The 144,179-nt window shown below is 35.5% G+C and overlaps 9 protein-coding genes and 1 pseudogene across 11 annotated transcripts in view; 3 read left to right on the top strand and 7 right to left on the bottom strand.

Annotated features, from left to right (window-relative positions):
* LOC120770195 (WD repeat-containing protein 48 homolog) overlaps positions 1–1,782 on the top strand; it is a 4,116-nt gene extending 2,334 nt beyond the window's left edge. Inside the window, exons 6-10 of the mRNA XM_040097435.1 lie at positions 1–19; positions 80–219; positions 276–471; positions 546–740; positions 806–1,782. The exon at positions 1–19 is cut by the window's left edge and continues 86 nt beyond it. Coding sequence (XP_039953369.1) covers positions 1–19; positions 80–219; positions 276–471; positions 546–740; positions 806–922 — 667 coding nt within the window. The 3' untranslated portion in view covers positions 923–1,782. The remainder of the gene's footprint in view (positions 20–79; positions 220–275; positions 472–545; positions 741–805) is intronic.
* A 548-nt stretch (positions 1,783–2,330) lies between these two features.
* Positions 2,331–3,384, bottom strand: LOC120770198 (protein Vhl). Its single transcript, XM_040097440.1, has 3 exons — positions 3,299–3,384; positions 2,962–3,237; positions 2,331–2,894 (listed from the first exon to the last, which is right to left on the bottom strand). The coding sequence occupies exons 2-3, from the start codon at positions 3,211–3,213 to the stop codon at positions 2,568–2,570; spliced, it is 579 nt and encodes a 192-aa protein (XP_039953374.1). The 5' UTR covers positions 3,214–3,237; positions 3,299–3,384; the 3' UTR covers positions 2,331–2,567.
* Positions 3,385–3,671: 287 nt separating this feature from the next.
* Positions 3,672–5,177, top strand: LOC120770199 (trafficking protein particle complex subunit 2-like protein). Its single transcript, XM_040097441.1, has 5 exons — positions 3,672–3,757; positions 4,220–4,392; positions 4,471–4,558; positions 4,640–4,719; positions 4,790–5,177. Exons 1-5 carry the CDS (start codon positions 3,725–3,727, stop codon positions 4,833–4,835), a joined length of 420 nt encoding a protein of 139 aa, XP_039953375.1. The 5' UTR covers positions 3,672–3,724; the 3' UTR covers positions 4,836–5,177.
* Positions 4,934–13,283, bottom strand: LOC120770200 (annotated as a pseudogene).
* A 2,566-nt stretch (positions 13,284–15,849) lies between these two features.
* On the bottom strand, positions 15,850–30,638 carry LOC120772529 (endoplasmic reticulum metallopeptidase 1-like). 2 transcript variants are annotated; one of them, XM_040101197.1, is made up of 13 exons: positions 30,439–30,638; positions 22,949–23,450; positions 22,687–22,861; positions 22,544–22,628; positions 20,409–20,529; positions 20,182–20,336; positions 19,726–20,109; positions 19,478–19,658; positions 19,224–19,408; positions 19,010–19,153; positions 18,835–18,937; positions 16,121–16,503; positions 15,850–16,062 (listed from the first exon to the last, which is right to left on the bottom strand). In XM_040101197.1, exons 1-13 carry the CDS (start codon positions 30,553–30,555, stop codon positions 15,895–15,897), a joined length of 2,703 nt encoding a protein of 900 aa, XP_039957131.1. In that variant the 5' UTR covers positions 30,556–30,638; the 3' UTR covers positions 15,850–15,894. The 2 variants fall into 2 exon arrangements, with proteins under 2 accessions (XP_039957131.1, XP_039957132.1); XM_040101198.1 differs by lacking the exon at positions 30,439–30,638 and adding an exon at positions 25,311–25,392 and having other exon boundaries at positions 15,851–16,062.
* A 3,199-nt stretch (positions 30,639–33,837) lies between these two features.
* Positions 33,838–41,906, bottom strand: LOC120772616 (endoplasmic reticulum metallopeptidase 1-like). The gene is made up of 12 exons (XM_040101331.1): positions 41,798–41,906; positions 38,002–38,630; positions 37,738–37,940; positions 37,509–37,663; positions 36,815–37,204; positions 36,565–36,745; positions 36,323–36,507; positions 36,113–36,256; positions 35,953–36,052; positions 34,661–34,742; positions 34,292–34,592; positions 33,838–34,235 (listed from the first exon to the last, which is right to left on the bottom strand). The coding sequence occupies exons 1-12, from the start codon at positions 41,798–41,800 to the stop codon at positions 34,068–34,070; spliced, it is 2,541 nt and encodes an 846-aa protein (XP_039957265.1). The 5' UTR covers positions 41,801–41,906; the 3' UTR covers positions 33,838–34,067.
* A 5,341-nt stretch (positions 41,907–47,247) lies between these two features.
* LOC120771697 (endoplasmic reticulum metallopeptidase 1-like) lies at positions 47,248–60,975 on the bottom strand. Its single transcript, XM_040099834.1, has 13 exons — positions 60,957–60,975; positions 57,775–58,203; positions 51,656–52,323; positions 51,392–51,594; positions 51,169–51,323; positions 50,719–51,102; positions 50,477–50,657; positions 48,620–48,804; positions 48,383–48,526; positions 48,218–48,317; positions 48,055–48,157; positions 47,672–47,963; positions 47,248–47,604 (listed from the first exon to the last, which is right to left on the bottom strand). Exons 2-13 carry the CDS (start codon positions 57,778–57,780, stop codon positions 47,443–47,445), a joined length of 2,583 nt encoding a protein of 860 aa, XP_039955768.1. The 5' UTR covers positions 57,781–58,203; positions 60,957–60,975; the 3' UTR covers positions 47,248–47,442.
* An 8,246-nt stretch (positions 60,976–69,221) lies between these two features.
* On the top strand, positions 69,222–102,251 carry LOC120772295 (endoplasmic reticulum metallopeptidase 1). The gene is made up of 11 exons (XM_040100803.1): positions 69,222–69,790; positions 97,583–98,332; positions 98,397–98,602; positions 99,399–99,553; positions 99,629–100,012; positions 100,081–100,261; positions 100,326–100,510; positions 100,577–100,720; positions 100,787–100,998; positions 101,060–101,342; positions 101,784–102,251. Exons 2-11 carry the CDS (start codon positions 97,647–97,649, stop codon positions 101,949–101,951), a joined length of 2,604 nt encoding a protein of 867 aa, XP_039956737.1. The 5' UTR covers positions 69,222–69,790; positions 97,583–97,646; the 3' UTR covers positions 101,952–102,251.
* A 110-nt stretch (positions 102,252–102,361) lies between these two features.
* On the bottom strand, positions 102,362–110,439 carry LOC120771372 (endoplasmic reticulum metallopeptidase 1). The gene is made up of 10 exons (XM_040099333.1): positions 110,409–110,439; positions 106,310–106,996; positions 105,885–106,245; positions 105,069–105,458; positions 104,826–105,006; positions 104,573–104,757; positions 103,843–103,986; positions 103,551–103,756; positions 103,172–103,454; positions 102,362–102,588 (listed from the first exon to the last, which is right to left on the bottom strand). Exons 2-10 carry the CDS (start codon positions 106,990–106,992, stop codon positions 102,421–102,423), a joined length of 2,601 nt encoding a protein of 866 aa, XP_039955267.1. The 5' UTR covers positions 106,993–106,996; positions 110,409–110,439; the 3' UTR covers positions 102,362–102,420.
* A 3,157-nt stretch (positions 110,440–113,596) lies between these two features.
* On the bottom strand, positions 113,597–131,233 carry LOC120772056 (endoplasmic reticulum metallopeptidase 1). Of its 2 annotated transcripts, none has more exons than XM_040100439.1 (15): positions 131,077–131,233; positions 118,345–118,831; positions 118,136–118,185; positions 117,879–118,003; positions 117,610–117,694; positions 117,360–117,480; positions 116,132–116,286; positions 115,671–116,054; positions 115,428–115,608; positions 115,180–115,364; positions 114,971–115,114; positions 114,793–114,892; positions 114,627–114,729; positions 114,282–114,564; positions 113,597–113,889 (listed from the first exon to the last, which is right to left on the bottom strand). In XM_040100439.1, the coding sequence occupies exons 1-15, from the start codon at positions 131,107–131,109 to the stop codon at positions 113,722–113,724; spliced, it is 2,604 nt and encodes an 867-aa protein (XP_039956373.1). In that variant the 5' UTR covers positions 131,110–131,233; the 3' UTR covers positions 113,597–113,721. The 2 variants fall into 2 exon arrangements, with proteins under 2 accessions (XP_039956373.1, XP_039956371.1); XM_040100437.1 differs by lacking the exon at positions 131,077–131,233 and adding an exon at positions 124,468–124,822.
* Positions 131,234–144,179: the final 12,946 nt, after the last annotated feature.

Below are 144,179 nucleotides of genomic sequence, written 5' to 3' on the forward strand. Positions count from 1 at the left end.
ACCAACATCAGAGACTAAGGTATGTAAACATGTCATGATAAAACCAATAAAATGTCTAACGATTTATTGTTATTTCCAGATAAATTATGGCAAACTACTACTGGAAGCATTATTAGAAAGCTGGACACCACCGCACAGCTTACCACAAAGTGAATTGGAGCCAGATAGCCATGGAAATGGTTACTTTCAGGTGCCCAAGCACACACCGGTTATTTTTAGGTAAATATTTACGAAATATTTTACATTTTCAATAGCTGTAAATAACTGTTTCACAGTGAGGTAGGTGGACGTACGGTTTGTCGACTTTTGGTGCGTGATGCAGCTGGAGAGAGTGAAAGTACGTTATTGCACGAAACCGTACCACAGTGGGTCACAGATGTAGTGATCGAGAAGACTATTCCGAAGTTCTTAAAAATACCCTTCTTCCTGCAGCCGCACCCACAAATGATTAAACCTGAACGTACCAAAAAGGTGAATTCTTGTTTTTTATTCGGTTCTCTTAAGTAAATCACGCGTATACTTATTATAATTTTCTTGTACTGCAGGATCGTCTAGTTGCCAACGAGTTTATACAATGTCGCAAAGTGTGCGAGCATGTTTTGGAAAAAGTACTGGGCGCAGAGACAACACCGAGTGGCGGTAACGCTTCAAATTCTTCGCAGAATAGTCAAAGTGATGCGAATTCCGAGGGATCACAAGTACCTGCAGAGGATCGCATCGAGTTATGGTGTAACGATGTTGTGAGTATAAATCTGATTTATTTTATTTTTGTAAATATATTTATATGCATATTAAATCCGAATAGGTGGTAGATCCTAACATGGACTTGCGTACGGTGCGTCACTTCATTTGGAAACAGTCGACCGATTTGACTTTCCAATATAAGACAAAGCCAAATTTTAGCTATGATGGTAAACTGTGAATAGTCTCGACAAAAATTACCGCCAACGCCAACAACAAAACCAACAACATATATGCTTAGAGTAAAGACGAATCCTCCTACATTCGCCACCATTTAATCAACACCATCTGGCTTCGTTGTGCCCAAAAAGATATTGCAAAATTTCCAATGTAGCAACGAAAGGTGTCAAAAATGTAGTGCATATTGGCTTCGAACTAAAATGAAAATTAGTGCAATTTATTTTTGCAAAACATTCAAACAAGAAATGAATATTTTTAGTGAGTCTTAGTCTAGATGGGAGCTAGTGCTTATGTTTGTAGAGATTATGTTCATGCGCCCACATATAAGTGTGTGTGTCGTCAGTTTAACCATTTGTTTGACGATTTTTGATATCTGTTTTATTTATTTCGCAAAAGAAATCACGATATCTTTACAAAACGTGCATTCAAAAACAAAATAAATATATACAGAATTTTTACATTTAAATATGTGCGCATATAAAAATAAGCTGGTTATTCTAACGCCCAATTCACTTTTGGATGCATTTTTGTTATTGCATTAAGGATTTAATTCGTTTTTTGTTTCTAACTTTTTTTGTTTTATTTTTGCTTACATTACATTTGCTTAGTTTATCTTCAATCCTATAATAATTCTGCATTTAAGAAAATACTGTATAGGAAATTTACATTCACAATAATCCATTAAAAATTACCAACTTTTAAACGCCAAACCGTTTGCATTCAACGTAAATGCACTCAACTAAAAAAACTATTTGTAATTAAATTATAACACCATCATATTTATTTACACGATATTGCGAAAGTGAGATTCGCAAAGGAATGAACTTGCGCGATTCATTTTCAGCTTGCGGTTGCGCGAAATGAACCGTAGTAAATTAAATTGTTATGAACGAATTCTGCGTTACTAAAAGTAAAAACTTAAAAAAGTGCATTGTGGAACAATGGCAGTGTTCAGATTTTCTATGCCTATGTGTTAGAAAAAAAACATGTTTTGTCAAAATCTGTTATGTATTCATATCTGTGGTCGAAATATTCTTTAAAACGAGCGCACAGCTCGGTCTGAAAATTGTTTACATATATTTTACGGATTCTAGCGACGTTTAAGATATTAGTCTTGGATATATTGAATAATATGTATTAATGCATAAAATGTATGTGGCGCGTATTATCTACAAGTTGTTTACTTTAATATAAGTTTAAAGCTATTCTATACGAAATTATATAAATAAAAGAAAAGGAAAATAAATTACGAAATCAAAAATTCTGCTATAACAGCAGCAACTATTATAAAATTAATTTACTATATTGAAAGAGAAAAATATATATAATACATTAAAAGTATACAGAAATTCAAATTTCACACAAGGAATATAAGCAACTGCATTCATGCCAATAAACTGACAAATTTGTATATATGATTACATTTGTTTTTATTTTATAAAATACGACCTTAGAATTTATACGTACATTAGCGGTAGTTATGAGCTAAACCAGTAGAAAATCAATTGGTAAGATACATACATACATATATGTATAGAGTGTATAAAATCTTAAAAGCGAAACACTTTAATGCTTTTAGGAACTTTAGAGTACACATGCATACATATATATATTAACTATAAACAAATTGTTTATCAGACTAAAATCTATTGATTTCTTGGTATATTATATTTTACAACTATGCTATCCTCCCACTGCTCATTGATTGGTTCGGTCCCCAGTGGCCGTCTTAAACGCCGTTTTAGTTCTTTTTTCAAAATATGTGGTACGGACATACGTTCATCAATTATCTTAACCGCCGCTATTGGATGCAATGGATTCAACGTATTTACAATTCGGCAAAGACAACTTTCGCGTAAAGTTCGTAAAGGGTATTGTATTCTGATCTCTTTGCGGCAAGGCACCATACGTGCGGGATTATTTGGATTGCGCATTTTGTATGGGATTGGCCAATATCTAGGTAGGTTATTCACCTACAATCATATTAAGTTGGTGCTGTCAAAAATTTGGAACAAATTCCACAGATTAGTGTTCACTTACACTCATTAATTCGTTACTATCCTCATCACAAAATATCCAAGGATGATGGGTGAAGGTATTGGTTTTGACGTGATGGCCTGGCGCTAATGAGGTATGATATTTAGTCTCGTTGTTGTCGAACCAAAACAATTTGATATGGCGATTTGTGGTGTTGAAGAAGAGCACATAACAGGGCTGAAAAGGAGGTTCACAAAATCCATTTCTGTGGAACGGGAATTCTTCATCAGGTGGTTCAAAAGGGGGCAAAGCCATAGCAGCAATTATATACCGCAATTCCTGTGGAAAATGTAAGAAAATGTTAAATTTCTAATGATTACTTAGGAACGGTTATTTATACAGTTGCCGCAAATAGCAAAAAATTTGTTGCTTAATATCGTAAAGAGTCGCTTATAATATTATTCCTGCTTATAATGTTTTGATTAATTAATCTTTGTGTTTTGATTTATCATATGTTTATACATTTTGACATTCTATTTCCAAACAGCTTTGCGGAAAATTTTTGTATCATTTTGCATATGTCTTTTCGCAAACATAAGATATATATATTAATTTACGTCTTTTCTAATTAGGTAATTAGAATAATTTTTTATTTTTTCCAATTATCTTAACTTATCTAATAAAATATTATTAATAAAAATCACCATTTTTAAATTACTTGGTATGAATGTGTTTATCTGGCAGCACGACATTATAAATTGTCACCAAGCTCCATGGAGTAGTTGTGCTAATTCAAGAATGATAAATTTGATTTCTTAAATTTACTATGGCTGTGTGCATTTCAATAATTGGGAAAGATGTAAGTTTTATTTATACAAAGAAGTGCATTTGTGATAAAAAAAACTATGCATTTTGGTAAGGTATAATTTAAATGCTCTCCCTACATTTATGCTTTGTGCCATATAGAAGAGAAGTTTTTTCTCATTTGCTGCGGTAGTAAACAAAAGTGTGAATGACGAGACTCGAAAAATGGAAAATTGCCAGATGAAATAATGCACATTAACCACAAAAAAAAAGAAAACTATTTTGAAAAATACCGGAAACTTAATTATAACAATCAGGAGGTCTTATTTTACGTTTCCTTTTAAATTTAGATATTTTTAAGCATATTGTCTTTAGTTTTAAGTTATAAAAGCCTAATTGTAAAACAAAGCCATCACAAAACAAGTTGTTTAGAAATGTAAACACAAATATGTGAGCCTTGAAATACCTCGAGTGCCAGGTTGAACGTATTATTTAAAGAAAATATCTTTAATTTCAGAATGCCCCTTTATACCTAACTACAGCTGATATGGATAAGGAACTGGAACTTCAGTATCGGGTCCATGCTGCACTCGATGTCGTTGAGGAAAAATGTCAGCCTATCAGTAAAGCTACGCCAGAATCCAAAGAACTCTACTTGGGTATGCTGTACTCGACTGAGACACATAAGATGTATGCGATTTTTTAAATATATTTATATGTATATACAAAATTTGTTGATCTAATTCTTCCTTTGCTTTTCGTATTCAGTTATGGCTTTGTGACTAACACCAAAATTAAGTTTGTCATAGTTGTGGATTCAGGAAATATAGCACTGCGTGAGAATGAAGTGAGAGCGGTGAGTATTTATGCAGATAAAAGTTGGAAAAAGCAATTACATTTTTGCTCATAATATTAACACAATGCTTTGCTCTAACAGATGTTTCGAAATTTACATATGCTTTACACGGATGCTGTCTGTAATCCATTTTATGCGCCGGGCGAGCCCCTCGCTTCTAAGTAAGTGCTTATAACGCGTAAAATTTACGATTTGAAATATTTATTTTTACTAATATGGTTCCTTTCACAGAAAATTCGATCGTGCAGTACAAAAAATCATTGGCGGCAATGCTTAAATGTGATTTGATATTCTTTTTTTTTATTAACTCTTTATTATTAATATCGCCCATATGTGAACCAAAAAAAATATACATGTATATATGTAACACTTTACTTAAAATATATAACGTTCATAAGAACTCGGCCATTCCATAACATATGAATAAGGTGGAAATGTCGTAAGAAACTTCTTTGTTTCTGCATCGCGTTCATGCTCAAAGCTAATATAATGTCCGGAAATGCCTAACTGCATTAGCGGTTCCTCAAATTCACTATTCTCCTTCTGCAATATGACAAATGACTTTAATGTTTATATTTTTAATAAAATAAAATAAGCTTACTTTCAAATCAATGTAAAATGTGAGTGGTGTACTAATTTTGCCATATGAGAAGTACACGTGAAAAGGTGGCTCGTTTAGCAGCATGTCGGCCAAGAAGGACCAACCACTTACCGTCACCTTTTCAAGTGGTTGCACAAAAATGCTCATATGCGAGGGTCCTTCAAGTTCGAATTCGAAACGTAGAGTCTCTGTGGTAGTGTTGATACTTTTTCAAAGAAGTGTGAGTTGGGGAACTCCGGGCAATTGAAGGGGCACTTCACGTGGTAGAAAACCGGCTTGTCGACGTGATTTCATTGTGCGATGGTTAAATATAGGCATGTCACACTTCATGTATTTGTCACAATCGTCGCTAATGTTATACAGATCTTCCAGATCAACGTATGCTGAGTAAGAGTATAAAGAAATACATATTATATATTTGGAAAGTGCTATTCAATTAATATAGAATAATAAATATTAAAAATGAGGAAAACCATTAACTTTGGCTGCACCGAAGCCGATAATACCCTTCACAAATACAAAGGATGAAAACGCTCCAGCTATGAAAGGATTCGACGCAGTAGGCGCCGGGGAAAGAAGAGGAAGACCTCCATTCTGTTGGAGAGATAAGGTGGTGAAGGACCTGGGTGCACTTGGTATCTCGAATTGGCGCCAAATTGAGAAAAGAAGAAACGACTGGTGCGTTGTAATAAACTCGGTTATATGTACGTCAACTTCGTCAATGAAGAAGAAGAAGGGTCTCCAACATTTCTTTCTGGATGTTACAAAGGGTATAATTGAACTTTTATAAGTATATATATATACTTACGTGCAAAAGGAAGTTGTTTCCGTCTATCTTGGAAATCAAAGAGATAACCAGACTCGTTGCGACTAACCGTGCCAACGTATTCATAGAACACACGTCGCACTTCCTGAATTAAAAATAAAATCAATTATTTATCCACGCGGGGGTTGAATGGTTATATGTGCTTATGCGAACTTACTTGTAAATTGACTCGCTGCACATTGGTTGCTGGCCGATAGGGGAATCCGATCTGTGTCATTGCAATCAAAGCAATAACAAGTGTAACAGCCGGCAGAATAAGAAAAACCAACTTCGGACGATTGAAAATATTGAGTAGCGGAATCTGAAATGCATTAAATAGAAAAACTTAATAAGAATATACAATAAAGGACAATAAAAGTTGTAGAAACTCACCAAATAGCCCATTGACAACATAGTACCCAAAATAGTAAAGATAGCAATATATAAATCCGGATTACTTGAGCTACCAAATCGACCCATCATTGGCATTATAGAGCACGTCAGTGCATGAAACAGATAGGTGAAGTAGAGGAAGGGTATAATTTGGCATAATATGACGAAGATCGACCAGTAATAGGCTGTGTGCGAGATATATACGAGGAGGAATGTGTAAAGTCTACATAGAAATTGTTAATCAACCGAGTTACCTCGCTTATGCAGCGTTGTCACCATGTTTATGACCAAGGATATGGCATGGAAAAGTATTGGAATCATTAGGAAGTACGAACTGCGTATGCTCGAATAAGTTAGAAGAATACAAAGTATAGACAAGACCAATGTGTGCGCGTGATCGACCATTTGAAGGCGATACGGTTGTGATACTTTATCCTTTAGGAGAAAAGGAAAGAGGAAAATGTACTGTACATAGAACTAATTACATAATTTCTTCACTCACATTACGACTTATGCTCAAATATAGCAGTGTGGGCGCACTCAAGCCCATGAGCGTAGGACAGATGTATAGACCAAAAACAAGCCATTTGCTGGTGAACCATGTCGTCGAACGATCAGCGCTATCGAACATCGTCGCCATAAGTAGCGGCAATGCTATGGCCAAAATCCAACCAATCAAATGTAGTACGAATATAAGTGAGAATAGACGCAAAGTATTGCCGATGGAAACGAAAGAATCAGCTGCCATCAGGTACATAGAGATGCATGTGAGCAGTATAGCGCCCACAGAGACGCAGGTATTGAGAATTTTCCCAGTAGATTCGGTATAGGAGACGACGAAATAACCGAAGAAGTCGTAGAAAACCATGTGACCCTCGGCGTGACGCTGAGTGTGGTAAGGAAAATCAAATAATGTATACATGTTTGTTTGGTTGATTTTATTATTTCTCTTTACTCACAGATGGATCCTTTAATATTGAGCTATTGGTAAAAGTACGCACCAAGCCCAGTATGTTATCGCCAGTAGTTTGCAGTGTTCCACGTGGCACAAGGCTGACGCCATCAAATTTCGTATGATACACATAGCCGTTATATGAGTGTGCCTTGTCGAGTCCTATTTGAATTCGTATTAAAAAAATCCATAATATTTATATCAACGCCTTTTCATTATGCTTGGCAGCACTTACCTGGTACATTACCGTAATCGCGAAAGTTTCTGAAATCCGTGTCCGAAGGTATTAAACCGGATTGGAATATTTCCTCGGCGAATGTGGACGCGAATGAGCGCTTAACACTTTTACGGTAAATCTGTGGATAAGTAAATCAATTAGAATATGTCCCTATAATTATTTAAAATTGTTCAAAGTTCTTTAAAAACGAAATTTCCCATTAATTCTAATATAAAATCAAATTTCATATTAATTATCTTATTTGATTTTAGTTAGCTTTTAGCTGATCACCCTTGCAAAGTTCAAACACATTTGTAAAGCTCTGCCTTGGACCATACAAAAGAGGTATTTAACTCTTTGAAAGCTTAGGCTCCTTTGGTAAGCTTTCTGCCCTTCCTTAGAAAGCTTTTATGTGATATTTAAATCCTTAAAAGCTCAGGCTCGTTTGGTAAGCTTTCCGCTTAATACACTTCTGAAGTTTAACCTTGGAAAGCTTTTAATATGGTATCTCAATTTTAAAAGTAACAATCATTATAATATGGAATATCCACGAAGTTCAGTCCTAGTAGAATTTAATTTCATATTAACTATGTTTTTCTTCTTTGACACTACATGTGAGTCGGTCTGAGCGGACACACAAAATTTTCGTCTATCGTTTGCGAGATGTTGCTAGAATGGTCCTTATGTATTTGGTCGTCTCGTTGTCCTCCCATTGGTATGGAATTGAAAGAGCGTACGGATGCGCACGACATAGCCTAACCAGCTCATTCGTTGGATTAGTGCGTGCTTTACTATATTCATGTTGCCATAGAGCTTATACATTTCTTGGTTTCATTTACTTCGGTAACTGTAGCTCACGCGGACAGCTCTAAAGACTTTCATATATCCTCTGATTTATCATCTCGGTTCCTCATCGTCTATGTTTTTGCGTTGTATAGTAGGCGGGAATGATACGTGACCTATAGAGTGTAATTTTGAAGAATTACGAGGCTCATAGAGTGTAAGTTTTGTTCGTCGCGAGAAGAAACTGCTGCTGTTCTACCGATTCGAAAGTAGCACCTGTTGGCAAGAGTTATTCATCGCTTGATCTACACCCTTAGATTGTTGGTGGTATTTATGCTGTTACCGAGACAAGCGAAGTCCTTCACTTTTTCAAATCCGCTTCTTTTCTAGGCTGGAAAAGGCAGCGCAGGCGGTGGAAGCTTACGATGTCAATGTCAGCTGAGTGCCTCAGTGGCATCGTCCTTCACTGTGATTTACCAACTAGCGGCGCTTATCACATTTTCCAGCTTTTTATTACACATTGATTAAAACGTGATCTGGTATCGAACGTCTCGAAGAGGTCCTTCCGGCATAACAGTGAGAGTTCGCAGCGGTATTAACTTTCAGTCGCGATTTTTTAACCTTCATTTAATTACGCCTGTAAAGCTCAACCTTGTATATGGTATTTAAATCTTTAAAAGCTCTTCGAAAGCTTAAATATTAAAATAATCCGAAAGTTTGATTTTAGAAAGATTTCACCTGATTCAGCTTTTCTTTGGATATATGTAATACATGGCAGAAAGTAAATCATATCTACATTTACGCTAACGGCAGGTCTTCTTTTTCTTCTTTATTGGCGTAGATACCGCTTACGCGAGTTTACAACGGTGTGCCAGTCGCTCTTCATTTTCGCTGCTTGGCGCCAATTGAAGATTCCAAGGGAAGCCTGATCCCTCTCCACCTGGTCTTTCCAACGGAGTGAAGGCATTTCACTTTCTCTGCTTCCCCCGGGTACTGCGTCGAATACTTTCAGAGCTGGAGTGTTTTCGTCCATACGTACGAAATGACCTCGTCAGCGCAGCCGCTGTCATTTAATTCGGTGAACTATGTCAATATCGTCGGATATCCTGTATAGCGCATCGAATGCGATATTCGCCGCTGCCAATGCGCAAAGAACATAAATCTTTCGCAGAACTTTTCTCTTGAGACTCGTAACGCCGTCTCATAAGATATTGTTAACGTCTATGTCTCTGCACCATATACCAGGACGGGGCTTATGAGTGGCTTGTAGAGTTTGTTCTTTGTTCGTCGAGAGATGACTTTACTTTTCAATTGACTACTCAGGACTTTACTTACCAATTGACTACTCAGTCCGAAGTAGTACCTGTTGGAAAGAGTTATTCTGTGTTGGATTTCAAGGCTAACGTTCTTGTTGACACTGGTTCCAAGTCAGACGAATTCATCTACGACTTCGAAGTTATGACTGTCAACAGTGACGTGGGAGCCAAGCTCTGCAGCTCGAAATATTATTGTTCTGGAGGATGGAGTCTTGTGTAGAAGTTCATGCAAGTGACGAAGGTTCTCTGTATGCCATTCACTTGCGAGTGGCCAGAAACGATTCTATTACACTTCCGGTCTTAGACCAAGTATCCTCGGGGTAGATGTCAATGTGGAAGGCGTGCTATAGTGAGAAGGTGGGCCATGTTAAAAACGCGGCCAATGAAAAAAAAACGGCAGGTCTTACAGTCCGACAAAAAGCTGTTAACCGGTTTATGGTACATTACACGCCCATTAGATTAAGTATTTGTACAAACAATTAGACAACTATCGGCACTGACCTTTACACGATTTAAACATGTATGTATGAATGTATGTAAGTTGGAGTGTGCTTATCTAATCATAACCAGTATTATATCGGCTTTTATCGAAAGTTGTAAGCGGTGCGTACTTCTTTATCGTTTGCGAAGACCATAAAGTGCTCAATTAATTTATGAAGTAAGTGTGCCATTAAAAATACAAAATCGCTTAGGTGCTCTTGGGAATACAACTCGTGTATTTGATTGTCCAAACAACGCTCAGCAATAATTACGGTGCTGATATAAGATAAAAGCTGTGCTAACCCCACGCAAACTCGCCGACTCATATAATAGTTTGTGGTTACTCATAACTGTATGTATGCGAACCGATGTATTTTGCGGAACTATTTGTTGTTGAGATAAGATTTTCCACGGTAAGTGCTCGTGCCTCAATCTTATCGGCGTGGACAGATAGTTGGATATAATTCGAAGATAACAGAATTTATTGTTAAGAAGTTCAAATAAAATCATAAAATTGTTTCTCTATCTATTGCGCCGAGTATAGACTAGGCAAATTTATACTTATCTTAAGGAAGAAACTCTGAGATTTGCGTCATAAGTTCAAGGTTAGAGCTATTTATGTACATACATTTTTTCGAGGGTTGTTTTGGATGCTTTTAAGCGTCTACAAATCGTTATCAACGTAATAATTTCTATAGTGACTTACGTCTATCAACCACGGTTGATTTGGGCCGGTTTGAAAGAGAATCTCACGATTGCCGCTACCCGCTGAATCCAAATTAATAAATTAATTCGCAACCTTTCGTAATCCTTCAATCTTAAACTTACTTGCAATTCTGTGCCCACTTATGTTGCGTTATGAAGCCATGTGAAGCCTGCAGAGGATTCTCTTCGGCACCATTAAATAGAAATATGATGGGATGCTGAAAAGGTGTACGCGTAGTGGCGATTACGCGTAATGTCTCGAGCATTACGACAACCATAGCAGCATCATCACCGGAGCCTGTCAAGTTTATTGATGCATTTAGAAAAGGTTTCTCTATCCTACAAACAAATTCTCACTCTCTTTGGCGCTCTCTTATACACTTACCTGGACTGCCGGGTTTGGAATCGAAATGACTATTAATCAGTAGATATGATTCGCTCGTGCTTGCTTTCGTTCTGAAACGTACAACAACATTTTGTACACCCTGATACATATTCACCATAGTCCAGTGTATATATGCACCCGAAACGACTTGCACATCTATTTCCATTTCGAAGAGATCGGTGTGCATAACATCTCTTATAGCTTCCAATTGTTCCAGTAGCAATTCTACTGTATGGTTTTCATTTGCATGACTTCCCACCACTTTCGGTCCGATTCTATCGAAATTGATAAGTATACGTTCAGCACGTTCCGCTATAAAGCTGTTGGGATGGGAGCTTTCATTTGTAATGGTAAGTCCAGTGGGTAGCGACAAGAAAACTGGTATAACAACAGCAAATATGAGCACAAGCCAGAAGATCATAAAGGCTGGCGCTAAGTACCATGGCACCTTCGAGGTTGGTTTTTTGTGATAAATCATTTCCTTCTCTTCATCTGGTGCGACCTGGTGAAAATTAACGGAGGTGTATAATTTATAGTAATTTGTTAGGATATTTTAAAGGAAAAATCTACAATTAAGGTGTCTCCTTTTTTACAGAAAAAGATTCAAAACTTCTAATTCCAAGTTCAGTCTTGGTAGAACTCATTTTCATATTGAAAATCTTTTGATACTAGAATTGTGGATTGGTCTGAGCCGACAATACAAAATATTGCCAAATTTCGAAAAAAAGCACAATATTTAATGAAGGAATGTTTACTATCATTCGAAAGAACATTCTTTGGCATTTATTTTTTGAAGATTATCTCTTTCAAATGATGGTCCAAACGTTGAATTCAATTGTCGATGACTCGTTCGTGCGCTCCGACTACTAACTGGAGAATGACACACGTGATGTTGCGTTTCAAGGCCTGAATTGAACCGGGATTGTCCGCAGAGACTTTAGACTTTGCAAATCCCTTCAGGAAAAAGTCTAACGGTGTGATATCACACGATCTTGGTGTCCGATCGACCGGCCCAAAACGTGAAATTATCTGTTCACTGAATTGTGCTCTCAATAAATCCATTGATTAATACGATGTGTGAGGAGTGGCGATGTCCTGTTGAAATCAAATAACGCCGAGGTCACGAGCTTCAATTTCAAACATAAAGTAGTCCCTTTATCATGGCGCGGTAACGGTCGCCATTGACGGTTACGTTCTCACCGGTATAATTTTTGACGAAATTGGGAAAGATGTTTCAGCCAATTCATTTCTGGAAGAAATGGCAGCTCTTGAATCCCTTCAGGTTGCTCTTCGTTCCAAATGAGGAAATTTTGTTTGTTTATATTCTCATTGAGTCAAAAATAGACTTCATCGCTGAACAATACTCGTATTTGGCTCAAATGCGTCGGATCCTCTTGGAACTTTTCAAGAACCCATAAAGCAAAGCAATGTCGCTTGGGTAGGTCGAGCGGCTTCAGTTCTTGTAAAGCTGTAGTTTTTACACTTTCAATCTAACATTTTGACGTAGAATGCGTTTGGTCGTTCCATACATCAGTCCGAGTTGCTGCGAAGACTCTCTGCGATCTTGTTATATGCTCTCAGCTACGGCTGCTATATTTTCTTCAAGTGCGTCCTGGACGTGGTCTATTTGGTCGAATGTAAACCAATAATGAATGCTGGGTTTTAAAATTGGGAATGGTGTTGCGAATAGTACGCTCAGTAGCTCTAATATGTTGACCATAAGTTGAGTGAAGCGCGCGAAACACATCTTTTACAGAACGTGAATTTTCATAATAAAGTTGAACGGTTTGTAAACACTGTCCAGTCGTAAGTCTTTCCATGACGAAATGCCAAACAAAACTAAAGAAAAAATTACTTGACAGCTGGACACTACTCATCAGGGATTTATCAAAAAAAGGCTATTGAAAAAAGTATCTCTACTTGGATCATCCGAATTACTACTTCCCTTTTAACGATCTTTTGTTTTATTAAATCACTTTAACCAATTAAAAAAAAAATGATTATCCATTTAAGCTTCTTTACTCACTTTTTTCACTTCTTCCTCCGACATTTTGCTATTCACTTTCCCTAATGACTATTTGTTCCAGTTGGTTAGAGAGTATTTTTTGATATGTAAGTACAGACTGAAATCAGGCTGATATTTAAACAAATCTTCGCTACGCATTAGAATGCAAGGCTGGTGATTTTGTTTCGCTAAAGAAAAAAATCAAAAAGGTAAACGGAGTTTTAGATATAAAAATGATAAGCAAGCGTGTTATATTTATCATATGCTAGCTAAATTGCTGGGTACTTTTGCACTACATATATGGAGCTATATGCTTTGATCTACGTGACAACTACCGCACAATATTTCTGTTGATTAGCTTGGTACTTAATGAGCTTTATAGTGCCTTTCCGGATCAGATTAAGTTAAGAATATATTTTTTAACTTAGCTAATATAGAAATATCGAAGCGCTTACGCAAAGATTTTTCTTAAAAAAATTTCAAAATTTCTTGGGGATACCTTTTAAAAGAAAAAGAACAACGTTAACTTCGGTAACACCAAAGCTGTAATAGCCTTCACAAATACTCGTACTAAAGGTGTCTTACAAAAACTTGATTCCGCTCTTTCAGTTTGTATGGCAGTTATATGATGTAGTGATCCGATCTGAATAATTTGTCCGGATATTGCATTATTGCCGTAGACCATTTTGTTTATAAAGTGAAAGTTAATGTAATATTTTTCAAAACTTAAGGATTTATTTAGATCCATCTTTTTGCCTTTTCCGTTCTCTATACTAAATTTTCACCTTGCACTTCGCGTATTTATCGTTTGGTCTATAAATGTTTATTTCCAATTTATGGCCGCATCCGATAATGAGTAAAAATGTTAATAACCTTTATCAAAAGGCGATATCTTGTGCTATATTTGTTAGAAAAATTTTCTTTTTATATTGCTTGTAATCAAATCTTGATATCCTTTACGTTGCTTGGCGTTCTGATTATGTACCTTATATGTATATATATACATATGCATATAATATATATGAAGGGACATATGTAGAAGCAGTACTAGACGTCTGCCTTGTTGTTGGGTGTTGAGATCGGTATCAAATATGTATTTGTTGTTGTATTTTATAGAATATTATTATTATTATCATTAGATATAATTTTTGATGTTTATTGTGCCGATGAGGCCAATAGTAATTTACCAAACTGCTTTACCATCGTTATAGTTTGGATATAAATATTTTAAATTATAATCGTAATAAAACAATGAAAGTGTAAAACAGCTTATTGTAATTGTATTTTTTCAAAGTTTATTTTTATTGAGATTAGGTAAATAATTGTTTTCAAAGTCTACGTAATTAAAATTATAGTTTTCCACAGGATATATATTCTCGGAGTTCATGCCTTAGAATGGTGTTATATGAGAAACAATTTGAAGTGATTAAGAAATTTTAGTGTACTACATCGCTTCTTCTTCTTTGAAAAAGTCGCACGAAAGGAAGTCGCTTTGTCTCAAACCTCGTTTGGTATCGAACGGCTAAGAGAGATCCTTTCCGACTCTGACGGCGCTTTTGCTCGACGTAAGTCTACACAGTCGTATTAGTTTTGCGGGGATACCAAATTCAGACATAGCGGCATAAAGGCAGCTCCTTTTCGTGCTGCTTTGATATCGACGAAGAGGTGGTGGTTTTTTAAGGTTTGGTGCAAGGTGAATATCTTGTCAGTTGTTGATTTTCCAGGCTTAAAATCGCACTGATAAGATCCAATCAATTTGTTGTTTGTTGATTTGCTTTAATCTTTCAGACAAAACGCTCGATACAACCTTATATGCGATATACATACATGTATAAACCGGTTAAAAACCGCTCACTACTAGTTGGAATAATATATATACATATATAGAAGGTTTTAGATAGTTTTTAATTTTCTTTTCTATCATCTGGGCAACAGATGTTAAAAAACAAAATATTTTCCGTTAAGAAAATAACGGGTGATCTAAGTACAGGCACTTTTTTCAGTAGCATTTTTTTGACATATTACGCGTGAGTCTTACGAGACTTTCGCCTGTACAACGTTTGCAAACCGTTCAACTTTATTACGAAAATTCACGTTCTCTAAAAAATGTGTTTCGAGCACTTCGCTCAATTATTGATCAACATAAACGGCTTACTGAGCGTACTTCTCGCAACACCATCACCCATCTTGAGACCCAGCATTCATTTTTGGATAATATACGTTCTAATAGACCACGTCCAGCTGAAAATGTAGCAGCCGTAGCTGAGAGTGTACTTGAAGAGCGTCTTTCGCAGCAACTTGAATTGACCTGTGGAACAACTTGACGCATTTTACGTCGAGATCTTAAATTGAAAGTTTTACAGCTTGTGCAACAACTTAAGCCGCTCGACCTTTCTAAGCGACATCGCTTCGCTTTATGGGCTCTTGAAAAGTTCCAAGAAGATCCGACGGTGAGAACGTACGCGTCAATTGCGACCGTTATCGCGCTAGTGAGCTCCATGTTTACACGTCTATAACTGTTAAACGCAATATCCAAACCATATGTCAAGACTTTTCAAGGAAACGGAAGGGAGATATTTGACAACCTAATATGATTTCCTTCACAGAAATTTCGATCGTGCAGTACAAAAAATCATGGGCGGCATTTCTTAAAAATTTTCTTACTAAATCTTTATTATTAATATTAACATTTACTTAAAATATATAACGTTCATAGGAACTCGGCCATTCCATAATATATGAATAAGATGGGAATGTCGCAAGAAACTTCTTAGTTTCTGCATCGCGTTCGTGTTCAAAGCTAATATAATGTCCGGAAATGCCTAACTGCATTAAGGGTTCGTCAAATTCACTATTCTCCTTCTGCAATATGACAAATGTCTTTAATGTTTATATTTTTAATAAAATAAAATACGCTTACTTTCAAATCAATGTAAAATGTGAGTGGTGTACTAATTTTGCCATATGAGAAGTACACGTGGAAAGGTGGCTCGTTTAGCAACATGTCGGCCAAGAAGGACCAATCACTCACTGTCACCTTTTCAAGTGGTTGCACAAAAATGCTCATATGCGAGGGTCCTTCAAGTTCGAATTCGAAACGTATAGTCTCTGTGGTAGTGTTGATACTTTTTCTAAGAAGTGTCAGTTGGGGAACTCCGGGCAATTGAAGGGGCACTTCACGTGGTAGAAAACTGGCTTGTCGACGCGATTTCGTTGTGCGATGGTTGAATATGGGCATGCCACACATCATATATTTATCACAATCATCGCTAATGTTATACAGATCTTCCAGATCAACGTATGCTGAGTAAGAGTATAAAGAAATCATATTATGTATTTGGAAAGTAGTATTAAATTAATATAGAATAATGAATATTATATGCTATAGTATTTTTGAAAGAAATGAACATATGCAATATTTCAGATTGATATCTCATAAATTTAGGGGATAGTTCGTGTCTGTACAGACGGAAAGACTAAGCGGCTCTTATCATTTAAATATACTATAGTATATATGTATATATAGTGTCTCCAACGTTAGTTGTTGTACCTAATCCTCGTTAGGCTGGTAAGGATTATCTAAGTTGTCGTCGACGTCATCGAACAGAACGCCCACGAAACGTGCTGTTTCCGCTGGGTCGGACCAAAGGGAAAGGGGTGTCGGATGAGTGGGGTTGGAGGAGGATTCAAACAGGTGGCCAGTGTCATGCGGAGACTCATTGCATGCAGGACATATATTTGATATGTCGGGGTCTATTCTGGATAAGTAGGATGCGCAAGGGGCACTCTCATTTCTCGCGGCAACTCGATCTCCTGGTCTGCAATGGGTGGTGGTTTGACTCCAAGTAAGCCATTCACTGAAAGGAAGTTGGTGAAGGTGTTGATGGCTCCACTGTGAAATGCTTGTCGAAAGTTAGTTGCGATCAAAGTCTGCTCGGCGTATTGTTCGACGTCGTCAGCGCAGTTGAGAAATGACCTCTTGATGTTCCTAGGAGGCGGTTCATTATGCTCCTTAACTGGGAGCATATGCACCTCACTATGCAGGTGTTCGATAAGAGGCATCAAGAGGCATCGAGTCCTAGTCCGGAGAATAGTATTTTGACAAATCTGGAGTTTCTTCGTCTGCGTTTCACTCATATTGGTGCGGCGTAGTTAAGGGTCGGCAGGCCGATTGTACTGTAAGTTGTCCACAACGTTTCTTTGTCTTTTCCCGCATGTGCTGCCGGCTAGCGACTTAAGGATTTTGTTGCGACTCTGTACTTTGGCGATAGTCGCGGTCATATAAGGAGCGAAGGAGCATAGACTGTCAAAAGTCACAACTAAAATTTTAGGGTAATTGACAGTCGGAATCTTTACGCCATCGACTGCAATATTAAGGTCAAGTCTGTACTCCTTCGTCCAGTTTGTAAATATAGTCGCTGTGGATTTAGAGGGGAAGAGTGTTAAGTTCCGTGCAGAGAGAAAGTGCGAAAGGTTGGAGAGATAGCCGTTTACCTGTGAACACATGCCATCGATTTCATTGCCCAACGTGCAATCATCAGCGTACATTATGATAAAAACTCCTTCTGGCGGCTATGGGAGTTTTGTGAATTAGTAGTAAAGCAATAGCGTGAAGAGGACACCACCCTGCGAAACCGCTTGTATAATTCTTCTCAGTTTTGTTTTTTACCTCGAAATAGTACGGATGATTGACGACCGCTCAGGTACTTATGGTCCACCTCTTCAGTCCCGGAGGGTGCGTAGTTTTTTCGATGTCCTGCAGTAGCGTTGTGTGACTGACTGTGTCAAAGGCTTTTGACAAGTCCAACGCTACGAGGATCGTTCTCTAACAGGATTGGCTCTGGTTAAGACCACGAACTATCTGGGCGTATATGACTAAGTGCTGTGGGGGTACTGTGCACTTTTCGGAAGCCATGCTGGTGGTTTGCTAGGTTCAGGTGGGTGAAGGTCGGGAGTAGCAAGACCTCAAGTGTCTTCAATATTTGGAAGAGGAGAGCTTTCGGACGATAGGACTGCCCTTGGCGGGTTTCCCAGATTTTAGTAGTGGGATCACTCTTCCGACTTTCCACACATCGGGTATTTGAAGAGTGATCAGCGACAGGTTGAGGACCTTGGTGAAGTAACTTACTGACGTCGAGCCTAGATGCTTTAGCGTCAGCATTTTGGTTCCATCAGGCCCTATGGATTTGAACGTTTTCGCCTTATGAATGACACTCTGAACCTCCTCATCAGTGTGCCGTCTTTTGGCATTTTGCAGAGCCGTCGAGTAACACATCATTTGGTTTTGTCTATCCAAGGCTGCAGTGTAAATTGCTGGCTAAAATTGCTCGCGCACTGCTTCGGGTTCGAAGAGGCATGGCCGTTAAATTGAATTTTAACTCGGTCATCATATCTCTTCGGATTAAACAAAGCCTTGACAGTAGTCGAAAGCTAACTCACACCGGTGGAGAGATTAAAGGACTTTAAGTGCTCTATCCATTTCGATCGTTTGTATTGGTTTACCATTTACCGAATCTCCAAATTGAGATCCCTTATTCGGGGATCACAGGGATCGGCATGGCCTCCACCTCGGTCTCCAACGTTTCATTCTATGTATTAAAAGGAGTATAATTAAACTTTTATAAATCTACTTACGTGCAAAAGGAAGTTGTTTCCGTCTATCTTGGAAATCAAACAGATAACCAGATTCGTTGCGACTAACCGTGCCATCGTATTCATAGAACACACGTCGCACTTCCTGAATTAAAAATAAAATCAATTATTTATCCACGCGGGGGTTGAATGGTTATATGTGCTTATAGGAACTTACTTGTAAATTGACTCGCTGTACGTTGGTTGCTGGCCGATAGGGGAATCCGATCTGTGTCATTGCAGTCAAGGCTATAACAAGTGTAACAGCCGGCAGAATAAGGAAAACCAACTTCGGACGATTGAAAATATTGAGTAGCGGAATCTGAAATACATTAAATGAAAAACTTAATAAGAATATACAATAAAGGACAATAAAAGTTGTAGAAACTCACCAAATAGCCCATAGATAACATAGTACCCAAAATAGTAAGGATAGCAATATATAAATCCGGATTACTTGAGCTACCAAATCGACCCATCATTGGCATTGTAGAGATCAACTGTGCATGAAACAGATAGGTGAAGTAGAGGAAGGGTATAATTTGACATAACATGACGAAGATTGACCAGTAGTAGGCTGTGTGCGAGATTTATACGAGGAGGAATGTGTAAAGTCTAAATGGAAATTGTTAATCAACCGAGTTACCTCGTTTATGCAGCGTTGTCACCATGTTTATGACCAAGGATATGGCATGGAAAAGTAGTGGAATCATTAAGAAGTACGAGCTGCGTATGCTCGAATAAGTTAGAAGAATACAAAGAATAGACAAGATCAATGTGTGCGCGTGATCGACCATTTGAAGGCGATACGGTTGTGATACTTTATCCTTTAGGAGAAAAGGAAAGAGGAAAATGTACTGTACATAGAACTAATTACATAATTTCTTCACTCACATTACGACTTATGCTCAAATATAGCAGTGTGGGCGCACTCAAGCCCATGAGCGTAGGACAGATGTATAGACCAAAAACAAGCCATTTGCTGGTGAACCATGTCATCGAACGATCAGCGCTATCGAACATCGTCGCCATAAGTAGCGGCAATGCGATGGCCAAAATCCAACCAATCAAATGTAGTACGAATATGAGTGAGAATAGACGCAAAGTATAGCCGATGGAAACGAAAGAATCAGCTGCCATCAGGTACATAGAGATGCATGTGAGCAGTATAGCGCCCACAGAGACGCAGGTATTGAGAATTTTCCCAGTAGATTCGGTATAGGAGACGACGAAATAACCGAAGAAGTCGTAGAAAACCATGTGACCCTCGGCGTGACGCTGAGTGTGGTAAGGAAAATCATATAATGTATACATGTTTTTTGGTTGATTTTATTATTTTTCTTTACTCACAGAAGGATCCTTTAATATTGAGCTATTGGTAAAAGTACGCACCAAGCCCAGTATGTTATCGCCAGTAGTTTGCAGTGTTCCACGTGGCACAAGGCTGACGCCATCAAATTTCGTATGATACACATAACCGTTATATGAGTGTGCCATGTCGAGTCCTATTTGAATTCGCATAAAAAAATCCATAAGATTTATATCAACGTCTTTTCATTATGCTTGGCTGTACTTACCTGGTACATTACCGTAATCGCGAAAGTTTCTGAAATCCGTGTCCGAAGGTATTAAACCGGATTGGAATATTTCCTCGGCGAATGTGGACGCGAATGAGCGCTTAACACTTTTACGGTAAATCTGTGGATAAGTAAATCAATTAGAATATGTCCCTAGAATTATTTGGAATTATTCAAAGATCTTTAAAAACCGAAATTTCCCATTAATTCTATTATAAAATAAAATTTCATATTAATTATTATATTTGACTTTTTAGTTGATCACACTTGCAAAGTTCAAACACATTTGTAAAGCTCTTCCTTGGAAAGCTTTGGTAAGTTTTCTGCTTTTCCTTGAAAGTCTCTAAAAGCTCAAATTACTTTGGAAAGCTTTCAGCTTAATATTCTTCTGAAGCATAACCTTGGAAAACTTTTTATATGGCTTGTCACTCTTTAAAACTTTTGAAGTTCAGTCCTGGTAGATCTCAACTTCATGTTAACTATTTATCTTTTTATTCTTTGGCACTACAATTGTGGGTCGGTCTGAGCCGAGAACGCAAAATTTCGCCAGTTCCCAGTCTATATGTATATTTCGAGGTTTCGTCAGAATGGTCCCTAGGTATTTGGTCCTCCCGTTGTCCACCCATAGGTTTGGAATTGAAGGAGCGTACGGTTGTGTACGGCATGCCTTAATCAGCTCATTCGTTTAATTAGTATGCGCTTTACTATATTCATGTCGACGTAGAGATGATACATTTCGTGGTTCCGTTTTCTTCGGTCCTCATCGCTCACATGGACAGCTCCAAAGGCTTTCGGAGATCAGTTCCCTCTGCTTTATCATCTCGTTACAGGGTTTGTCCAGAAAGTAATAGGACTGATTCCACCGCGACTGTACTTCGGAGCGTGCGCGCACCGACTGGATTCGGTAGAGGGATTTCCTAGCTAACAAATGAGCGGTTGGTCAGTTGTCTCCGAGCACCTGGAGAGTAGGGACAAACATTTTCGTGCGACGTGCTTCTGTGAGTGGTGCAAGCCGAAAATGCAGTGTTCGTTAGAGCAGAGATACGCGATTAAATTCTGTGTGAAACTCAGTAAATCTGCGACAGAGACGTTTGAATAACGTAATCACAGGTGACGAGTCATGAATCTTTGAGGATGATTGCTTCCACAAAAAAGGGAAGAATGAGCAAATCCAAAGTGAAAACGATGCTCATTGTCTTTTGTGACATCACGATGAATTTGTTCTTCCTGTACAAACCATCAACGGCAAGTTTTACATGGAAGTCCTCAAGAGACTCAAACGAAGAGTCGTAGAGAATATATGGTAGAAAGTAATACATATCTACATAAGTACACGCTAACGCCCGGTCTCACAGTCCGATAAAAATCTGTTAACCGTTATATATAGATTAAGTATTTCTATCAACAAATCATATGGGCAATTAAGCCGGTGGGCAACTAACGGTACTAACGTTTATATGATTTAAATATCTATATATGAATGATGGTAAATAAGTGTGTGCTTATCTAATCATAAACAGTATTATATCGGCTTTTATCGAAAGTTGTAAGCGGTGCGTACTTCTTTATCGTTTGCGAAAACCATAAAGTGCTCAATTAATTTATGAAGTAAGTGTGCCATTAAAAATGCAAAATCGCTTAGGTGCTCTTGGGAATACGAATTCTGTATTTGATTGTCCAAACAATGCTCAGCAATAATTACGGTGCTGATATAAGATAAAAGCTGTGCTAACCCCACGCAAACTCGCCGACTCATATAAGAGTTGGTGCTTACTCATAACTGTATGTATGCGAACCGATGTATTTTGCGGTACTATTTGTTGTTGAGATAAGATTTTCCACGGTAAGTGCTCGTGCCTCAATCTTATCGGCGTGGACAGATAGTTGGATATAACTCGAAGATAACAGAATTTTTTGTTAAGAAGTTCAAATAAAATCATAAAATTGTTTATCTATCTATTGCGCCGAGTGCAGCCTAGGCAAATATATACTCATCTTAAGGAAGAAACTTTGAGATTTGCGTCATAAGTTCAAGGTTAGAGCTAGTTTTGTGTATAATTTTTTCTTTTCTTTTTTTCGGTGCTTTATAGCGCCTACAAATCGTTATCATTGTAATAGTTTCTATAGTGACTTACGTCCATTAACCACGGGTGATTTGGTCCGGTTTGAAAGAGAACCTCACGATTTCCGCTACCCGCTGAATCCAAATTAATAAGAGCCCTGTGAATTTTCGTAAATTAATTCGTAATCTTTCGTAATCCTTCAATCGTAAACTTACTTGCAATTCTGGGCCCACTTGTGTTGCGTTATGAAGCCATGTGAAGCCTGCAGAGGATTCTCTTCGGCACCATTAAATAGAAATATGATGGGATGCTGAAAGGGTGTACGCGTAGTGGCGATTACGCGTAATGTCTCGAGCATTATGACAACCATAGCACCATCATCACCGGATCCTGTCAAGTTTATTGATGCAATTAGAAAAGGTTTCTCTATCCTACAAACAAATTCTCACTCTCTTTGGCGCTCTCTTATACACTTACCTGGACTGCCGGGTTTCGAATCGAAATGACTATTAATCAGTAGATACGATTCGCTCGTGCTTGCTTTCGTTCTGAAACGTACAACAACATTTTGTACACCCTGATACATATTCACCATAGTCCAGTGTATATATGCACCCGAAACGACTTGCACATCTATTTCCATTTCGAAGAGATCGGTGTGCATAACATCTCTTATAGCTTCCAATTGTTCCAGTAGCAATTCTACTGTATGGTTTTCATTTGCATGACTTCCCACCACTTTCGGTCCGATTCTATCGAAATTGATAAGTATACGTTCAGCACGTTCCGCTATAAAGCTGTTGGGATGGGAACTTTCATTTGTAATGGTAAGTCCAGTGGGTAGCGAGAAGAAAACTGGTATAACAACAGCAAATATAAGCACAAGCCAGAAGATCATAAAGGCTGGCGCTAAGTACCATGGCACCTTCGAGGTTGGTTTTTTGTGATAAGTCATTTCCTTCTCTTCATCTGGTGCAACCTGGAAAAAATTAAGTGGTTGTCATTCCTGGTTCTAAATGAATATTAGTACTTAAGTATTCTATAGCTGTAACTCTCATAGTAACAGTAATTAAAGGCCCAACTATCGGATATAAATGTAATTTTAGGACTTGAAAAGACCGCTTTCTGTACGTTATATTTTTGCAAAACCAGTTATCATTACTTAGAAGAAGAAAACCTCTAAAGCGTGTATTTAATAGGATTTTTTATAAAACTACTACCTTCGGCCGATTACTAAAGTTTTTTCCATAATAAAATTGGATTCCGTATTGAATGTGCATTGTGTCCCTTACGTTTACTAGTATTTGGGTAAATGCTTCTCGATTTGATAATGCTGCTGAGGAAGTGATTTGGAAGAGTTTTCTAGATTGACTTTTCTATCAATATATTTCTCAGACGTTTGCAAGTACTTTAATACGAATCTTTATTATTGTCTTCATATAGGCTTCTGGGTATGTCAACTCTTGAACCAATTATAAGCCTCGGCTGGGATATTCTTCAGTCCTTCAGAGCCTTCAGGAGCGCCATTCGCTAGATATTTGTATAGTCTCAAATATATATAGTCGAAAGAGTCCTTTCGTATTTCTAATCAAACTTCAACTTATTTTTTTCTTATATTTATAATGAGCTTTAGTTAACTAAATATGTATCATTTTGATCGACCACTTTTTGTCATTTTTCCGCTAGAGACATTATTGCATGAGTGTAAAAATTTTCTGGATTCTCAGCGAAAAATTGCCACCAGTAATTTTCACAGGCTTCTCTTGAAGCCAACTTTACTCCAATAAGGGAGTTCTGCATTGATCGAAACAAATGGTAGTCCGAAGCCCTTTCTGTTGATCAGTTCTGGCCATTTTTGTTGATAGTAAAATGTAGAATTAATCGTTCGACAAGGCTGTAGCAGCTCATAGTGGATAATTCCTTTCCAATCCCGCCAAACACTCAGCATAACTTTTCGAAACGTCTTTACGATCATTTGTTGAGCTTCACCACGCTTGTACCATGATCTTCTTCGCACATTATTGTCATATTTGATCCAATTTTAGTCTCCTGTTACCTTTCGCTTCAGAAATGGTTCGATTTTATTTCGTTTCATCGAATTTTTCTACGATAGATCGACCAGAGCGAGGTGCATCTTTCACATCGAAATTGCCAGAAGGGAAGCCAGCGAACCATTGTTGTGCTACATAAGCTGATACAGCATCGTTTCCGTAAACTTTCATTTTTATACGAAAAATTCAAAATATAGCGAATTTCTTCATTATTTTCACCGTAACCTTTCTTCAACTTCCCCGAATAAAATTTTTTTTTAAGCTTAAAATCTCACTTTTCCAATACTTTATGGTATGACACAATTTGATTGGTTGCACTGGAGATATACGACTGCAACGACATCTATTGACAAAATAAAAAAAACTTTTTCGATTCAGTCCGAGTTAAATTTGATCAGAAGGTATATGAGGCCAATATTGCGTACTACTCCTTGATAACTTCCCGAAAAATTTATTGCACAGAAGTCCTGTATTATGAAAGGCTTTAGTCATGGTTAATGACAGATATCAAAAGCGCTGTTATAATAACTCCGTCGTGTAGTACTTGTCGTGTATTACCTGGCAGGAATTTTTGTTAGTCTCGTTCAACAACGAACTGAAAATAGTTCATTATTTTTGTCACGTCCTTAGAGTGCTCAATGTCACATCGTAGAAACACTTAGTGTTACCGATTTATTCTTTACTAAGTACCGAACTCAAATACCCTTTCCTTTTTACCGATCTTTTGCAATATTAAATCACTTTAATCAATTAAAAAAAAGGTTGTCCTTTTAAGCTTCTTTACTCACTTTCTTCACTTCTTCCTCTGACATTTTGCTATTCACTTTCCCTAATGACGATTTGTTCCCGATGGTTAGAGACTAATTTTTGATATGTAAGTGCAGACTGAAATCAGGCTGATATTTAAACAAATCTTCGCTACGCATTAGAATGCAAGGCTGGTGATTTTGTTTCACTAAAGAAAGAAAATCAAAAAGGTTAACGGAGTTTTAGATATAAAAATGATAAGCAAGCGTGTTATATTTATCATACGCTAGCTAAATTGCTGGGTACTTTTGCACTACATATATGGAGCTATATGCTTCGATCTACGTGACAAATACCGCACAATATTTCTGTTGTTTAGCTTGGTGCTTAATGAGCTTTATGGTGTCTTTCCGGATTTGTTACATAAAAATTCTCAAAGAATTTTATGGGCCAGACTAAGCTTGGATACTCAATATATTTTTGACAGTTTCTTGTATACAAATTTAAAGTTAAAATAATGAAAATATAGAAGAGTTTGCAAAAATTTTTCTTAAAAAAATTATTGAGCTTATAGTTTCAAACCTTAAATTTAATAGCATGAACTTTGAAATTTCTTAAGAGATACCTTTTAAAGAAAAAACAACTTTAACTTCGGTAACTCTGAAGCTGTAATTGCCTTCACAAATACAAAGGTGCCTTACAAAAACTTGATTTCGCTCTTTCTGTTTGTATGGCAGTTATATGATGTAGTAATCCGATTGCCGTAGACTATTTTGTTCATAAAGTAAAATTTAATAAAATATTTTTAGAAAATTAAGAATTTATTTAGACACATCTTTTTGCCTTTTCCGTTCTCTATACTAAATTTTCACCTTGCACTTCGCGTATTTATCGTTTGGTCTATAAATGTTTATTTCCAATTTATGGCCGCATCCGATAAAGGGTAAATACGTTAATAACCTTTATCAAACGGCGCTATAGTATGCTTGATTTGTTAGAAAAATTTTCTTTTTATTTTTCTTGTAATCAAATCTTGATATCCTTTACGTTGCTTGGCGTTCTGATTATGTACTGTATATACATATACATTTATGTATATGCAGGTATGTAGAATCAGTACTGTACTTAGCATCGCTTTATCAATCAAATCAATATTGACTTGACGTCTGCCTTGTTGTTAGGTGTTGAGATCGACATCATATATGTATTTGTTGTTGTATTTTATAAAATTTTATTGTTAATTCTTATTTTTAGTTATCATTTCTGATGTTTATTGTGTCGATGAAACGTATAGTAATTTATCAAACTGCCTTGTAAAGTTAAGAAGCAACACTGTTGTACTTGTTGCTAACTGCCATTGTTATAGTTTGGATATAAATAGGTTAAAGTATACTCCTGATAAAGCAATGAAAGTGTGAGCAAAGAATTGTTGTATTTGTGTTTTTTTGATATGTAGACAATATTCGAAAGAAATAATCTTCAAAAAAAATATATATATATGTCAAAGAATGTTCTTAGTTTATTCTTTATGCACGGTAATAAAAAGAAGTCATTCATTTTTTTTTGACCGAAATGAATTTTTTAAGTTACTGTAAATGTCCAAAAAAACGCTGGTACGTCCAAACATACTGAGTAAAGGTAACATAAAAAAAATCAGAATTTAGATTAAAATTGTCAGTTGCCAGATTGCAATGCTAGGGTTGGCAAATCACGAAAAATAAAAGGCAACCAACGTAGGGTATTCGCTGATGCTCGCATCACTATCTAAGTCGCTCGAAGATCAATCATTTTAGAATTAAAAAAATGAATACAGTTTAAGAATAAATATCAGGGTTAAGGCAGTTTTATATACTAAAGACAATAATACTATAAAACTTGAAGAAAATGAAGTGGATTTCTCTTTCCTTACTCTTAGAATAAATGATCAAAGTTAAGCTTTATTTTGGACTCTGTAGCGGCATGGTCTCTTAATAAGGTGCCGAAAAGCTATAATTTGTTATTTCTATTGACTCTACTATACATATTCATTTGTACGAAATTAATGTTGTGAACAGCTTATTACTGCACTTTTCCGTTATAAAAGTTCCTCAGTTGCTTTGATCATATTTCTGATTGATCTTGTCTCTTGAACTGCTTAATGATTTTTGGTCAAGAAGAGTTCACTGCAATCCATATATGTAATCGGTAGAAGCCGACATTTCTTCTACAAAAATCTCGCATTGGGCGATTGCTTGACAAAGGACAACTGCTTTCAGAGTTGCATAATATCTAATATCAATCTAATTAGTTATAAACTTAATTTTATACCCACAAGACCTTCGTTAAAGCTTGGTATTAAGCAGATAATTATTATTTATAAAACAGTTATACTAATATAAGTGTATAATAAATATTAAGTACGTAAAACAAATAAAAAAGAAATATGGAAAAACTATTGAAATAAATAAAATAACCAAATAGTTCAAGATTTGCCGCTGCGTATGAGTAACTTTTTTGAAACTTTTAATAAATATATTATTTTTTTTTATCATATTAACTGTATATTAACGGAAGTGCTGCCTTTGTCAACTAAATATATTTGTTACAAAGCAACAACAACATTTTACATCTTCCTCTCATAAAGTTCTTCGTATAAAAGCCTTTCTGTCAACTATATGCAAGTAACACACCATAGCGTATGAGTGATCTGAACGAATAAATAACTTCCAGTTAAGGAAAAATGAAGTAAACCGTAGTTAACGACTATGCTGTGAGCCAGTCTGTACTCTAAGGCAATTTTTCGATTTACTAACTCAAGATTTTTGTGTGAGATTATGGAAAAGGGACTATTTTCTAATTTCGATGAGCGCCTAGGAATGTATACTGTCTCGTAAAATGGTTAAGAAAAAAATTGAATTAAATGCGATTATGCTTGCTGCTTCTATATCTTAAGGCGATCTATGACGCTATTGGTAATAGTAGTCTCTTGTTTCTCAAGTCTATCCGTGGCTGCGGAAGATGTGCCAAGTCGGCGAAAATACATTGTGACAATAAAGCACTCGAAAATTAAATTCCTTGGGTAAATGGTATTTCAAAAATGGACTTTTCTAAGTTTGTAGGACTGTCCTTAATCACCATGCCAAATATGAGCGCGATCTGTCCACCAGTTTGTTAACTGCAGAAGCTTAAATCGGTACACCTCAGTAGTGTGTTGCGATTTTTACAATGGATAAAAATATCGAACAAAGAATTTGTCCAAATTTTGTATTTCTAACCAAATTTCGTGTGCGACATCTCACGCGAATTCCGTTCGAATGATTTTGGTGGAAATTTTTGGTCTGAAACGCGTTTTTGCTCGATTCATCCCGATAAAGCGGATTTTTTTCCGAAAAAGAGTAACGTAAACAGGTCTCTTTGGATATGTTTGATCTTGCGAATCCCGATCCCACATTAGAGGAAAGCATTATAACTGCCGCTGAGGCATGGGCTTATGAGTTTGGCATGCAAACAATCAACAATCATCGGAATGACGGGAAAAAGCGAGCCGAAGCCAAAAAAAAACTACGCAAAGCCGCACAAAAATCAATATGATGCCCATTGGTTTATTCGATATTCATGGTTCGGTGTATCGTGAATGTATTCCGCAGGAACAGATTGTTAATAAGAAGTTCTATTTGAAAACATCCGTCGAAAATGGTCGGAATTGTAGAAGAACAATTCATGGATTTTACCCGATGATAATGTACCATCGCATCGAGCCAATATTGTGACCGTATTTAAAGCCAAAGCATTGAATAACATTGATCAACTACCGAGTTCACCAGATTTTTTCTTGTTGCTCAAACTGAAATTGCCGCTCCGTGAAACCCACTTTCAGTCGATTCCAAAAAGTGCTTATGAAAAGTGTTTCGAGGATTGGACTGGCATAAGTGTATTACATCTGGTGGGGATTACTTTGAAGGCGTCAAAATAAATATTGATGAATAATTAAATGTTTTGCGTTTTATTTACAATTTCCGGGTACTTTTTTGTCACAATTTATAATATACATATGTATGTGTATTTATGTAGGTTAGTTTTACGACTGTGTCAAAATGTTCAACGCTTATTTTACAACCAGACATAAAAACTATATTCCAGCGGTCCACGCACTCCTCTTGTATTGAAGCCAAACGTATTTATGATAATTACACTATGGATATCCAAAGTACATACTTGGATATCGTTGTTTTCTCTGAAATATGTTTACGAACAATTTATAGTATACATATATTGAAATTTATAGTGCGTTATAAATCAAATTAAATTATTGTAATTATACGCTGATAACTTGTTTAAAATTTGGTGTGAAGTTTGTAACACCCAAAAGGAAAAGAGGGAAATTCTGAAGATATTTGGCCAATATAAAGACAATACTGTGTATACACCGACACTTTTTCTTCATTAATTGAAATTGTCGACATCGGACTGCTATAGCCTATAGCTATCATATGAACTGTTCGATGAAAATCAAGTCCTTGTATGGAAAACTTTTTCATTTGTTGAGATATCATCACAAAATTTTGCTCGGATTAATTTCCAAAAGAACACTAAAAAAAAGAACACTAAAGAAATCGTTCAGATTGGACTACTATAGCATATATGTAGCTGTCATACGAACTGACCGATCAAAAGCAATTCCTTGTATGGAAAACTCTTTTATTTGACAAGATACCTTCACGAAATTCGGCAGGAATCACTATCCAAGATTATGCTGCAATATCCACAAAAATTGTTCAGATAGGATAACTATAGCATATATCGGTTATACAAACTGACAGTTCAAAATAAAGATAAAAACCGTCATAAAAGATCGCGAGCAGTTTATGCTTCATATTAAGCTATGTATACAAATATATTTGCTATAAGAAATACACTTGTGAAGGGTATTATAGCTTAAGTTAGCCCTTTACTAGTTAGTTTTGCTTAGCTTTTATTGCTTTTATTGCTTTTGTTACTATTTTTCACTTTCATTCCACACTATTTACAAAACACCTAATTGACACTCTAATTGTTTATCACCTCAGTTAGTTATTCATTTCCAAAAACACCAGATACATATGAAAACACGAAATTTTATTTTATACGGCCCAATAAATGTATCAATATCATATAAATTATATAACTTTTCATTTGTACCCGCCTGTTTACCTTATTTTGGAAAAAATGCCGAAAATGCGCGTAGTTTGCATGAACGAAAAAATCACGTAGGCCGTCACGACTCAACTGATGCTGCCACCAATGTCGCAGTGTTTTGAGAGTTAACATTTTGCACCAACAAACCAAAAAAACTCAGCTTTAAGCACACACAAACATGAACTAGCGCATAGAGATCAAGCGAAAGAGGTGGAGCCGTGTGCTCTCTGTGCAGCTATGCTATGTATACGTTTTGTTGTTGCTTTTGGCGCGCTGATAAAGTTGCGGGTGATCCGTTGTGTAAATAATAAAATCAAATCTCTGTTAATTTGTTTTCGTTTTTTTTTCAACAACAACAATTCTTCGCTGTCATTTGTTTAATCTGCATGAATTTAAGCTCAAACTCTCTGTAAACACACGGCCATGTGTGCGTGAGTCACGTATGTTTGTGTGTTTGCTAACATCGGTTGCCCAAGAGCACACATTCCAGTGTTTAATGATGTTTTAGTCTTATCTAATACGTTTCCAAAAATAACAAATATTTAAATGAAAATATTTTTTTAGAATTTTTTGTTTAACACTGTAGGAATTATCTCTTAAGCTGCCGGTCACTGACTGAGTCGAAAGTTACACAATTGTTTGAACAGTGAGCATTAACAAAGTGACCAAAGCTCGCATGTCTGCAGCGGGAGTGCGAGCAGCAGGCGAAAAACTAGGGCCCTTAAATGCCCTTAGCCAAATATATGTGTACTATATATATCGTATATACTTGACCTCCATAACGTCATATAAATTTAAATAATTGTAAGTATATATACAGATAAATTATCGTTCATTGTATGTTTGTTGACAGTTTGACTGAAAGTGATTTAATTTTAGTCACTGCCCAGCGCAATTTTACGCCTCAGGGCACTCGTCATTAGCGCAGCGACAAAAACATACCAATAATTAGTTAATACGTAAGAATTGTACGTGGGGCCTAACAAAAGTTCGCTCAAAGAAAAATTAATTTTTTGAAATCACTGAGGCGTACGAAATATAAAGATATTATTTTTTCATTCATTTTCTTCTTTATTGGCGTAGACAGCGCTTACGCGGTTATAGCGGAGTTTACAACAACGCGTCAGTCGTTCTTACTTTCCACTGTTTGGCGCCAATTGGAAATTTCTGTGTCGAATACTTTCAGAGCTGGAGTATTTTCATCCTTACGAACGACATGACCAAGCCATGTCGTCCATGTCCATGTATTTTAATTCGTTGAACTATGCAATGCCGTTTTATAACTCGTACAGCTCATCGTTCCATCGAATGCCATATTTGCCGTTGGCAATGCGCAAAGGACCATAAATCTTTCGCAGAACTTTTCTTTCGAAAACTCGTAACGTTGACTGATCAGATATTGTCATAGTCCATGCCTCTGCACCATATAGCAGGACGGGAATAATGAAGTACTATTAGAGTTTGGTCTTTGTTGATTGAGAGAGGACTTTACTTCTCAATTGCCTCCTCAGTCGGAAGTAGCACCTGTTGGAAAGAGTTATCCTGCTTTAGATTTCGAGGCTGACAATGTGCCTTTTCCATTCAGCTCTGCAGCTCGAATTATTTTCTACAAGTGCAGATTGAAGAAGTCGCATGAAAGGAAGTCGCCTTGTCTGAAACCTCGTTTGGTATCGAAAGGCTCGGAGAAATCCTATCCGATCCTGATGGAACTTTTGGTATTGCTCAATGCCAGTTTACACAGCGGTATTAGTTTTGTGGTGATACGAAATTCAGACATAGTAGCATAGAGGTAGCTCCTTTTCGAGCTGTCAAAAGCAGCTTTAAAATCGACGAAGAGGTGGTGTGTGTCGACCCTCCTCACTTCACGGGTCTTTTCCGAGGTTTGGCTCATGGTAAATATCTGCTCGGTTGTTGATTTTCCAGGTCTAAAGCCACTCTGATAAGATCCAATTAATTTGTTAACGGTTTGCTTTAATCTTTCAGACAAACCCCTCGATAGAAGCTTATATGCGATGTTGAGAAGTCTTATCCCACGGTAGTTGGAGAAAATTGTGGGGTGTTTTTCTTTTTTCTTTACCAACCAATATTTGTAGTAATAGAATTATAGGTGCTTTCAATAAAGGCTAGTTTTTTACTAAATATTTTTTCTATATAGATAAGGGTTTGCCATTATGTTTTAAAATGATTTCGGGTAAGTGCCCGTGTGCCGAGAACACAAAACTTTGCCAGTTGTCTTTATCCTTTGCTAAGTTACGCTAGTTTAACATCCCAAGTGACAGGTCGCTATGCACTTGGTCCTTCCATTGGTTGTGTGGACGCCCTTGATTCGTGGTTTCATCTTTTTTTATATTCATCGTTCACGTGTACGGCTCCAAAGATCGTACGAAGAACGGTCATATCAATAATTCCAAAAGCTTTCTCATCTCAGTTCATCGTCGTCCATGTTTCTGCACATTATAAGGAAAAAGGGGTAGGGGGTTTCGAATCGCAAGCTTTCGAATCCCAACTGCAGCAATTTTGCTTGTTTACTCTATATACCTATTGTACCAGGAATGGTCCTCATCGCTGAACAAAATTTGGCTCGAAAACGACCTTCTTGGAACATTTCAAGAGCCCATATAGCTTGGCTGTATTTTCTACGCTTTTAATTTAAGATTTCGACGTAAAATATGCCAAGTTGTTCTATACGTCAGTCCAAGTTGCCAAATCGATTCTCTACGGTCTTCGTGTATACTTTTAGCTACGGCTGCTATATTTTGTTCACTTCGTGCTGGACAGACTAGATAGACCACTCCAATAATGAATGTGCTGTCTCAAGATAGGTAATGCGAATAGTACGAGTACGTTCAGTAAGCCAACTATGTCGACCATAAGTTGAGCGAAGCGCGCGAAACACATTCTCTTGTTCATCTTGTCATGATTAAATGCCAAATAATACTGAACAAAAAAATAACATGACAGCTTGACACGACTCACGCATGATCTGTCAAGAAAAGGCAATTGAAGAAAACCTGTACTTGGATCACCCGTTATTTACAATAAAATTTTGGTTTTGGTTCGAAAACAATCCAGATATTTGGAGGTACAATCATAAGAAATACTCCATGGCATTGGTAAAAAACTGTGGCCGTCGACTTCACTAGCTTTTTAAAAAAAAAATAATAATTCGCCGTTGGCAGGTACACGTAATAATCATTTAATCTGGACTACAAGCTGGATGTAGGTGAACATTCCAATCAAGCTCTCGGAGTATCTGATGAGGCACTTAACGCCGACTCACCGCTTTTCGATCACGACCGTTTTCGTTTAGTATTGTCGTATGAGATCCGTTTTTCATTACCAGTAAATAATCGTTTAAAAAAAAACCAATAAAAGGTATTTATGTAAGTCCGATAAGAAAACATTTTAGACAACTTTTTCTTGTGTTCGATTTTATTTTAAATATTTTTTATTTCTCAAAGGTTAACCATTAAAGGACTTGACGAAGTATCAAACTTAGATATCAAGTAGCTCTTAAAAGCGTTGATACTTCACCTCAAATGAAACAAAACTTCCATCTGGCTTTACCAAGGACCAGTAGGTCTACGGATGGCATGATAGCTGACCAGTGAAACCTAACCTAACCTAAGCCCTAAAAATAGGCATTAAAATAGCCAACTTTCATAGCTGGCAATCCAGCTGACGCTTGCTACATAATCCGGAAAACTCTTTAAGAATTCTTCAAAAATTTGAGCGCGTTGAATTTTTTGGTGTATCCAATTACCAGCAATACCAATTTCTAAATTACCCAAGGTTCCATTATTGGCGGTGTGCTAAAATTAGAAGCGGATAAAATTAGCACGCATGATGACTGTATCTAATAACAAACCTCTAAATCTATAAAGAATTCGAACGCTTTGCTATCTACGCCATATGAAAATGTGATAACAAAATTCGTTCTTCCTGTAGTCAAAATTGCTTCATCAAAGGACCAATTCACGATTTTGGCCGGCGTTTTTGGTTCAATAAAAATCGCCATGTGATCTGGACCGGTTAAAGTATAATTGTAACGTCGCGTATTGGTTGAATTCAAAACAGTTGTGGAAGTACGCGTTAGCACTGGTTTTTCACTGGGTATAATCGGTGACTCATTGACGGGTAGCCACAAACTGCTCGGCGAATAGAAAATGCTAAACGGGAAAAAATTATTTCAATTAAAATTCAGATTAATTAATTTTGTAATGTACTTGTAACTAACCTGGGCCTGTTTTGTAGACAAGTCGATGGATCGTTGCATACAACGCTGGATTCATAGATTGCTACGAAGCGATTTATCACATCTGAAAACGAATAATAAATGTCTGAGTATATGTTTTCCGTATAAAAAAAGGCGTTTGCTTTTAAGAGGACTTCGCGTCCAGCGATAACTGCTAAAGTTCTCTAGAAATCATTACACATTGTTAGTAATGCGTTGCGACTTTTACAGTGGATAAAAATATCGAACAAAGAATTTGTCTCAAATTTTGTGTTTCTGACCAAATTTCGTGGGCGGAATCGTTACGAATGAACGAAAAGACTAACGGTAATTCAGTTTTATCAAAAACACAAACCTATGAGTGGTACAAAGCCTGCAAAGACGGTCAAGAGATCGTTGAAGGTAGTTTGTGTCTCGTTCTGGATGACCTTCGATTTCTTCAACTGATATAAAACATTAAAAAATATGGTGCTTGAAAGTTTAATATAAAATGCGATCTGAATAGGAGTCAAATTTTTAGGTGCTGTTTGGAACGAATATGGAGCCTACCATTCACCGCTTTCTCTGGCTGGTATCAAGTTTTAATCATAACTGGAGCTTATGATTCCATTCCGCTGTCATAGTCAGACGCTATTTTTATTTGATGACAGGAAATTTCTCCCGTATCTTTCATTCACCAGTAAACTTATTCGATTTGCCCTTAAACTAGTAATGTATTTGGTTGCAGTGCCCCAATAAATATGGTACTAAGTAGCTTGAAAAGGTTCTGTCATATCGTTTTATCTACGCCACTCAGTCTGACGTGTGGAACGACTTGGCACATTTTACGTCGAGATCTAAAATTGAAAGCGAACAAAAAACAACTTGTGCAAGAACTAAGGCCGTTCAACCTTCCCAAGCGACTTCGTTCCGCTCTATGGGCTCTTGCAAAGATCCAAGAAGATCCGACGTTTTCGAGCCAAATGTTTTTCAGCGATGACAACCATTTCTGGATCAATGGGTATGAAAAAAAGCAAAATTGCCGAATTTCGCACGAAAAGCAATCTGAAGATATATTTACGTGCTGTCATTTCATACAGACAGAGTAAAAAACTTTGTTTTGTGAAGTGTATTACAGCTACCCGCCGGGGAAAGCAGAGTAAGAGTAAGATTATCGATGGTACAACCAATAATTTTGATAAAAATGAGCTAGCAACCCGAAAATACTATTTCCTGATTGAAGTCGAATTTGAATACATCTTTGTTTTTAACTTATTCTGTTACTAAAATCGCATTCCCCTTCCCGAACAACTTACCTTCCGCTGTCTCAATATGTCGATCTTGTCCATAGACATAAATCGCCGACTCGTTGATGCGTGTACTGCCATCGAGGTTATGATATATTTGATTTGTGTGCTGTTAGACAAATAAACCGTAAGTTTGCTTATTCGACCGATATCTGTTGTCGAAACTTACCTGAATTGAATAACGCTGTGGTGCTAATTGTGCGGTATAGGGTATGCCTATCGGGGTGGAAGCTAATATAATGGAAACTACAGTGACAGCCAAGAAGCAAGTTATGAGCGAACGTGCCTTGCGAAACCAAAAATACAGTGGTATCTGGCAAAATAAGAAAAATAAAAATTTGCCAAGGAAATGTGTATAAATAATTCATATTTGCCTTACCAAAAATCCACTGCATAGAATCGTAATTAAAATGGCAACCAAAGAAATTACTAAATCCGGATTGGTCGAACCGCCATTGCGCCCACTTACCGGTATTAATATGAAAAATAAATACTCCGCAACATATGTCAAATACATGAACGGCATTATTTGACTCATTATAACGGAAATGGCAAACCAATGACCTGCGTGACACGAGAATATCAAGTCAGTGCACCAACACTGCAACTAACAGTACTTACCGATATAATGCAGTTGTGTTATTAAATTTATAATCAAAGCTGCTGCATAAAACAACACCGGCAACATGCACATATAAGCCGAACGAATATTCAAAAAGGTTAAAGTGATGGTTAAAATAATTAGCAGCAGACAATGTGAGTGCATAAATAACTGTATGCGAAAATTCAAACTAAGCACGTGCTGGAAAAGATAAACATTCCACAAAAATCAATAAAAGCGCTGGTAAACACAATAACGGTGTTAACTTACTTTCTTTGTACTTTCCAGAAATATTGCGGGGCAAATGCCCAAAGCGAAAAATGCTGGACAAAAGTAAAGGCCGCATATTAACCAATTTGCAGAGAACCACGACATGGAACACCCTATAATATCCATAAAGTAGGCGATGAGTAACGGTATGCCAGCAGCCAATGCGAGTGAGAGTATTTGTATGCTTAGTGTGTGTAGGCAATGCTTGGTGAATGGAAGCCAGCTTAGACTTGATTTCGTTGCAATAAAGTAAAGCGAAATTGCGATCGCAAGCAAAGCGGCCGCACATACAACCAGATTGATGATAATGCTGGTGTTCAGCGTATAAGAAAGCACAAACCAGCCGAGGAAGTCGTAGAAAATTAAATATTCAGGTTGGTAGTTACTAGTCTGAGGAATAAAAATTAAGGAAATATTATTAATAACGCTCAGGACTATTTATAAGTAGACTCACAAAGGTGTTTTGAAAATATTTTTTTTTTTTCGATTTTTGATCGAGATTCAAATGTGTTATTGAAAATTATGATACGAATAATAGGAATTTCATGTTCCATCGAAATCTGTATATCTCAAACGGGCCGGAAATAAAAGTCGTAAGTGGAATTTTAAAACTCTTCTCGACGCCAGTAGAGAAGAAGAATATTAGACCATAATTTCTAAAATTGAGCTTTTGAATCAAAACATTCTTACTTACCATTATATTCCTCATTTCAGGCGAATTACCGATAGATTTCGCCAAACTTAGCACATTATCGCCAGTATTTTGGAGGGAGGCTTTCGGAAAAACACTAAAGCTATCGAATTTCGTATGGTAAACGTAACCGTTATAGGCATAAGCCAAATCAAGACCTGTAAGAATAACAAATTTACTTATTTGGAATGTAAATATTTATAAATCATGACAATCATGGAAGCACACCAACCCTGCATACCACCATAGTTTCTAAAAACTCGGAAATCTGTGTCAGATGGTATTAAATTGTATTGAAAGAGTTCCTCAGCTAGGACATTGGTGAACGGATGTGGCACCCGCCTATAGTAGTTCATAAGCCAAGGGCTATTGGCAGCAGTACGAAATAGTAGTTCACGACCACCCGAACCAGCGGCGTCCAAGTTGATTACGACCCTTTGAAAAAAATTAATATCAATTAAGAGTAAATCTATATATATTTTTTTACGGCTCAGACTTGCAGTTCTTTGCCCATTTGTGTTGGCGAACAAAACCGACCGATGCAGAGAGCAACTCCTCCTCAGCGCCATTGAATAAAAACACTATCGGATGTTCAAGTGGTCCATTGGATGTTGCCAGTACACGTAGTAACTCCAATAAGACGGACAACATTGCGCCATCATCACTTGCACCGGGACTTGTTGGTTTGCTATCAAAATGTGCATTTATCAGTAAATAGTTTGGACTCCTACTGGTTTTGGCACTCAGTTTGACTATCACATTTTGTACGCTCTGGTACAAACGTGTGGAAAAGTATTGAGCTGAGACCACTTGCTTATCCACTTCAAAATCAAAGTAATCACTCTTTTGATTTTCAATTTCACTAATTTCATCCATTAGCAATTTCACCGCTTGCACTTCATTTGCCTCACTGCCGACTACCCTAGGACCGAGACTAGTTAGTTTAAGCAGGAAGTCCTCAGCTCGTCCAGCAATAAATTCGTCTGTGTGGGTTGCTGCATCCTTATGTGTGAGTGGTGTGGGCAGGTGGTATACCTGTTGGACCACTATTGCCGCATAGAGTATTATCCAGAATGCTGTGAAGCAAGCCGCATAATACCAGTTGAGTTTTTCATTTCGCCTGAGCTAAAAATTCGTTTTTATAAAAAGTTAAAAAAATAGTTGTCGGATGAAAAGAAAACGCAATAATTTTAGAGTTTGATAAATATGTGATGAGTAAATAATATTTTGAGATCGATATATACTATGGAAATAATATGTTATAGCTACCCTAGAAGAGCTCAAATCGAGCAGAATCGGCGATTCTTATGTCAGTCGAGTCTCCATAATTAGAACGGTCCACGATTTGTATACGGCTGATTATCAACTCGGCAACATTTCTCAAAAATACTTAGTAATAATTTTTTACCGTTACGACAACAATAAAAATTAGAACGCTGAAGTGGTGATGCTTGCCACCTTTTTTGTAACTGTTCGAGAAGGCTGCTTTTTGGATCTCCCATGTAATAATAAGATAACGCGGTAACTATTTATATATAAGGTCTACTCCGTAATCGGGTAGAAGATCTTTAACCGGGAGTACTGAAAGTAACGTCCCTAAAATTCAAATCATTTTACGGTTTACCTAGTCCTCGTTGGCATAGTAAGGATTAAATAAGTTGTCTTCGAGGTCATTTAATGGTAAGTTCAGGAAACGTGCGGTTTCGACTGTGTCGGACCATAGGGAGAGGGGTAGGGATAGCAGGGTATGCAAAGAGGTGATTAGTGTCATGCCGTTACTCGTTGCACGCTGGACACATATTTGGTCCAGTAAGTCAGGGTCGACTCGGTATAAGTAGGAGTTTAACCTGCTTTAGTATCCAGAATGAAGCTGCGCAAGAGTAACTCTCGATTTTCGGGGCAACTTGAGCTCGTCGTCTGCAATAGGTGGTGGTTTGACTTCTAGTACGCCATTCACTGCGAGGGAGGGGATATGTTATGGCGGTCAGTGCATGACTGAAGGTTGTTGTGCCTGAAGTCTGGTCGGCGAATTATTGAGGAAGGACCTCTTGATGCTTCTAGGAGGCGGTTCCGCTACGAGCAGGTGACTGCAGGTATGATTTCTATGAAAGCTTTATTATGCTCCTTAATTGGGAGCATACGTGCCCTACTGTGCAGGTGTTCGATAGGTGACATTAAGAGGCATCTAGACCGGAGTTCAATATTCAGAAATGTCTGTAGCTTACTCGTGTGTATTTCACTGCATCCAGATGACCATAATGGTGCGACATAGTGAAGCCTTTTATTTTCCCAAAAGCGTTTCTTTGTCTTTACCCCATGTGCTGCCGGTTTGCGACTTCAGGATTTTGTTGCGGCTCTGTGCTTTGGCAATGATCGTGGTCGTGTGAGGAGTGTAGGAGTACAGGCTGTCGAATGTCACACCTAAATTCTTATTGACAGTCGGAATTTTAACGTCATCGACTGCAATATTAAGGTCAAGTCTGTACTCCTTCGTCCAGTTTATGAATATGGTCGCTGTGGATTTAGTGTGGGAGAGTGTTAGGTGCCGTGCAGCGAGGAAGTGAGAAAGGTCGTAGAGAAAATATCTTGTAACCAATAATGATACATTTGATGACCTCTACTCGACATCGTCTTTGCAAAAGTTGCAGGTCTTCTGGTATGAGTCTAGCTTAGACAAGCTTCATATCCAAAATATTAATCGAAATTATTGACACAATCCATAAAATATGTTGAAATACTATCCATCTAATGCCAATACAAGGATTTTCAAGCACTGTTTCTTTAATGTTTCTTTCACTTTTCCAATCAGAGGCAGATGGCCGAATCGGTGAGATAACTTTTCACGGATATGCAATAGTAGAAACTTTCTCAAAATTTACAATGCTGAAATTGAGGATATATGTATGTGCTTTATGGCATATATGTAGTTATAATGATATTTTTTCAAAAATCACATTTTTTCCATACACCAGTTCTTCTTCTTCTTAATTGGCGTAGACACCGCTTACGCGATTATAGCCGAGTTAACAACAGCGCGCCAGTCGTTTCTTCTTTTCGCTACGTGGCGCCAATTGGATATTCCAAGCGAAGCCAGGTCCTTCTCCACTTGGTCCTTCCAACGGAGTGGAGGTCTTCCCCTTCCTCTGCTTCCCCAGGCGGGTACTGGGTCGAATACTTTCAGAGCTGGAGTGTTTTCATCCATCCGGACAACATGACCTAGCCAGCGTAGCCGCTGTCTTTTAGTTCGCTGAACTATGTCAATGTCGTCGTATATCTCGTACAGCTCATCGTTCCATCGAATGCGATATTCGCCGTGGTCAATGCGCAAAGGACCATAAATCTTTCGCATAATTTTTCTCTCGAAAACTCGTAACGTCGACTCATCGGTTGCTGCCATCGCCCAAGTCTCTGCACCATATAGCCGGACGGGAATTATGAGCGACTTATAGAGTTTAGCTTTTGTTCGTCGAGAGTGGCCTTTACTTTTCAATTGCCTACTCAGTCCGAAGTAGCACCTGTTGGCAAGAGCAATCCTGCGTTATATACATACACCATACACCAGTTCACTGTAGATTAAAGCGGGTCGGTTTTTTTTCTATAAAATGCGGGAAATGATGTACAAATTATTCTGAACAACTTTCCCCAAGATGCTATGGGTCTAAAACCGAGTTCGCGCCAGCGATTTTTGAGGTGAAGTTTAAAAAATCTGAAAAATTGGAAATATGTGATATAGTTGACCAATCTGGCCGATTTCGACAAATAATAAAGAAAACTGGCGAAAAATGTTTATGATCCCCAAAAAGCTTCGCCTTAAACATTGCTGGCTTGAATTCGGTTTTAGACCCATAGTCTCTTAGGAAAATTTTTTCAGAATGAACCGTAGAACACATGCCGAATACGCGATTATTTCAGTTTTCTGGCTCCGTGTAAAGGGCGGGTTGCTTTATATCTTTCCAGTAATTCTCATATCGTATCATTTGATTAAACAATGTGTACATGTTCAAGTAAGGGTAGGTCTGTTTTTATTCGTAGATATATTTTGTGTTGTTGTTGTAGCGGCAGAAAACATACTTGAAGTGATGTAGAGGGATGGTGCCGAGTTGACAGTGCTTGGCTGGATAAAAATCCAGGGCTGTTCCAGTTAGTCAGACCCGGATATGTCGGGGTCTGTCGACAGATGTCGTGTAAACGGTGTTCTATATATTGTATCTTTTGTATCGGTTGTTGTCTCATTGAAATATACGTTTATATATTTATGTTCTTTATTTCATTAATACATTTATTGTATATACCATTTATATATATTTATCAACTACACTTGATTATCGATTGGCTGTCTTTCCGAATTATTTCCTCACTAAAAATGAACTTCTTCACACCGGCACTAACGACGAAATAAATGTTTTGATGAATGGAAACATGCCTCATATGGGTTTCTTATAAGATTGTTACTATAAATTGCAGCGATATGAGAAAAAAAAAACACTCACAAAATCACGAGTTGTTGGAATTATAAATTGATTAAGTGTGAAATCTAAAGTACTTTTCTTCTTAATTATAGCGATAGTGAATTGTAAGTAATATATTATCAAGACACTTGTGTGATAACGCTCAAGTACCGTTAACTTCATATACATTGTGACAAAATTGAAAGTGTAAATAAGACGCAACATATTTATTTATTCATCAATATTTATTTTGTCGCCTTAAAAGTAACCCCAGCAGATGTTTTACACTTATACTAACGGTTTTTCCAGTTCTCGAAACACTCTTCATAAGCACTTTTTGGAATGGCCGAAAATGGGGCCACTTTCGAAGATTGCTGACTTTTTGCTTGTCAAATTTATAAATCCATGTCTTCTCGGCAGTTATAAGGCTCTCAAAGAGACCTATTTACGGCACTCTTTTGGAAAAAAATTCAGCTTTATCGAGACGAGTCGAGCAAGAACGCGTTTCATACTCAAAATATCCACCAAAATCATTCGAACGGACTCGCGAGAAAAGTCAAGCTCTCTTGCCATCTCTCTAATACTTGCTTCACGATTTTACTTCACTTTTTTAGTATTTTCATCAGTTGAAGAGGTCGAATGTCGTCTCGAACGAAACATGTCTTCGACGATCTCTCGACCGTCTTTGAAGGCTTTGTACCACTCGTAGGCTTGTGTTTTTGATAAAACTGAAGCACCGTAAGCTTTTTCCAACATTCGCAACGATTCCGCACACGAACTTTGATAACCAATAGAAATTTCGAGACAAATTCTGTGTTCGATATTTTTAACCCTTGTTAAAATCGTAACGTTTTTGAGGTATACTGTATTAAGTAGCTGCTGTAAGCAAACTGGTTGACAGATCGCACTCATATTTGGCGTAGTAATTAAGGACAGTCCTAAAAACTTAGCAAATACATATTTTTGAAATATCATTTCTGGTGTCAATTTTGCGGTGCTTTTTGTCACAATGTATTTACGGTGTCACCTGAGGAAGATTAGTGTGTTTGCAAATAGCTTTACAGAATTTCTCAACATAAATTCTCAGAATAATAAACCAAAATCTATATATATAAAATTAAGTGGCAAAACTTCCTGTTCGCATACTCCTCCTAGACGGCTTGCCCGATTTCAATGAAATTTTCAGGGGTGATTGGGGTCTGTTTGGAGGGCGCACATACGAAATTTAATGTGTGTGTCATTGCACGTTTTGCAAAAAAAAAAAAAATTATGCATCCCGCCTATACAAATTCTCATGAAATAATGTTTTGCCGCAAGATTGGCAGTGCTGTCAAATGCCTTTTACCAGAGAACGTATAATATAGAGAAGGTTCAACTACGGACAAGCGTGTAAACTGTCAAGAGCCATGAATTTTCTATTAGTGGATTTCACCACTTTTGGCTCAGAAGGAGAAATTTTAACAGAAATGAGTGAACAGAGCTGAGTATTTAATAAAAATTATGCTCAGAAATATACACCGCTTTTGCAGACGCAAGTTGGCATTTTGGCTTATATTTTTATACGCTTACATGCTATCATACCAATCCATATGAATATCATTTTGCGAATTTTTGTGAATTCATGCAAAATTGATAACATTATTATTAAATTATGCTATTTTCATGGTAATATTTGTAGTTAATGTCCAATTAAAAGCTACTTTTTAAATTTTTCTTATCTTTGATAATCTACTTATATACATACATATGTACATATATGAAACAAAGACGGGTTTGTTCGGACACTTATAACTCGAGATCTGCTGAACCAATTTTCATGGTTATTGATTCGTTGGATTTGTCTCCGCCCCGAATAGCAGAATGCATATTAAAAACAATGAAAAGTCGATATGTGTAATGAATACTTAATCTTCTTACATATACTTTTTTTCATACAAATTTTTTTTCAATTTTTGTTTGTTTTGCTTTTTAATATTTTGATTTGTAAATTATTTGAATAGTTCAATTTCGCTCGCTTGTTTTTTTATTCCGGAAAAATTTTTGAAAATTATTCAGTGAAAACTTTATGTGTGTTGCAGATTGAACTTCGTTACAAAGCCATGAAGAGCTCGCCCTAATCTCGGTCGGTGTTCTTTTTGCCATCAACGTATGGCAGCCCAAGCAAGGCAAGGCAAGAAGTACTCCCAAAATGCGATGACATACGTGCGAAATTATGGATCGCGGCGATCGTCACGATATCACAGCACGACTTTTCAAACAACAGTTACGATGTTTCATGGACTTTATCTTGGAGTAATGTAGGTATATGTGGTGCTGTTAGATGCTAGATGTCCAAATGTTTGGTGACAACAGAGAGGTTTGTCGCACGTACACATTCTACTTTAGATGGTAGATGGTGGTTACACCAGATCAAATTGAAGAAACCATTTCTGCGGAAATTCCTGACGCAGAGAAAGATTCAGTATTATAAGAAGTGATGAAAACCAATATGGTACATGGACCTTGCGGACACCACAATCCCACTTCGGTTTGTGTGTCTGACAATAAATGCACGAAACGATATCCAATTGCTTTTCTTTCAGAATCGCAAACTGGAAATGATGGATATCCACTCTATCGTCGTGGCTCATCAGACGACCATACAACTTAGAGTAGTGAATATCGCAGTTGACAACATATGGATCGTTACTATATTCGCCACTGTTGTCTAATTCACATTCAAAAGTCATGTCAATGTTGCGTATTGCAGTTTGGTGTAATCGATAAAATACGTTTCTAAAGACGTCACCAAAGGAAGCAACATGGCGGTTACTGGTCTTGAACGATACGGTCGATACGTGAACTGCAATAAAGCGCTTTGTATGATATTTACTTTTGCGATTCATGAATGTTTTCCGACTGTTGTGCGTCTCGCAGTTAATTTGAAGAATGACCAAATAGTCTATTTCAACAAAGAGAATACAGTACAGACAGGGGAAACACCCCCAGCAACAAAATTAACATTTACGAGTTTTTTCTCAACTTTCGTCAGTGAACCGATTGCGAGAACTTGCTCTATTCGGAAATACCTTGATATTACACATACAATTACAATTACAATTGATGGAACATGATAATCACTGGAATGAAGTCCGCACACTTTTCGCGATGATCAGCCTTCAAATTCCCGTCAGTTATGGGATACGACGAAAAATTACATTGCCGAAGACATTTTACATCGTATACGCTAAGAATTGGAAATGGGTCAATACCGGTTGATACTCCCGGTGGTTTGATATCAATTCCATATGCCGTTTATCAATTCACGAAAGTTGGACTCATCAGGAATGTTTATACGAACATTGGACAAATTATTCCTTAAATGCATGCGCAATGTTAGCTGGCAAAAATACCGATGTTGTTGACTTAAGCTGGAAGATTCAAAGTCAAATTCCGGGAGACTTGCGGTCATACAAATCGATCGATTGTCTTGACAATGAAGACAACACCGTGATTTATCCAGTGGAATTTCTAAATAAATTCTTTGGAGAGGCTTGGTATGCCACCGCATCATTTGCGACTCAAAGTTGGATCTGTCGCTACAATGTTTCGCAATATGATTGCACCTATCAAATACATGGGGCAGAATGCTTGATTCTACGGATTTCTTTTGAGTTCTAACGATTTGCCATTTCAGTTCAAACGTATTCCGTTTCCAGAGAAAATTGCATTTGAAGTGACAATCGACAGGACACAAGGATAGTCGCATAGTGTGTGCCATAAATTTGGAAATGCTATAATTTTCACACGGCCAGATATACGTGGCGTGCTCACGAGTTGGAAAACCATCTTTTCTGTACACCGGAACAGAAACCAAAAATTGTTGTTTATAAAGCTGCTTTACATTGAAAAAAAATGTAGCAGAATCTCAAATAAATGATAATCAACACAATATGAATTTTGGTCATTTAAATTCAAAAGACATAATTTCGCGCAGGACAACGGCTGCGGGGTCAGCTAGTATAAATATAAATATTCTGGGTATTGTATGACGACTTAATAATTTTGATGAATAAAACTATTCATACAAAAACCCCCGCACAAGTGAAACATTTATACGTACTTACATCTCATAAACTTGAAAAGTGTTTTCGCTCTTAAGGGAGAGACGTCTTGCCGAAAATGAATTCTATTGCAAATAGATACTTTTTGCAGAGTTTGGTTGAGTACAAACATGTCTATATATATGGACATATATAAGTGATAAACGCAATATGTATAACGGTAATTTTAAAGTTTTAAAATGAATGGACAAAAGAATTCTATACATTCTTCATAGTACTGTATCTTCAATCTTCAATAAAACTAATTATCCCGCTAATATAGTTTACAACTCAACTTCACTTTAGTTGACATTTTTCATTTTGGTGTTATCAAAAACAACTCAACGTCTACTTCAGTTGAAATTTTGTACTTCGATGTTAGCGAAAACAACTCAACTTATACTTCAGTTTAAACTTTTCACTTCGGTGTATCGAAAAAAACTCAATCTCTCAAGATATCTTCAATAAATAATAATGTTAACTATACCTTACAACACAACTCAACCTCACTTTAGTTGAAATTTTGTACTTAGGTTACCGAAAACAACTCAATCAGACAAGAGTTGACTTGTTATCAACTTTTACTTCGAGTTTTTGTCGACAACTTTCTAAACAGAACTAATTGCTAACAAAAATGCAGTACAACAATTACTTTACTGTGCGATTAGCTTATAACTCAACTCCATTTCAGTTGAATTTTTGCACTTCGGTGTCATCAAAAACAACTCAACCTCTACTTCAGTTGAAATTTTGCACTTCGTTTTTATCGAAACTTCGTTGTTATTGAAAACAACTCAACCTGTCAAAACTTGTGTTGTTATCCTCTTTCAACTTAGTTGTTTGTTGTTGACAGCTATAAATAAATTTCTAAACAGACAACTAATTACTAACGAAAATACAGTGGAAATTACTTTACTGTTCCACTAGTCACACTATTGATAGTTGTTAAGGGAATTGTAAATATTTATAATTTCAAAGTGGAAGCCTCAGTTGTCTCTTGAGGTTGCAAAGGCGATGCTTGGGCTACAGCAACTGTATGAAGGAATGGATTAAGGATTGGCATGCTTAAATTAGTACAGGATGCTATTTTGAATGCGCCAGTCTGAGTCAAATTCGATCATATGTTACTTGGCAGAAAATTTCCTTCGTTTACAGTTTCCAAAAATCAATGAAAATTATAAAGTAGAGAACTTGTTTACAAAATAATTTAAATATCGTTTTTTCTTAATTTATTTAGTAAAACTTGTTAATAACTAAACATAAACTACGAGTATCTTTACAAATGATTTTCAGTGCCCAACAACAATGCTTACTATGCACATGCAATAGCATATTTGAAGAATTTCTTCAAAAAAAAAAAAAAATACATTCCAGCCTAACATTAAAACTATGCAGTCCCAACACGCCTTAAAATAACCAACTTTCATAGAAAGCCGGCCACTCTGCCACATAGGCATAATCCGGAAAGCCTTGAATGAACTTTTCATAACCGTCGGTACGCTCCACCGCCTGATGTATCCAATGAGCACCTATGCCGATTTCCAAATTTTGTGTGTTCGAGTCAGTAGTCTAAAAGTGTTAAGGTAAACAAAAATTCAGTAATTAATTTGGAAACTATAGTGATTCGTTATATTACCTCCACATCAATGTAGAAATCTAATGCACTGCTATCTTTGCCATAGGAGTAGTAGATGAAGTAGGGTGGTTCCCAATTATCACGAATCATAGTGTCGTTGAAAGACCAATTGACAATTTTAGCTGGCGTTTTTGGTCCAATAAATATTGTCATATGATCGGGACCGGTAAGCGTAAAGTTATAACGGCTGACATTGGATGTGTCCACTTCAGTTTTGGATGCCAACGTTAGTGTTGGCTTTACGCTAGGTATATTGGGCTCCTCATCGATGGGTATCCAAAAGCTGTTTTCTCTGTAAGAAATATAACAAAAATTATATGAGCAATGAGCACTTAGACGCTCTAAGCCATGTAAGACTGCCTCTTTAAAGCGCAACTACTAACCTTGCCTTGTGCCAACGATGATTGAATATTGGCATCCCACAGAAGAGCTCATTGTTGCAGACATCAGTGACTTTATGCTTTTCACCAATACTTTTGATATTGTCTGAAATATTTTCAATGAAAAACTGTGCTCAAAAATGTCTCGAAACAATTTAACGCTTACCATCCACAATGTGGATACGGCGATCCTGCGCATATATATAAACGCCCGATTCATTCACACGTTCAGTGCCGTCGGCATTATGTAGTATACGCTTGGCATGCTGTCATGATATTTGATTATACAAATTATAACAGTTTTTTAAGAGTTACTTACGAGTATACTTACGAGTAGCGAGTAACGCTGTGCGGCTACTTTGGGCGTATACGGGAAACCAACTGGAGTGACCGCTAGTATTATGAATAATAGTGTGACGCCTAAGAAACAAAGCGCGATCGTACGCGTTTTGCGGAAGAACATGTAGAGTGGCATCTAAGCGTACAATCAAGTAGAGAATAAAGAAATTTTATTGAATATTATGCATCTTCTTCAAAGCACTAAAAAAGTTAAATGAGTTAATCTTACTATGAAGCCGGCGAATAGGCATGTAAAGAAAATCGCTATTCCAGCCATTCTAATATCTGGATTAGAAGCAGACCCTGATCGTCCCATCATTGGTATCAGTGTAAAATAAATCTCTTGTGCTACTGAGGTATAGTAAAGGAATGGCAACGCTTGGCAAATGATGACGGCGATGGCGAACCAATAAGCTGCGAGACGAAAAAATAAGTATGTATTTAAATAACAGTAGTAATAACTCATAGAAAGAAGTGTGTATATTTAAAAAAAAACATAAAGAAAAACGCTAACGTCGGACAATAATTGAAGTACAATTTAGTTAAGTTGTCTTTTCAAATAAAATAGTTTTCATACAGGGGCTTGATTCTGATCGATCCGTTTGTATGACAGCTACATATATAATATAGTAATCGGATATCAGCGGTTCAGACCAATGAGCAGCTTCTTGTAGAGAAAAAAATGTGTGCAAAGTTTCAGATCGATATCTCAAAAACTGAGGCCTTAAAGTTCTGAAGCATGTTCCTCTTCACATAGATTCGATATACGTTTCCAAATGAAAGCCGGATACGTTTTGAGAATCTTGGGGAATCGTTTGTAAATCGTCTTCTTTACTCGTTTGTAAGTAGTCCAGAAAAATGACGCATATAACGGGTTTTTCAATAAGAACGCTAAGTTAAACGGTTTGAGATATCAATGAAATTCTTTATTCCTGTGAAAGTACATTCGATGCCATTATGTATGGAATTCGATTTTTTTTGCATGGCCACCACAGGCACGCTTGCAGAGGTCCAGATGCTGAACCCAATTGTCGACGGTTTTCAGGTATAAATCGGTCGATACTGCTGCAATTTCACGTTCGTTATTTGTACGCAGTTCATCAATTGTCGCTGCCTTGTTGGCATAGATCATAGACTTGACGTACCCTCACAGGAAATAGTCTAACGGCGTCAAATTGCACTGGGCCATTTCGTGAGATAACACGTTCACCAAACTTGGTTTTCAATAAATCGATTGTGAAGCCACATATTGCCCATTCACAGCAACGTGCCGGTCTTGATCATCATGGAAGAAGTACGGCCCAATGACGCCGCCCGCCCATAAACCGCACCAGACCGTAATTTTTTCGGAATGCAATGCTGACTCATGGAGTACATGTGGATTGCTGTCTGCCCAATAACGCATATTTTGCTTATTGACGTAGCCATTTAGCCGGAAATGAGCCTAATCGCTGATGATGATTTTTCGATGAAAATCCGGATCATTTTCAAGTTATTGCTCAGCCGAATTCATGAACATACGACAAAAACTCGTCGGCTTCAGTTCTTGCGTCAATTTGATCTTGTGAGGATGTAGGCCAAGACCCTTTCGCAAAATTCGGGACAACGATGTCATAGAGATGCCCAACGCTTGAGAACGATGTGTGAGAGACCGATTTGGGTCTTCCTTAATTGATGCGCTAGCGAAAGCAATATTCTCGACACTACCGGCACTACTTTGTCTCAATTGCACGGGAACATTTTATATCGTGCTTGTAGATTCAAATTTTTCCACTAGAAGCAAGTGTTGATCTGACACGATGAGTATGACGACTACAAATTAGACGTAGCGCTCTTAAAATTGAGGACACTACTAACTCCGAACTCGTTCTTAGGCGGTATATCTTTCCATGATAAAATGGCAAACTTTTCCGAAGAGAAATGTCAAAATAGCGTGGAAAAATATGAAGTCGTTTGCTATTCCTATTGGTCTACTTTTGTAGCGTCCCTATTGAAAAGCCCGTTATGAATGTCAAAAACAGACCTATAAACGTCTTCGTGACGAAACCGACACACCGCTTAGGAAGAATAAACACAATTTGCTTACCTCTACGATGCCATTTTGTAATCAAATTAATGATGAGAGCTGCTATGTCGAAGAATACAGCGAGCATAAACATGAAAGCCGAACGCACATTAAACGCTGTAAGCACGATTGTTAGCAGAATTAGCATTAGACAATGTGAATGCATGAAAAGTTGAATGCGAAAGCCCAAACTCAGCAGATCCTTTGAGTAAAACAAAAAAATGATTTTAATTTCAGTAAACTAAAACACTTGCAGAACTCACCTTCTTTGTACGCTCCAAGAATAATGCTGGAAAGATGGTCATACAGAAAAATATTGGACAAAAGTAGAGACCAAATATTAACCATGTTTGACTAAACCAAGTCATAGAGCGTCCAACACCGTCCATAAATACTGCAATAATTAAAACAAAAACTGCCCCCAAAGAGAGTGAGAGTAATTGTACGGCAAACGCGAGAGCGTAACGACGAATGACCGCCAACCAGCCAAGACCCGAACGTGCTGACATGAAGAAGAGCGACACACCGATGGCACATACAGCTACCACACAAACAACGCTATTGACAATGATACTGGTGTTCAACGTGTAGTATAGTATAAACCAACCGAGAAAATCATAGAAAACAACATGACCAGCTTCATTGGCCTAAGTGAGAGTTAACAGCGAGAAGAGTTATGTAAAGGGTTAATGCATTTTATTATGGGGACTTACTGTTGGATTTTCCATTTCCGGTGCGTTAGCTATAGATCTGGCAAGATGTAAGACATTATCGCCTGTATTTTGTAGTGAACCTTTCGGCAGGATATTGAAACTATCATACTCAGTGTGATAGACATAACCATTGTAGATATAAGCTATATCCAAACCTAAACAATTAAAAAAAAATCAAATATGTACATAAATGACCGGTTAGGTAGTGCTATTTAATGCTTACCAGGTACACCGCCGTAATCACGGAAAATTCGGAAGTCCGTATCGGATGGTATGAAATCATTCTGAAATAGTTCCTCTGCCAAGGTAGTTGCGAAGGGATGTGGCACTTTGCGGTAATAGTTCATGAGCCACGGATTGCCAGGTCCGGACTGGAATAGTAATTCGCGACCTCCCGAACCGGCAGCATCCAAATTGATTAGTGCTCTGTGTTAGAATGTGCGTTTAGTTAATAATATCAATAATCTTCTTTCAGCTCTCTACTTACTTGCAATTTTTGGCCCACTTATGCTGAGTTATAAATCCATGTGACGCCTGCAACGGATTCTCTTCGGCACCATTGAAAAGGAACACAATGGGATTTTGCAGTGGTCCACTCGACTTGGCGATAACACGTAACACCTCCAACATTGTTGCCACCATCGAAGTATCATCACCAGCACCCGGACTACCAGGCGCGCTGTCGAAGTGCGCATTTATGAGTAGATAATTTTCGCTTGTATTATTTTTCGCACTCAATTTGGCGACAACATTTTGTACACCCTGATACATATTCAACATGGTCCAATGAATATATGAACCGGTCGCTAACTGAACATCGATTTCGAGTTCGAAGCAATCGCTCATTTGTGTCTTAACCTTATTGATTTCGCTGACCAGCAGCTCAACAGCTTTTACCTCATTCGCTTCACTGCCCACCACCTTCGGACCGAGACGTGCTAAGTTGACTAGAATTTGTTCGGCACGTTCGGCTATATATGAGTCGGAATTTGTGGCCTCATCTTTAAGTGTGAGCGGTGTGGGTAAACGTACAACTTGTGTGAGAACTATGCTCAGGTAGAGTATGAACCAAAAGGCGGTGAAAAGCGGCGCATAATACCAGTTGAGTTTTTTCGGTACCTCAAAATCGACATCGATGTGATACTTTGATTTGAACTGGAATGAATAGCAGGAAATTGCGTAAATTATTTTATTATTAAGACAATTTAGGGTTGTAATTAGTTTATATTAAAAAAGATTGCGGCGGTTAATTAGAACACCCTAGTTTTGCACTATTCTTCTTTCTGATAGTCATCAGCTTTCAGCAGTGTATGGTTTCGACGATTCAGAGCGGGTGAAAACGACACCATGGATAAGCCAGCCGGCGGAAGACCGATCAAATTAAGGAAAAAATCGAGTTAGACCGGCATGTGGCATTTCGTGACATCGATCAGAAGATGGGAGTTAGTCATCAAACAATTTTAAACCATCTGCAGAAGTATGGATACACAAAAAAGCTTAATGTTTGGACGCCGCATGATTTGACGGAAAAAAACTTTGTAGACCGAATTAAAACCTACGAAATGCTGCTGAATTGGCACGAACTCGACCCATTTTTGAAGCGGATGGTGGCTACGAAGAAAAATAGATCACATACGACAATATCAAGTGAAAACGGTCGTTGTCGAAGGCCGGTGAATCGTCCCAAACAGTGGCAAAGCCGGAATTGACGGCCAGGAAGGTTTTGCTGTGTGTTTGGTGGGATTGGAAGGGAATCATCCATTATGAGCTGCTCCCACATGGCCAGACGCTTAATTCTACCATCTACTGCGAGCAACTAGACCGCTTGAGACAGGCGATCGACAAGAAGCGTCGAGAATTGACCAACAGGAAGGGTGTAGTGTTCCACCAGGACAACGCCCGATCACACACTTCGTTGATGACTCGTCAGAAGCTACGGGAGCTCGGATGCAAGGTTTTATCACATTCACCATATAGCTCGGACATAGCGCCAAGTGATTATCACCTGTTCCTGTCCATGGCGAACGCCCTTGTTGGTGTAAAGTTGAACTCAAAAGAGGCTTGTGAAAAGTGGCTGTCCGAGTTCTTCGCAAATAAGGAGGGAGACTTCTACGAGGAAGGTATTATGAAGTTGCCGTCTAGATGGAAACAGATTATCGAACGAAACGGCGTATATTTGAAGTAATTCCTATCACTTTAACACTTTTTATAAAGCATTGAATAAAGAGCAAAAAAGCGGAAGGGATATTTGACAACCTTATATGTATGTATGTTGGCAAAGGTAACTCAAAACAATATCGAGCGCTGACGTAGCAAATATGCCGAATTTTTGGCCTCGTTCAAGTGCAAGATTTTAATAATAAAAAAACGTCACCTAAGTATGGTGAGGTTTTGGTACCATAAACTATTACCCAAAATAATTGGAGAGCATTTTGATTCATTAAAAATTCTTGCACGCAGCCCTTTGCTATACAGATTTCTGCTGAGGTCTTCCCATATTTTAAGCCAGGCAACAACTCCATTTGTAGGCAATGTTTACTTTTACTCTTCATGAGGTTCTTTAATATGTACTATATTTTAAAAGTAAAAAAAACAAGTTGTCTATATTTAGGCAATTCAATGAACTTATTATTCAAGTACTCAAGGTCACATATTTGCATTAGATTACGGTATCAACAAAATTTAACCGCGAGTTCCTTGCAAAATGTTGTAGAAATATTTCTGCATAACCTTTCGCAACAATTCTTTACAATTACCATAAATACAATCATCATCATTCGAAGCGATTATTTCAGATTAGCTGATTTTTCTGAGTGTATACATACTTATGTATATTATCAAATGCGCCTACGATTACGACTACCATTATGCATTCGTATTTATGTCTACAAATAATGCTAGAATCTGTGGTTCCAGCAAATAACTGCTAAGCACTCGAAACCCAGCAAAAGCAATAATGCAAAGTAATTAAAGCAATTAATCCTTTAAATGATTAATTAATTGCTTGCTAATCTAATCAACGGGCAACAATAATGGGCGACGGCAACATGCTCAGACGCGTGCAATATTTCTGTGGTCAACTATCAGGCGACAAAAGATAAGTAGAAGTGCTGTAAATAAATACTAATATGATTCAGTGAATCGTGTGTCTCTAAGCAAAGCAATATTTATTAGCTCTTTTCTTTGAAGTTATCCTCTTTTAAGTTTGCTTGTTCTTGCACGAGCTTTTGTTGCCGCCAAAGGCCATAAAATATTGGCAATTTGGCAATTATTTCAACGAAAGTGTGGTGTATACCATATATACATATATATATGTATATATATATGTATGTATGTATATGTTTATAATATGGAGCCAATATAGACTACTCAGAAGTACATTTAATGGTCAGTGACTTTGATTGGTGATGTAATGCATTTTATGGTTATTATTAGTACTGCTCAATGAAGCGCAAAAATAATCGATGAAATATTTTAATTGTCATGAAATAATTATAATCTAAAATTATTTTAATTACTCTTAAAATATTTCAGATTTTGCTAAATATCAAAATGTCACAAATAGTAATTGGTTTGTATTGTATTTATATCTATTTTATTATTATACTCTTCCAACTTGTTACTACAGAGTACAATAGCTTTGTTCCCCGTAACTTAAAGTAGGTGTAACGGTTACCTAACTATCCTAACTTAGTACAAAAAAGTTACGAGTTCGTAGATGAGCGTAATCGAACCACTGCCACGCCCACAAAACCCCATTGACCGAAAACGCCTAAAGTGCCATGACTATGCAAGTGGCCCCGCCCTCTAATAGTTTAATGTACATATCTCATAAACTACTAAAGCTACAACAAACAAATTTACGCAGCTCAAATATTATAAGAACTCCTACCAACACATGGATGAAATCGGAAGATAACCCCGCTCACTCCCCATATAGCGGTACGATTAAAAACTACTAAAAGCGCCATAAATCAATAACTAAATACGCCAGCGACCTTAAAATTACTTTCGAAATGGTATGGGAAGGCTTTATGAGAGCCGTGGTAAAAATTTGACAATGGACGTGGTACCGCCCACGTTTTGATAAAATCACGTGTCTCGGGACCCGACCTACCGATATCAACTAAATTTAGTAACTGGCATTCTTCTCATATTCCTATATGACAGCGCGAAAATGGGTGAAAACGGACTACAGCCCCCCTCCCCCCATATAGGACAATTTTGAATTCCATTTGATTCTTTCACTTTACAGTCCACGAATCAAAAAGTATTAAATATAACGGGATACAATTTTGCACTAATATTTTGTTGAAAGTATGCCCAAAAGTTGTCCAAATCCAAGCAAACCTGTTCAAGCCCCTAGGTACCGAATATGTGGACCCCAGTTGACTTTTGACCAAAAATATCGCTTAATGTATGGGATATACTATACAATTGAAACTCAGACAAAATCCTTTGCCGACAATAGTAATTCTGTGTGTATGAGCCCCCATTTACATAATATAAAGGTTTTCGAACTTAGTACTGCATATATCGACAAATATTTGAGTTGTTTCAATGAAAATGAAAGAGCTTGTTTTACTCATAACAGTATATTTTTGCACCTAAAATAGATACAATCGGTCAAAAATTTGACTTAGCCTCCATATAACTAATATCGGGGTTTTCGAAGATCCTGTTGACTTTGCTTCATATGATTGGTGATTGTATGTGAGATACCTTATTGAAACCCAAGGAACATTTTTTAGTATATTGTATGATAGTAGTTAATAGACAAAATCGGGTCGATAATACCCCAACTCCCATATACTACATACTTGTATAATGTTTTGCGTCTTTCTAACAAACCTTATGGTGACATTTAACATCTTAGGGTATTCCTTGGTTTGATTCTTGCAAAGTTTGGTTGCACCCGAACTTAGCCCTTATGGTCGATTCTGATTATTCATGAACAACCATTATATTCCTTAAATTGACAGCTCTTCTACAAATCTTGATTGCTAGTGACACCGTTAGAGTTAATGGAGAGCAAAATTGTAAGAAGTTGATCTTGATAACATTTGGTTCCAACAGGGCGGGACTACGTACCACATATTACTTGAAACAACCTAATAATTGCGAGAAAAGTTTGGAGATTCGATTATTTCAAGAAATTGTGAAATTAAATGGCCTCTAAGAAGTTGTGATTTAACACCATTACATTACCTCTTGTGGGGTTATTAGAAGTCATTAGTCTTTAGCAATAAACTAGGCTATCTTCAAATTTTAGTCATTGTTGAACTCGCTATTCATAACATACGACATGATTTAGTGTAAAAAGTACTTTAAAATGGTTTCCTCGTATTCGAATTTATTATCTTTTAAGTGTTTTTCAAAATGCTTTTAAAATGCCAAAAATGTAATGAATACAATGGCTCTGGCTAATTTTACTTTTACGATTAAGTTTTTCTTCAAAACTATCTTTTTCGAAACGTTACCCACGATTTCTCAGGTTCTACTGAATCGATTTAGCTGAAAATTTTAAAAAGGTTCTTTATAGACTTTTTCATGTCTGGAACTATTACTATTTTTAATAAAAATTTGAAACATCCAACAAAAGTTATATTTTCCAGGCAGTGTCCATTTCGTGAAGAATTTTGTTGCACCTTTTTCGTAGAACATTGTGTCGTCATTTTAAATGAATAATTTTTTCCTGATTTTGTTTTCAGATAGTTAGGAGGGTTGAAATCGAGAATAATGTCACGTAGCAGATTTTTGAGACTCCCGACTTTATCAGTTGCTAATTTTTGAAATTTCTGACTTTTTTTAAATTAATTTTTTGATTTTTCCTTTATATTCTTATAATGTTTATAAAAAACTAATAAAAAAATATATAATAAAAACATTTATTGCCTTTTCTTTGCGAAATTTCAAAAATTGCCTGAAAGTCATGTCTCTAGACTAGAATACTACTGAAAATGGTCAGTCCTTTTTTATGGAATTTTTATAGTGAAATGAAGAAACACAAGGCTTCGAACTTACTTAGACACTAGACTTATTAGGCCTTTGGCTATAATTTGGAGTTTTTTTAAGTAAAAATATTTTGTTAATTGCCAGATAAGCTCCAATAACACCTATGAAGAAAAAAGTTAGACAAATTTGTATATACCCACAAATTACTACTACCGCCGGAACTAGAGTTTTTCCAAAAAAAATTTTTTTTCAACATAAAAATTTGGAATTTCAGGGATATTTTGTGACTACTTTTTTATGAGAAAAGAAATTTGAATATTTTTCAAAAATCTTAGTTCATGCGATAGCACCATATATGATGAGTCTACCATTATAATTTTAAAGCAATCGTTGGAGGCGTTTTTGAGAAATCATGGACGATAGTTTAAAAGGGTAGTTTTGGGGAAAAAACAGGTTTGAAAGTTCAGTTGTGAGGCCACACGCTCTACAAATCTTACTCTCTCAGTCATGCAACTTTCTAACTACATTCAATATCGGAAAATTACTTTACCAGTACAGTTTATGAATCCTATAGACTGGATTAGTATAAAAAAAAAAACGGAAGACCAGCTTAGCTCTTAAAACACTTAAATTTTAAGTGATTATACTTACACTCATTTTTGCTTTAAAACTCCAAAAACTTCAGCAGCAACAGCAAATATTTCTTCACAACTTCACAAAACCACACACAAATTTGGGAAATATCGTTTGAATAATTTCACAAAGTTTCGTTAAACTTTTTCATACAAATATGTATTCCATATGAACTCACTGTATAAACTCTATTAAAAAGTACAAACTATTTTTTGTTATCTTTGTTCACAAATGTTTCGTATTTTCCATTTGCTTTCAGTATGTTAGCTATAGAACACAAATGACCCGAGATCCTGTACGATCTACAGGCTTTGTAAATCTTTTGGATTTGAATTTTTCACTTTCCACTTCCGCGTTGTGCTGTTTTGATTTGCGACTACACTAGTTGAACGTCTTTCAACCACCGACTTTCACATCGAATTGAAGTTTTGATTCGTACGCACCAAGCTCAAATAATAATTGATTTGGAAAAATAACACAAGTACAAATGATCATAAATTTGTATGTATAACTGTGCGTATGTAAATATGCTTCGACGGTATTGTCGTTTGTAATATAGTGTTTGGGGATTGTAAAAAGAAATAACCACAATTATCTAAAAATTTCGATATCTGAAGTGATAAAACACCGACATACAGCAACGTTAAAATCCATATTTCTGTTTCATTCCTTAATTTTTTATGAGTCTAAATTGGTGTATGATAGTATTGATTTCTTTATAACTAGTACTATCTGCAATACTGTGCTTTTATATAGCTATGTACATATAAATGTACATTTATGAATGTTGATAAAATTTCTGTACTTTTTGAGATATATTTTGGCGTAAGGAATTCGGTTGGTAAAAGCAAGCATTGTTTTTATTTTTTTCCAAAAGTCGAATTATTTCTAATGCATTTTCACATTTTTTTATATATGCTATACCATTTTCTTTACATTTTGTGAGTAAACATTTTGAAAAAAAAAAAAAAATTTCTTCTTTTTTATACTAGCTTCGAAAAGCTTATCTGTTGCTTACGATTTTGGGAAAAAATGACGTTTGCAAAATTTCAAAACGATATCTTAAAAACTGAGGGACTAGTTCGTATATATACAGACAGACAGACGGACAGACGGACAGACAGACGGACATGGCTAAATCGACTCAGCTCGACATACTGATCATTTATATATATACTTAAGGGTCTCCGACGATTCCTTCTGGGTGTTACAAACTTCGTGCCAAACTTAATATACCCTGTTCAGGGTATAAAAACTGGTTATTACTATGTATTGTGTGTTCGTATAATAAGTTTATTGATTTAGTCAAATATTCGGTACTGTGTCTTCGCTACTAAAATAATTTAGACATCATAAATTTATTAACTGAAATTGTATAGATTTATCATAGCATAAATGTTATCTAGTAGCCCAAAAAACTTTTTATAACCGAAGCTGTACGTCGTTCCAGAGCGTAATTCAATACAAGGATTTTAAAATTTGGCGCTTTTATTGTAGTTTTTTATTGTGACTTTATTTTACGATATAAATTACGTTAAACATTTTTATCTTTACGAGGTACGTAAGTTGTTCTTATTTCTCTATTATATGTGACTTGTTAGAGATATGGATAATGACATTATTGCAAGTATTGTCATAAACAATTGTCGCAGCGCCTCGGTGGCTATCTAACTAATAGGGAATTATTTACCTAAGTAGCAGCAAGAATTGCTTTAAGCTGCTTCGGAGATTATAAAATGTTTCGAAGAAGGGAACCGGGTATCTGTTCAAATAAACTTAGTCAGCAGTGATACTAAAAACGTTATCATACAATACGGAGCACATTTATAAGAACTCACATTTTTGCAAAACAAAAAAAAAAGGAAAATAACCCTGAACATTTTGAATGGTATCAAAAGTGGTTTCATTTCGGTTCGGGTCCTTTCTGTCGGATAAGTGGTCCGATATCCACTATAAAATATAGCTATCATACAAACTGACCGATCCAACTCAAGTTCTTGTATGGAAAACTTTTGTAGTTGACGAGATATTTGCACCAAATATGGCACTTTGACTTCATACCAGATCACTTGGATCATGGAGTCCCCAAACCAAACTCTGGATCTCCTGCTTTGCCCATATACTGGCGAGGGAGTAGTGAGTGGGAAGAAGTTGTTGGAGGAGAGTGACAGTGAGCTTCTTTATAGATGGGTCAAAGCTTGGGAGGAAGGTTGGTGGAGGGATTTACTCACAGGAACTCTTTATCAACTCCAGCTTCAAACTTCTTGACTATTGCAGTGCTTTCCAAGCCATGATTGTAGCCATTATGGTACCAGTAGACTTACTGTTCCGTGCAGCCTCCTTCAGAGAAGTAACTATCCAATCAGATAGCAGACTAGTCTTGAACTCATTAACAATGCGTTCAGAGTTTGTTAAAGAGTGCCTAACCTCGTAGTCAATAGCATCGATTCTTTTAGCGATTAGACGGGTGTGGGTGCCAGGCCACGGCGGAATCGTAGGAAATTGTAAAGATGTAGGCAAGAAAAGGCACACTGGAACCGCTTTCAGTAGAATGGGTGCAGGTCGGTGTTCTACTACTAGATAGCTGGGCTTTGTGGCAGCTTGACAGTGCTGGTACACCATCGGACTATGAGCTGTCGCAAAATCCTTTTAGCTAAAGATCGATCGGAAAAGATCTAATGTACTCTTTGCCCTCAGTAAGACTAGCCTCTCCCTAGTATGCAGGTTTTGACAGGCCTTATTGGTGTTCAAGCTGTGAGGCTGGAAATCTTACCAGATACCATTTGCAGACGCTGTATGGAAGAAGACCAGGTGGAAATAAATCAACATATCCTTCTTGACTGTCCCGCGTTTGGGAGGTCAAGACTTTAACACTTGAAAGCGCGTACCTTTAGACATCCCACATCCCACGGGAATAAAAATTAAACGCCAATGCAAAATTGCGTTTCGCCAATTTATAAGTTCGAAAACAGGACTTCTTCTTTTCCTATGGCTTCGCAAAGGACTGCTTATAGCAGTCCACGTGCGATCTCTCTACATCAGCCATCTAACCTAAACTTCCTGTCCTTTCTTGCTATTAGAAATGAACGTGTGAAGGTTATTATAGAATCCGTGCAGTCGAAGTTTACTTTTTTTTTGTTTTCACAAACATATTTTTTATTTAGTTTTATTTGACTTCAGAAGTTTTTTTGAGTTATTACCAATATTACTTTCTGATTTTCAGTTTTTTGCTTTTTAATAAAATTTTTTCAAAGCCTCACAATATTTTAATATTTTTTCGGTTTTCCCCGTTTTTATCACCGCATTTTTATTTTTTATTCTACCGCACACTGAGCAGGAATAGTTTTAATTTATGCAGCGTTGCATAAACCTTTCGTTGGAATGCGCGTTTTTGCACTGACTGTGTGAAGCTGGTGGCTAATGGAAAGACGCCACAATAAGCTCGCTCTACAGCTACACATATCTATCGCCATACAAACTGGTAAACGCTGAAGAAGATCCACAATTAGGGGTCGCTCGCTCATTACTGCGAACGTGCGACAATTGTAGACACTGCCTTACGTGTGTAAATTGAGCCGGCCACTCCCCAAATGTTTATGTTGCACTTGTTCAGATTCTTTTCATTAAAATTCGCGTTGATTTTCCACTGTTTGCTGTTTTTCTAAATACTATTTATTTACTTTTTGTTGTAAATCAATTTTAATTGTTGTATCAAATAGCTGGAAAAATTGCGGATTCACTGCCCGCCTGCTCGTGAACTGACCAACCTTTTTCCATCCACACTTTGCGATTTGTTGCATCATCATCGTTGGTTGGTTGCTCTTGTTTACCGTATTTGTTTGTATCACCATTGGTTGTTGTTTATTTTTGACATTTATTTCGAAAACTCTCGATTTACATTTGTTTGTGCCATCAAATTTCAATGTTCACTGCACATCAAATAGCGGCTGTGTAAATTACTGTGAAATTAAATGTCGCACAGTGGTTTGGAAGTGAGCAAATACAGGAGAGAAAATGAGTAGCTAATTAAATATTTTTTTTGAAGTTTCTTAGATTAAGGCTCTGAAAGCTTAATTTCTTTTACAAGTTTAATGATTTTCAGTCTATATTTGTGGCAGAAAAGTACCCGGAAATTGTAAATAAAACGCAAAATATTTTATTATTCATCAATATTTATTTTGTCGCCTTAAAAGTAACCCCACCATATGTAATACACTTATGTTAACGATTTTTCCAGTCCGCGAAACACTTTTCATTCGAATTTTTGGTATGGCCTTCAGCTCCTTCAGCGAATTTTCTTTTATCTCCACGATCGACGGATTCCACGGAGCGGCAATTTCAGTTTGGGGAACAAGAAAAAATCACGCGGAGCCAAATCTGGTGAATATGGTGGTTAATCGATGGTAAGTATTTATTGCGTTTTTGGCCTTTAATTCGGTCAAAATCATGGCTCAAAGCAATGGTCATCGTGTAAAATCCATGCATTGTTCTTTCACAATTCCGGCCGTTTTCGACGGTTGTTCTCACGCAAACGCCAAATAGAGCTCCTTACGGGCCGTATGTCCCTTCGAAAAAAATTCATGATGCACCAAACCAACAATATCGAAAAAAACTTTGATTTTTGAGCAGATTTGAAAAAGAATTAAGTTTTATAGGGAAGAGTCGAGCAAAAACGCATTTCATGCCCAAAATATCCACCAAAATCAATCGAACGGACTCTCGAGAGATGTAGAGCTCTCTTGTCGTCTCTCTAACACTTGCCTGACGATTTCAACCACCGTATTCTTCACTTTTCTAAAGTTTTCATCAGTTGAACAGGTCGAAGGTTGTCCAGAACGAGGCATCTCAGCAATTATCTTTCGGCCGTCTTTGAAGGTTTTGTACCACTCGTAACCTTGTGTTTTTGATAGAACTGAATCATCGTCTTTTCGTAATAAACTATTTTGAACTGAGTTGGAGCTGACTCTTAATAAATGCGACATCATTTGATGATAGCAGAGTTGTAAAGAAGCGATTTTTATGCTCGTTTAAAATTGTTCTGCGGTTTATGATGTCAACGAAGAAGAAAACCCATTTTGAGATTTTTGCTCGTTAGATCGCGAAGGAAAGACCTATACAAGTATTTACTATTCTTAAGCTGGTCTCACTACTATTACTACATAGATAATCCCTGGGAAACTTGGTTGGTTGAAAACGGTGGCGGAAGAGCGTCAGATCGTAGGTGGCCGCACTTAAGCAATCTATAGGCCCATTTTGCTCTCGGGTGGTAACCAAATTAAGTCCTATCGAGGAACGCGGTTGATTTCGTAAAAACTTGATTTTTTTCACTCCCGGTTGCGAATTGTCACTTCATCCGCCTGAAGGCTGGGAATTCGCAAAGATTGTGCTCTAAATAATGGTCTCATTATCGTCCACTCATGTTCTGCAAAAAAGTCTGAAAGTGGGATCTTAAGGGTAGCTGCCCTTAGTAATGTCTCAGTTCCCTTTTGCTTGGAAGTGCGAGTAGAACCGTTTTGTTCTGTGGACTATCAACACTACTCCAAAGTAACTTTGTAGTAAGCTCTCTGTTGCTAGTGTTCCAAGGCCTGAGGTCTTTAGCCAGGGTCCATTGCTTCAAACAACCATTGAAGGTGCAGAATGGTATGCGGAAGCTTATGAAAATTGTGTTCCCAGCTGCTCACGGGGGGGCCAACTCGTTTGCCTTATCATTTCCTTTTATTCCGATATGAATAGGTTTCTAGATGACATTAACCTAGGTAACTCAGTGGAGTAGTAGTAGAGCTTGAGAGTCTAGTTATTGCCTGCTTGCATAACCTAGCGCAGTGAAATATAATGTTGGTGTGACGTATAATTGCCGCTTCGCAGTTCACTAAAATGTCTATGGACTTGCGATTTAAAGCAGAAGCCTACTTTTGAGACTCAGCACTTAATTTCTTTTTTCTTCAGTGTAAACACAAATTTTCGATTTTTTTAACGGAGACTGCATATCGTATACCAAATCTTCAACAGAATTTAACTCAGTCTAATATATAATATTATAAGAAGTCAAAGAGACCAAAAGTGCAAACAGACAAAATAACAATAATTTTTTAACTTATTGTCTTTCATAATAATACACTGTACCTCACATAGTAATCGGAGCACTTACTGACAGTGATGGGTAAATAGTTCAGTTATTTGCAAAGTGACATTAAAGTTTGTGTTATTTTGCTTGTAAATTAAACTAAACAGTCAATCGTTCGTTGTGCTTGAATGCATTTAGTTACCTTTTTTGTTAATCTATTTTTGCTACTCGCCCAATCATTGGTAATTGCTTGTATACATACAATATGTCAGCGTAAGAGGAATATACGTATGTACATATGTATGTACAAGCATTTGGAAGTAATAAACATATGAAAATTAGTGGCATATAGGTATTTTAATAAACTTTTTTTTGGTTTTTTTTTTTTGCTGAAGAGAGAAATTTCATTAGGAGTGGTGGGACGAAAGTTGAAGTTCATTCAAAACTGATTAAATGAAAACTTTCAAAACGCAATAAAGTTATAAATATTTAATTGTTTATCACTACGAGATCTTTTTGATTTACCAACGGCTTCTATAACCTCAACTTTTTTCGAACATGGCAACCTACTTAAGTGGTTTATGATAAAAAAGTTAGTATAACTAAACTAATCTACATTTGGTATCGACTTTTCAAACATTATAATCTTAACTCAATTGCCAAAATCTTATACGTTTAATGGGTGCTTCAAAATGTGATAATACATTTTTTATAATTTGATTTGACTCGGTTTAACAAAAAAATATGTTCTTATGTATTTAAATACAATTTTTTGTAGGCTATATAAGCATAATAGGCTTCTTTTGCACTAAAAACTCTTAAAGTTGAGTCCACAAGCATCGAATTTCGGTAGTAAATTTTAATGATTTCAACTCGTTGTTGGATCGTATATCTTTTCATGATGAAATGGCAAATCTTTTTAAGAAAAATTTCAAAAGAACGGGAAAAATATGGCTTTGTTTGCTGTCCCTAACGGTCTACTTTTGTAGTGCCCTATTGGAAATCCCAAGCATGCCAATGCTTATCCAATTATCCATACATTTGCTATAAGTCCCGTTTGGGATGGCTATCAGTGACTTCAGCGAATTTTGTTTTTTTTCGGTTTCGACTTATTTTTTGAAGCGCCATTCGCTAGATTATTGAATAATTTCGATGTCATGTTCATGAAGCCAGATCTCGAGACCAGTAATTATGTGGCATCGTTTTTGGATCCTTTTCTCCGAGTGGTTTTTTCAAAATTTTAGCTATTTCAGTACGAGTCTAGCATTGATCCGCTTGCTACCCAAAACACTAACTAAAATGTGTTAATTCGATTTACAAGAGGTGTTGAGATTTCTTAAATGAAATACCTTAATTTATACCAAATAAAAACGAGATAATTTATGGTGTTTATTTTTGAACATTCAATATCAGTTTATTGCCAGAATTTCACAGTAGGCATTCCCCTATGCAGCTCTCTGGTAGGTGAGAGTAGAAATGTGAGCATACGTTTCCTCTCAGCTAGTAGTAAAATCTGCTAAAACAGACAACAAATATTTAGCCAAAAAGTGTTAGCTCTTCCGCTCTGAGCGAATCGTATGTTTCTTGATAGACCTTGAGCTTTGTTTCAAAAATAAATCTGATTTTGGTGACAATATAGAACTAAATTTCTTGGTGGTTGACTCTTCTTTCGACTAATATTGCGATGGAAATCGCCTTTCGACAACCATCATTTAACTTCCTACAGAATCCACGAGACAAAATAAACACATTCAAATATTGAAAAGCAAGAAGAAAACGTTTACTTCGGATGGACTTGCTATAATATCCTTCGCATGTACATTTCTCATGACAATAAAGGGTTATAAAAAATCTTTATTTTGATTGCGATCAGTCAGTTTGAATGTTAAAGTGTGTCGATCTGAACAATTTGTTCGAAAATTATGCTATGCCGAATTCGATGAAGGTATCTTGTCATATAAAGAAACGTTTTCCAAGGACCCGATTTTGATCAATCAGACTATATCTTAAACGTTCCAATATTTTTGCTTTCGTCAAACGCACAGTTTCTTTGGGAGAAAAGAACGTGCCAAAATTTCTGATTTTTGTCTTAAAAACTGAAAGTTCGCATATGTATAAAACTTCGTTGAAAATTTAATATATCCTTTTCAGGGTATAAATATTAGAATTTATTTTAAATACACAGAGACACCTATTATTTAAATGAAAACGACTGCTCGGCTGATAAAAGGAATTTATTCGTGTCCGACTACTATAAAACATATGTGTGTATATAGTATTATATAGGTATGTCCATAAAAGTATATGAGGTCATTTGCCAAAAAAGCAAAACGATTATTGATAAAGTGCAATAATTCTATGAATATATTTCGGAGTTTGCAAAAATTTCTTTTACTATGTATACTAATATACACACATGCTTTACTGTGGGCAAAAAATAGTAAGATTTTTAAACTTAAATTTCGCGCAAAAACCCATTCTTTGAAATATATTTTTTTCTAGGTTGGCATGACTGTCAGTGAATCGGTATCATTGAAATTGTCACATCAAAATAATCATTAGTTTGTCGTTTGTCTTTCTGAAGCACAAACAGTGTTTTCGGCGATTTTTACGATGAGTGAAATTATTCAACAAAGAAGTTCCTAAAAATTTTGTGGGCGGAATCAAATTTCTTGTGCCGAAACGTTTATAATGTTGGAAAGGCCTTAAGTGATAATTGTTTGTCGAGAGCAAGTGTTTTTGATTGGTATAAATTATTCAAAGAGGGTCGAGAACGTGTTGACGACGAACCATAAACATCAACTGATGATCAACACGTCAATAAAATAATGGAATTGGTGCTTGAGAATCGACGATAAACTGTCAGAGCTCTTACTGGCATCGTTGGAATATCGGAAGGATGAGTGAAAAGCATTTTGAAAGATCATTAAGATCCTGAGAAAAGTGAAAGCACGATTGATTCCAAAAATACTAAATTTTTTCGTGGAACAGCGCCGTGATATTATTATATTACTGGCGATAAGTCTTGAATCTATGCTTACGATCAGGAAACAAATGATCAGTCGGCCAAATATCGTGGTGAAGGTGAGCCGAAGCCGAAAAAACCACCTCAAAGCAGGTCGGTCAAAAATCAGGGTTATATTGGCAGTTTTCTTCAATTATGAGCTGTGATGTACTCCACATTCCTTGCCACCGGCCAAATTGCCAACAAGGAATACTCTTTGTGTGCGTAGTTTGCGCGAAGCTATTTGTAAAACGAGGATGAGAAACCGCTTTGAGGCATTTAAAGACATTAACAAGTGCTTCGAGGATTGGAAAAAACGCTGGCAAGGTGTATTGTGGCCAAGGGAGTTTACTTTGAGAGCGACGCCATAGATTTTGAGGAATAAATTAAGAATTTTAAAATTATGAACGAAGTCTTACTATTTTTTGCTCATAGTGGCATATAAACTGCTTTTGAAAAATTTGTACTACTAAGTATGTTTCAATATCTTACGTTTATTGCACTACTTTGGAGCCTTTGTTGTTTCACTTTTCGAAACATGAAAGAGTGCGTGGCAATCTTTATGAGCGCAATAAGCGATATTAATTGCTAATTTTTTTCTTCAATTTAATTTTTTCACTATAATAAAATGACGCCCTCATACTTCTTAGTTTCTTGCTCACTTTAGCAAAGCATTTTCTTGTTGCAGCAGCTACTGGCGCTCGAATTAAACATATAATATGTATGTGTGTACAGCTGTTATCAAAATAATAGGAGCGCAAATTAACTTTATGCAAAATGCAAAAAAATATTGTAAATGTGATTTAATTGTTTAGAATTTTTATAGTTTTTAATTTACATCACAGCAATTTTGTGTTATATCAATTCTCAAAAAAATAATAATAAAATAAAAATAAAAATAGCATTCTTAGTATATACTTCTATCAGTAATCTGAAATAATGTTTTTTTAGAATTCATATAACAAAAAGATTCATATAAATTATCCGAAGTTTATCAATTAATAAATTTTCAAAAAAAAAAAACGTTGCGGCAGATTTGAGCTAAGCTGCTTCTAATGTCTCCCAAAACTCCATAAAATTTATGGAGACTTTATTAGTAACTTCTTTTTTATGGCTGCTCAAATATTTTCGATTGGATTGAGATCTGAAAACTGGTAAGGTCAAATAGGTACTTCTGTAACATTACCGGCGAACCTCATTGGTGTAACTCTGCTCGTATGTTTCGGCTCATTATCTTGCTGGGAGACCCAAACCATTGGAATTTCACTGTTGGCAAAGGACAGCACGGCTTTCGGCATTGTTTTGATATATGTAGGTGTTTCTTTGTATGAAAAGGAATTATCCTCGGTCTTAAACTATTATTTAATAGTAGGACCTTGGAAACTGTCACACAAGCTTAGTTCATCCATAATTTAATTTATGTTTAACAGGTAAGGCTTACCACGATCAATTTCATTTAAAGACAAATAATATATCACCCGGATTCGTCCCTAAGTTAGGGGTTACATGGGTTAACGGGTTTCAAAATATCGATTTTTTAATTGTATTATTTAATTCTACAATACATCTAGAATATTGTCCTAAGTTTTCAAGTTGATTCGAGTAATAGTTTCGGAGTTGCAGCCTTGAGAACTTGAGCGCTTGAGACTAGCTGTGCTTTTGAAGTCGGTTGAAAAGATTTCTTGAGAACTACTCAACCAATTTTCATGTTGTTTTTCATCCAATCTTCATGTTTTTGTTTTAGTGATGCTATTATTTCAAAAAACGAAAAATTATACCCCGGAACAGCAGAGGCCAAAAATGAACCGACTCCATAATTTGCACATATATTCAAAGAACTTAACAATTAATTGCAACTGCCACCCTATTATTTGGACAATAGCTGTAATTATGTATAATCATTATGTTAAATTGTCTTAGCTAATCGCCCGATTAAGCGCTATCAGTAGCAAGCACCACCCTCCCCCCAAGCAAGCCCCCTTATAAAACGATCAACAGTAGCGGTGAATTGTTCAATTGTAAATCGGTAGCCGTGGTGCCAAAAAGTTGTCGCACTTCCGAGCACAGAACACGAAAAGCAAGTGTAATATAACGCGTAGAGGAAGGAGTGCAAACTGTGACAACATCCTGCCGAAAGCCACGAAGATCCTACCGTTGCTTGTGAGCTTTGCGCAAAGTAAAGAGTAACACATGACTGCTTAAGAGAAAAATAAAATCATAAGAGGGCACAGCATACCAGCAGCGACGCAGTGATCTTCACCACACTCTCTGTTGTTTTTGTTGCTGAGCGCGTTGCCGCTCTCACTGTAGATCACCACTGCTGTTGCTGTTGATCTTAGCATCACTAGCTCAGCATTCAGCATCTACCGGCTGCTGCTAAACAGCTTTAGGGCTGCATCCAGCTGCTGCAGATACGAAGAAAACGCCGGGCTACGCGGTGCTCAAATACCGGAGACACGGTGCGCTATCGAAAATATTAAAGATCATCCTAATATAAAAACAAAAATGCTCGTTAAAATGTTTGAAAAATTGAAATGAGCAAAAGTTTACTTAAATTTTTTTCTTTTCGAAAATAGTGTGTTGAAGATGTGGCAAGTGCGAGTATAGGCAAATTATTGAAAATTAAAAATATATATTTGCTGACTAGTGTTTGTTGTTGCACAGTTGCTGTCACTAATTAGTGTGAGAAAGTATAGCAACCAAAAGGTGCCGAAAAAGTTTTTTTCGTTCTAAGTGGCGAAAAAAGTGTTTATTTTTATTAGTGCGTCTATTTCAATATTTATGCCTGTGTTTCATTTGTTTGTGTATAAAAAAAAAAGTTGAACTCATCTTTTTTGCGCAACTCGGAGCGGTGTTTCGTATAAATATTTGAATTATTTGTTGAAATTACTGTGCATGTTGTTGTTTATTTGATGATTAATGACTGAAAAAGCGTGAAATTGCACGGTATTTCGGTGTTTTTTTGGGTAAGTGTTTTGAGAATATAATTTTCGAAAAATAAAAGAAGAGAAGTAGCAAAGTTTTTGATTAAAGGTTTAAATGAATTTGTGTGTTGAAGCGTCTAAAAAAACATTAAATAAACTAAAAATGCTGTTTGGATAATATATATTGTTAAAACTAAGCAAAATTGAGTTATTTAATAACCTAAAGAATATAAAATATAACTAATGCGTACAATAATAATCTGATTAACACTTCAAAAACGTTTTTCAACTATCGGAAAACATCAAAAAATTTTAATAGAAATTTTTTATAGTTGATATTGTGTAATTAAATGGAATTTTCGAACACGGTTTCCAAAGAACGCTAGTTAATTGACTATAAGAACCGTTTGTTAAAGCAAAATGTCTTCAAATTTCTACATAATATATCAAAAATCTTAAAAAAACATAACTGTATTGAAAAACAAAACAACATTATACTCATAATATCAAATCCGGATCAAATTCATTCAGGTTCATATAAACATCACGTCCAAATTCGAGAGAGATTGTCTGCCCAAACCTTTTCTGAAACTGAAACCCAAAACATTACGTTGAAGGCGACAATATAAATATTGATGAATAATTAACTAATTTGCGTTTTATTTAAAATTTCCAAGTACTTTTTTGTCGCAATGCAAGTAAAACTTAATTTTACCACTTTTCCAAGTTAGTCTCCAAAATAAATACAACCTTATTTCAGCTATGCCTCCGAATTTTGAAATTGAGCTTCTTAAAAAGGTAAGATAGCTGATCCCTAAGCAATGTCAGTATGAAATTTCTCTCTCGATAAAAATTAGCTTGCTCTAATATCCAGAAAACCCCCATTTTTGCCTTATCTACATATATTGTAAGAAACCAATGAATTTTCTTTAACTAAGATTATATAAAACGTATTATTGACAACTTCATAAAGGCAACTTGTCTGCCTTTATGACACGTCACAATAAAGTCAAGGGGAAAACAATGTGCGAACTATAAATTTCAAGGAATTACTTTTTGTGCCTGTAATTTGCTGGGAATTCCGTTGGTGGGAGTGATTTGTTAGCAGTGAAAGCTTTTATAATTTTACATATCCGTTGCGTGTTTTCACAAATTGTTCTTTTAATCGAAATGAAGAAAAAATCGTTTAATTTTCTTTTGGCACACAACCCTGGGGAAAAATGTTTCGCTCGCCTTCAAATGGATGTTTTTTGGCTACCCAGAGGATACTTGGTCTACCAACAAAAATCGGGAGTGACGCTCAAAGAACTTTTCTCACTCACGTGAACTTCTACACATGGCTCCATCCACAAAATCTGCGCCAATTACTGTGGGATGGTGGCGGTCTTATCGATGTGATTATGCATGAAAGACAAACTGATGGGACCTTATCAGTGTGCCTTTAGACCTGGAAAATCTACTATTCACCAGATTTTCACCATGCGCCAAAAGGTTTCAGACAAAGAGACTCCCTATCGTGTGTCTACTTCAATATATTGCTGGAGAAGGTACAACCTTCTATAAGAGTGCACTGCATGACATCGATATCATTGGCCATAACAACTGCGCTGTTAGTCAGTCTCGAAATCCAGCGCAGAAATCTTGCTTGCAGATGCCACTTTGGACTGGGAAGTAAAGTTCTCTTTTGATGAGCAAAGACCAAACTCTACGGGTCACTCATTATTGCCGTCCTGCTATATGGTGCAGAGGCATCAACGATGACAACATCTGACCAGTCGACGTTATGAAATTTCGAGAGAAAGGTTCTGCGAAACAGTTATGGTCCTTTGCGCGTTGGCCACGGCGAATATCGCATTCGATGGAACGATGAGGTATATGAGATATACGACGGCATTGACATAGTTCAGCGAATTAAAAGACAGTTGCTATGTTCCCACGACAGTCGGCTCTACGTAATCGAAACGGACCCGGATTTTTATCCGGCCCAGGACTGTCAACTCGGCAGAATTTTGCCGCTACAACAACAACAATAAAAGCGGCTACGCTGGCTAGCTCATGTCGTCCGAATGGATGAAAACACCCCAGCTCTGAGAGTATTTGATGCAGTACTCGACGGGGGAAGTAGAGAAAGAGGAAGACCTCCATTCCGTTGGAAGAATCAGGTTGAGAAGGACCTGGCTTCGCTGGGAATCTCCAACTGGCCCCAAACGAAATAAATGAACGACTAAAGCGCTGTTGTAAACTCAGCCATAACCGCATACACCAATGAAGAAGAAAAAGAAAAAATCAAGATTTTTTAAAATTTCAACCAAATTTGGTACGTGACCGACTATCCCCATCAAACATTAAGAAAATTGTTGAAGTTGGACGAAATGCATGAGCTCGGCTCATCTACTAGAAATGTGGCAGATTTTTATAAAAAAAACTTTTACTACTGATATTAGTTCCAGAGGCTATCATTATAGTAATATACAGTAATCTAAAACGGATTTTCTTTGATTTATGAGCAGAGTTTGTCGAAAATATTCTTCGCAATTAGCTTAACTGGAAATTTAACTACTAAATTTACAAATCATATAAAAGCAAGAAGAACTAAACTTGCCAATTCAACCTACATACCGTTTTAGACACCACTTTGTGGAGCTTACGCCTTCCCCATTAGTCATAATTTTATTCTTGTGACACACAATACAAGTATACATACATGACTATATAGTATTTCCAATTTAACTAATAGCAACTATTTATATACATTTGTACACTTTCGTAAGCAAAAATATATATTTGACTTTATTTTTGGCAGATAATACCTGAGTAGTTTGCAGCAAAATGTCCGAAATGCTTTCTTTCAGGTCAAACTACAAATGATAAAACAAAAAGCAAATAAAAATATATAACTGATAAAAAAAAGGTTTGACAAGAATCCAACTAAAGCTATTTAAGCTGTTGTGACGTTGCACTTTGACACGGCATGTTGCAACAAGCGAGTACCCGCACATACAGACGATTGTTTATGCGCGTGTACGGCAGCTTAGCCGCATTTTGTGGCCATTACCATAATTATTTCCACACTATATACATACATATAAACATATATACAGGCATCTGTTGGCTCTTGGTGAAACAAGAGCTAGTGAGTCAGTCAGTCGCTTTTCGTCTGACTGCTAGTAAACTTAAACGAGTTGTATGGTTTCATGTGTCCTCCCATGTGCCCCTTACGAAAGCCACAGTCAGCGGCATTGCACTTCCGCTAATGGCACTCACTTGCATTGTGGGGGATTTTCCTTTTGGTTTCTTACTTCTTCGCGTTTGTTTGTATGTCATTGTCTTGGCAGCAAATTACTGAGCGAAGAAAAGGCATACTGACGTCGGCAATTGCGCTACACAGCGCTGTAAAACATCTGAACGCCTGCCCTACGGCATGCCGCGTTGACGGAGTGCAACATATTGGCGGCACATTGCGGTAGGTTTTTCATGAAAAAACACTTTCAGGGAAATTAGTAAAACAATGTGTTTTAAATTTTATAAATAGTTTGTAATCTTTTTTGTGCCGTTGAACTTGTTGAGGCGAAGACTGAAGCTACATTTGACTCTTCAAGAGTTCGAAAGTGGCGAATCGAACAAACAACTGTCATAAGTGACATGTTATAGAATAAACGAATAGCGTTAGAATAATAAGTGGTTATATTTTAATTTACTAATGAATTTTGCGATAGAGCTGAACTCACATATGATTTTCTTGACCCTGTGTCGTCCATGGCTTGAGTTAGTTTGTCTTAATTCGGTTCCATTACTAAACTAACTGAGACATTAACTCCGTTTTCTTACAAGTTGACTCTACTAAAGCTACTTCAGAACTCTTTAAACCCTTTTTGATTGAAAGTTGTCTCACATTTGAAGTCTCCCTCTTTCTTTCTCTGTATGGGTCCTTCCTTGAATCCACAAATCTTTGCCCCAGTGTATATCATTGACGTGCTGACAGCGAGGTGAATGACTTGCTGCAGCGCTATGCAGCGGCTTACGCCTCACACACATACATATCTATGCACTATAAGCACATAGACATGTGTATTACTACCATACTATATGTATGTATTTATGTAAGTATGTATGTATATACAACTATTTGACTGCTAATGCTCTTCCCGTTCACTGTATTTACTCGTATGTCATTGTTTTTGTTATTGCATTGTTTTGTTTCTACTCACAAGTCATTGTTGTGGCGGCGCTGTTCTTTTCTCCGATTTCGCTTTTGTTTTTATCTGGCGGATGCTTTCTCCCACACAAGCGCGCCTGCATGTTAAACCATATGCTCACTTGCTTTTCAAATCAACTAGCGGCATATGCAGCATACATACATATATAAATACATACATACTTACATATGTAAGTGAATGCACTTCTTATGCATGGTTTTATGTATTTGCATTCGTGTTGTGGGTGCTTTAATCGTTGCGCGACTCTCTAGAAATGTAAACGTTTTCCCAGTGAGGAAATACGCTGATATACATACATATGTATAGTATTATTTAACATTTAGTGGGTGTTTATAATTGACTTGTAACAATATTCATGTAATAAACTGAAAATTTTTGTATAACAAAAAATATAAATTTATTGATTTTTATTTCATTTAATTCGAGAACAAGTTACATACATATATTACAATTGAAAATTAAAAATAAAATTAAAAAAAAAATTTAACACAAAAGTTAAAAAAAAAATTAAAAAAACTTAAAAAAGTTTAGTTGTACATATGTATATTTTATTTTTATTTTTTGTGTAAATTTTTTTTATTTATTTTTCATTATGTTTCTTATTTTTACTAAAAAAATAATTAAAGGAAAAAATAAATAAATAAATTTAAAAAAAATTATTTTATTAAATTAAAAAAAATTATTATTTTTTACATTTTTTATTTTTAAAAAATAATAAAATATTTTTTTCAATATTAATTTCATTTTTAGTTTTTAACAAAAGTTAAAAAAAAATTAAAAAAACTTAAAAAAGTTTGGTTGTACATATATTTTATTTTTATTTTTTGTGTAAATTTTTTTTTATTTTTTCTTCATTATGTTTCTTATTTTTACTAAAAAATAATTCAAAAAAAAAAAAAAATATAAATTAAAAAAAAAATTTTTTAAAAAATAAAAAATTTTTTTATTTTTTTTTCAATATTTATTTCATTTTTAGCTTTAATTGTTGCGCCATTATTTCTGAAAAATATTATTATAAAGTTAAAGTTTAAAATAATGTTATATTTAATTGTTTTTAGCATTTTTTCCAATTTTTGTAATGTTTTTATTTTAATTTCAATTATTGCACCATTTTTTAGTGAAACATTAAATTGACATCAAAGAGATTACATAAAAAAATTAAAAAATAGTTATAATAAAATGTTATTTTTTATTTTTTCTTGTTTATTTTAATATTTGTTTTAAAAAAAAATTTTTGCGCCTTTACGCCAGTAAAATATTTTGTTTTTAATATAAATTAAAATTAAATAAGTTAACGATTAAGTATTTCTTGTATACATTTTTATTTCTTTTTTATAGTTTTTAATATATATATTTTTTAATTATTTAAAAGCTTTTATAAAAAATTGAATTTATAAAATTTTGGTATATTTTGTACGATTTTTATTATATATGTATAGTTTTCTTAACTTTTTTAATGCTTTTATAAAAATATGATTATTGCGCAATTATTTCAGTAAAATTTTCAATTTTAATCATCGAAATTATATCAAAAGATTAAAAAAATACTTATTTTTTATTTTTATATGTATATTATTTTTTAGATCTTTTGTTTTTGTTTTTTTTTAATATTTGTGAAATTATCATATTTATAATTAAAAAAAAATGCATTCGTTTAAACAACTTGATCATTTATTAAAAAAAAAGTTTTTAAATTTTAATAAAAACAAGTAAGGAAGCGCTAAGTTCGGGTATTGCAAATTACAAAGTGGTGCTTACTACGAAACATTTTTTTATTTGAACTTTTTTTTTCCAAAAAGTCAATAGAAATTTATGTGGAAAGTACCACTCAAACGTTGAAAATCCACTTAGTTCGTAAGATGCTAATAATTTTTCTCAGAATTTTCCCACAATAATGTTTCTTAGCAAAAAAATATATATACATACATATATATTTGTATATATGTATGCATAAAAATATATACTTATGTATATCTAAGTACCACACTATGCTGCAGTTAGCAGCTTATCTCCGCGTAGACTCGCTCCATATTGTCCGCTTGATTACTCGTTGGCGCATTGGCAGTTTGGCAGCCACCAGCTGCACTTGGCTGACATCTCGCCGCCACGGCTGATTGCACTTTTGGTATTCCACCGCGCTATAATTTACTTATTTACATACATACATACTCACCTACATGAATGTGTTTGTCTGCTCGTGTGCGCTTCGCGTGTTAAAAGAAAGAAAACAGCTTCGGAGATCCGAGAAACAATCGCCACAATTATGTTGCAGTAATTTTAAATATTTATACCAGCGTATAGGAAAATAAATGTGCATTTACACATGAGAGAATATATGTATGGGTTTGTATGACTGTTTACACTTGTGTGGCTGTGTGTATGCGCAATGCCTGTGTGGGTGTTTCAACGGTTCTTAATGTGACGTCGTGATTGCTCAACACAACACATTTCTCTCATTTCCATACGCTATATATATACAATACAATTATATTCATATGTATATTTATATATGCATTTATGTATGTATGTTTCTTTGTATTTGTGTATGTATGTTTGTATTCATGTATTTATATTTGGATGCAGATATGCATGCGCGCCGCGGTGTGTGTTCATTTTGCCGGTTCACGCGTGTGCATATCGTTGATAATAAAGCGTTGGGCGAAGATAAAGCAAATAGTTGAAAACAAAATCGTCAATTGATTTGTGTTGGCGTATTTAATCGCTTGGAATTGAGAATATTGAGAAACTCAATCACAGTTTTCCACCTTTCCGCTTGAGGGTATTAAAACTAATGATACGTGAATATCGCGGGATACTCACATGTATTTGTATGGGTGTATGTACATATGTATGTTTATAAACATACATACATACATACACATATGGTATATATTTATATGTTGCTGCTGGCTTAATTTTCTCACATTCCGCGAAGGTATTTAAAATTTTAATTGATGGAAGATCATATGTCTCTATAGACATACATACATATACATATTTAGGGATTGGGTTAGTCTAGTACTTTAGAAAAATCCATTATTTTTGCTTCAAGCATACTATAGAGTCTTAAAAGAGTTCAATACATAAAGTATATTATACTAGCAAGTCTTATGTAGTCTAATGGGTCGCTTTATGTACCTTTCTTGAACAGTATTAAGTACACCACGAAGTTACTAAAACCTAGAAGCAAACGTCGGAGACCCTATGCAGTATATACATACGTATATATAAATGATCAACAGGGCCAGCTATGTTGATTTTTTTTCTCAAGAAGCTGCTCTTTTTTTGGAACCGCCGATATTAGACCTCTATACGATATAAGTAGCTGCGAAAAAAATTGGCTGTTCAAAATAAAGTTCTAGTTGGTAAAACTTTTTTTTTAAGATACATATCTTCACGAAATTTAGCATAAACATTTTCCAAAACAAGTTTACAATCTTCGAACCTATTGTCGGGCCACAGCAAATACAATATGCTGCTATGCTATGCTATACTGAGCGAGCAAAGTCAAGACTAAGACCTTTTTATACTCTTTTATGCTTTAGGAAATGTTAAAGTTAACATTTTTTTCTATTTTTTAAATTTTTTTCATGAAGTTCGAGTTTCTTTAACGAATCCAAAGATTGGCCTAGTAGCCAACATTTTGTATAAATTTTTTTCTCACATCCTCAAAGTGAGAAATTAGTTTTCGTTTTGCACACTCTCACAATAAGTTATTATAATTAAGTCTCTTACCGTTATGTCGATTACCCTAACCGCTTTATAACTAATATGAAAATACCTATTAAGCTACCTAAATTATTTGAACTGTTCAATTGTCATTCGCTATCTTAGTGCCAGTGTTGAAGCAAAGTGTGACCAATATAAATTATCGCCAGGGGGTAGGTACTTGAAAGAGCCACATGTATATTTCAGATAGTAAATATTCCAGTTAGATATCTGCTATACGACACCGATATCACACATAATCACAGCTGATAAATCGATACCACTTATATTCTTACCTTCAACTGTTTTTAGACTTTGATACCTTAGACCTTTGTCTTCTGCAAAAATTATAAAAAATGGTTTTGATTACTATATTTTTGTATCGATAAAATGAGGGTTATTCAGCAGGTATTTGTTTGCAAGTTTTGGATATTGTACTTTGATTTTATAATTATTGTTATTGTTTTATGATCTTTCACATTAATAATTCATAGGGAAATAGTTCTTAAAAATGCAACCTGGCTGGTAAAAAATACTGTTTTCATACACATTTGACTTATTACATTTAAAACGATAGGCATGCTCATTGAGACTTTTATTTATGTTAGCTTAGAATACCTTGAGTGTATGACTGACTGTTGAAAGATCACATCGTTGCGTCACTAAAGCCGCTTAAGTCCCACCAGAGCCTTATGAAAGATTTTTTCAGAGCGGAGTATATATTTAGTGAGATTGTAATTCTCTCTTAACCTTTGAATATATTTACTTATACATATAATAGTAAGAGGACCTTCAGAAAGATTTTATAGCATTTTTTTGATATTTCTGAAACTATTGTATGCATGTCCACATTAGCACGTTTATTATCTAGTTATCTGAGATCGTCGTATTATCATTATCTATGTATAAAAAAAGTCGTGTTAGTTACACCATTTATAACTCAATAACGGCTGAACTGATTTGGCTGAGAAGTGGTGGTGATATAGCTTAGAACTAGGGGACGGACATAGCGTACTTTGTATCCTTTTATGTTAAAGGTCAGTACAATTCGACTTCTGAAGATATTTTGCAGCAAATTCAGAAATGAAGATCTTGAGATGAATAAAGATATACATAATATGCCTTTATTCTTGATCGAAGACATGTGTTATGTCATGTGCAATAGTTTATTTGTCAGGTTAGAAATGACAGCGCCAAATTGTGAATTGAATGAATTAAGATTTCTTTGAGCAATTGTTGAATATCGGTAATAGTTTAGTACCCGTTGATGAATCGAGCGGATTGCTGTCATTTCCGCTGTAAATTCTGTAACTTTGTCTCATCGAAAGATCACTACTAACCACAAAGGTAATAAATTGTTGAGTGAGCGAGTAATTTTAGCGGAAAGAATAAAGATGTAGAAGACCTCACTTACGAATTCCGAATGAGGACATCGGATCAATGCATGAATTCAAATCTATTGGTTAAGTAATGAATGAAGATAAAGCCACTAGCTAATCAATTTAAACTCCTGTATGAGCATGGCTTGCACAGTTTACGCCTAATGGTTGGCGCCATAGTAATAATGCATAAACCAAACAAAACTATCTAACGGTACACGTATGGTGGCAAGTAAATTGATGAACAGATCTACCGTTTGAGGTTATCAATTTCCGATTTTGTCATTCGTAATGACGATTAACAAATCACAAGGTCAATCTTTTAAAGTTTGTGCTTCGAATCTGGAATATCCATGTTTTCGCATGATGATTTATTTGTGGCATGGTCATCTACGTTATTTGTTCTTGCGCCTGATAATTAAACAGAAATATCATTTATTACGAGGTACTCAACTGAAGAGTACGACCTCTGCACTAGAATACATGAAAAATAAAAAATCATTAAAATCCCTACTAATATTATAAATGCGAATGTAAGTTTGTTTGTTACGCTTTCACGCAAAACCGACTTAACCGATCATCATAATACTTTGTACATTTACTCTTGAAGGTATTAGAAGTAACATAGGGTACTTTATATTAAAAAAAAAATTACGAAAGATAAAAAAATTGTTTGTCAAATTTAGCTAATTCAACGTCATCTAGCATTACAGTAATGAAGTTTCAACCCTGAATACCCACTGTATTACCGGCGGTGACGACAATATCTAATTCAAATGAATATACATACATATGTAGTTTCAACTGTTTCTAGTTTTTCTATATTATTCATATATATTATATATTTTAAGGTGTTGAAACTTCATTGTCTGTAGTAATTTTTAAAAATTGTTGATCTCCGCGGGTAAAAAGCTAGTATTTAAATATTTTATTTGTATTTCCTAAAAAAAGGACTTAACAAAACCCAAAACTTGCTTAAACAGAGTTCGCCAGATCATCTGGCCAAACTAATAATTAAGGCGACCAGCTGAAAGTTACCCCAAGTACAAATGGAAAAAAATTTTGTTTTTGATTGCTTGAACCTTCACAATCTGCAAACCAATTAAACTGTTGTAGTTTTTCATATCTCTTAATTTTGTAGAAATATTTCTCCGCACTTTCCCATTAAGCGCGCAATTATTTTGTGCAGCGAAAAGGAAAACAATGCAAGGAATTAATGACTTGCAGCGAGACGACGAATACAGTCGCATTGGTTTAGTGAAAAATGCAGCAAACAGCTATGCGACATATACCGTTATTTGCATATGAATCCGCATATGAGCGCAATATGTGCTAGAAACCTAAAGGAAACAAGTAAGGAAGGGCTAAGTTCGGGTATAACTGAACATTTCATGGTCTTGCTACTTGAAAGGGTTAAAGCCGAGGTAATATGTTTAGGTATATAAGGCTTGTTAGTTGTGTGGGGTTAGGGGCGAGTTTTCACCCGATTTTATTTTATTTATTCTAAGCACAAAAATGCACCGTTATAAAAAAACACGCTCTCTCAATTTTATTAAGATAACTCACTTATTAGCCGATATATGCGGTATAAAGTCACTCGGAAGTTCGAAAATCTTTATATTAGGTATATGGGGGCTCAGGGAAGTATTGAAATGATTCAAAACATTTTTGATACGATACACAGAGATACTGCAAGTATTATTAGGAAATGATTCTCTCTGAATTTAAATTAAATATCTCACACATTGACCGATATTTCCGTTAAGTGTAGGTTAGGTTACTCTGCTAGGCCAATAAGCCACGCATACCACATCTACATATCCCGATTAGTTTTAGGCAATACATACAACCGTTAGGTGAACAAAACTGTAATACTCTACAGCAACAGGTTGCAAGTGTGTAAAAAGCATTTGGAAATTTCATATTGCCACATGTAGTTGGGGTTGGGAAGGCCGGCGTGTGCAACTTCTGCGTGCCCCAAATGACGCAAAGTGACGCGCTGAGGTGGCGGCGACACATCGACGACTGCGTGTCATTTGCATAAATACATATGCAATGCGATGCAATGAAGTGTGCAATCGGAGGCGCTCACATGTGGACGCACGTGTACGTGTGCGTGGGTGTGTGCATGCGCTCGCACTCGTCAGGGCTAACGACCTCTCTGTGCGCTGGCAAATGGATGCATTAGCAAATTTAGTGCTAATTTTCCGTATATTTTTTAGACTGTCGCCACCATTTGGAATTGGGTTAACGACGCACAGCGCTCCACGCTCCCCACTCGACATTAGCTTAAAAAGAGCGATTAAAAAATTCTACAATTGCCAGATTATTGCTGCGGCTGCTCGACTGCTCGGCTGCATCACTCAGTTAGTCAGTCTGGCTACTAGCTAGCTAGGAAGCAAGCGTGGCAAACAACGAGCCTCTATTTACCCACTACACACATACTCACATGACTATTTACATACATGTAGGTACCATATACTTGTGTGATTTTGCAATTATTTATAAGTGGCATGCCTTTCATTGCGATTGCCCACTTGTGATTTGCTTTGTGGCTGGCTGCTGCGTTCTTGTTTGGTCTGAAACGTTTTGCAACAGCGTGCTGCATTGCCATGTGGCATTTGCTTGTGCTTTGCAGTTGGTTTTTCCTTGAACAAATACTATTAAATTCATTCGATGCGTTCTGCGTGTCACGCCTAGCGGGTTGAGTGGTATCATTTGTGCTGCCAATGAAATGAAATCCGATGCACCGCTGTTCCGGCTCGTTTATACAGTTATGGTGCTGCAAAATAATTAGTTTCATGTTTTGTTTTGGCACTGAAATTGAAATACTGTCCGTTAACTATTAATGTAGCTGCTAAAATTTCACAGTTTTCATGAGGTTTTTTAATGTAAAATTTCAGTTTATTAGAGCATTATGATATTTAAGTCGCTGGTTCTCTCAATTGTTCAACTTAAAAAACAAATTCAGATAATTATAAAAACAAAAAAAAAACTTTAACTTCGGTTGCACTGAATGCAATAATACCTTTCACAAATACAAAAGTTTCCTTACAAGAACTCTCAACGGTCAGTTTGTATGGCACCTCCATGCTGTACTAATTCGATCTGAACAATTTCTGCGGAGATTGATTTATTGCTTTAGGCTAGGTCAGGTTAGGTTGGTCTGCTAGGCCAATGAGCCACGCATAGACCAGTTTTGGTCCTTTGCGATACCAGATGGAGTTCAGTTACTTGGTCCATTAGGAGCAGTCAGCCTTTACTACCGATACTTCTTCCTGTGTATCATATCGTGGGGCACTCAGATGCTTACGTCGTAGTCTTGCCTATGCGGAACAAGTGCTCAAGAGATGCTTCATTGTTTCCCTTATGCCTTGCTTTAGACATTTCCTGCAGTTTTCTCGATCTGTCAGCCCCATTATACGGGCGTGTTTTGCCACCAGTCAGTATTAAGTTAGTATTCCCATTCATTTATATCATATATAATATATACTTTATATCATATAGGGTCTCCTTTGAGTGTGACAAACATCAACAACTTATGCTCTGTTCAAGATGTAAAAATTTGTGTAAGCTGGTAAATACCCAAAACGACTGAAAAGCTGCCAAAGCAAGGAACAGCAGCATAATGGAAAAATTCGGAGGCTTACGTTTGACCAGTACTGATCAAGTATTTCTTTGAAGTAGACTTTCTAACCTCCTTTCCTTTTCGATATTAAGGCTCTTATACTTTGGTACAATCCTATTTTAGGAGACCGTAATACATTACGCGCACATCAGTTTGGGTTCAGCACGGGATATTGAACACCTGAGCAAAGCCATCGAATTGTTAAAAGCATTACGAGTGCTTTCGAATGCCAGCAATACTGTGCAGGGGTCTCTTTAGATGTTAAACACGCATTCGCCAAAGTATGGCATCCAGGGTTTCTTTATAAAATAAAAAAAAATGGCTCCTAGCACCTTACTATCTATACTAGCCGTACAAGTATGTTCCAGAAAAAGGTTCTTTTCTGAGCTATATTCGTTTGATTCTGGAGATCCGCTAGGGATCGACTTGGGTCCCGTGTTCTATACAATATTTTACAGCTGACCTGCCGATCACTAATGATTTAGAAGTTGCAACTTATTTATTACCACAAGAAACCTGACATCATTTACAAGAGCAACTTAATATCGCCGAAAAATGGTTAAAGAATTGGAGGATAAATATAAATGCAACGTTTATATTAAGAACCAAAAAATGTCCCTCCGTATCATTAAATGGCTCTACAATACCTGAAAGTGAACCTGTCAAATAGCTAGGTCTTTATTTGGACAGAGGATTCACTTGGAAGACATACATAAAAGGGAAATTGAAGCAGCTCAAATTTAAAACAATAAAAATGTATTGACTTTTAGACCCACAATAACGATCACAACTCAGTTTTGAAAATAAGCACAACTCAGTCATGAAAATAAGCTTCGACTCTACAGTCAATCCTTAAACCAAACCATGAAAAGTTACTGGCAATAAATCCACTGTACAACAGTATGAATGTTAGACAATTAAAAAGAAATCAAATTTTGGATCTTATTTTTAAGCAGTTTTAATAATATTTTTAGCAAATTATGTTATTGAAGAGTATATTGATTAGTCTCAATGGATCACAATCAATCCTGTTATGATCATCTTATTTTTATAGATTTGCTGATTGGTTTCCGATAGATAGGAAATAAAATATTTAGTAAATATATATATAATATTTATAAAATAAATATATATTAATATTTAAAATATATATATAACATTTAGTAAATATATATATATATACATATATACTTTGGATCTTACACCGTCAATCAACAAGACAACGTAGTTGGATTGAAATAACTGACTTAGCAGATTAGTGAAGTGTTCAAAGGACTTTCACGAACTGAAGACAATTTCTTTGTTATGCCTGCGAGTGCTGAAGGCATGAGATCCACCAATCAATAAAATATGAAATCCACTTTCAGGACTCGTGGACATCACAAAATATTTGTCGTCAGTTGTACGAGTGCCATACATGTCTCGAAGGTTAGCCTCAGAATTAACTCAACCAAACTTTTGGCGGAATATACTTTAAGACGTCATGCTACAGTAGACTCTCTATTTCGTCACCCGATGTATTAAGAAACATTTGGTACGGTCTATAGATTACGAGCTTCATTCAATTTTCGTCTGGCAATGCAATTGATTTTAAGAGATTGCTCATTTTAAACTTTAAATAATTCAATTATTTTGAGGCATTCAACTGCAAATCATATTTTGTCAACGGCGGGCAAATATCTAACTACTTAATTGAAAGAATCAAAATAAATTAAACTCATTTAACGGTCAGTACTGGATGCATGCTTTTTAACAGCATTATTTAATTTATGTTTTCCATGCAATTGCGAGCAACTCGCTCTGACTCACAACAAGCAATGCGGAAGCAAAGCGGAAACTTTCACAAATGTTTTAAACAAATTATATAAATATGTACTATATAGTATATATGTGTATTAGCCTATACGCACATTTATAATTACTTATGTTTCACAAATACGAACAACTGCTCAGCTTGATTGTGTTGCAGCAAACGCCTGTGAGTTCTAATTGCAATGCAAATCAGTTGTAGGCGCCACCGCTCATTTGATAAAACTGAAAAGGCTGATATGGTTTGTAGTTTAAAGTGCAAATGTTTAGTATATGTGTGTGAATGTTAATTATAACACGCAGTACAACTTCTCTAGTAATGGTTGGGTTGTAAATTGAGTCAACAAGTTAGTTATTTGCACAAATTAAATTTTGTTGGCACAAGTTTGTGAATGATTAGCTTTATAGCATGCTAATGTAGTCAATTAGCACATTTTCTGATTTCGCTGAAGAAGACTCAAATCTCAATTATATGGATACGTATATACTGCTAGTATTGTAGATTAATGTATACCGTAAATTAATTTCTTTCATTTTTGAAAAATTTGGATTCCCTTGCACTTATAATCGATCTCCATGAGGACCTCTGAAAAAATAAGTCTGGCGATGAATAAGATTTTTCTGTTTAAATTTATCTGAAATCCAAAAACCATAAAAATTTATCATTATTATAGATGAATGGTAAGGGTAAAAGAAATGTAGCGGCACCGCTGCCCAGATAGATATAGGCCGCACTGCGGACCAAAATAGCCGAAACCACAGTAGGGGATGTCGGAATTCATCTTGGCATTACAAGAGGTTGCACACAGAGCAGGTTGTAGCTAGAGGGAAAGTTGAAAACACTCCCGTTGGTGCAGAGAGATAGAGGTGACTAATGTGGTGAAATACCTTGGTATTATGCTGGACTCTATGTACTCTGCGGTGGAACTTGATAAAGCACTTATAATGTGCAATCGGCTAGCTGGTAAATCCTGGGGCTTCAAGCTAAGGATTGTTAGGTGTTTGTATACCATGATCATGCGAAAGATTATCATATTTAGGGGGGTGGGTTGAGCCTCGAAAGCAACGCAGGCTTCGGTAGGACTTCAACTATCGAAGCTGAAACGTCTCGCCTACATCTGCGTGTCGGCTGTCATGCACATATGTCAGACAGCGGCACTTGAAGTTATGCTGGAACTCATACCGCTTCACCTAGTATTCGGTAAGGTAGCCAAACACTCACTGCTCCAAATGGCAGCAGAATAATATGATAATCTCTTCCCAGCGCATGAAGGATTTAAGTGGCGAAATACCATTGGCTCTACTCCCAAAGGACAGCATTATCAAAAATGTAAAATTCATTAAGAAGATCAATTCATCAAAGAAGATCCTCAGCAGTAAGGCTGAATGGAATAATAGAACGTTCTCGAACTACTGCTCATGGATAGTAAAATCAATCAGTACACCGACGGCTTGAAAATGTCGGAGGAAATTGATGCAGGAGTCGCAGGACCTCGCACCAAACTTTCCGTATATATGGGAAGTTTTGCGAGCACATTCAAAGCAGAGTTCTCTGTTATAAGTCGGTGCGTAGAATTAAACCTACAACACAACTATCGCAATGAAGTATAGTTATACTCAGCGACAGTCAAGCGGCACTTAAAGCGATCTCTGCGTACGAGATCGAATCGCTGCTATTGATGCAGGAGTGTATAGAACGGCTGAACAGTCTATCAGATCGTAAACAAGTGCACCTTATCTGGCTGCCCGGTTACAAAGGTATAGCCGGAAATGAACTGACTGATGAGCTCGGCTGCTCCGTCGCATTCACCAATATGGTCGGACCCGAACCTTTCAATTGCGGTTGGTCCCCATGCTATGAAGGAGCTGCTCCGCAAGAATAAATTGGTGGGTATGGAGTGGTATTGGCAACAACTCGAAGGCATGCGCAATGCCAAATTGCTAATGGGTGACTACAACCTTAAAAGGTTTAAAAATGTGATCATGCTCCTAAGGAACAAACTCAGGCTACTTGTCGCTTTCTACACTGGCCAAGCACTTTGCTTTAAAGTATAAACTTCCCACTATATTTTGTATCATTCCCCGAGTTCCAGACTTTCTTGTTTCTAGTATTACTAAATTTGCTTTTTAAATAGGATTTTTCGGTTCTAGGCTTTGTTCAGTAAATGATTCTATTAATAGATGAAATTCACACGATTTTCTACAAAATAAAATTTGATTTATTTATTTTATTTTGAAAGTAAAACGCTAAAGAAAATAAAGCACAATAATTGGTGTGAAAAACGCTAAAATAATTTGGCAGCTGATTTTAGCAAAAAGTGGACCGACTAGTCATATGTGACTTCTTATGTATGTTAATAGCTTTTATATACTAATTGTTTTGCATTTTCCGAAATATCTTCTTTCAAAATGTTTTTTCTCATGATTTGATGTGCCGTTATGCTTGAGTCATGCGAATCAACAGTTCTCATTTCGCTATTTCGCTGTCATAAATTGCTAAACTCGTAAAAACAACGTGTATGTTTGTATGTATATGTGTATTTAGGAAAAATAAAAACTCAACGAACGCGTGTCCCAAATGAAAATCATGCAACATTTGAGCTGAGCAAAATACACAAAACACCAAAAATACTTTATGGAAAACGGCAGAAAAATATTAAAGAAAAACAAAATCGTTAACTAGCTCATACGGCTAATGACAACAATAATAACAAATTGCTACGATATACACACCTGCAAACATACCTACATTGATATGTGTGATCTATATTTATTGTGGTGTGAATGCTTTTGTATTTTAGTCGCACCACACGCCATCTTCTATCAAAACACAAGACGACAATTTGTGACTTTTGCAATTTACACCGTTTTATTTTTTGTTTTTGTTTTCTTTTCCTCAGCGCATTTGTTGTTTTTCATTCATTAAAAACGCGCCAATACCGGGGCATCGTATAGCGGTTTGCTTTTACTTGTCATTTGCCGCTTTGGCGCTTTGCTGTAATGAAAACATGACAATTTATTTTTAGCCGCCTCAAAGATGAAATTTTCGCCTGTTGTCATCTTTAAATTTACATGATTACATATGCTCTGGGCTCGGTTTGTCGGCGTGTATTTTTGGAAGCTCATAATTAAAAGGTAGCCTTTTATTAGTAAAACGCTGCTGAGCAATTTAGATGATTTATTTTATGTTTGGCAGAAATATTTTCGACGGTAGTAAAAAGCAAATAGTGAACATAAATCTTTACGAAAAGAAAAAAACATTCTAAGAAAAATAAATGAGACAATATTAACTACAAACTAATTTGCAATTGACTAGAAAAACGAAAAAAGGTATGACTTTCAATTGCATTCAGGAGGAGGGTAAGAGATCGTGTCTAACAGGGATCTCACTTGGTCGGCTTAGAACACTGGTCTTTCGTGATACCTAAGATCACTGCTAAGCGCACGCGAGATCCATTACTTCAGTGCTAGAACGCAATAGACCAAAGGAGATTGAATTCTGTAGGAGCAAAGGTGATCCCTCTGACTAGCTCATTGGCTTTGCACGTAGACAGTTGCCACCGATACTGTTACGTGTAGGCATCTAAACGAGTCTTATAATGAAGTAGCTTGATGCTATGTCTAGGGAAGACATACACTCCTTGACTAGCTTTAAGCGCACAGTTAGCGAGCTCAGCGCTAGTATTACCGCTCTGCTCCTCCAAGCTTCGGCACAAAGGTGTAAAAGCTTGCTGCGTCCAGTAATATCCACAGGTGCTATGCTTGAAAGGGCATTAAGTGATATTGTTGGTGTAATCTGCAGTGCACAAGAGATGCCAATGTGAACCGCTCTTTGGAATATAGAACATTATTGGCTTGACTACGATTTCGTAGAACCAAAACAATACTTTTTCGTGAGAAGGAAAATTTTTTTCTTGGACACAGATCTGTAATGTTGGTTCAATGTTTGATCGCCATCCATCACAAATCGGTGCAGAAACTCGCTTTTATTAGGTGTGATCAAAGTCTGAATATTCTTTGAACGTTTGCTTGATAGATCGCGGCGCACGTGACCTTTTTTTATATGTAAAAATCATGAGAAATATCATCAGTATTTGTCGCTGAAAATGCTTGACATATTTGCTGTAACACTTACCAAGCCATTGCTTTATATCAAAACTCAGCAACAATAGAAGAAGTTGTGTCCCTTAGAAATCGGTAACTTGAGAACTGGCGTTGAATAATACTTAAAGTTCTTGCAGAATCGGGAAGAACATTTTCAAGCCGTTCGATACCAAGCGCGCTTTCAGACAAGGAAACGAAGACGAAATACCTCCTGTCTTCTAGGCTCCCATGTCACTGTTGACAGTCATAACTTCGACAGTTTCGTCGTAGACAGTTTCGTCTATCCTGGATCCAGCATCAACTCCAACAAAAACGTCAGTCTCGAAATCCAACGCACAATAACTACTTCGGACTGAGCAGGCAATTGAGAAGTAAAGTCCTCTATCGACGAACAAAAACCAAACTCTATAAGTCACTCAATATTCCGGTCGTGCTATATGGTCCGTCCTGCGCCATGGACGATAACAACATTAAGAGTTATCGAAAGAAAGGTTTTGCGGAAGATTTATGGCTTTTTTGCGCGTTGGTTGGACCGATGAGCTGTATGAGACATACGACGACATTCACATAGTTCAACGATTTAAGAGACAACGCTGCGCTGGCTATGTCATGCCGTCCGAATGGATGAAAAAACTCCAGCTCTAAGAGTGTTCGAAGCAGTACCCGCCGAGAGAAGCAGAAATAGAGTAAGACCTCTATTCCGTTGGAAAGGTGGAGAAAGGCCTGGAATCTCCAATTGGCGTCAAATAGCGAAATGGAAAATAGCCTGACGCGCTGCTATAAACTTGGCTATAACTGCGAAAGCGCTGTCTGCGCCAGCAAAGAAGAAGTACTCGTAGCCAAAGATAAAGATTTTTAGTTTGACGCGATCTTTCCGTCAAGCCGAAGACTTTTCAGCCTATGAAGTAGTAAAATAGGTTCTGCCCACGTAAGTGTCTAAAAATCTAAGAGCAATAAGGAGCCATAGCCGAGTAGAATTTTTCCATCTGTATGCACATAGGACAACTATCTATGAGTCGAAAAAATTGCCATCAATCAATGGACGACATATGAATGTACATACATACATACTATGTACACTAGATCGTGTTGATTTACAGCGAGCAAAACAAAAACGGAAAAATCGCGTATGTGGGAAATGTTCTACAGTTCACACTGTACAATTTTCCTTAAGAGTAAGTTGAAGCAATCAGCTAAGCTAGCCGACAGCTTGTAAGAAAATCAACATTAAAACCGGTTTCGAGCCAGCGATTTGTAAGGCGAAGTTCTTTAGAGATCTTAAAAGTTTTTTCGACAGTTTTTGATATATACGAATGAAATTTAATACGTACATAGGTACATTTTGATATTCTACTGATCATTTGTCGAAACTGGCCAGATCGAAATACTATATCACTTATCTCCCATTAAACCGATTATTCAGATTTTTTAAACTTCTTTTGAACTTCTTTTCTTCTGGCTCGAAACCGGTTTTAGATCCATAGTACCTTAGGCAAAGATATTCAGAATGATCCGTAGAATATTTCCTGCAAACCCGTTTTTATAGAAGAAAAAATGGACCCACTCTAATGTATATATGAAAACAACATTTTCGGAATTTGTATACCCTGGTACCAACAAAAATAATGCTACAACAAAAGCACAGAATAAATATAAATATTATTTGGGTAATTGTATGACAATGTACCATCAATCTTTCGTTCAACATTCTTTGCCCGAATCGCATTTGAAGCGCTTGAACTCACGACCGAAATTATTGACCAATTTACGATTTGACTTTTAATCGCTTGTGTGCAGTCATTTGGGGTCATTTATAACGCTTCATGTTGGTACTATAACGGGGTAGTGAGTGTAATATTTATTTAATTGTTCTACGATTAAAAATTTATGACTGCAACCAGCCAAGCAAGCAAGCAATAATAAATGCGATTGCTGCAAGTTTGAGGCAAGCAACAAGAATAGTCATTATATAGTATATGTGTGCCTATATATTTGTGTGTGTGTGTGAGTGCATATCTTTAATTGCAAGCAAATATTTATTGCTTGGCGCATTTATCTACATATTTTGCAATTATATTGTATTTCTGTTCATTTCTTTTTATCGACAGCAATGAACTTGAATGCGCATTTCGACGCGCGTTGTGTGATAAAGCAATGGCCGCCAGAGCTAATGAACTGTTATTCTAAACTAAATTTTATACGCACACACATGCGTATATAAATGGAGACACTGATAACTGTTTTTAGTTTTATGGAATGGAAGTGTGCGGAAATTGATAAAGTTTAACTCTGAACTAAATGAGAGAAGAACTTTTAGTTTTCTATTAACTGAGTAATTTTTTCTCAAGAAAAAAAAATATTGGCATATCAATTGTCTTAAAATTAAATTGCAAATACACAGTAAACTTTTTGAGAGAAAAAATTGATTAATTTTCGAGCTAAACGCGATCTCCGGCGGAGACTGTTGCCGCAAGTTCGACTTGCTTCGAGGATGAAACCTAATTTTGTGAAGATAGCTTGACAAATAAAAGAGTTTTTCATATAAGTGCTTGATTTTGATCGGTTAATTGTGTGACAGCTACATATATCAGTGGCGGATAGAGAGGTGGGAAATGGGCGAAAATGATTTCATAAATTTATAAATTTCTCAGAGCAAAAAAAAAAAAAATATTTTCTAATAACCTACACACACAACTGCATATATAAATAATTATAAACGCTATCGCTTCTAATCTATTTTTATGAGTTTTTAAATAATTATAAACGCTATCGCTTCTAATCTATTTTTATGAGTTTTAACGGTACATAATTGCTTTATTTCTTGTCCAGTCGAATATTTGCCTTTTTCTACAGATAACCGTCAGCTGGGTGGTAAATATTTGCTTTTGACCATATGTTTTCTCTGGCGGTTTGTTTCAAGAAGGGAAAAGGCAATAAAATCAGCTGCAATTAAATTGTAAAATATAATTGAGTTTAAAGCATAATTGATTTTCTCAAGAGCATTAAAATTTTATTATCACAGATTAGTGTCACTGAGTCAATTAAGGCCATAAATCGCTATTTATTTAACTAAAAAAGTACCGAAGGGTTTAAACGGAGGAGACCAGTAGATACTTTCGCTAAATTATATGAAGTTGAAGTGTATAAAATATTTATTATAGGTTCTTCCATTTACCATACATACATATGTATGTACAACTCATTGATTGTTAGAAAACAAAACAAGCCTCATTGTTACATCGATTTTTTTACATATATATGAACAGTTTATTTCTGGCTTTCAAAAGCGGCCCTAAGTCGAGCTCTAGGTTGTGTTTTGTGGTATGTACAGACTTAGAAAGTACTGATCCTCTTCCATTAACCTCCTTTAACCGCTGTCACCGCAAGACTAGGCGGTTAATTTGTTCCATTATTAGAAACAATGCTGATATTTGGGTTTCAACCAAACAAACAACCTATCCACATTGAAAACCATCGCCGTAAATGGAAATAAATTGGACAAACGTTGCATAAGCCCCAACATAGAAGCAGTAATAAACTCAAATCCTCAAGAATATCCGTAATTTGCTTGAAATTTTGTGTTTCGGCGATGAAATCATTGAAAATGTTGCAGAAGTGTTTTGGTGCGTTTACTAAAACACGAACAAACGTATTCAAGTGGCATAAAGCATTCAGAAAAAGTCATGAAGGCATCGAAAACTTGTCTTATCCGAGTCGTTTATCCATTACACCTAACGAAAACAACGAAAAAGTCAAAGAAACAGACTCAGCCGTTTGGTTAATGTTTTGCGTATGAACACTGGAATCTATTGCAAAAACGATTTCGAGTCGCAAAAGAGAAGCTTGACAACGAGGTTGAGGTCTTTACATTCAGCATAATACATCATTACTGGTGGTGTAATGTGGGTTTCGAAACTCTTTCAAAAATCTGGCAAAAGGCGCTACAATAATGAGCCGAAACCGAAAAAAAGCAAAAATTCGTTGAAATTACTAAAGGCTGTCCCAGTGGAGACTTACTATATGGCACATTTGATAACCGTTGGCCTATTTAAAGGCGATAATAAATATTTTTTTATTAAAACACGTGAAAATGTTGTTTTTGTTTTTGTCAGTCCGGATCACATTTGACTAGATTCTTGTATCATCTGAAAAAATACTTTCCTAAAATTAGGGTGTTTTAAGGCTTTAGACACATATATTTTTTTGTGTGAAAAATTAAATAATGAGTTTTTCAATAAGAGAGCTATAAAAGTTTTTTTAATAAAAAAAAAATATTTGTTGCCTTTATATTTGGAATTCCATTTCTTTTGTATACAGAAGTCCAAACGCTGAAACCACTTTTTGATGGTTTTCAAGCATAAATCAGCCAATACTGCTGCAATTTCGGGTTCGATATTCGAACGAAGTTCACTAATCGTCGTTGCTTGTTGACATATGTAGACCATAGACTTGACGTAGCCCCAAAGGAAATAGTTTAACGGCGTCAAATCGCGCGACCGAGGCGTCCAATTAATAGGGCCATTCAGTGAAATAACACTGTACACTGTGTAGCTTGTGGCGTCGTCCAATTCGGACCAAAAATATTCGGTTATCATCGAGCGGCAGCGATTCCCATTCACAGTAACGTGCCGGACTTCATCATTACGAAGTACAGCCCAATGACGTAGCCGGCCCTTAAACTGCACCAAACCGTAATTTTTTCCATATGCAATGGTCACTCATGGAGTACGTGTGGATTGCTGCCTGACCAATCACGCATATTTTGGTTATTGACGAAGCCATTCAGCCACAGAATGGAGTACTACGCGAAAGATCGACCAGGGTAACCAGGGTAATTTCTTTAGAGTGGGCCTCTTCGCAGAAGATGATTTTTCGATGAAAATCCGGATATTTTTCAAGTTAATGCTCAGCCCAATTCACGAAGACCCGACGATTCTGGTGGTCAAGCCGCTTCAGTTCTAGTGTCAATTTGAGCTTGTAGGGTTGTAGGCTAAAACCTTTTCGCACATCGACGTCACAGAGATGTCCAACGCTTAAGAACAACGTCTGAGAAACTGATTTGAGTTTTCCTCAACAGATGCGCTAGCGGCAGCAATATTCTCGACACTATGGGCACTCTTTTGTCTCACTGCCGTGGTTGATCTGACAGGACGATTGTGACAACCATAATTGTGTGTGTGGCGCTTTTAAAGTTGAAATCACTGATTCAGAATTTCGGTAGTAAATTTTAATAATTTCGACTCTTTGTTGGATATACATTGTATAAAGAAGATATATACCAAACTTCAAAGGAATCGGTTCAGTAGAACTTGAGATATCATGTCAACCACCTCCAAAAAAGTAGTTTCGAAAAACGCGTTTAAAGTTTAGGAGACAATTCTAGTGAACACGGACGCCACGTCACAAAATCGGCTGTATCTCCGAAAATAAGTCGAATTTTGAAAAATTCTTCCTAGGTCATATTTTTGAAAGTCTAAACTTTCAAAATATGCAAAAAAAATCGATTTTTTCAAAATCCCAAACCAAAATACTCCCTTAAGTTATCTAGCAATGTCTATCTCTCTCTTTCTGCATTATCTGTTTATTCCTCTCTCGTTTTCGTTTTTGTCTCGTTTGTATATATGTAAGTACGTATGTACGTAACATAAAATATTCCTCAAATAGTTTTCTGAAAATTAGCAATAAAGGGTCCGTTTCGGTTATAAAACACGAGGGCCTAAGGAATCAAGCCTTTGTCTTTGCCTGAATTTCAGCGTAATATTAACATCATTTCGAAGAGTTTTATTGAACCGAACCTTCAACCAAGATCGTGATATACGCTATATATACTACTAAAATTCAGTATTTTGCTGGCTAGCGGTATCCCAAGGACACCCATTACGAGTGTAAGGTCAAAGCGTACATTAAATCCAGCTTATGAAATTAAAGTGCAGTTATTTAAAACCTTGAATATACACACATGTGTGCGTGTGTGTAGCATTGAGATTAATCAATCAAAATCTCAATCAAGCGATGCGTGGCTTAATCAGTTGCATTTTATTTAAAAACAATTATTTTTTTAACACGTTCATCATGGTTATATGTTTGTATAATTGTATCGTTGAATATTTTTTCCCATAATTTCACATTCATATTTCGCTTTAATGGAATAACACAAAAAATAACGCATAAATTGCGGCAATCAGCGAGCGGTCAACGGCGGGTGCGTTTGTTCGTGTGGCCGCAAGCATTTGTCACACGCGCAAACGAGTCAAATATGAAATAATTGTAAATATGTGCCGTAACCCGAGCCTTTCACGCCACAAATATGTTACGTATGCCAGCCGCTTCCAGACAATTCAATTAATGTGCCAACAGCTGCTCTTTGTTCTGCAATTCGAATGCAGTTTTTATGCATTCGCCTCGCTGCCACCGAGGCACGCCGGCGCGTAAACGCTTGTTATTGATGATTTTAACGAGTTTGGCGGTCGTGTTATATAATTAAGCTGCAGCTACTTGTTGTGAGTGAGTGTGAAAGTGAATCTGTTTTTCTCCGAATATTTTTCAGCTTTTATTCGCTGTTGCAACAAAAATGCAGCGAAAAGTCACACCAACATAATTATTTATAATTGATGCCGCCTGTGGATTCGGAGAGATTTATGTGAAATTGAAAAAAAGAAAAAAAAAAAGAAAAAAATGTAAAAAATTACAGTGAAGTTTCAGTGCGTTCTTGTTAAATGGAAATGAAGCACAATATTAATGATGCGACTTTATTAATTTGTCGATAAGCACTTGTTGTGGTTAATACATACGCACATGTTGTTGTGTGCGTGTTCATGACATTTATTTATTACTTTGTGTCTGCCTATGAAGGGCAAGTTCAAATGGAATTGTTATTGCTTTTGTACTTAATTATTGTATCATGTATTTCTGGAATAAATAGAATCCATAAATCAACGGTTTTATAGTATATTGTCCTAGATTTTATATACATACATGGTCCTAGAGAAAGTTTTAATAAAAGTCCAAAGTTTGTTTGTCTGTCTTTGCAAGAAATCGTGATGAAATATGGTACATGCGTTCTTTGGTTTCAAGGTATCGGACAACTGACAAGCCCATAAAACGAAATTAAACGAAAACTTATGAGGCGCCATAACTAAGCCGGAATATAAGATACAGAACTTTAATTCGCTACAGAGCGTTGAAGTAAGTAGGAATATCTGTCACCCAAAGTATTTCAACAAGTGGGCATGGTGCCGACCTCTAAGCGTTTTAAATTACTTGTCTAACAAATAACCAAAGTTAAATCGATCAAACTATTAAAATAAAACACACTTAGAAAAATTCTCTCTATCTACTTTTTATGTTTTTATGCGAAAAAGGGGGAAACATGATTTCGTTAACCACTCCCATCACTTATACATATAGTGGTTATGTTGATAGCTACTAATATATAAGTACGTCAATTCACTTCGTCAATGGCTAGATGAAATTTCATATCTCTGGAACACTGCACCTAAATAAACAATTTTAGTATCTAATTTTGCCCCTACATTATTATGCTATAATGTGAAAAGTCATGAAATCGTGAAACCGGGTCATAAATTCTCAAGCTCTCAGATGCCTAAATACTTTTCTCCGACTTTATACTGAAAATATTTGTCAATTTTTGAGTTATATTAATGAAATTTGGAGAGCATCCTGATAATAGTTCGAATTCCAAGACAATTACTGTAACCACTTAATATTTATATTATCTTTTTAAATGGTTATGCATTCCTAGGGAACCTCTTTCTTTATTAAAGAAAAACACAGAAACTTCAATTTTAATGCGGAATGTTTGTTATCATTCTAAAGCACATTTTTTGGCATTTATTTTTTGAAAATTATCTCAGATAGTACATCCGTTGAGTCCAATTTTCGATTACTCGTTCGAGCATTTTGACTGGTAACTGGCGAATGCCATGAGTAAGACTTTGCATCAAGACCTGAATCGAAGCGGGATTGTCCGCATATACTTTTGGCTGTACATATTCCCACAGTAAAGAGTCCAACGGTGTCGATTGGCCCAAAATAGAAAATTATATGCTCACCGAAATGTTCTCTCAATAAATCCATTGATTGATGCGATGTGTGAGAAGTGGCGCCGTCTTTTTGAAACCAAATGTCGTCGAGATCATGAGCTTCAATTTCAGGCATCGAATAGTCGGTTATCATGGCGCCAGTGACGGTTACGTTCTCAATGACCTCATTTTTGACCGATGATTCCACCGGCCCACAAAACACAGCAAACCGTTGTTTTTTCTTGATGAAATGGCAGCTTTTGAATCTCTTCAGCTTGCTCTTCGTCTCAAAAGCGGCAATTTTGCTTGTTTACAAACCCATTTAGCCAGAAATGGGCGTCGCCGCTAAAAACAAAATTTAGCTCAACTTCGGATCTTATTGAAACTTTTTAAGAGCCCATAGAGCGAAGCGATGTCGCTTGGGAAGGTCGAGCGGCTTCAGTTCTTACACAAGCTGTATTTTGTACGCTTTCCATTTTAGATCTCGTGGCAAAATGCGCCCACCCATAAGAGGGAAATTTTTCTTTACTTCCTGAATTAAACTTTAAAGTTTAATCTTTCAGCTATCTGGATTAAAGTGAGATTATATTCTATTAAAAAATTTCAACAATCTGATAATTTGACCTTTATGTTATTATAAAGATGTGTCTTTAAAAAATTTTAAATATCTCTCTGACAATATGTTGAAAAAGGCATAAGTCGATATCATGTAATATGGTTAATAATGGCAGTCAAGAGTAACTTGCTTGAAACTCGTTTATTCCAAACAATACTTCAGAATATGATATTTTCAGTTTTGATAATAAACTAATCAAGGTACTAGGATTAATGAGGAATGATGAGGTGATCTTGGCTCTAAAATTGCAAACTCAAAATTTTTAACCAAAAATGCTAAAACTTTACAAGTTTGGAATAAAAAAAACCTTCTTTTTAATATTTCTTTTTAGATATCCTGAAATTACCACCTAAATCAACAACTCCGACATAAGCCGAACGACAAAATTAGGCACCATGCACGAGCTTAACATGAAATCGAAATATGAGAATATGAAAATCATATACAACCGCAGCAAATTCGGCTGGTATTGGGCGCCGTTGTTTATAGCATTTTGGTTTCTACTCTTCTACCTCACCGTCATACCCAGCTATCATAGCTATCCGGAACAGCTCAAATTGGAGGATGAAGCCACAAGTCCGGGTCGTTTTATTGGCGAGAGCGCGGAGAGCATGCTGCTGCGTCTCACCAAAATCGGCCCGAAAGTTGTGGGTAGTGCGGCAAACGAACAAACCGCAGTGCAATTTCTACTCACCGAAATCAGTAAAATAGTGAGAGATGCGCGCACAGATCTCTACGACATAGAACACGAAGTACAGGTTACCTCCGGTAATTATGTCATCTGGAAGATGGTGAATGTGTATCAGAGCATACAGAATGTTGTAGTGAAATTGACGCCGCGTGGCACAAATAGCACATCGAGTTTGCTGATTAACAGTCATTATGACTCGGTGCCCGGTAGCTCCGGGGCCGGTGATTCGGGCGCAATGATTGTCATTATGTTGGAGACTTTGCGTGTGATTTCCAAATATGAGACACCGCTACAGCACTCGATTGTGTTTCTATTCAATGGCGCCGAAGAAAATCCATTACAGGGATCACATGGGTTCATTACGCAACACAAATGGGCGCGCAATGTCAAGTGAGTACGATGGAAAGTGAAAAAAGTCAAAAGTAAATTAAATGATGAACTCCTAACTTTATAGAGCTGTCATAAACTTGGATTCAGCAGGCTCTGGTGGTCGTGAAATTTTATTCCAGTCCGGTCCTGATCATCCATGGTTGATGAAGTATTACGGTAGGCACATAGAACATCCGTATGCTTCCACGATCGGCGAAGAATTGTTTCAATTTGGATTTGTACCTTCGGAGACTGATTTCAGAATATTTAGAGATTTCGGAAATATACCTGGTAAGTACAATAGGTTTGACATGTGGTAAATAGGTAGTATATATAGATATATTTTATGAATCTAACATATTAATAAGTAAATAAAATATTTGATTAGTGAAGTTGAAAAAAAACCTAGTCTAGTCTGTTCTTACTGGCAGAGAATCTTCGATTAGTGAAGTTCAAACAACATAGTCTATGTTCATACTGGCGAAGAATGTCATCCTAAGCAGAGATGTCATTGAAAAGCGCTAGATATCGCGATTCCGTTTTCTGCTTTAAGTCTGGATCCGAACGTACCCTTATAAAGCTGTTAAAGACTAAGCGAAGAAGGGGCGTCTAAATTATCTATTTCGATTTGGTCGTTCATAAATCCTTCCTTTCATTCCATTATGGTGACTAACCGTACAGATCTTTTCAACTATCTGGTATAGTTATGAGAAGCCATTGGGTAAGTTAGGTTAGGTTAAAATGTGATTTAAAAAACAAAACAAAATCGGAACGCCAGTCCATTATCATATATAAATATTCCTATCTATGAAGGAAAACACTCTCAAAAACCCACAAAACGTCTTCAGGCTGTTTTTGAGACGACTGAGGATCCATTTCGACTATATCGCCAGGTTCGCAGAAGATATGCAGAAGCAACTGCAGAAAATTAAGGAAGAAATACTCTGTACAATCTTGGCAGTGACTGACAAAGCCATATAGATCAAGATTTTTATTTCTGTTTCGAAGAACTCTTGTATGGTTTATGAAAAACTCTTGAAACTATCTCTCTAACTGTAATTCTCTCTTGCTTTTTTAAATCTTTCAGGCTTAGATATGGCTCACACGCTCAATGGCTATGTCTATCATACGAAATATGATCGCTTTGGCTTGATACCGCAAAGAACTTATCAGCTCACCGGCGACAATGTATTGGCCTTGACCAAAGCGTTATGTAATGCACACGAAATGGAAGATCCTTCCGTAAGTTCATTTATTGATAGCTTCAACGCTGTATATTTATATATCACTAAATTTTATCACATTTTATAATTATAGGAACACGCAGAGGGACACACAATCTTCTTCGATGTGCTTGGCTGGTTTATTGTCTACTATTCGGAAACCACCGGCACCGTTGTAAATATTATTGTTTGTGTCATTGCCATTATCACTATATTGGCCTATATCTGGAATATGGCACACCAGACGGGCATGTTCCGTCGTCGCGTCTTTATCAAATTCGGCATTTTATTGGGCATACAAGTCGCTGCTGTGCTCTTGGCGATTTTAGTTACGATCACAATTGCGATATTTATGGACTCCGTCGGTTTATCTATGTCGTGGTTCTCACAGCCATGGATGCTTTTCGGTTTATACTTTTGTCCGATGTTCTTTATGATGGGCTTGCTGCCGGCGGTCTATTTGAGTCGCACGAAAGAGGTGTGTGTGTTGTACATATGTATGTGTTGGTAGTTTATTATATGTATATGATATATATTATTTTGCAGCACGGTCTTCCCTTGGGCTATGCCATACAGCTCATCATGCATGCCCATTGTCTGATACTAACGGTGGTTTGTATATTCTTGATCTCTTTTGGCATACGTTCGGCATTTGCTTTGATGCTTTGTATCGCCTTCTATGTGTTATCGGTGATCTTGAATATGATCACTTGCTTTCACAAAACAAGTGAGTGTTTCTTGTTATTACTGCTTAAGTTTTTTTTCAGTAAAGATCTCTGTTTCTTTCGCAGCTTTCCTCTGGCTCATACCACATATCGTCTGCCAATTGTTGCCGTTCCTCTTTTACAGTTACTGCAGTTATGCTTTCTATGTCATTTTCATACCGATGCAGGGTCGCGATGGCGCCAATAAAAATCCAGATATTCTTATTGGTGGCTTTACCATGTTAATTTCCTTAGTTATGGCGCCATTCTTGGTAGGTTGGGAGACTCAAAGTTTTGAAGTGGTTCATATAATTTATTTGGTTTCGATTTATTTGCAGGTACCACTTTTATGCCTCTTCCGCAAGTCAAAAACAATTATTTCCATCTTCGGTGGCGTTTGTTTGGCTTTCATAATTCTGGCCGCCACCCCTGTGGGCTTTCCTTATAAGGAGCGTGAAGCACCACAGCGTTTCTATGTCGCTGTAAGTTTCAAATCAATAATTCAAGTTATAGACATTAATTTACAGTTCTTATAATTTCTCTCCCAGCACACAATACGCACTTTCCATAATGCCGATCCTGACATGTCAGTGCGCTACAGCGATGCCGGCTACTATATCGTGCCTGTTGATCGTCATCCACATTCTGTGGATTATATGTTTGAGCATATGAATACAACATCCATCGATAAACCGGTGAATTGCGAGACTGAAATAATGTGCGGCTATCCAATATATAGTTCGCGTTGGCTGGGCTGGCGGTAAGCTAAACAATATATATTTATAGTTTTGATTCAATTTGATTTTAATTTCGTTTTTCAGTGAGCAAAGCTTTTGGATTGACGGCCCTGCTCCGAAAACCGGTGGTTGGCCGAGATTGCGTATTATGCGCAAAGATCGCATCTCAAATACGAATCTGATCATTAGCTTGGAAGTTGCGGGTCCCGATCATATGAGTATTTTCATAAAACCTATGAATGATACCAAACTGATTGATTGGTCATTGGATCGTACGCCAATTCAGGAGCATTTCGAGGCACCGTACTTTATATATTTGTCATATGCTTTGGATCCGGCGCCGTTCCGTTTTCATATGGAGTTTGAGGTAGGTGAAGAGGCGGTGACGATAGCTTGCCAAATAAAAAGGTTCTTCAAACAATGAGTTACTTTGCATGGGAGCTATATGCTATAGTGGTCCGCTATCGGCGGTTCCGACAATTATGTAGCTTTTTGGTAAGAAAAGGACGAGTGGAAAATTCCAGGTCGACATCTCCGAAAGTGAGGGGAAATTTCCCGTATCTACAGAGGGGAAGAAAGATATACAGACGGAGTCAAAATTCAGTACCTCACTGGGATCATTTTTATATATACTTTATAGGGTCTCCGACCTTTCCTACTGCATGTTACGAACTTCGTGAAAACGTCGTAAAAGGGTTTACAAAACTATTTACTTTACCTAGCGCTTTTAATACAGATTTTTATCTATATAATTGATCGATACAACTAAGCTTGTTTTTCATTTCATTTATTTATTTTAATTATACAGCATAATAGTCCAGATTGGTCAGGCGCAACATTGGACATCGCCGTGATAGGCCATAAGATACACGACGACATTTCAAACACAGATGAGTTTCGTGAGCTCGTCGCTGGATTCCCAGCCTGGTCCACAGTGAGCGCTTGGACAAGTTCGTATGACAGTTGGCGTATCTAAGCAATAGGAACCAAATACTTCGCTTCATGTTGACGATTACGTTCGAACCCTGAACTGCTATTATTTACGGATGCCATAGCTTTAAATTTAAACTAATGACTTTTTGCATAAAATTTGTATATTCTTTAAGCCAACGCAAACCAACGAACAAAGTGCTTGAGTACAGCTTCTGAGACATGAGTCTTTCCGCAGAACTTTACAGCACCACGATATTTATTGACATAAGAGAAACTCTTTTAAAGACTTTTTGTTACATTTTTTATATTTTATTTTAATTTTGTAAAAAGAAAAACTATTTATAATCAGATATACAAATCTATTTATTAGTTTTTATATGATTATTTCTATATCTTTTGAAAATATCATTAAATAAAAATAATAAAAAATATTCTTAAGTTGTGTTAAGAAATTACAAAAATGTTTTTGTTTTATTTTATAATAAATTCGAAAAAGTAATTCAATGAAATTACTAGAAAATGCGACTCTCATATGAAGCTAACCAGTCTATCGGATAGGACCACTCGGGAAATAGCTTGAGGAACTCTTTAAATTCTTCAGTATAGTAAGCGTCATGGTACATGAAGTGTGCGCCGATGCCAAGACGCAGTGCGGCGCCTTCATAGTCCGGAGTACCGCGCTGAAAGTAGAGAATAATGAGCAATAAGTACATTTCATTTTGGGTTTTGGTAGTTCTCTTAAAGACCCTTGGTACTTCATTCAAGACGAATGTTTTTTCACTATTATGAGCCTAAATGTAGGCAACCATTTTATAAGTCTTTAAAAAGACATAACTTAGCAAAGTCCCAAGCCTAATTTACCCGACAATCAATTATCGTATAAAGGAAACCAGTTTTTGAATTTTAAACGAAGTACATTGCAGCAAAAAAATAAAACATGAAGTCATAAAAAATTTTCGAAATAAAAATTATTTAGATTTTTGGTAATTCCTTTAAGGAAATTTAACGCTTCATTCAAAACGAACGTTTTATTCACTGAGATCCTAAATGTAGGCAACCATTTTATAAGTTTCAAAAAAGACTTAATTCAGCAAAGTCCCAAACCTAATGAATTCCACAATAAATTCTCGTATATAGATCTAATCACCGAATTATAAAAGCACTAAATTGCAGCAAAAAAATGGAAATATGAAATAACAAATAATTTTCGAAATTTTTCGAACTAAGAAAAAAAATTTAAAATATTACAAATATTGCACTTACGTCCAATTCAATCCAGAAATCTAATGGCCTATCATCCATCGAATAGACGTGATACACAAAATAAGGTGTCGAGAAATTACTTTTCAATGGCGTCTTATCGAAAGTCCAATCAACAATTTTCGTATTTGGATAAGGATCTATATAGATCACTACGCGATCTGCGGACTTTAAGCTGAAACCATAACGTACTCGTGTCTCAGTAATATAAACTTTTGAGGTTAACTTTAGTTCGGTTGGTATAGGCAGATGTGGACTTGGCGCCGCTACCCAGCGGGAGAAGTTTCTGTAGAAAAATTAATAGAAAATTGAAATGCGTATATTTCAAAATATTTCTTTCGAAAAATTGTGTATACACAAGTAACAGTTCATGTACACTTACTTCCAATCCATCCAACGCGAATTATATAATGGCAAACCGCAAAAAAGTTCCGTCTCACAATCTTCTGGAATCTTCGATTTCGGTTCAGCATTTTGGAAAACGGTTTTCTTCAAAGTGTTAATACGCTTATCGACAGGTTGCACATAGAAACCGCTTTCGTTTTTATAGACAAAACCTCGCTCGTCGTAGAAAGTGCGTGCTGTGTGCTGTTTGGTTTAGAAAAAAGTTGAGTTAGAATACTTGTAAGTTACACGTTTTCTAAATTTTGAAAATTATTCACTGAAGCGCTTACCAAAACGTAAACTCTCTGTACTGCCACATCCTTCTTATATGGGAAGCCAACAGGCAGGCAAGCAATCATAATGAATATCAAAAATAGAGCTCCAAATAAACTTAAAAACGTTTTTGATTTGCGGAACTTATGCAATATTGGAAGCTGTAGGTAGGAGTTAAGAATTGCAAATTAATATATGATTTAATAGGCATTGAAACAAGTTCGTATAGGAGAGTAACTAAATCACGATTCTCAAATCCACTGAATAATATTAGAGAAAAAAACTAAAGCCTGTATTGACAAAATATTTTATAGGCGGAAGATTCTGAACAGGAAAGGTATAAAGGATCAATAATCTGAACTATATTTCCCCCCCAGTGGTGATCTAGTGACTGATGCCCAATAAAAAAGAAAAATAAGAAAGAAAGGGAGGTTATTTGTTACTAGCTTGGAAAATAGATACAGAATACTACTCATAAAATTCATCAAAAAATTGTTCCGACAGTTTTAGGAATTTTTTGACCATGTTCTCCAGATTAAACTCTAATCATGGCCGATAGATCTACTCAAGCTTTGTATAGAGGACAAATTTACTACATCTAATTTTAGGACATAGTTTGGAGCTTTAGATGCATTATACTTTAATAATCTGTTTTCGCGACTATCAGGAAATGGATTGAATAAGTTAAAAAAAATTATCGCTTTTCCTGCTTTGACAAATCTCGTATCGGAATAAAATCTCACTCACAATAAAACCGCCGAAATGTATGCTCATTATAGCACAGATGCCAGCAATCATAAATTCCGGTTTACTGGTTGGTCCACTGCGTCCTTGCATGGGTATGAATATTGTGAGAAAGACAAATGTTTGATAGCTATAAAACCAAAATGGCAGCAACTGGCAAAGGAGATGTATAGGCAAGTTCAAGTACCCTAAAAAAAGAGAGCACACAAAAATTATAGACCAAAAATTATGACTCCTTATGAGCCTGAAAACTTACTCTTGCCCCAAAAGTGATTTATGATATTCAATACAACTGATATTGTGTAGAAGAATATAGCAATCATTGGAAAGAAAGCCGAGCGTATACTCAAACCAGTCATAACCAGACAAAGGCACACCAAAATGAGGCAATGCGAATGCATGAAGCAGGCAATGGAGTCATCATGACACATATTGGTCTAAAAATAATTATACCAGTTTATATAAGTATTAAAAATGAAAGATTTTACAATTTGCTTACTCCCTCCTTGGTCCAACGCATGTAAATTGCCGGCAGCAAACACATAATAAAGAAGATAGGACAAAAGTAGATGCCAAAGACGAGCCATGATTCTGAGTACCAACATTCTGAGGCACCGATGCCATCTATGGTAACCGCAACTAAAATTGCTAGACCCACTGACGCAGCTATTGTTATAATTTGTACAACCAATATGGTAAGAAAGCGTAAGAAGACACGCTTAGTCGAGTCGGCATCGTCCGAACGTGACATTAGGAAAACCGCTGCTAAGATGGCTATGATGGCACAAACAGAGAAGGTGATATTGAGTATGACACCAGTATCCTCTGTGTAGAAGATCATAAACCAACCGAGATAATCGTAGAAGACAGTGTGGCCTTTGGCATGGTCCTGAAAATGATTTTGAGTTTGACAATATTTTTTTACGAGGGCTATGTGATAGGTAAACGCAATTTTCTTTTAAATCTTTCAAAATAATGGGTGCCATGTTACTTTGGTAATGTTAAGTTAAGTTTAAGTTAAGTTAAGTTAAGTTGAGTTGAGTTAAGTTAAGTTAAGTTAAGTTAAGTTAAGTTAAGTTGAGTTAAGTTAAGTTAAGTTGAGTTAAGTTAAGTTAAGTTAAGTTAAGTTAAGTTAAGTTAAGTTGGGTTGAGTTAAGTTAAGATATGTTAAGTTAAGTTACGTTACTTTATTCTATGTTACGCTTTGTTAAGTTAATTTAAATTACGGTATATGTTAAGTTTTAAAAATCGCTTTAACTTCTCCAACTTTTCGCATATGTTTTAGTAAACTCCTGCATTTCATAAATTTTCATACCCCTGGGTTCTTTAATTCCGGTGCATTGGCCAGTGCCCATGTTAATGCTAAGACATTATCACCAGTCGTCTGACACGTGTGTCGCTCGAGATTCGCAAAAGTATCGAATTTAGTGTGATAAACATAACCGTTAAGTGAATGTGCCATATCGAGGCCAGGTAACTCGCCATAGTCACGGAATATGCGGAAATCGGTATCCGATGGTATGAAATTATTCTGGAACAACTCTTCAGCGATTGTGGTAGCATAGGGGCGGGGCACACTCTGTTTATAATACTTCATGAGCCAAGGGTGATTAGGACCCGATTGAAAGAGAATTTCACGACCACCCGAACCAGCGGAGTCCAAATTGATGACGGCTCTAAAATTATGTTAATTAAATGGTCATTAAATGATTTTTCAAAAATAATTTATTAACTTCCTACTTGCAATACTGCGCCCATGGGTGCTGCGTGATGAAACCGTGCGAAGCCAACAGATTGCTCTCCTCAGCGCCATTGAAAAGAAATACAATGGGATGCATAAGCGGCTTCTCGGATTTGGCAATCACTCTGAGCGTCTCCAACATAATCACCACCATCACACCGTCATCTGCGGCTGCCGGCGAGTGCACTTCTGAATCGAAATGTGCATTCACCAGCAAATAGGAAGCGGATTTAGCATTCTTTGGCGCCAACTTCACCACCACATTGGACACGTTGCGATAACTGGTAGCCATTTGCCACAATTCGAACTTTCCCGAAGCGTATTGCACTTCCACATCGATATCGTAGAGATCAAGCCGCGCTTGTGCTTTAACTTTTTCAATTTCTCCGAGTAAAAAATTGATAGCTAGAACTTCATTTTCTATGGTCCCTGTTAGTTTAACGCCAAAATCAGCTAATGTGATTAGTTGCTGTTCGGCACGTTGTCCTATAAATTCGTCGGCGTGCTGTTGTTCCTCGCTGATTTGTAGCGTCTTTGGATAATTATAGAAGCTGGGTATGACGGTGGCGTAGAAGAGCACATACCAGACAGCACAGTAGACGGGCGCCCAGTACCAATCAAGTTTTCTGCTTTTCTTGCGCTCTAGGTTGTTGTTGTGTATTTCGAATTTCTTAACGCTCATTGTGCTGTGAAAGATCAATATTATTTGGCTTTAGAAGTGAAGTTTTTGGAATGTGTCAGTGTTTGAATGGAAATATTTTTATAAGTTCGGTGGCGCTCAAACTGTTATTTTTAAATTGCTGTGATGGTCTTATTTCATTTACTTCGATGGAGATTGAAATTCGTTTGACAGCACATATTTCGATGCTTTAAAAGAATAAGGCAAACAAGGCGTGTTTCAAATATTAAAAAATAATATAAAATTGTTATTATGGATGCAAATTTTTCTACGATTCCGTTGGATCAAATACTGCTAAAAACACCTTTTGCGTGGTCTGTGCGCTTTGTGTTACACATTAATTAAATAAAGACCTTTGTTTATTTTAAAGAGGTCAATGACTTCCTTGTTTACATTTAGTAAAGTCCACAACCTTTATTTGCATCGAGCAAAGTCTTCAACCTTTGTTTACATTTGAGATCAATGACCTTCTGGCTAATTTTTTTGTGAAGAAAAATCGTATTTATTTTATTTACCACTCTCTGTATTCGCCTGATCTAACACTACGCGACTATGCTCTATTTCCCGCAACAAAAGAAGCATTTTATGATGATATCCCAGCCATTTAAGGGCTTGGAAAGGCATTCCTATTAAAAACATAGAAATATTTATGCATGCGCTGGTTAATCGTTCCCATCGTTGTATTGAGTCTATTGCAACCTGCATATTTTGAATCAATAATAACGTTCAAAGCTAAGATAACTTATTCTATATCTACAAACTTCGTTTATTTTTAGGAAAGACATTTTAGTTAAGATCGTTCTGTTGAGTTATCAAATAAGGCCATACGCTGCGTATACGTAACATAAATGTGGTGTAAAAAAATTTTGATTGAAACTACTAGAAAAATATACATATGTCAATATAAAATATATAGAGATTTATGACAATGAAAGATTAATGACAACCTAAAGTAAGGTGTTGTCAACATAGCTCGATTCGAATGAGTTACACAGACTCAAGGGCTATTTCAGGACCTACATAACAAATTTTATTCAACGAAAATCGCCTTATGGTTTTTCAGAATATTCTTCATTAAGATCTATACACTTTTGCATGTGATTGAATTCATTAAGATCTATACACTTTTGCATGTGTTTGATCCAATTGTCAAGTACTTTTGCCACTTTGTTTGAGGTATCTCTTAAACAGGTGTTGTAAACGCATCAACCGCCTGTTCAGGCGTGGAAAAACGTTGATCTCTTTGTTTGTTTTTCACAAACGGGAATAAAAAGAAGTCATTCGATGTGAAATCAAGAGTTTACGGTCCTTTACTCGTCAAATCCATGTTTTAAGTGCTCGAAAATCTAGTTAATTCAGTCTTTGTATGAGAACACGCATTGTCATGGCGAAGAGTGATCCGTCTTCGGCGGTTGGTTTTCCTGATTTCTTGAAAGACAACTGGCAAGTAAATGGTTTTTCACCACTCTGTATTTACTGTTCAGAGATGTTCCAGTGGTATGGTTTTGATATTTCCAGTTTAAAAAAAACAAACACCCACCCATTTGCTTGAAAGTACTGTCTGCGCGAACAATTTTTGATGAGTTCGGCTCAGTTTAAAATTCTATTAATAAAATATCTATTAAATCGACTGCTGTTTACTGCTCGGCTCATACCCGTAAAGTCACGACTCCCCACCTCTTGTGATGCCATAGACGTGTTTTGAAGCACTGCTTTCGTATTTTGTTAACATTTCTCTCGACCAATCGACACAAGCCTTTTTTTAGCGAGTGATAAATTGTGTGGGAACCAACGTCAGCAATTTTGTTTTTATAGTTTAATGTTCATGCATTATTGAATGTATGCTAGTCCCACCAATATTCATAATTATCTCAATTTTACGATAGCTTATCTTGCAATATCAATTTACGTACAGCTTCAATCATTTCTGGAACATCAACTGAGTTTGAAGGACCTATACGAAATTCGTCTGGACGTGATCTACGACCTCGATTGAATTCACTATACCATCGATTAGCACTGATCCTTAATAAAAATTTATCGCCCACAACTAAACTAAGCTCATCAATGCAATTTTGCTGAGTTAATCCACGTATAAAGTTGTCAAAAGTAGTGACAAGAAAACTATCACGTACTAATTCCATTTTTTGACTGAGATGAATATTTTAAGTTACTGTAAACACGTAAATATGTATGTCAAAATATTCTGAGGGTGTATAACATGAAAAATGTCGAAATTTACGACACATTTGTTAATTTTCAGATTATAACACTAGGGTTGCCAAATCTCGAAATATAAAAGTCAATCTACGTAATATAAAATATAGAGAGGCATAACCTGCACGGAAAAATTTCGAATGGTATACTATCTCCAAAAAATGAGAGAAAGAGAAAAAATCGGAATAAATTAATTATTAAAACACCTAATTTAAAAATTATTATTATTTTGCTGGAGTTATCTAAATAAATTTAGCCTTATAGTCTTGTTAGCTACTCATATATTTTACTCTTATTTTATAATACAAAGACAAGATGGTACACTAAATCTACGCTTCGAATGTTTGTTAGAGAATTTAGAATTTGTCAACGGTTGCAAGCTTTGGCTTACTGAGACTTAACTACAGTGGGACTATCAGAAAACATTCAAGAGGAACGAGCTATCATAATTTATGGAATATACATGAATAATATTAGTTATTACATAGTTACTTAAAAAGTCTAATTTCTAATTTGTATTTGATGCAACAGTGGCAATGATGTTTAAATAAATTCATAGCTGATAAAGCTAGAGATCCGCTAATAAGGTAGCTTTACTACTGGGTGTTGTAAATATTATTGAAAATAACAAGCGAAAATTAATAGCTCTCCATCATAACTACCGGCAAAAATGTCATAAATATTAACCATCTGACTCTCTTTAACTCTCAGACAAACTCTTGCGCTTTTCTTATCACCCTTTTCTCTCTTAATTTATCTCGTTCTCTTCCATTAATAAAATATTATCTGAGATCCATATGAACATAAAAATATACCTCTGCTCCGTTGAGCGCCACACACTTCAAATAACACTGGAACTGATAAACAAAATTTAAGCGCTAATAATATTAAAGTTCAATTAGCTCATAATTCGGCTTATTGCACCATTAAACGATTAATATTAGTAGATAATCTCCACATACTACCAAGTTGAATAAGGTTAGTACGAAGATCTTGTGAAGGAATTTCTTTTTTAAGCATAAAAACTAAAAGTTTATATTTAATTAAAATTTTATTTCACTAAATTAGTAATATTAATAATTGCCACGTATTTTAAATTATATATACATACACAATATCTTTGATAAATGTTTTTCTTCCTTTTTTTGTTTAATTCCATATTTTTAGCCACACATTTTTATACTCTGTAATTTCACACTCACCAAATTTTATTTTAGTTATTTTTGTTTAGTTTATTTTTCCATAAAAATTATCAATTCAAGAATTATTTATATACACATTATGTTTCTTTGCTGACTACCACAGCACAGGCCTCTCTCTTAGCTACTGATGTTTGCTGAGTGAGAAATAAACGGTTAAAGAAAGAAATGGGGTAATTCTTTCGATGTTTTAGATAAGCTGATAGTAAAGATTGCATTAACCGGACTACAGTCAGTAACAGTTGATAAGATGCATTGGGAGTAAAGGTATTATATTGATTAAAATAATCGTGGTAGTCTTGTAATTACTTAAGGAACTCATTATAGCTCTTTCTAGTAGGCTCCAGTAATCTCCGGTGAATTTCAACGATTTTTATTATTTACAGGGAAAATGTGAATCAAAATGTGTTTATTTTAAATATGAAGATATGCAATTTTTCATTCAGAATTTTCTGAAATTATACCTACTGGTTCAATTGGTAAGTAAATAATCAAAATTGCCGCATTTAGGACGAAGAGCAACCTGAAGAGATTCAAGAGCTGCCATTCCATTCAGAAAAATAAACGGTTTGGTGTGGCTTGTGAGCCGATGAAATCATAGGTCCATATTTCTTAAAAAAAAATATTGCAGGTGAGAAAGTAACCGGCGACCTTTATCGCGCCACGATAACCGAATTGATGGCTGAAATAAAAGCTCGTGATCTCGGCGACAAATCGGCGCAACTTTCCACACATCACATCAATCTCAATGGATTTATTGAGAGAACACTTCGGTGAGCAGATAATTTTACGTTTTGTGACGGTCGATTTGCCATCAAGATCGTGTGATATCACACCGTTAGACTTTTTCCTGTGGGGATACGTAAAAACTAAAGTCAATGCGGACAATCCAGCTTCGATTCAGGCCTTGCAGCTAAACATCACGCGTATTATTCGTCAGTTCCCAGTCGACAAACGTGAACAAGTCTTCGAAAATTAGACTCAACGGATGGACCATCCAGACGTAGCCGCGACTAGCATTTGAAAAAGATATTCTTCAAAACATAAATGCCAAAAAATATAAGATAAACATTCCCCATTAAGTTTGAAATTTCTGTTTTTTTTCTTTACAAAAGTGGGGAACCTCAAAATAGATCACCCTTTATTTCGTAGGTATTTTGTCACGTATTGCCAATATTTACTCATCGGTTGTATCGACACTGTAATACTCTTCATAAATAAAAAAGATTCCATACAATAACTTGATTTTTATGGGTCGGTTTTTATGGCAGCATTATTCTATAATAGTTCCATCTAAACTAAATATTTGGAGATTATAGCAGTATCTGGGTAATAATCTATGCCAAATTTCATGAAGATATCTTATCAAATAAAATAATTTTCCATGCAAGAATAGCTAAATGTTGGGGTGGTCCGATATTGACCAACTCGACAAATAGCCAGCGTATTATGGAGAAAAGGTCAATAAGTAACGAAGTGTTAACTTATAATTTTTATTTTCTCGCAAGGTGATAAGATAAATAGTATATGAGGAAAACTTCAATAAGATGATGAGAAATACGAACAATTTTTGCCGTCATTACGAAAATATCCTCTCCGGATTTAAATACTAGACTTCACTAATTGACTGGCCTCCCATATTTGTTGCCTGCGTCCTTAAAAAGTAATATTTCGATTTCAATAATTTTGAGACGTCAGACGAATAGCTTGAGAGCACTTTTTGTGCCAAGCTTTATTCCGATAACTTCACGCCCATCTGCAATACCGACTTCCCTTGGGTATCAAGGAACATAAATAAATAAAGGTATCATCAATATATCTAATTTATTCACATGCTATCGCTTGCAAGGACTGACAGTCACCCGGATTTCAACTCTTCTAGTCAATCTGATACATACAGCCGTTAGGTGAACAAAACTATTTTACTCTGTATAACAATCAAAGCGTTGTTGCGCTGCACAATTCAAAAAAAACATATATTAGTAAAACGAGTAAAGCTATTTTTGCACTCTCGCTGTGGACTAAGATAAATGTAAACAAAGTGGTCAATGAACCCAAGTGCAAACAATGGTTGTTGACTTGGATAAGTGTAAACAAAGGTTGTGGAGATGGCTAAATGCAAACAGAAAATGTAAGCAAAGGGCTTATTGTTCGGATAATGTAAATAAAAGAGGATGCCAAAATGGGTAAAAAGGAGTCAATTCGTCCCTTAGTCCCTATGCATCTAAAATAAAGGTTTTCGAAATTCCTTCTGATTTTATACACGATATATCCTCCAATTTATTCCCTAGATTTTATTAATTAATTAAATAAATTCATAAACAGTACAACTATTACAAGAAATCAGGGCAGTACCTAATATACAGATTTCTAAACATCCGCTTGACCTTATAACTTATATATTGCTCAATCTATGAGATCTTGTAATGAAATTCAGAGAACATCTATTTCTGGTAATAACATTTCGTAATACCGAAACTGAAAAAAACCTTACAAAAGGAAAGAAAATAATTTCAAACTGGTTGGCTTTATACCGTTTATATCGGTAATTGTGTAAGAAATCTTTGCTATATTAAGTGAAATTATAATATTATGTACACTATAGTTTAATGCCAAAATTGTTTGATATCGATTTTTGAATTACATTAGCTCCCATATATTACACGTAATGATTTTCATTGGTTCATAACAGTGGCGTAGCTAGGAGGGTGCGAAGGGGGCCGTCGCCCCGGGCGCAACGTCTTGGGGCGGCAAAACGATCTTCGTTGTTTTTTAAAACTCCAATTCGGGCAAAAATTCCTGAAAATTGTGTCAAAAGTGTACAAGATACAGGGCGAAAATGGGTTTTTTTATGGCTTTTAATAAGATGTCCAGTAAATTTACTATCAATTTCCTCAAAAACCGTATTGTGAGAATTTTGGAACTTCAGAATTTGCATGGCCTTGCTAAATTTTATATACTTAATATCGAAGATATTTATGTAGGTAGGTAGATTAAAGGGGGCGGCAAAATATCCTTGGCCCCGGGCGCCCGAAGTTGTAGCTACGCCACTGGTTCATAATGAAATTGGGACCCGGAAATTACTTGAGTTATTTCAAGCGCCATTTTGTTTGTTATTAACTAAAACGCAATTATATTTAAAATTTTCACTGGTTCTTAAAAAAAATCATTTATTATTATTATTTTTTTTTTTGTTTTTAATTCTACAAATTCACAGGGTAGCAATAAGTTAAAAAAAAAAATACTTTTAGATTTCCCGCTAAACACTTTTTCTTAAGTCAATAATGCGTTTGAACTTTAAAATTATGACTTGAACTTAGAATAGTCGTGTCTCATAGTACGCTGGCCATGCTATCGCATCGACATATTTGGGGAAGCTTTGCAGGAATTTCTGGAACTCTGGCGTGTGTGTGCTCTCATCATGATTCCAGTGGCCAGCGATGCCAATTTCAAATATAGGTGAACTCCAGTCCTCCGTGGGATTCTGAAAGCGAAAATAATTTATTTTTAATTAAATTGCGATTTATTCGTAGTTTTTCATGTGTTTAGTTATCTCTATAGTTTTCCTCTAGTGATTAAAAAACATTAAATTATGTGATGATTTTACCTAAGCAGCATATGATAATTAGTAATTGATGTGATCATTTGATATAACATCACGCGATGTTTTCACATATAAATTTGCACAAATATCATTTGATATTTTACAATTGTTGTTATCATATGATGACAAATCACGTGATGTATCATCATCAAATAATCAACAATGATTTAAAATTTGCTTTGATCATATGATCTTGGTAGGTGATTTCGAAAAGTATTTTTTAATATGATATAACCTGCAAAATATACAATTTCTCCACGACAAATACTCACCTCAAATTCGAGTGTGAATTTCAATGGACTACTGTCCTTGCCATATGAGAAATAAATGAAGTATGGTGGCTCCCATTCTAAACGTAAAGGCGTGTAATGGAATGACCAAGCGTTGATCTTGCGATCTTTCAAAGGCTTTATAAAGATACCCATGTGATCGGGACCACTTAACTCCAATTCATAGCGTATAGACGTTTTACTCAACTGGTCCTTTGAGATCAAATTCAACTGTGGCTCGTGGTCAAACTTGGGATCTGGGCCCGGTATCCAAACGCTTGAGGCGCTGTTGAAAAAAAAAAGAAATATTTTTAAATATTATTATAGTGTTAACATGTGATCGCATACCGCGCTTTATGCCAGCGATGGTTGTAGAGCGGTAGGCCGCACAGCATCTCCTCAGCGCAATCTTTGTCGAGTGTTTGTGCCAAAGATATGTTGAGTAAGTGATCTGGCGGGGGAGATAAGTTGAGATTATTTTTGATAATTGTATAAAATTTATAGAATAGCATACTCTTAACAGAATAAGTGCGTCGATCTTGCGGTAAAATGAAGTAGCCCGTCTCTACGCGACGTACAGCGTTCGTTTGATCGTGGAAGACACGACGAGTGTGCTTAAAATAAAATTAAAAATTGGGAACATTAGTTTATACAACTCAAGTTGATGATTTTAGTGATTTTTATAGACTTACCAAAACGGAGAACCGTTGTATATTAGTCTCTGGACGGTATGGGAAACCGATAGGTGTCGCTGCGAATATTATGAATAGCACAGTAAAGGTAAGTAGTGAGCAAATTATAGTTTTGGACTTGTGGAAAAGATTTAGTACTGGAATCTAAGAAATGAAATGGAAAATTTATCGATCTTTGAGTGCCAGTAAAAGCAGACTCAGTTACTAACCATAAAACCGCCGGTGAGCAAGCCCATACTCACTGTAAAGGCGCATATGATCAGATCGGGATTCACGCTGGAGCCAAAGCGGCCGGTCATTGGAATGAAAGCGACAAAGAAACCATGCGCCTGGTAGGCGTAGAAGAGGAATGGTGGAATATTACAGAGGATATGCGGTATGAGCCAAGGTAGTGCTGTGAAAAAAGTATTTACCGGTAATGAAAAGTGTAATCATTTCTAATTACATGTTTACATACATTTGTTATGCAATTTGGTGCACAAATTGATGATCAAACCGATTGCGTAGAACAACACTGCAATCATAAGCATGAAAGCGGAACGTATGCCGGCAATTGAGGCGATCACTATAACGAAAGTCAGGAAGAGGCAGTGGCAGTGCAGCAATATTTGCACACGGTAACCAAGTGGGAAGCGCTCCTTCGAAAAAAAATCAAATGTGTTATATAATTTAAACAAACTAATATGTCTAAAGCGCTCACCTTCCGTTGCGAATGGAAATATAGTGCTGGCACAATGGCGAAACCGAAGAACAGCGGACAGAAGTACAAACCCAAAATGAGCCAAGAGTTCGTAAACCAAGCCATCGGCATATGCACTAGATCCATAAATACAGCGATCAAGAAACAGAGCGCTGTACCGCTGATCACAGCGAGTACTTGTACGCCGAGTAAAGTGAGCGCACGATTTAAGACGCTACCGAATTTTGTGCCCGTACTATTTGCCATTTGTTTGAATGAGTAGGTGCATAAACTGATCGCGACTATGGAAACGAATACATTTAAAATGACGCCCTCGGTTTGCGTATAGAAGACCAAATAACGGCCGAGCACATCGAAGAAGACGGTGTGACCCTCAGCGTCGTGCTAAAGTAAAAATATTCAGGTTGAACAATTATTTTATGTTATGAGAGCACTCAGCTTGTGGGGAAATTACTACTTACTGATGGATCCTCCAACTCAGGCGCATTGGCCAGTTCACGCACTAACGCTAGTACATTATCACCTGTATTTTGGAAGGTGCCACGCGGTACAATCTCCGCCACATCGTAGCGTGTATGATAGACGTAGCCGTTATATTGATGTGCCATATCCAAGCCTAGTGGTAGATAAGAGGTTTAGATAATCAATACCATAAACAGAAATATAATTAATTACAAATATTTCATGAGTAATTAAATTATAAATACTTGCTTAGAGTATCATGCATTGAATACTTCATATGATGGATTTGAATTCCATGATTTATGTACATACATAAATATTGGTAATCGTATTGGCTTTATTAGTATTTCCATAGTACTTTCAAATCTTTTGGATGTTGGTTTTGTATTGGTATTGATATTGATGTTTGTATTGGTATTGGTTTTGGTACTTGTATTGGTACTTTTATTGGTATTTGTATTTGTATTTTTGTATTTGTATTTTTGTATTTGTACTTTTGTATTTGTATTTGTATATGTATATGTATTTGTATTTGTATTTGTATTTGTATTTGTATTGGTATTGGTATTGGTATTAGTATTGATATTGGTATTGGTATTGATATTGGTATTAGTATTAGTATTGGTATTGGTATTGGTATTGGTATTAGTATTGGTATTGGTATTGGTATTGGTATTGGTATTGGTACTGGTACTGGTATTGGTACTGGTACTGGTACAGTTACTGGTACTGGTATTGGTGTTGGTATTGGTATTCTTATTGGTATTGGTTATGGTTTGGTATTGGTTTATATCGATATTGGTGTTTTTATTTTCCGTACTTAATTTTTTTAAGTTACGATTGGTATTGGCATTAGTATTGCTATTAATATTGATATTGGTTTGGTATTTGTATTGATATTGGTTTGGTATTGGTATTTGTATTTATATTTGGATTTGTATTGGTATTGGTATTGCTATTGGTATTGGTGTTAGTATTGGTATTAGTATTGATATTGGTATTGCTATTGGTATTGGTATTGGTGTTAGTATTGGTATTAGTATTGATATTGGTTTGGTATTGGTATTGATATTAGTATTTGTTTTGGTGTTATTATTTAAGTCAAGTATTGATTACTTGGCTTTGGTATTGGTACTTGTACTGGTATTTGTTTTGGTGAGCTTATTTAAGTCCAGTATTGATTATTTTGATTATGGATATATTATATTTAATTATTTCTGCACATACCCACTATACGCCCGTGATCGCGGAAAATTCTAAAATCCGTATCCGATGGTATAAACTGCCTTTGAAACATTTCTTCCGCCACTGTCGACGCATACGGATGCATAATGGCGCGTCGATAATGCTGTTTAAATTAATAGAAGTACTCAAATTAACATTAAATGGCAACAGCGCTAGCACTTGTGTGTAATAGGTAAAGTTTTAATGAGCAAACGATATTTTTTCAACCGCCACTTCTCCCACTACTACTCACCTTCATCAACCAAGGGTGATTAGGGCCTGATTGGAAAAGAACTTCGCGTCCACCGTTGCCAGCTGAGTCCAAATTTATTAAAGCTCTGCAGATTGAACATTTCGAAAAGTAATTAATATGTTAATGAATTGTTGAAAGGAGGTGAAATAGAGGTGCACACTTGTAGTGAATTATTGATTGAATATTTTGGAATTGTGCGAGCAAATTTCAATAAGCAATTATTGAATAAATTATTAAACTTTGAGTAAATTTGTTAGTGTGTCGCTTACTTGATGTATTTGGCCCATTTGTGTTGTGTGATGAAAGCGTGTGAGGCTTGTAGTGGATTCTCCTCGGCGCCATTGAAGAGAAAGACAACAGGATTGCGCAGCGGTTTATCCGATTTCGATAAAACCTGTGGGAACATGATAAAAAAGGGTTTTTATATAAGAAACATAGAATAAATTTATATTATAAAGGGTTTTTATATAAGAAACAGAGAATATATTTATATTATAAAGGAAATTAGTTTTAGATTTTAACTTACGCGTATTGTCTCCAACATAATGGCCACCATAGTGCCGTCATCGCCAGCACCTTAGTTAGTAAGAAATTTAAAAAAATCCAAGAAAATATTTTGTAATAATTTTATGGTAATTTTTAATAATTTTATGGTAATCGTTTAAAAAAATTAAGCGAACAAAAATGATTTTTCATTGAGATAACATAACTGTTCAATTTTCAATTGAAACTCACCTTTACCATGTGGCACCGAATCATAGTGACTATTCACCAGCAAATACGAAGTGCTATTCGACTCCTTGGGCGCAATTTTAATAACGAAATTCTGTATACCTTGATACATATTCACCATATTCCAGTGGCAATAGCTGCCGGAAGCTAACTGTATATCACTTTCAATGTCATATATAGGATTAGCTTCAGCTTTCAGTTTTGTCACGTAATTTTGAAAATACTTAATAGCACCTTCCTCATTTGCCTTGCTACCCACAACACGGGGACCCAACGCAGTGAGTTTTCTCAAATTCTGTTCGGCTCTCTCCGCTATAAAACGATCCGGATAGCGGGCTTCATCCGCAATATTAATCGGTTTGGGTAGACGATGGTAGGCGGGTATGGAAATGCAAAAGTAGAGTAGCACCCAAAAGCTGAGGAAGACCGGTGCCCAATACCATTTGATTTTGCCATGATCAACGAAGAGACGTTGCCAACAATTTCGGGTCTGCGGAAGAGTAATTTCAGAAATAGTGTTTTAGAAAGGTGTGTTGTAAATTTTTTGTGGAAAATTTTTTTGTTGTAAATTTTTTTGTTGTAAATTTTTATTAGTGGTTTCTCTGATTTTGAGTTCTTTAAATAAATAGGTTTGTCCATATATTTGCGATGAAGGTCTAGTGTTTGTAACTGAACTAACCTTGACGCCATAACCTTGTTTTGTTTTACACTCAGTTTACTTTTCGTCTTTAATATTTATGCACGGACAGTTTTATCAGCGGCCATAAATTTTTAACTAATCACATATCTTATCTGACATTGCCATTGATTAATAATATTATATTAGCCAGTTCATATGCTTGTAGTCAATTGAAAAACTCTATTTTTTTTATTATTGCTATGACAGTGCGCTTTATGGAACTCTAAAATTTGGCCGGCAAAAATCGTATAACCTTCTGATAAGATTTCAAACAATGCGGCTACTGTGCCCTATTTATGTTTGCAACTCAAGTGGTCATAAATACACGTGTCTATACACGGTAGCTATGTTGCTCAACATTGGTATATTTTTATCGGTGGTTTTCGTTACTATTTCGTTACTATTTTGAGAATGTTTCTTCACCACGCTAATGATCGTTTCGAACCAAGGTAGCCATAAAAAATCATCAAAAAATTATGTCAAGGAAAATGAATATATCGATCAGATCAATGTCGAGACTTATTCGAGTTGACCATCATATGATACCCTACCTTGTGTCAGCTGATCATTTCCCGACAATGGACTTAAAGTAAATTAGGTTCAACAAATGCAAGAGGCTTCTTCAGTGGCATGCGCTCATTGGCCATGAAAGTATAATTTTTAAAGATGAAAAATTTATTCTATTGCAGAAGTTTTTAACATGAAAAAAAACAAAAATTATGTAAAAACTTCCAAATTCACCAAAAATATTATTTTAAGGGTACAACGTGGTCGCCATTCAACTTCTGTATTGCTAGGTGCAGAATGTTTTAGAAGGCGTGGTAAAGTAGTTGAGCAATACATTCTTCGATGGAGAGCAAGGGCTCTTGCTCCCCGTGGTCGAGCTTCTATACTGATTTGGACTGGTGACTAGGGTTTCATAGTTGCAGATGATCGGTCGTCTGGAAGTTCTGAATCGAACCCATTAGACTACAGTGTGTTGAACGAGTGGAAGAACTTGGCTTTTCGAATACGCCGCAGAAATTTAGAGAGTATCGAAATATGTTAAACTTGAGCGGTCGTCAATTCTAATAGAAACTGTGTGTGATGCTATTATTCAATGACCGGATCGTTTGAGAGCTTGAATGAAATCCAAAGGTGATTATTTCAATAAAATTTTGTTTTGGCCTTCACTTGTAACAGAACGCAGCATATACATACTTAGCAAGTATACTATTATAACTGATCAATATGACGAGCTGAGTCGCTCTAGCCATGTCTGTCTAATCGCAACTCACTTTTTCAGATATCGATGTGAAATTTTAAACAAATCTTTTTTTTCTTCAAAATTCATTTATTTATTTCATTTGTCAAAAAAGACCATATCGGACCACTCTAGCATACAGTTGTATTCAAATTGAACAAACAAAATCAAGATAAATATGTTTGTATGCCCTTTCATGCTATAAGAAATGCACTTGTGAAAAGTATTATACCATCGTTGCTGGCGAAGTTGACATTTTTTCTTGTTTCGAATATCACTAAAATCATAATCGGTCTGTATACAATTATATATTTTATGGAAGTGATTTAAACATGAGTAGTGCTGTGAGTCCTGTTAGCTTAAATAAAAAAAATAATAATAATTGTGAGAAGATAGCACATATTTTAAGGTTTGATTTAAAATGCAAGAGCCAGGCAATGGCCTTCACCTGCTTTGGAACCCACGACAGTCGGGTCTTCAGCAAACTTTAAACTTAAAAATGTCGCTCTGATATTGTGATGAGGGTTGTTGCCGGTATATAGTTCGTATATCTGAACTATGTGTTTTATTTTCATGTGAAATATTCATTTAAATACGCTCAAACGAAAGCCACTAAGTAGATATACATTACTTAGAACATTCGAAAAAAAAATATAAAAATTAGTCAGTGAAGTGAATAGAAAATAGATCAAATGAATCTAAGAAAACTTAGAAAATGTTGGAACTATTAATTTTCAGCAGAGTAGAGTATCACATATTTTTATTTAGTATTTTTTTTTAATGTTAATCAATAACTCATAGTTAAAAGCCTTCGTCGTATTCTAAATGGTTTTGATATCAGTTAGTTGTATCAATTTACACCTCAAAGTTAGTATCACAAATGCACCCAAAAATAGGCATAAACACACTTACATATACATACATACATAGAATAATAAATCCGATACAAATTGTGTCATAAAAAGCACACCAATTTTTTTTCGGGGAAAATGTTGTGTTACTAATATGATTCAGCGAACTAACAACTCAATCAAAGGGATTGGCTACGGTGTCGCAAATCAAACTGCTTTATTATCATTGGATTGATATGTATTGATATATATACATATATATGATATATATATATATATTTATATATGTATATATATATATAAATCTATCTACATACAATGACTAGAGCTAAAATAAAATAAGAGCACTTTTCACACCATAACCTCGCCGAGAAATAATCGGAAAAAAATAGATATATTTATGTATACAGGTATGTATTGGTTAAATTGGTAAAAATTAACACATGAGCATACTTCTCTATATACATATGTACATTATAATACACATAGATATGCATAATTTTTCTGTTTACATTTTTTTCCCAACTCACTCGAGAAATAAATAAAAAATTACTAAGGTATTAGCGCCTTATCAGTTTTATCATCAAACGAATGGTGATAAACACTTGGCTGTTTGAATAAGCTTTGCGACTTCTGTTATCGGTGTGTTGTCAATTTTTTTTTATTGGAAAAACAATTTATGATACATTCTACTATATATTTAGTTGAAAAATGTAAGTGTTAGTTGGTGGGTAAGTCCAAAGGTGGTTGAGATTCGCAGGTCTTCGTAGTTTTGGTATGATGTACAAGTATGTACTTCAAAAAGACAAGCGTATAATAAACACTAATGACTCCTATTTTAACGTGACATTTGGCAGAGGTGTCATTGATTGTGATACCAACTCAGAAAGATAATATATCGAAAAATGAGTTTTCACGATAAATTTAAATTAAAAAGTCTTACAATATTTTGCCCACAGCGTACAACTTATGAATTCAAATCAAGACACAAAAATATGGGGTTTCACACAAAAATTTCTGTGTTTAATTAATTTCTTATTTTTCGGATATTTAGATAGTTTATGCTTTAAAAATGCCTCACTCAAATTTTAAAGCATATTTCAAATCTTTGTAGATATGTATGTAGCATTCATTTATCATTTTTCATAATACGTATGGGCTGTAATTGAAGTAAATTAAAATTCTTTTCAAACGAAGAATGATTACTGTTAGAATATTGCAAAAATTAACCAAAAAATTTTAAATTATATGAAATTAAAAATCTATAAAAAATTTAAGATTTATAAAAAAGAATTTTGTTTTAAGTAGCATCTCATGATTTATTTAAAAACATTTTAGAATTGAAAAATTCAAAAAAACATTTGTATCAAAAAATATAAAATCGAAAAACTAAAAAAAAATAATAATTATTATATTAATTATTAAATATTATGGATGTATTATTATTAATTATTATTTTTTTTAATTTATTTTAATTATGACATGATTTATTTGAAAAAAATTTAAAATCGCAAAATTATATGATTTTTTTTAACCATAAACTTGTAAGATATTTTTTTAATATCGTATGATTTTTTTCTAAAAAATGTTAAAATTGAAAAATTAGAAAAATTTTTTAAATCGAAAAATTTCCAGTAATTTTTTCAACTAAGGCAAGATTTATATAAAAAAATTTTAAATCGAAAAATTTAAAATGTTTTGTTTAAAATCGAAAAAAAAGTTCCAGGAATTTCCAATATTTTTTTTTTTTTTAACTAAGGCATGCTTTATTTGAAACAATTTAAAATCGAAAATTTACAAAATTTTTTGTTGAAGAATTATAAGTTATTTTTAAATCGAAATATTTCCAGTAATTTTATCAACTAAGGCAAGATTTATTTGAAAAAATATAAATTCGAATATTTAAAATATTTTTTTTTATCGAAAAATTATAAGAATATTTTAAAATCGAAAAACCCAATAATTTTTTTTTTAACTATGGCATGACTTATTTCAAAAAATAGAAAAATTAAAAGAACTTTATTAAACCGAAAAATGTTCAGTAATTTTTTTAACTAAGGCAAGATTTATTTAAAAAAACGTAAAATCGAAAATTAAAAATGTTTTGTTTTAAAGCGAAAAATTATAAGAATATTTTAAAATCGGAAAAAAATAAATTCCAAAAATTTCCAATAATTTTTTTTTAACTATGACATGCTTTATTTGAAACAATTTAAAATCGAAAATTAAAAGATTTTTTTTATCGGATTATTAGAAGATTTTTTTGAATCGAAAAATTTCCAATAATTTTTTTTAACCAAGTAATGATTTTTTTGAAAAGTTTTTTTATAGAAAAATTATAAGGTTTTTTTTTAAATCGAAAAACCCAATAATTTTTTTTTTAACTAAGGCAAGATTTATTTAAAAAAAATTAAAATCGAAAAATTAAAAGATTTTTTTTATCGAAAACTTTCCGGTAATTGTTTTAACTATGGAATGATTTATTTGAAGAAAATTAATTTTTTTATCGAAAATTATAAGATTTTTTTTTTAAATCGAAAAACCCAATAATTTTTTTTTAACTATGGCATGACTTATTTCAAAAAATAGAAAAATAAAAAGAATTTTTTTAAAGCGAAAAATTAAAAGAACTTTTTAAAATCGAAAAATTTCCAATAATCCTTTTTTATGCCAAGTTGTACATACATACATAAGTATGTCAAAAATTGATATAGAATAGAATTTTTAAATAGAAAATTTTAAAATCGAAAAATTATAGTCTTTTTTTAAATTCGGCATAATTTTTGTTCTCAAAAAATTTAAAATAGAAAAAAGTATAGCTTTTATTTAATTATTTTTTCACATCATTCAATTCTTTTTTTTTTAATTTTTCTAATTATTTTTTAGATGTTTTTTCGTCTTGCCATATTATGAGTAATTCTTTTGCGTAAATATTGAAAATATGTGGGTTAAATAATTGAAAATATTTGTGTAAACAATTGGGGATTGCATTAATCTGCGGAACGTGCTAATGATGGACGCACAGGCGTTGCGATTGATGAGCGCAGCAAGAAGGTGTTTGTTTACTTTTTTAATATATTTTTATTACACGCCGCGGATTTTATTTTAATTTGTAGTATTTAAGCACATTGAAAAATCATAAAATCATTTTTTGCACTTTATCACTTTACATACATATGTATGTACATATGTATATACACATGTAGTTTGTAAATTCATATAATTTTTAATTTGTGCTCTCAAACCACTCATTATAAAACTCATATACATAAGTGTATGGTATTTGTAATACATTTTTTCAGAGAGCCAGTCATTTAAATGCCGGCTTGAGTCGGACTTGCACTTGTACTTACCCGATAGGTCTCGCTGCGCTGCTGCAGCAACGGATCGGTGGTGTGCGTATTCGGATTAGGGGTCATCACACGTCGTCTGATTTCACCCTTACTGCTCATCATGCAACAAACAACTGAGCACACAAGTCAAGCAGTATTTGCGAGCAGCTAAACCGCAACTAGCCAATAAGTTTTGGCAATTTATCAAGTAACAACAACCACACAGCACAAAAAGAGCACAATCTTACGTTAATTCTTATTTACACTGCTGATTTAGCTAATTCATCAGGTAAGTGGTTCTCAATTTGCGGATTGCTAATAGTTTAGAAACATGTACTAGCTAAACACTAATCGAATCACAACCAAATGACATGACTTTTACTCACATACTGTCCGTCTGCCGGCGTGTTGAAGCATGCGAAATGCTGTCGCTGCACAGAAATATAGTTATGTTAGAGAGTAAGCGTGTATATATTCACTCTCTCAGTAGGGATTGAGATAAATAAATAGAGAGTTTTTCAAATCTATAGAGAGAGATTAAGTTATATTTACTAATTGAGCGCGTGAGTAAACACCGGTTTGGAAGCAAATGCAACAAAAGAGTATGCAGAGCGCGTAAAGAAACGAGAGAAAGAGAGAGAGAGCGATCGATTTGCGTTAGTGGTTGTATATTATTATATATTATTACGATTTCTTGTTGATAAATAAATGCAAATTTCTATTTACTATTTTTATTTATTTTTCCATTTCTGTTTTGATACATGTGTCTAATCTTTTTTGTTTGTTTTTTATAACTTTATATTCAATGTGGAGGTGTTTCTACACAAATTGGTTTGAAAAATTACAACCCTGCCTGGAGCGGAGTAAATGTTATCGTTTTTCTTTGGCAGCACAGTGGTGGCTAGGTAAGTGGGACACTGTTGTTAGGTAGGAAAGGTGTGTGATATAATAGCCGAAGACTATATGACAGTTGCAATGACAGATGAATCGTAACTTTACGCGTAGAATGGGTGGAGTGTTCCAAGCTCAAATTCAGGCATAATTTTAGTATAAAATATAAATAATATTATAAAAATTTTTATATTAATTATTAAATAATTTATAAGAGTAGGAGTGCAGCCCTATCGGGCTCAATTAACACTTGATGTGCCATTTTTTTTTTTATATTATATTATATATACAATTATAAAAAGTCTTACTTTACTATGGTCAATATTTCTACAATAAAGATTTTAGAATTAAACTAAAACATTTTTAGATAGTAGTTATGTTAAGTATTTGTTCGGTGAGTCTGTGAAAATATATGGTGAAACTGTTTCTTTGTAAATATTGTATTATAGTTTCGGGTTTATGCTTGCTCAAATTATTGTGTTTTTCGATGATATATACCTAAAAAATTTATATTTGAAAGAAAACTGTGAATTTTTGAAATACTTATCTTATACAAATCGGGTTCATTCCTCCTAAATTAGCACTTCAGCCATTTTCTTTTAGAATTTTTGAAAAATATTTTGGATATTTCTTAAAAACTGCTTATTTTAAAATTGTATTTCAATACTATTTTTAAAAATTGTCATTAGTTTTGTCACGAACTTTCTTCGTGGAATTCTGTTCGTCCTTCGAAAATAATTCCCTAAAGTAATTAAAATATACATATATACGAGTTCAGTGCACCTTTATGTTAAGTAGTTCTATGATTGGGTTATTCAGCAGTTTAATTAGCTGACAGTGGCTAACTTTAGGATACGGTGTTTTGCAACCATAAAGAAGTTATATAAAAGTATCGAACAGAGAGTTTGTCTCAAATTTTGTATTTCTAACCAAAATTCGTGAGCGGAATCGTTGCGAATGTTGGATAAAGTTTACGGTGATTCAATTTTATCAAAAAGACAAGCCTACGAGAGCTACAAGGCCTTCTCAGATGGTCGAGAGATCGTTGAAGACATGCCTCGTTCTGGACGACCTTCAACCTCTTCAACTGATGAAAATACTAAAAAAGTGAAGGATAAAGTGCTTGAAAATCATCAGGCAAATGTTAGAGCGATGGCAAGAGAGCTTGACATCTATCGCGATTCCTTCCAATGATTTTGGTGGATATTTTGGGTAGGAAAAGCTTTCTTGCTCATCCCAATAAAGCTGAATTTTTTTTCCAAATATTAAAATTAAACAAGTCTCTTTGGAAATGCTTGATCATGCGAATTCTGATCTAACATTCATGGAGAGCATTATAACAGTCGATGAAACAAGGGTTTATGAGTTTAATAAGCAATCGAACGATCGACGATCCGAAACCAAAAAACCACGCCAAAGGCGCTCAAAAACAAGGCTACGCTTATTGTTTTTTCAAATATTCATGTTTTAGAAGCCATTAGAAGGCGACAAAATAAATATTAATGAATTATTAAATATTTTTCGTTTTATATATATAATTTCCAGGTACTTTTTTTGTCACAATGTATATTTCTGATCGTTCGTTATTATAAGAAAAAAAACTAAAATACTTAGAGAATTTTTGAAGATAATACTTCCAGGGTTTATAGCAAATAAGCGTTCGGACGGAAAGCTCAAAACAAAACTACCAAAATCAGACAGGTGTATGCAAAGGGAGAGAAACCAAGGTGCTCTCAGAGTCTGATAAAAATATTTGAGAAAAAAAATTTAAGACGATTATACCTCTCCATCTGCGAGAATATTTCAACATGTGGCTCAGACCACTCTGCATTCACGCAACTATTCCTGGTGGTTGTAGGCTCAACTTGTGTGGTCCAAATATCCATTAGTAAACCGCTAGGGAAACTAGAATTGCCCACAAAGCTTCCGGCTTGGTAATGATGAAATGAGGATGTCGTCAAACTAAACTAAAGTTAGCTTAAATAATTATTAACTTAAGTTGCACCAAAAAGTAGCAGTATATGTTCCTTTTAAAAACAAAAAAAAATTTTAACTATAATACCCTTCACAGATATATTTCTTATAGCATAGAATTATACAAAAACATATTTATCTTGATTCTGATCTGTTTATTTGTATGAACAGCTGCTTGACGAGCACAGTGTGTGTGTTAAACTTCAGATCAATGTCTCCAAAACTGTGGCGGATATAAAAATTTGTTTGAACTCTATTTGTCGAGTGCTAACGAGAATTTTGACACATCTGCGCATGTTTAGTAACTATTTATTTTACTTAGAATAGTGTTTGCATAACCATTTATATATTTCATTATAAGCATATTCTTATTAACAGCGATGATTCGCGGAAAAAGTTCTCACCTAATGCGTATAGCATATAAATATGTGTATGTAATTAAATCTTCCTCAAGTGAATGACCACCAAGTAGTATGCAGCTACACATGTAAATATGTATGTGCTCGAATGACATGCAAAAAGTGCGATAAAAGTAAATAATGGTGAAATTGCATAATTATAGTGAATTAAGTACTTTTCGTGTTTAAGAATCTTTAACTTACGCTGAATTGGAAATTAATGTATAAAAAAAAGTGAGGCTAATTATTGCAAAAAGTGTGTGAATATAAAAACTAGATGAGGTCAGAGGTCAAAATTTTGTTTAATGATTTTCAGCGAAACGGTAAATTGAATTCATAAATTACTTTCAAGGAAAATTGTAGATCATAAAATTATGTGCCCTCCATAGTATAAACTAGTAAATAATAGCTAAGTTCGGGCGTCATACTTTCGCAATTTGAAGGCATTAAAGGCGTGAAGATAGTTTCAGGTGTTGCAAAATTTTCTATTGAAATCTTTAGGTCCAATTATGTCCGATTTCTGTCATTAATGCAACTACCATTTCCGAAGCAGACGTCTTACATCTGTTAAATATGTTAGAACAATCATATAATTATGGCCCAGATATGATTCCCTCATGCTTTCTTAAGAAAAGTGCCAAATATATATACCAACCAGTAACAAAACTATTTAATTCATCTCTTATGCAAGGCTTATTTCCATCCATATGGAAAAATTCATTTATAATTCCTTTACATAAGAGTGGATTTAGGTCATCTATTGAAAACTATGGGGGAATAGTAGAGTTGTCTGCAATACCTAAACTTTTTGAAGCAATCATAACACACAACATAACTTTCCGAATCTCTCCATTAATTTCTTGTTCTCAGCACGGTTTTCGAAAAGGGAGATCTACAATAACTAATTTCCTTGAATTTGTATCACATGTATCAACAGGCTTTAGGGAGAATAAGAATACTGATGTTATAAACACAGATTTTAGTAAAGCTTTTGATAAAGTAAACCGTTCAATTCTTTCGAATAAACTTGATCTTCTTGGTTTTCAATCAATATTTCTAAAATGGGTTGTTTCTTATCTTAGTAATAGAATTCAACAAGTCATATTTAACGATACTTTTTCTGACATAATCAATGTTCCTTCAGGCGTTCCTCAAGGTAGCCCTCTTGGTCCAATTCTGTTCTTGTTATTTTTTAATGATATATCATCTGTTGTTAAGTATTCAATAGTTTTATTATATGCTGACGATGTAAAACTTTTTAAAACGTATACTTCAAACAGCGAAAGATGTGAGTTGCAAACACTTAAACAACCTAGTTTCTTGGTGTGATAGAAATGACGTGCCATTGAACCTTAAAAAATCTAAAACGATGTGCTTTTCACGTAGATCTGTAGACCCTACCTCATACGCAATACAAAACTTTAGGTTGGAGCAAGTATGCAGTTTTGTTGATTTGGGAGTAACTATGTAGCCCAAACTCAATTTTAATCTTCACGCATCTTCCAAGGATTTTAAAGCTAAAGGCGTTCTTAGTTTTGTTAAAAGTTGGTCTAAAGAATTTAGAGATCCGCTTACCACAAACATTTTTTTTACATCTCTGGTGAGGTCTATATTAGAGTATGCATCTGTGGTTTGTAACCATAGTTACCAGGTTCATTAGGATAAGTTAGAGTTCGTTCAAATACAATTTTTACTTTTTGCCTTAAATCATTTGCATTTATTAGTCAGTCAGTCTAAAGCCCATCTCTCTTATCTGATATTAATTCGAGGATCGATATCGTACATTTTTGGCATTAAACTATAAGATACCCAATATTATACTTTCCGATACGAACGGTATAAAGTTTAAAACACTTAGATATTGCTGGTGAATATTTTTACCCGATTTTATACAATTTTGATATTACGTCATATTATTACCAGAAATATATGATTTCTGAATTTCATTAAGAAATCTCACAGATTGGCATAAAATCAAATTTCTTCCATATTAGGCAAAGATACTACACTGTTCTAGGAAATAGATTGCTCTTGAATTTCATTAAGGGGTTACATGGGTTTACGAGTTTCAAAAAATCAAATTTTTTATTGTCTGCTTAAATTCTACAACACTTCTAGGATATGTGCTAATTTTTCAAGTTGATCCAAGTAATAGTTTCGGAGATAGAGCCTTGATAACTTGTGCGCTCGAGGCTAGCTGGGCTAATTGCGCCGTCTTTAAACGCGTTTTTCTCGAAACTGTGTCTTTGAAGTCAGCTGGTAAGATTTCTTGAGAACTACTCAACCGAACTTTATGTAATTTTATACAGGTCTTTGAGATACAATTCTTAAAGCCATTGACGAAGGATTTTTTTTTCGATTACAACTATTTAAATAAAATTTTCGTCGAATTCTTCACCGATATTTTCATTTCATTTTTTTGTAAAAATATTTGCCGAAAATCCAATTTTCAGTTTTTTTATTTCGTCCACCTTCTAAGTTAAGGTTTTAACTAAAACACGTATTTTTCACTTTGGATGATCCTGTAAGGAATATTCCTGCCAACGCTGTAGCAACTTTTTTTCGAGGGGTCAGCGGAAATGGCGTCGCAATGGCCGATTTAAATTTTTTTTAATTTCAGAATTTTTTTGTTAATGTTATATGTTTATAACAATAAAAAACTCTAATAAAATATTTAAATTTATATGAGAAAAAAATGTTGGAAAAAGGTTGAGTTTTATTATGTGATTTCTTCCCAGCAAGTTTGATAGAGTGAGTTAGCTTTCGCGGTTTGATTTTTTTATTTATTTAAACATTTATTTCATGAAAGACAAACGCCCAGTCACTCAACTCGCCTCGTCAGTCCGATCATTTATATATGTATATTGTATGTACATTTATACTTCGATACCTTACTCGATCAGTTCAAGATCAACAAAGCTATCATACACTGTAGAAATAGGTTGCTACAATATAAAAAAAAATATTTCTTCTATTAATTTTCTTTATGGGACTAAATCTTTCTTTCCAAAGAGCATTTGCAGACACTGTTTGATTGCTTTCACAACACATTTATGCTCGCGATGACGAAGAACAACTCGGGCTACTTAATTAAAATCAATCCATAATGTAGGTAAGCATACTAGTAGAAAACAACCAGAGATTTTGGATATCTTTTTTAGTCGTTTTATATATATTTTTTTTTTAATTTTGACACTCAACTTCATGAATCGGGTAAATCAGAATTGTTTCTGCACTTCAAAAAATTTGTAATAGCATTCGATCACTTAGTTGACACATAATAATAAATATGTGTATATACAACTCCACATCATAACAGCACTTATGTCACATGCACCTTTCGCCACTTTAATCGTTTGGCTCTCACCTTTTCGTGCTTCCAGCTCGCTTCACTACACATTTTTGACCAAATAAATGCTGCACTACACTAACTTAAGCTTCACTGAGTTCAAAATTATAACTAAACATTTCAATAATTTTGTTGAAGATCCACTTAGTGGGCTGAATTTGCGCACACCACCGCCAAACTGTCGAAAAGTTAGTAAACTAAAAGATACTTGAAGTCGAAAATTTCACCTGAGTTTAAAATGATCAATTGAGAGCGTGTAAATATATGTAAAGAGCCATGCGAAAACAGTTAGAGAAGAAGTAAAGAGAAATGAAAGAAAGCGACACAACGCGCTACTCCACAAGCTTGAATTGGTCGACGAAGCCGGTGAAGTGAGAAGGCGCTCCAACGGCAAACAGAGCTGTAAGCTGCTAAGTTGAGTAGTTACTAACTATGATATGTGATCACGCATATGTGTATGAGTATGTATGTATGTAAGTTTGGACTTTGGTTTCGCTGCTTGCCGCCTAGATACATAAATATGTGTGTTGATTTGAGTTGGAGCTGGTTTTAATCGTAACTAAAATGTCAAAACGAATCTATACCGTCCAACAGTTAAACAACGGTTGGTAGTTGAACAAGAGTACCACGAGCATCCCAGTAGGAAAAACTTGATTTTTGCTCATTTGTACGTGTTATGAAAAGTCTTACAACATTTTATCTAACCATTTTATTTTTAGATCAAACGATTTTAAAATGTAAAGCCTGAATCGAGTATTTTCAGAACCGAAGAACTGTCAATTCGGCAGAAACTTTCAAGGTTTCTTGAAGAGCACACGCACACAAAAAACCAATGAAGACGTTGGAAAAAAATTTTGCACAAATCGACTTTAAAACCCTTCAGATAGCAAATATGAGGACTTCAGTGCCTTTAACTGATATTTAATCTAAAAAGTAGGTAAATCTTTTGTCAAAACTGTGTATATCTTCCAACGCATCATGTCATCTTCCCGAACCTCACATAAAGAATGTTGTCTACCTCCTTATTTATCTGGAGGATGTTGTTTTGATCTCCATCTTCATTTATATATGTATTTTACCTTCTAGTCGTTAGTCGGCGCGTTCGGTTTCAGTCATTGTGGTAGCCGTAGTGTAGTATTCAACTTCACCACCGCTAGGTATGAGTACCTTCACTTGGGTACCGATGGAATATTGCTGTCCACCACTTTCAGTTTCGCATCTTCCCATGCTTGCTCCATCAACTGACGGTATGAGTGCGCTTTTTTGGCGTCCATGCTCTAGAAGGAGGCCTCCAATTGCTACATCTCCACCATTTTTCTCCGAACATGTGACATCTGTCCAAGCGGGGTTCTACGGTCCACGAGTCCTACAATAAAATGTTATTTTGTAATATCCAACCTAGAGCTAGCAGAAGTAACTGTGCATTGGCCATGATATTGGTGTCATCGGCGTACGTCAGCAGTTGTACATTCTTATATACGATTATATCTGCTCGATTAAGCTCTGCTGCTCGAATAATTTACACCAGCGATAGATTGAAGAAGTTGCACGAATGGGAGCCGCCTTGTCTGAAACCTCTTTTGGTATCTACCGGCTCGGAGAGGTACTTCCCGGTCTTGACGGAGCTTTTGGTATTGCTCAAAGTTAATTTACAGAGCCGTATTAGTTTTGGGGGGATACCAAATTCAGATATCGCGACATAGAATCTACACCTTTTCGTATCACAATACGCTCGATAGTGCCTTATATGCGATATTGATGAGGCTTATCCCAGGGTACTTGGCGGAGGATGTGGTAAAGAGCACACTTAATTTCCAATTGCCGAGCATGCTTTCATCTGACCGTATTCCACAAACAAGTTGATGCATGGTAGCGTATCAGAAATATCTTATTTGAGTACTCGAACACTTGGCTGATTTTATAAATAATTTTGAAGAAGCCAAGTTGAGCTATGACATACATATATAAAACATTAATAAGTCTTTGCTCCTTTCTAATAATATGTTCGAGCATACCCGAGCTTAAATTACCCTACTTCCTGTCTATATTTTAAAATAATATAAAAATAACATTCTTTTGGTCTGCTTTATAGTTTTGCACCTAGAATAATGTGGAATTTGAAGCCATCAAGTTTTCTAACAGGGCATGCAACATATTTGTGTTAGTCATATATAGAAAGTATAAACTCTTGATTTGCAGTGAGTAATGGTACTAAGCGCGATTTATATACTATTTTATTTTGAGAGAGATTTTGGAGACCAGTTATTGTCAGTTTGTATTTGTCTTACATATTACTCTGAGTGTTAATTATTAAAAAACTGTTGAATACGTGTTAAATCCAAAACTACTTTCGGTGGTTCCCTCTAATATATGTATCTATAGTAGGCTATGTTTATTTATAATTAATTATTATTAATCTAAGATTATCATTATATTAATTTTTGCCATAACACAATATTTTGCGCCTAATAATTTATAAATCCAAAGCATATACATATATTTGTTATTGTAAATATTGTCAATTATATTTTAGTTATTTTTATACCCTGAACGGTTTGCCACGCAGTTTGTAACAGCCAGAAGAAATCGCCAGAGACCCAATAAAGTGTATGTATGCATATATACTTATACTATATATGATTAAATTCAAGTTAAGTCAAGTCAAGCCTATAATCTCCGAGCAAATTGCTCACATCGGACTACTATAGAAGAAAGCTGCCATACAAACTGATCGATCAATTTCAAGTGCTTGTATGGAAAACTTTTTTATTTGAGAAATTAACTTCACAAAATTCTGCATGAGTAATTATGCAAAGCAGCGCTGCAATCTCCAACCAAATTTATCAGTTCGGACCACTAATGAAAATAAGAATTTTGTACAATCTTTTATACGATAAGAAATGAGTTGTATAGGATGTTATAGCTTAGGGACACATTTAACGTTTTTTACTTGCATTTACATTTGTTGGAGAAATCATTTCTATTTTTAAACGTTTTTAATAATTTTTTCTGTTTCGTGGGCTAGGTCAAGTGAATTGTTTTGGAAAATATAATCTTCAGTTAATGTTTTTGTTTTTGAAATATATATATCCAATTGTAATAAATGAAATTTAATAACTAAGAATTACTAATCAAAATGTGTACATAAGGCACGACTATATTTATGGCAGTTGTCAACTAGTATTACACAATTTTATAAGATTTTTTCAATTTTCGTTGTTAAAGTCTATGCTTATGAATGAATCTTGAAATTATATAACTAGTTCATAAGTAAAAAAAACTATATTTCAACTGCTTATTAAAAGTGAAATAGTTGTTATCAAATCTGTTACCGAAATTGTAAAACTTATAGCTGATTTGATAGTAAATGCTCACAAATTAAGGGCCGATTTGTGGAAAGTACAAACACTGTGTGTAAAGTGCAATTAAATTCGTAATTCTACAATCAAGTGAATTTAGCTTAACCTCATATTAGTAATGTTTTCAAATGAGTACAAAAAAATGAAATATAAAATTATTCAAAATCTTTGACGAGCATATCATTAGCAATTCTTTTATGTTTGCATTTAGATTTTTTTCTTTTCTTTAATCTGTGTATGTCCTTTAAATGATTTTGTAAGTTCATTGAAGCGGATATAATTAAAGTTTTTTATGTTTTTTATTTATTCTGCATATATTTGTACATACACATATGTGTGTATGTTTGGGTGACTTTTTTGCTTGACACTGTTATTATACTTATTGGTGTTTCGCTAAATGCTGTTGACACAAGTTGCCTTGACCTATTTGATCATAGTAAAATAAATTAAATTTCTGAGCTCCTAAATGTATGCTATGCGCTATTCGAAATTGTACTTCATATACTGAAATAGCATTATACATTTCATAAAAAAATTGATATAAAAAATATGGAACTACTAAATAAATATACATACATATATGCTTAGACTGTGTCAAAAACTATAAATAATTTGATACAAATTTTATATAAATACAATATTTTTTGCCTAGTTTGGCTTAACTAAATGTAAAATGTAATTTTATCTTCATTTACTATTTATCAAAAGGTACTTGTTTGTTGTCCTTACTAATATATATTTGCTATTATATTACTAACTATTATACTATACATATTTCCCCATATAATTCGGCATGTCGTATGAGTAACTTATTAAGCCTAATTAATACTTATCATACGCAAGGGTGCACCCATAACGATATTCACGGTATTCAAGAAAACTTGGATACAATTAAGTAAAGGAAGGTTATTTATTTTAATATTGAGCACTAAAAATAGGTTTTACACCACAAACCAAAAATGTGTGAAGTAATAATATTATTATATAATATAAATAATGTAATTTTTAAGGCTTAACGCTCATTTAGTTATTTTTCAAAGTCGAACCTTGAAGTTAAATTTTTTATTTAGTAGGAGTGCGCAATATGCATTCAATAAATCAAGTTCAATGTTAAGTTCCGTTATGTAAAGTTGATTAAGTTAAGCTAAGTTATGCTATGTTACATTAAGTTGGGTTAAGTTAAGTAAGTTCAAGTTAATTTTAGCTAAGTGTTAAGTTGAATAAAATTTAGTGAAGTTAAATTATGTTTCGTAAAGTTAAGTAAAATTAAGTTAAGTTAAGTTAAGTACATTCAAGTTAAGTTATGTTAAGTTAAGTTATATAATAGTTGAATAAAATTTAGTCAAGTTAAGTTGTGTTTAGTAAAGTTAAGTTAAATTAAGTTAAGTTAAGTTAAGTTAAGTTAAGTTAAGTAAATTCAAGTTAAGTTATGATAAGTTAAGTTATACTAAGTTAAATTGGGTTAAGTTTTGCTATCTTAAGTTAAGTTAGGTTAAGTTAAGTTAAATTAAGTAAACTCATGTTAAGGTTAGGTAAGTTAAGCTATGCTAAGTTAATTCCTTATACATAAGTTGAGTTAAATTTATTGAAGTTTAGTTGTGCTATGTTAATTTAAGTTAGGTTAAGTTAAGTTAAGTAAATTCAAGTTAAATTTGGTGTTAAGTAAATTCTAGATAAGTTGAGTTAAATTTATTGAAGTTAAGGTTATTTAAGTTAGGTTAAGTTAAGTAAATTCAAGTTAGATTTGGTGTTAACTTAAATTTATTGAAGTTAAGTTATGTTGAGTTAAGTTAGTTCAAGTAAAGCTAATTTGTGCTTTGTTAATTTAAGTTCGGATAAGTTAAGTTAAATTAAGTAAACTCAAGTTAAGGTTAGTTAAGTGCTGAGTTAATTCAATATAAGTTGAGTTAAGTTTAGTGAAGTTAAGTTGTGCTATGTTAATTTAAGTTAGATTAAGTTAAGTTTAGTAAATTCAAGTTAAATTTGGTGTTAAGTAAATTCAAGATAAGTTGAGTTAAATTTATTGATGTTAAGTTAATTTAAGTTAGGTTAAGTTAAGTTAAGTAAATTCAAGTTAAATTTGGTGTTAACTTAAATTTATTGAAGTTAAGTTATGTTAAGGTAAGTTAGTTCAAGTAAAGTTAATTTGTGCTTTGTTAAGTTATGTTAAGTCAAGTTAACTTAAGCTTAATTAAGTAAGAAAAGTTCTGTTAGATTGCGCCAAGTTAATTCTCCATAATTTATACTGCGAACTTCTAATTGCCCTTCCTTCAGATGTCATTAAGCCCTTCATGATTTTCTACTATGTAACTTCAAAAGCGTTCCAAAAATAACTGTAGCTGCTTAGTCGACCACTGCACACTACCAATTAGAAAGAAAGATTTCGCCGAAAAACAAAAACAGCAACAACAGCTACGTTATGAATTCATTATTAGCAGCTGCCTTTTAATATAAGCATTTCTGCGTTTATACAAACTAATTACAATAACAAAAATTGTAAGGGCGCTCGAAAAATTATGAAAACACAAAGTAAAAGGCGAAACAGCTGTTTGTTGGTCCAACACAAGCGCGCGGCGCATAAATATTATATAATATAAGCGCACAAATACACACTCGTTACAAAAGTGCCGAAAAAGGAAATTAAGTGGCGAAAAGCAAAGAACAACAACAACAAAACGCAAATAAATAGAAACAAAACGTCCAAAAGTACACAGCTACTCACAGGCAGCATAAGTAGCGGCGCAAGCACCCACTTTGCGATGTCATTCAACTTCAAGAGTGCGAATACTTAACACACAAACACATACATACATGTGTATGTATAACTAGACACTAGTGTGTGCTGCTTAGCCGCTGACATAATAACAATGTCGGCGTTTACAATTTACTGACTTTTAATATAAGCATTGGTCTACGCCTCCTCACACTCCATGGGGGGTGTGAACTAGGACATGACTATGACATTGCCGATAAGCTTTCATGGCATTTTTCTTTTCACATTACATTAGGCAATTTGCCCTCGGATTTTTATTTTTCCTAAGCTGCGGCAATACAAAGAAAATACCTCACATTTTTAATGACTTTATTCAATTGACAGCAAATATGTAACTTCAATCGAAGGCAAGTCGCAGACACGGCGGCGAATGGTGGTGTGAGTGAGCGATAACAGCAGTGAGAGTCCTGCAGGAAGCAAAGGTATATGTTTGTATGTATCATAAGTCTGTATATAGGGTAGGATTATACATAAGCCATATGTACAGATATATTATTCACGCCTATTACACCAACAAATACTGCCCTACATGCCTATACACACAGCTATTGATAAACATTTAACACAGTTTATTGAACGAGAGCACAGGAAAAAAACGCGAATTCATCCAAAACTTGGTCAAGAGGAAAATCAATAGAAATGAACGCAGAGCGCGGCTGTTTTGGTATGAGTTGGAGTGTATATGCGGTTTTTGAGTATGTCTAACATTAGCATTTTTGAGAGAGAGAGAGAGTGAGAGGAAGAAAAATATCAGTTATAAATTTTTTTAAATAAATTTTATTTTTATTTCATATTATACAATTTTAAATTTTTTTTCTATAATATAAGTTAATTTTATAAATTAAATTACTTATTTATAACGTTTCTTCTCTCTATTCATGATTTTCTCTCTTTCTCTTTATCTCGTAAAACTCGCTTTACATGCATAGCAACTAGCTCTCTCCTCTCAGTATTTTGGCGCTCTCGTGCTTTTGCGCACTCGTGCCTGTCAACACATATGTTAACATCTTATATGCCCTTTATATACCATTATATACCGTTATCTACTATTATTTACCTTTTTATCTAATATACACCTTTGTTGTATGTTTTTACCGGGAACACGTGTTTTTCTTACAATTACCATTACACTCGCTTTACATTAATAAGTAAAATCTTTACATTGTAGCAATTGTAAACAAAGTATTCAAATACATATGTATGTATGTGTAACATTCGTAAACAGTGCAAACTATGGCCATCTTGCCCTACATGCTCCTCATGCCCTTCAGTAAGAATTTTTTGTGTGTTTTGAAGCTTACTCTCCTGTTTGCATTCGTTACTTTGTATCAAAGTTGTAATTGCGATTACATGTTCCGTCTTGTGCTTCAAAAAAGGACAACGAAATTGTTACGGATATACTTATGTATAATGCTAAAGTCTGGTACTAAAAATTTAATGGTAACAATAATTAATTTTATAGTAAAGAAATCAAATATACTCTCAAGAAATATTTCAGTTGTCTTACTCTCTAAAGTTTTGCTTTTCGAACAATAATTGGAATAAATTACTTTGGTAGCTGGGTAATTAGGGGTACTACCAGTCTGGGCTCTATTTTTAAGCGCTATCGTAGAACCTTTATAATCTTGCTATCTCGTTTTATCTTTGCACTCAAACCATTACTACTTACATCGATTATGTTTTTAGTGGACATACATTAAATATTTGGTTCCTGATTTCAAGAGCTCTATGTCGGGTTTGTGAAAGAGCTAGGCACATTTGCGAATGGTAGGCACCTTGTCGTGTTGTATGGGCTTAGCTGCAAGGCATTCACGGCATCTCCCAAACAATATGAGCGATGCTGCATGGTATTACTCTTGCGGTTTGTCTGTAGCTGCATGCGGCGACCAAGAGCTACCACCTCCTAATTCAGGGTGTTATGTGACACCCGTGCTCATTGGATGATTTTCAGCCAGAAGGTTAATTCGGCCAACAACAAAAATATCAGCCTGGAAATCCAACGCAGGATTGCTCTAGCCAACAGGTGCTACTTCGGACTGAGTAGGCAATTGAAAAGTAAAGTCCTCTCTCGACGAACAAAAGCCAAACTCTATAAGTCGCTCATAATTCCCGTCCTGCTATATGGTGCAGAGGCTTGGACGATGACAGCAACCGATGAGTCGACGTTACGAGTTTTCGAGAGAAAAGTTCTGCGAAAGATTTATGGTCCCTTGCACGTTGGCCACGGCGAATATCGCATTCGATGAAACGATGAGCTGTACGAGATATACGACGACATTGAAATAGTTCAGCGAAGTAAAAGACAGCGGCTACGCTGGCTAGGTCATGCTGTCCGGATGGACGAAAACACTCCAGCTCTGAAAGTATTCGAAGCAGTACCCGCCGGGGAAAGCAGAGGAAGAGGAAAACCTCCACTCCGTTGGAAGGACCAAGTGGAGAAGCACCTGGCTTCGCTTGGAATATCCCTGAGACCCTGGAGTGGCGGACCTTCACGTTCCCCTATAAAAACGTAGACTCGACAGCTCACCATGAGAGAAAGATGACCGATCACAAAAACCAAACCACAACAAACGAAAAGAGCAAAACAAGGCAACGCACTCAAAGAACGACAATAGACGACGATAAGGGCAAGAACATCAGCGTCGCTGCAGGCAAGGGGTGTACAGGAGCCAAATGGAAGTTTAGCTTTCTTGATGCCCTCTCGCCAGAGGAGCAAGTGCTGCTTGAGGAATATGCCAAGGAGCACGATGATGGCATGCCCTAATGCAGCGGCGCTCTGCAGGCGAAGTCGACTGCGATTGCCAGGCAAGAAAGCGAAAAGGTAGCGTCTTCGACTATCCAAAACCAAATCGCGAAACAGAGGAGCGGGCAAATTACGTCACTAGTCTACTCAACTCTTTACTGCACCCTGGACAACGATGCTCAATGGCGAATGTTATCAAGCCATGATAATCGACTAAATGACGCCAGAAATTGAAGCTTGTGTTTTCGGCAACATTTGGTTTCAATAAGACGTCGGAACTTCCCTCCCATCACATCAATCAATGGATTTATTGAAAGAACACTTCTGTGAGCAGATAATTTTACGTTTTCGCCCAGTCGATAGCCCCCCGAGGTCGTGCGATATCAAACCAGTGGGAATACATACATACCTATGTATGTAAAGTATAAAGTCTATATGTACAATCCCGATCCGATTCAAGCCTTGGAGCATCATGTGAGTCATTCGCCAGTTCACTGTAGAAATGCTCGATCGAGTCATTGAAATTGGACTCAATGGATTTGCGCCCAACATGTTAAAGAGTTAATCTTTAAAAAATAAAAGCGAAAACTTCGAAATAGATAACCTCTTATGAAAATATGTTTAAACAAATTGAAGACTTTTGACTTTTACATTTTATAAGTTAAATATGTTATTAAAAATATTTCTTAAATAATAATTTTCCAATATATTTTATTTAAACATTCTAAAACGATGTTGAATATGTTTTAGTTTACGTTTTTAAAGTTGGAGTAGATGAAAACAAAATTCATTACAAAGATAAATATTTAAAAAATTCATTGCACATTCTAAATTGATTAAAAACATTTTAATTATTTTTTTTTAACATCAACTCAATTTGCTCAATTTGACTCCACTATGCACATGGCCTTACCGTGTGTAAGTAAACAAAAAACAGCCGACCGGCAAGTAAAAAGTGTTTACATAAACCTTGTCGTGTCCACAAAAATACTACGAGGGCTGATTCCAAGTATAGCTTTGTAAAACATAAAGCAAATGAAATACGAGCGCGCAAAAGCAACTGCAAACACAATCAAAACAAGTGGAGCAAGTCAAAATGAAAATTCTGAGAGCAGCCAGCACAATGCTACTTTACATAGCACTATACAACAACACATGTAGTTATGTTCAATGTTGGCAGAGTTGTTACTGCTTTGCTGCGCTCACTCATTGAGGTATACAATTCATGTCCATTCAAGTTTCAGTGGCTGTGCGCTTTGTTATGCTTTTGAGTTTGTTGCTTTCGTGCACTCGTGTCGCTGATACGAGTATATGCATTGGCGCTGTTTGTTGGCGCTCAGTTGCTCACTCGTGTAATGGTGTTGTTATGGAAAAATGAAAAGCAAATTGCAAAACACAAAAAGCAACAATAAACACAGACACACTGTCGACTGTCAGAGTTATGTGGGGTAGTTATGTTGTTGTTTTGCATACCACTCGCCTTGCGCTGCGTCCACTGTCATTGCCAGAGTGTCAAGCATATACTCGTGTATTGAGGTTCATCTGTTATTTAGTGCCGCGTATTGAGTTCAGTTTGTCGCAGGAGCTCGTCGTTGACGCTTGTTTGGAACGGATAAAAAGCCAGCTTAGAAGCGAATTTGTTGAAAGTAAAAGAAATGAATTTATTTGTGCTTTAAACTCTTCTCGTATATGTTTGTTAGTGTGTAAAAGTGTGTGTATTAAAGCGTCGTGTTTAAAAAGTGTGCAATGCGAAAAGGAAAACGATACTCATAGTAGAAATTGTGTGTGCTTATAGAAATCAATAGTGGAAAAATAGAAGCAATAAAAATAACAACAAATGGCAAAGGACTCTTTGCGTAACAAATTGAATGCTAACTGTGTTTGGGAAAATTTTAAAGTGAAAATAAATAAATGTCAGAAATTGTATAGGAAATAGTACTGCAATTTGTTTGTGTATTTTTAAAGCGGTAAAATGTGAGTTTTGAAAAGCATAAAGCGCATAACAGTTATTTGTGTACAACAACAACTTCTGTGCCTCAATAGCCTCAATTCGCATAATTTTTATGTGCCGCTTGACACACTTCTCATTGATTTGTGTTGTTGCGTCCTCTTTTATTGCGCTAAATGCCTTCGATACGCAAGGGACAACGACTTTTATCAGATTTTCAGCGTGCGCTCAAAACTGTAATGTAATTTGTGTTTGCGAGCGTATGAGCGCGTGCTATCATTTTGTTGGTGTTTGATGTCAAAGACACTTGACTGTCAATCGACGTAATTTAATATGTATTATGGAAGTGGCGACGCTTAACGGTGGTTTGCTTTAAGAAAATATACAAAAACAAAACAAATAAAATAAAAAAAAAATAGAAAAATGAAAAAATAAAATTATAAAAAAAAAATAATAATCATAATAATAATAATAATAATAAAATTAGAAACAAATAAAAATATAAAAATAAAAAAGACAAATAAATAAAGCAAACAAAATACAAACCAACCAAAAATAGAAAATAAATGCTCTGTCATCTGTGTGTAGACGTTAAGCGTCGCCAGTAACAGCCGCAACGTTCGCGTCAACAGCACCTATTGCCGTTATAGAGCAGCGCGTAGACTTAACAACAGTAGTGTGTAAAAGTAGGCGCCTATGCTGCGCAATTTTCCGCTATTAAGCGCTTCAAACTTTTTCCTTTCAAGTACTTAAAATTTTCTTCTGCCCACTCTCGCTCTCTCGGCGCTGCTACTGCTCCAATTGCGTTTTATTCGATTACTTAAACTTATATTTACTTTGCACTCGAAAAGCATTGATTCAATTTAACTTTTTCTTGATCTAATTTCTATTGGCGCCTTTTGGGGGAAAATGACGCACATAATAGCAGACATACAAACAAACATACAAATTTTGGAGCGAGTTTATTGTTATTCTTTTTTAATTTGAAAAGTAGAGAAAATTGCTCGTAATTTTTGCCCTAAACTAAAGGCGTATTACAGTCTCATGAATAATTTTATTCTTTAATTACTACTTTATATTTGTTAATGTGAAGTTTCAGGACTTGGCAGCAAGTACTCGCAGCTAATATACGATCTTCTGCCATTTGGGTCAAATGCTTAGTAGAAACTTGAAAGACGTTTTTTCATTTCATTTAATATTCATTTGTAGGAGTTCACTGATTAGATTTTTTTTTATTTTTGGTGGTGAAGAAGGCTGCTACGATATAAACTGTGAATCTCGCACTACTACGGTTCTATAATTGGTCCTAAAAATAGAGTACAAGAAGTTAAACGTGCGAAAATCATATTTTTCTATCTTTTCGGCCAGATATTATTCACATGAGAAGTTGAAAAGAAATAATTAAATACAAGAAACGGTAAAACTTTAAAATTTGATGACTTTCCTTGCATTTTTTTGCATTCACAGTTCTCTTCATACTTTGTTGAACTCTGTTTTCTATAAAATTATATAAAATAGTATTATTTCTTTTGACAAAACTATTTATCAACTTCTCAGCGTTGCTTGAGTTAGTCAAAATATCCAATCTAATTAGAAACATATTAATAATTTCTCAATGACTTCAATAAATTCAAAATGGAAACCCAAATCAATATTAGAACTTTTGTAGCCGATAAATCTCGCAAAGTCACATTTATGCCCAGAACAAGTTAAGTTTGCCACGAAGTTTGTAACCCCAGCAGAAAACCTCTAGGGGAAATAAATGATCAACATGATGAGCTGCATCAATTTAGGCATGATCGTCTGTCTGTCTGTATATAAACGAGCATATCCCTTAGCTTTTGAGATATCGTTCAAAAATTTCGCAAACGTGCTTTTCTCCTCAAGCAGCTGCTAATTTCTTGAAACCGTAGATATCGGACCACAACGGCATATAGCTGCCTTACAAACTGAACGATCAAAGTCACGTCTTTGTAGGGAGAACTTTTTCATTGAAATATATATGTATCTTCACAAAAATTTGGTGTACAAACTGTTCAAGCGACATATAGCTGCCATACAAACTGAATGATCAGAATCAAGATCAAGAATCAAGATCTTCTTATAACCTTTTATACAAAGAAATGCACATGTGAAGAGTATCACAGCTTCGGTGCAACCAAAGTTGACATTTTGTCTTGTTTTCATATGTACTTATTTGTTGAATGAACCTCTTGTCTGCCTCCCCTAAATATATACCAAAGTTGTTCGAATTACAGCGTATTTCTTGGAGCGCATAAATATTCTACTTCATTGCGC

Source organism: Bactrocera tryoni, chromosome 3, assembly GCF_016617805.1.
Source record: "Bactrocera tryoni isolate S06 chromosome 3, CSIRO_BtryS06_freeze2, whole genome shotgun sequence".
Lineage (NCBI taxonomy): Eukaryota > Metazoa > Arthropoda > Insecta > Diptera > Tephritidae > Bactrocera > Bactrocera tryoni.

What these genes read in the sequence shown, in the direction of transcription:
- LOC120770198 (XM_040097440.1), bottom strand. Translation starts at nt 3,213, where the DNA reads ATGGCTTTGCCCCCTTTTGAACCACCTGATGAAGAATTCCCGTTCCAC. An exon ending in ATAGTAACGAATTAATGAGT is followed by an intron (nt 2,895 to 2,961) that starts GTAAGTGAACAC and finishes ATATGATTGTAG; the next exon opens with GTGAATAACCTACCTAGATA.
- LOC120770199 (XM_040097441.1), top strand. Translation starts at nt 3,725, where the DNA reads ATGGCTGTGTGCATTTCAATAATTGGGAAAGAT. An exon ending in TTTCAATAATTGGGAAAGAT is followed by an intron (nt 3,758 to 4,219) that starts GTAAGTTTTATT and finishes CTTTAATTTCAG; the next exon opens with AATGCCCCTTTATACCTAAC. An exon ending in GTGAGAATGAAGTGAGAGCG is followed by an intron (nt 4,559 to 4,639) that starts GTGAGTATTTAT and finishes TTGCTCTAACAG; the next exon opens with ATGTTTCGAAATTTACATAT.
- LOC120772529 (XM_040101197.1), bottom strand. Translation starts at nt 30,555, where the DNA reads ATGTTAACTCTCAAAACACTGCGACATTGGTGGCAGCATCAGTTGAGT. An exon ending in TGTTATCTATGGGCTATTTG is followed by an intron (nt 19,154 to 19,223) that starts GTGAGTTTCTAC and finishes AATGTATTTCAG; the next exon opens with ATTCCGCTACTCAATATTTT. An exon ending in CATTTTACATTGATTTGAAA is followed by an intron (nt 16,063 to 16,120) that starts GTAAGCGTATTT and finishes GTCATATTGCAG; the next exon opens with AAGGAGAATAGTGAATTTGA.
- LOC120772616 (XM_040101331.1), bottom strand. An exon ending in ACATATTGAGACAGCGGAAG is followed by an intron (nt 34,743 to 35,952) that starts GTAAGTTGTTCG and finishes ATTCGTTTTCAG; the next exon opens with ATGTGATAAATCGCTTCGTA. An exon ending in AATTCTTTATAGATTTAGAG is followed by an intron (nt 34,236 to 34,291) that starts GTTTGTTATTAG and finishes TTCTAATTTTAG; the next exon opens with CACACCGCCAATAATGGAAC.
- LOC120771697 (XM_040099834.1), bottom strand. An exon ending in AAGTGGGCCAAAAATTGCAA is followed by an intron (nt 51,595 to 51,655) that starts GTAAGTAGAGAG and finishes ATTCTAACACAG; the next exon opens with AGCACTAATCAATTTGGATG. An exon ending in CGGAAATGGAAAATCCAACA is followed by an intron (nt 51,103 to 51,168) that starts GTAAGTCCCCAT and finishes ACTCTCACTTAG; the next exon opens with GCCAATGAAGCTGGTCATGT.
- LOC120772295 (XM_040100803.1), top strand. Translation starts at nt 97,647, where the DNA reads ATGCACGAGCTTAACATGAAATCGAAATATGAGAATATGAAAATCATA. An exon ending in AAATGGGCGCGCAATGTCAA is followed by an intron (nt 98,333 to 98,396) that starts GTGAGTACGATG and finishes CTAACTTTATAG; the next exon opens with AGCTGTCATAAACTTGGATT. An exon ending in AGATTTCGGAAATATACCTG is followed by an intron (nt 98,603 to 99,398) that starts GTAAGTACAATA and finishes TAAATCTTTCAG; the next exon opens with GCTTAGATATGGCTCACACG.
- LOC120771372 (XM_040099333.1), bottom strand. Translation starts at nt 106,992, where the DNA reads ATGAGCGTTAAGAAATTCGAAATACACAACAACAACCTAGAGCGCAAG. An exon ending in AAATCACTTTTGGGGCAAGA is followed by an intron (nt 104,758 to 104,825) that starts GTAAGTTTTCAG and finishes CTCTTTTTTTAG; the next exon opens with GGTACTTGAACTTGCCTATA. An exon ending in TCGCGTTGGATGGATTGGAA is followed by an intron (nt 103,455 to 103,550) that starts GTAAGTGTACAT and finishes ATTTTTCTACAG; the next exon opens with AAACTTCTCCCGCTGGGTAG.
- LOC120772056 (XM_040100437.1), bottom strand. Translation starts at nt 124,569, where the DNA reads ATGATGAGCAGTAAGGGTGAAATCAGACGACGTGTGATGACCCCTAAT. An exon ending in CACCAAATTGCATAACAAAT is followed by an intron (nt 115,365 to 115,427) that starts GTATGTAAACAT and finishes CTTTTTTCACAG; the next exon opens with CACTACCTTGGCTCATACCG. An exon ending in TACAACGGTTCTCCGTTTTG is followed by an intron (nt 114,893 to 114,970) that starts GTAAGTCTATAA and finishes TTTTATTTTAAG; the next exon opens with CACACTCGTCGTGTCTTCCA.